Here is a 144,179-nt window from a genome sequence, read left to right on the forward strand (position 1 = left end):
TCCTCTTTTCCTTGATGAATCTGGCTAATAGTTTATCAATTTTTTTTATGTTTTCAAAGAACCAGCTTTTAGTTTTTTTGATCTTTGCTATTGTTTTCTTTGTTTCTATTTCATTTATTTCTGTTCTGATTTTATGATTTCTTTCCTCCTGCTAACTTTGGGTTTTGTTTGTTCTTCCTTCTCTACTTCCTTTAAGTGTAAGGTTAGATTGTTTATTTCTGATATTTCTTGTTTCTTGAGGTAGGCTTGTATAGCTAAAAACTTCTCTCTTAGAACTGCTTTTGCTGCATCCCATAGGTTTTGGATTGTTGTGTTTTCATTGTCTTTTGTCTCTAGGTATTTTTTGATTTCCTTTTGATTTCTTCAGTGCTCTCTTGGTTATTTACTAACGTACTGTTTAGCTTCCATGTGTTTGTGATTTTTTACATTTTTTTACGTGCAATTTATTTCTAATCTCATAGCGTTGTGGTTAGAAAAGATGCTTGATATGATTTCAATTTTCTTAAATTTACTGAGGCTTGATTTGTGACCCAAGATGTGATCTATCCTGGAGAATGTTCTGTGCATACTTGAGAAGAAAGTGTAATCTGCTGTTTTTGGATGGAATATCCTATAAATATCAATTAAATCTATCTGGTCTATTGTGTCATTTAAAGCTTCTCTTTACTTATTTATTTTCATTTTGGATGATCTGTCCATTGGTGTAAGTGAGGTGTTAAAGTCCCCCCACTATTGCTGTGTTGCTGTCGATTTCCTTTTTTAGAGCTGTTAGCAGTTGCCTTATGTATTGAGGTACTCCTATGTTGGGTGCATATATATTTATAATTGTTATATCTTCTTCTTGGATTGATCCCTTGATCATTATGTAGTGTCCTTCCTTGTCTCTTGTAACATTCTTTATTTTAAAGTCTATTTTATCTGCTATGAGTATTGCTACTCCAGCTTTCTTTTGATTTCCATTTGCATGGAATATCTTTTTCCATCCCCTCACTTTCAGTCTGTATGTGTCCCTAGGTCTGAAGTGGGTCGCTTGTTGACAGCATATATATTGTTCTTGTTTTTGTATCCATTCAGCCCGTCTGTGTCTTTTGGTTGGAGCATTTAACCCATTCACCTTTAAAGTAATTATTAATATGTATGTTTCTATGACCATTTTCTTAATTATTTTGGGTTTGTTTTTGTAGGTCTTTTTCTTCTGTTGTGTTTCCCACTTAGAGAAGTTCCTTTGGCATTTGTTGTAGAGCTGGTTTGGTGGTGCTGAATTCTCTTAGCTTTTGCTTTACTGTAAAGCTTTTGACTTCTCCTTCCAATCTGAATGAGATCCTTGCTGGGTAGAGTAATATTGGCTGCAGGTTCTTCCTTTTCATCACTTTAAGTATAACATGCCACTCCCTTCTGGCTTATAGAGTTTCTGCTGAGAAATCAGCTGTTAACCTTATGGGAGTTCCCTTGTATATTATTTGCCATTTTTCCCTTGCTGCTTTCAATAATTTTTCTTTGTCTTTAATTTTTGCCAATTTGATTACTATGTGTCTCAGAGTGTTTGTCCTTGGGTTTATTCTGTATGGGACTTGATGCGCTTCCTGGACTTGAGTGGCTATTTCCTTTCCCATGTTAGGGAATTTTTTGACTATAATTTCTTCAAATATTTTCTCAGGTCCTTTCTCTCTCTCTTCTCCTTCTGGGACCCCTATAATACAAATGTTGTTGCATTTAATGTTGTCCCAGAGGTCTTTTAGGCTGTCTTCATTTCTTTTCACTGCTTTTTCTATATTCTGTCCACAGCAGTGAATTCCACCATTTTTTTTTCCAGGTCACTTATCCGTTCTTCTGCATCAGTTATTCTGCTATCGATTCCTTGTAGTGTATTTTTCATTTCAGTTATTGTATTTTTCATCTCTGTTTGTTTGTTCTTTAATTTTTCTAGATCTTTGTTAAACATTTCTTGCATCTTCTCAATCTTTGCTTCCATTCTTTTTCCAGGGTCCGGTATCATCTTCACTATCATTATTCTGAATTCTTTTTCTGGTAAGTTGCCTGTCTCCACTTCATTTAGTTGTTTCTCTGGGGTTTTATCTTGTTCCTTCATCTGGTACATAGCCCTCTGCCTTTTCATCTTGTCTATCTTTCTGTAAATATGGTTTTTGTTCCACAGGCTGCAGAATTGTTTTTCTTCTTGCTTCTGCTGTCTGCCCTCTAGGTCTTATTATTATTATTTTTTAATGCTTCAGCCACTCTCTTTTAGTTGGAGAATATACTTCAGTTACATATAAAGTAATTATTAATACTTACCTGGTTGACAACACTTTGTATCTATAGTCATTTTGCATTATTGTTTGGAAAATTACACATGTGACTCCATTGGGAGAGGACACTTGGAAATTTATGCTTAGTTCCTTCTGGCTTTTGCCCTATGCACCTTTTCTCTTTGTTGATTTTAATCTGTGTCCTTTTACTCTAATAAACCATAACAATGACTGTAATAGCTAAAAATAAATTAAATAATAAAGTAACTATTGATAGGTATAGACTTATATTACCCTAAAATTTTTTTCCTGTTGTTTTTTAATTCCCTTGTTGTTTCTTTTTCTCCTTCCCTTTTTCTTTGAGATTTGAGGATTTCCTGTAGTAGTATGCTTTATCCCTTTCGCCTTTTCTTTTGTGTATGTAGGCTTTTGCTTTGTGTAATCATGAGTAATATAAGCATAATTTTAAGCTGATAATAACTTAACTTTGAATGCATACAAAAGTTCTACATTTTTAAACATCCCTTCCCATATTTTATGTTTTTGATGTCACCATTTACATCTCTTTACATTGAGTATCCAGTATTGTAGTTATTGTTATTTTTAATACTTTTGTCATTTAACCTTTATATTAGCGTTATAAGTGATTTACCCAACACCATAACAACATTAGAGTATTTTGAATTTAACTATATGTTTATCTTTACCAGTGAGTTGTATACTATCATATTTTCCTGTTACTAATTAGAATCCTTTGTTTCATATGAACTCCCTTTAACCTTTCTTGTAGGTTCAGTCTAGTGGTAAGGATCTCCTTAACTTTTGTTTTTCTGAGAAACTTTATTTCCCCTTCAGATCAGAAGAGTAACTTGATTGTCATTATTCTTTGTTGGTAGTCTTTTTCTTTCATCACCTTGAATATATTATGCCACTTCCTTCTGGCCTGCAGAGTTTCTGTGAAAAATCTGTTGATGGTCAATGAGGATTCCCTTGAATATAATGAGTTGTTTTCCCTTGCTGCTTTTTTTTTTTTTTTTTTTTTTTTTTTTTTGCGATACGCGGGCCTCTCACCATTGTGGACTCTCCCGCTGTGGAGCAGAGGCTGTGGACGTACAGGCTCAGTGGCCATGGCTCACAGGCCCAGCCACTCTGTGGCATGTGGGATCCTCCTGGACCAGGGCACAAACCTGTTTCCCCTGCATCGGCAAGCGGACTCAACCACTGTGCCACCAGGGAAGCCATTTCTTGCTGCTTTTAAGATTCTCTCCTTGCCTTTATCTTTTGACCAATTTAATTATAATATTCCTTTAACTTTTGATAATTTAATTATAATGTTTCTGTTTGGCTTCCTCTTATTTGGGGCATTTTGAGTTTCCTGGATATGGTTGTCTGTTTTGTTGCTCAGGTTAGGGAAGTTTTCAGTCATTATTCCTCTGAATAAGCTTTCTGCCCCTTTCTCTCTCTCTCTGTTCTGCTTTGGAGTCTTTTATAATGTGGATATAGACCCATTTGATGTTGTCCCATTAGTCCCTTAGCTATCTTCATTCTTTCTTATTCTTTTATCTTTTTGCTCCTGTGACTGGATGGATTCCATTGCTCTGTATTTGACTTCTCTGATTCTTTATTTCACTTTATCTAGTCTGTTGTTGAAACCTCTATTGAATTTTTTGGTTCAGTTATTGTATTTTTAAGCTCTATGATTTCCATATCATACATTTTATATTTTCTCATTGTTGAAATTTTCACTTTGTTCATGCATTGCTCTCCTAACACAGTGAGTATCTTTATGACCATTATTTTGAATTCTCTATCAGGTAAAACACTTATCTCTGTTTCATTAAGATCTGTTTCTGGAGATTAATCTTGTTCTTTTGTTTGGAATATATTTCTCTGTTTCTTCATTTTCCTTGGCTCTCTGTGTTGGTTTCTGTGCATTAGATAAAATAGCCACCACTTCTAGTCTTGACAGAGTACTGTAGTCTGATGTAAGATATGAACCTCATCAATCACCCTGTGCTTTTTTTGTTGTCTCTCCAAACTTTGTGATCGTCCAAGCTGTCTCCTTTTATTTTAGTTACTCCCTGTAGCTGAGGATATAGGAAAACCCATCATTTTCCCAAAGGGGAGGATCACAGTCAACACCTTGATGAAGGCTGATTAGAAGCTTGGCCCTCAGGCAGCAGCTTTTAAAGTATACAGATAAACCTCTTTCAGGGAAAAACTGGGGGATGGGTATCTTTGCTTTCGCTGTGTTGAGCCCTGGTGGGATAGCCAGTTAATAACTGCTGCTGCTTCTTTTTCTTTTCTTTTCTTTTTTGCTACATTCCTGTAGTACCCAAGAATGGAAGCCCTGTTGGCTATCAGTCATGCAATCTGGGACCCATATCTCAGGCTGTAGCCATAAAAACTAGGACACAGACTTATATACAAGTTCCTCCAGGATGATACTGGTGACTTGGAACAGGCTGGAAGGAGGATGCTCAGTAAAGAATCTTGGCCAGCCTCTTGTTACATGCTAAAGCAGAAACCTGGCCCTCAAGCATCAGCTTTTAAAGTATTCAGATAAACCTCTGACAACAAAAGATGTACCTCACCTCCTGATCCTATAGGAATTAAGTCACTGCAGTTACCATTAACACATCCTAAAAGGAATTCAGGGTGGAGATCAGGCACAAGGCACTTTGTGCTCTGGGAAAACTTGCAGAACAGGCCTTCAGATACACATTTTCATGAGAAAATTGTATGAACCCAATTTCTTGTATTGTCTCATATGTAGAAAAACACTAAAATAATTAATGCAGACATCTCCTTATAACTAGCAGCAATCTTCTACCGAGATGTGTGCTTGATTGCATATACCCCCTTCACCAAAATCATATATCGACTGACCTACTCTTCTATTTTTTCAGAACAGTTCCTCAGAGTTATCTGAGAGGCTCTCTCTTGGGCTATAATCCTCAGTAAACCACCAAATAAAACTGAACTCACATTTCTCACACTGTGCATTCTTTTTCAGGCAACACCTCTTTCAGTGGAAGATTGGGAGGTGGGTGCTTCTGCCTGCCCCCTCTATGCTAGGCACTGGCGCACAGCTGTGGTGAGTCTCACATGCCCACCAGAAACTACTTCTTTGCTATAGTCTTGTGAGTCTCATGGACACAAGCCCTATTGGTTTTCAGAGGTAGGTGTTTTGGGGTCTTGCCCCTTAGGTGGGAGTCTTAAAAGTTGGGATGATAGATGTGGGATCCAAAACCTTTTCTCTCCAAGGCGAAGCTGGGAGTTGGGGATTTCCTCCTGTGGAGGTGTGCTGGGGTGGAGTTTATGGCAAGGATGTGTTTCTTACTCATTTCGATGTGGTCATTTTCCTTATTGCCTGATGTGTAGGAGTTGATCAGCTAGCTTCTGGATCTCTTTCAGAGGGAATTGCTCATGTGTATTTGTACATTCGGTGCATCCAATTGGGGAAGGGAGCTGAGAAGCCTCCTATGTCATCATCTTGCTTGACCTTCTGATTCTGGTTGCCTTTTAAAGAATGGTAATAGCTTATTTTAACAGACAAAAATATTCTGTAATTATATTCATGAGACGGAATATACATAGATACTTGACAACTATAAGGTGGAATGTAGTTTGCAAATGTTGGTTCTGTAGCCTCAGCATTTCTATCTCCTCTCTTTGATATCTGATAACTCCTTTCCATAAGTGTAACAGGATTGCCAATTAAGGTAGTATGTGCTTCCTCTTCACCAGTCATGGATCTTAGGATTGGACAATCATAATATCCTGTGACTTTGGCAGTAATGAATAGTCCAATATGTGGCACAGACCTAAGCTGACTAATCAGAGACTTTCCTTGGTATTGACATTGATATATAGTTGTTGGACCAATAATAATTACAACAACAAAAATACCCTCTTTTGTATATTTTTTGTTGAAGTTGGGAGCTGAATAATTATGAGAATTTGCCAGTGACCACCCTCATTAGCTTCATAAATGAAGTCTGTCTGTAGTAAGAGCAAATAAATCCAACATACAGAGGGAAATAGAGGGGAAAAAGAGAGAGAGATGTCTTCCGACATCCTTTAATCTCTAGCTCCAAACTTGCCTGAGGCTAGTTCTACCCTTGGATGTCTCTAAATACTAAAGTACATTTCTTATTAAGATAATTTGAGTTGAGCATTCTTCACTTGCCAGTGAATGACTTTTGATTACTACAGAAGGTTATAAATGATAAACCCAAAATGCTGAGGGTGTAGGAATTGTCAGAGCCATTTTACTGTTGTTATTATTTGTTGTTTATAATAACTTGTTTGTGGGAAGATTTGTAGTGATAAGAAAAAAAATTCACCTGAAAGTGGTTAAGAAGACTCATAGACAACTGGAAAAATGATATAGAAAAAATTATTTGATACCTGATATAAATGATAGTGGAATTGAACCAGATTGCCAAGAAAAAATGGCACTGAGAAAATCTATGGATGAAACAGGGAGTAAAGAGACATAGGAATGCTAAAGTTGTAGATGAATAGTTCTAAAAGGAATAATCTTATTTGAGAGAAACACCAGGAAGAGCACGTGAGGGCTACTAGAAGATATGTTGATTTGAATGCAAATGAGGAAAGACTGGCATGGAAGTTCAAGTAACAGTTATACCAATGGTAACAAGAGATTGGCTAATAAAGATTAAAGAAAAAGGCAAATGGTCAACAACGGAATTATCAAAATATTTTATTCCTGAAATCTTTTTATAACTTTTGAAAAAATTTTTTAATATGTGCACTTATTTTGACTTTTAATCTACTCATTCCATTTTTGGAGTAAATATGTTAAGTACTTGCTGTTATAGTAAAATTATTAATGTTATACTACTGAAAGCAGCTCTTTCTTATATTGGGCATGAATTACTGAATTTATATACTTACAGGATGTGAAGACATGTAGATTTTTTTCATTTCCTTTATTTTTGAGGATCAAAGATCATCTTCTGAAAACATTTTTCTTTATTGCTTTACTATTCAGATATTCAGAAAACAAAATCCTGCCTTGTAGAATCCCTATTACATATTACTAGGGCATAATTTCTCAATATTCTTTGTATTATATTAAAGTTTTGTTCCCTTTCAATTTATTCCAGCATCTCTTACCAATGAATGGGCTGATAAATTCATATTATTGAGCCAGCCATTAGGGTGATACCTATCACTAAAATGATACCTGTGTAAATCATCACAACAAATAATTTGATAAATGTAAGACAACTGTCATTCCATGAGCTTCATTTTCCATTTAACAGTCTGAAAAATCTCTGTAGTATCAGGTGTTAAATTAAGAAGGTACATTAACTCTCACCTCCTCTCACTGAAGTGTGGCACAGATTTAGTCAAAGCTTGATTTGATTAATTGCTCATGGTATATCCTGGTTATAACTCAAATCCAAGCAGAGCTTGTATCATATATGTCTGCAAAATGTGTAATAAGTCATTTTAATGCTGATGCTTTGACATCAGACTATGCCTGAGATTAAAGTTTGACTTTCTCATTTACTCACTGTATGATCTTAGACAAGTTATTTTGAGACACAGCTCCTTCATAAAAGGAAATAAATAATACATATTTCATATGGTTATTTTGGAGTTTAATTAGTTAATACATGTCAGTCACTTAATACAGTATCTGGTATACTGAAAAATGTCAGTTGTAATGATGATGATGAAGATGACAATGACAAAGCTATTATTACATAGGATCCAGGAAAATAGCCCTTTGAAAGCTATGTCCAGGAAAATAGCTTAATGTTAATGTTTCCCCTTGTCCATTTATCTATGGATAAAACAAAATTATACTCTTCTAGGTTTATCCTAAAAAAGCTGCCCTGAAATCTGCCCCAGCATTTTCCCTTAAAGTCAGTGAGTTGAAATAATATATTTTCTAGATATAAATTAAAATAAACATAGGTATTTTCATTGTTTTCAAGCTGGAATTGAAATACGGTCTCATACAGCAACAGTGTCCTGGAACTTCAGCCTTCTCAAAGACCTCTGTGTGGGAATTCTTTGTGGTAACAAATGCCATCTTCCATGTCCCTCCACAGACTCACACCTATCATATTGCAAAGGCATGCATCCTTGACTACTGATTTTGCCATGAGAACCGTTGTAGGATGGATGTTGATGTTTCAACTTGCTCTCATCCATATTTTACCACATGTTTATTTGACATTTCAGGCCCAAATCAGAGGTCACAATTCACTGCTCCCTTGTACTCTCAACTTCACAGAGAAGCTCCTGTGCTTTTCAACTTTCTTTCCTCAAGTGTTTTGTGAAGTGCTTGACACAAGCTAGGCTGCTCATTACATATGTATTGTATTAATGAAACTTTAATTTACTGTTTACTATAACCTTTACTCTAAATACCCTTGGACTTTTCTAGAGATAGATATGCCTATTTTGAGGAAAATTGCTCTTTAACATTTTCAAAGGTTCTCCTTTACTTGCAGTTTCTACTGTCCTCAGTTATTGAGATTGCAACATAGATATTTCCACTGGTGAATTCTTTCCTCACTGTGGCATTAAATTAAATTATTAAATTAAATTAAATTAAATTATTGATCAAGAAATATTCACTTCTTGAAATTTTCATTGGGCTTGGTCATGTGACTTGCTTTGGTTAAAGTATGTTAAAGATGCAACTCGCATGGAGGCTTGAAAGGATTTGTGTGGTTGGGCTTGCCGTCTTGAGCTCCCGAACTTCACCTCGAAAATATGGCTCAGGTAACCACTGGTCAAAAGAAAATACCAGACATATGAAACAGACCTGTATCCAACCCACAGCCTGGAGCCAAGCCTTCTAAGACCAGTTTCGAATAGCCAAACTTCAGCTGACCTGCAGACTCATGAGTGAAAAATAAATACTCAGTTGTTTCATGTCATTATGTTTTAAGATAATTCATTATGCAGCATTATTGTCACAATAATTGACTGTTCTATCCAACCTATAGAGTTGGGAGAGATATTTGGAGTTATGGACTAATCTGGGGAATGGTTGAGAGAATAAAAAGTTTTAATAATTTGTTTCTTCTTATCAAACTTCTTAGATTCATATGCAAAAATAAATACATGGACCTACTATATCACCCCTTGACATATGATGTAACAGTGTCTGAATTTTCATGGAACTTATTTTAAATTCATGCTCTGGAATTTCTGTTATAATAATGAACTACATTTGCCACATTAGCTCTAAAGTTTCAACCTTTAAGAGTAGAGTTATATGTGTTATTTAATAGCTACATGAACTTACTATGAGCCATTCTTTATATACAATTGCTTATTTTCTTGTGTTTATTCTAGACTACCTTAAATTACATGTTAACATGAGTTTGTTATTACTGTTATAATTGCATATATAATCTTCCATTTTGCTAACATTCAGGATGGACACTCAGCTACAAATGAATTCTCCTTGTTCATCTGCCTTCAGCCTTAGAATTTTCTTTTTATCATGTGGTCTACACAGTGTTACCATTTTCATAGGTCTAGGAACACAACACTTTTTTTTTTTTTTTTTTTTTTGCGGTATGTGGGCCTCTCACTGTTGTGGCCTCTCCCGTTGTGGAGCACAGGCTCCTGATGCGCAGGCTCAGCGGCCATGGCTCACAGGCCCAGCCACTCTGCGGCATGTGGGATCTTCCCGGACCAGGGCATGAACCTGTGTCCCTTGCATCGGCAGGCAGACTCTCAACTACTGCGCCACCATGGAAGTCCCGGAACACAACACTTTTAAAAAGGGATAACTAGTACTTTCTGCCATATTAGTTCTTTTGAGTTGTACACACTAGAGATATTCTTCCAGTTATATTGAGAACTACCATTTCCAGTGCACTAGTTAACACTTGTTTCTTAGACCAACTTTGAGAATAGTGTTTTCTCTCCACTGGGGTCATACGAAGATGGGGGAGGGAAAATTTTCCCTTTCCTATTTACTGTCCTCCCTCTTCAAGCATACTGGGACTATTGTAATAGGCTGTTTAAAAACATTTGAAATTCTTTACTGAAGATTTGTGATAATTTCAAAAGGGAATTACAACATGAAATCAAAACAGTTAAAGATATAGAAAACATGATTTAAGGAGTTAGTATCTTTTCCTGAGTGGTCCCAACAATTCCTTCTTTCTCTTCCCTCTTTTTAGGTTTTAATGTGACTTCAAATCTCCATCCACTTCCTAAAGAAACAGTACTCTTACCCACAGGGAGGGGTTTAGTGTCTCCAAATACCTACACTTTTCCTACACTTTTCTTTTAAAAATTAAATCATTCAATTTACAATGGCGATTTTGGATTTCCACTCAATGTCAGTGATGCCTAGTAATCCAAGACCTGAGAAATTCCAAAGTGCGAAATCATCAAATAGAGATTAAAAAAGGTGGTTGGGAGAGAATCTGCTATTCTTCAGCTCTGCAAGATAGAGAAGGGGAAGTTGGAGAAGATGGAAATTGGACTGGAGTGGGGAGGAGTGATTTGGAATGTAAAATGTAGAAATGAAGTGGGAAGAATGTTCAGACACCAAACTTTTCAACAAAGTGAGAGAAACTCTAGCTACTCAAAGTCAGTAGGGTTGATCACACTTTGTTTTATTTGTCCCAATATTTATTCAACAAATATTTGTGGAAAACTAGCCATAGTTAGGCACTGTGTTACATAGTTAGATCATAGAAATCAGCATCACAGACATAGTCCTGGAGTTTACAGCTCATAGTTCCTGAAGCACACCTTTAATAGAAGGTTATCATTTTGTACCAGGAGGACCAGCTTGAAGCCAAAATATAAACTTTCTCCTATTTTTGCTTCTGTCTTTTAGAGGCCAGACATTATTAACTCCACACATTTGGAAATTTTAAAACATTCTCTCTATTATAATAAAAGAGCATCATTTCCAAATGATGGTGGTGGCATGAAGTAGTCTAAGATAAGGGATAGAAGGTTGCATCTCAGATTACTAATTTGGCTCTATTTTGCCTTGAAATCTTGGTAAGTCTTTTTCTGGATCTATTTTCTCATCTCTAAAATACTAAAAGTAATGTTGAGCTGCATTGCATTGGAAGTGGGAGGAAAGATTCCTAAATGATTATAAAGTATTTTGCAGGTACAGAATTATGTGTGTACCAGAGGTGATAATATTGAGTGATAGAGAAAATGTTGCTACTTAGGGAGTTGATGTATAAGGGAAAAAAAGAGAAGGGAATAATAGAATAGAAACAAGAGAACAGAACAGGCTTAGAAAAGTGAATTAACCTCTTTATCTGAAGGAAGACTGAATTTCCAAAGGCCAACTGGGTTGACTTTATGTCAGTTTAAATAAACTGTGAAGGAAAATGCCTTAAGTGGACACATTTATGTCAACTTTACCTGTGTTTTTCAGTATGCATACTTATGTTTTATTAAAGCAATATTTAAACATTTAACCAAAAAATAGCCCTTCCATGTTAATTCATGTGAATTCATATAAGAATTTTTTAGGTAAGCACTGTTCTCTTATATTTCATTATTTGGAAAGGAAACTTCTGTCTAATGCCTCATTGAAGATTCAGTGGAATTGTTCTTGCTTCAGTAATTTTCCTATTAAATTACAACTATTAGTGCTAGTTCCTCACACTAAAGGAAACCAATAAAACCACCCAAACTAATGAAGTTGCTTCCAACAGCAAGCTCCTCATTATGGGGGTACTTCTAATTACTGTTAAAATGAACTGTAACAGAATGTCTCCAGAATGTAATGTCCCAGAACTATAAACCAAAACTGTAAACAGATGTGCAACTCCTAATCTTTTCATTTCACCTTTGCAGTCACAGCACATCAACTAATTTAAAAATATTGGTAGACAAGAAAAATAATGGATTTGAATGTAAAACAGGAAAAATTTACAAGAATTTTCTTATGTTATTATAATAAGAGCATATTGGTTATATTTTGTTTTGCAAGTAGGATTTATTTTCTCTCCTGGATATGAACTTTTTTGCTCACACATTTATGTCTCTCTGCACTAACTGCCATGTTTAGGTAGTACTTAAGACTACATTGAATAAGGATGGTGATGCAGCTTATAGAGCAGAAAACACTGTCAGTGCTGAAATAACTTGTACAGGGGAATGGCTTTAGATCAGTTTTAATTAAGGTGTGCTTCCCTTTCCAATGTAATTTTATGCCTAAAGCAATACAAAACAGAACTTCTATTCAAATAAGGTAGGTACTCTATAAACAAGAAAGCATGCTGCTTTTGTTGACACTAATTCAACCTTAACATGGATTTCAAAACAGAAACAGGTGTCAATTTAATTGATAAATTCAAATGCTGCAGGAGTTAAACACACATAAGACAAAAAGTTATGAAACCTGAGGAATAAATTATTATAGAGGAAGTTAAAAAAACATTTTAGATTTGGAAAGACTGTGTAGAGGCAATCTTAAAATTTAACTCTGCTTTTCCCCAAGCAAGGGGAAAAGAAAACTGGCAGTGTGAATAATAATAATAATAAAATAGTAAGTTTGTTTTTATATATATGACTTATAAATTACAAAAAAATATATGAAATACACTTGAAAACACTGGACTATTAGAAAGGAGATATGGTTTCTAATTCTGACTCTTGACTGAGAAAAGCTGTGCGTCTGTATTCAACTCATCTAACCTCATTGGGTCTGTTTCCTTAACTATAAAACAGAGATAGTAAAATTGAACATGTGATCCACATGGCTTCCTCCATGTCTACCACTCCCTCTTGCTGTTCTATGACATGAGGGTACTCATACTTCACACAGGGACTATTTTTGGAATATATATAGCATTCAAGATCCATGAAATAATTTTTATTTCTTTTGTGAAATATTGGCAAGGATATATATTTTTTATAAGGACTATATATTTTTATTTAATAATACATATGAATAAATAGTACAGTAGATTTGTATTTTATAACCCTAACTCAGCTGGAACTTTATTTCCTATAACTCCCACCTCTGTACAGTTGCCAACTAGCATGGGCCACTAGAGACATTTTGAGAGAAGTTTGACAGGTAGAAGGGAATCACCATCTGTAAGCCACATTGGTGTTTATCTGATGGCTTATTTTGTTGGCATGGGCAGAAGCTGGACCACAGCTCCTCTGACTCCTAGGCCAGATGTATGGTTAGCAACATGAAGCAGAGTGCCATCTTCTCCTGAAGATCAACTCAACTTCCATATTGGAGCTTTCAAGCTATGGTCATTCCAGTTCACCTTTATGGATTTTAGGATATCCCCACAGGTTAAGTTTGCTCTTGCTTCCCTTACCTCACATCTTTTCTTTTCTACTACATTTTCTGTGAACCTCAGGCTTCACAACTAGACACAATCGCAATAGCATTGATAGTGACCCAGCTTTTTGGATTCTTTAATCAATAGAAAAGAGGCCAGATGAGAAATTCAGGCAAGGCTTTACTGGGACTTGTGCTGCAGCCAGGGGGAGCGAAAACAAGTAACAAGTTCCATTGTTTGCTCCCTTAGGGGGGATGAGCTGGTCTCTTTAAGGAGGTGAGGGTAGGGGCAGATCCATGGGAGGGCCTACACTCTGGTGGTGCTGTGTGCACGAATCATGTGCAGTACACTGCTTTTTCTCCCCACACCTCAGAAGTGGCACCTGGGTTTTTGGTCTTTTTGTACCACGTTGTTCATAATTTGCACGGAGTTTTTTTGTCCCTTATAGTTTCTTTGTATCTGTTGCTGGAGGAGATGTTTGACCAGGTGCAAGTACTGCATTAAAGCATCCTAGGTCCCAGGTCCCAGCCTGTCACAGAAACACAGAGAATGATTACATAATTGTATAAAGTCAAATCCTGCTAATAAATATGTGTGTGTATGTGTATGTGTGCATGTACGTGTACGTGCGTGTGTTTTTCTGCTGCTTCTTTGACTAAACTCTGAAATATAAGATCCCCAGATTTATTATCTATACTTCTTTGAGAAATAATTTGATCTCCTCTTTTAAAAAGAAATTATTGGAGTATAGTTGATTTACAATGTTGTGTTAGTTTCAGGTTTACAGCAAAGTGAATCAGTTATACATATACATATATCCATTATTTTTCAGATTCTTTTCCCATATCGGTTATTACAGAATATTGAGTAGATTTCCCTGTGCTATAGAGTAGGTCCTTATTATCTATTTAAAAAATTTTTTATTTTATATTGGAGCATAGTTGATTAACAATGTTGTGTTGGTTTCAGGTGTACAGCAAAATGATTCAGTAATACATAAACATGTATCAATTCTTTTCTAAATTATTTTCCTATTTAGGTTATTACACAATATTGAGCAGCATTCCAAGTACTATACAGTAGGTCCTTGTTGGTTATCTGTTTTATTTTATTTTTTAACATCTTTATTGGAGTATAATTGCTTCACAATGGTGTGTTAGTTTCTGCCATATAACAAAGTGAATCAGCTATGCATATACATGTATCATCATATGGCCTCCATCTTGAGTCTCCCTCCCACCCTCCCTATCCCACCCCTCTAGGTGGACACAAAACACTGAGCTGATCTCCCTGTGCTATGCAGCTGCTTCCCACTAGCTATCTATTTTACATTTGGTAGTGTATATATGTCAATGCCACTCTCTCACTTCGTCCCAGCTTCCTCTTCCCCTTTTCCATGTCTCAAGTCCATAGCTCACGTCTGTGTCTTTATTCCTGTGCTGCCCCTAGGTTCTTCAGAACGTTTTTTTATTTTAGATTCCATATATATGTGTTAGCATACGGTATTTGCTTTTCTCTTTCTGACTAACTTCACTCTGTATGACAGACACTAGGTCCATCTACCTCACTACAAATAACTCAATTTTGTTTCCTTTTATGGCTGAGTAATATTCCATTGTATATATGTGCCACAACTTCTTTACCCATTCATCTGCCGATGGACATTTAGGGTACTTCCATGTCCTGGCTATTGTAAATAGAGTTGTAATGAATATTGTGGTACATGACTCTTATTGAATTATGGTTTTCTCAGGGTATATGCCCAGTAGTGGGATTGCTGGGTCATATGGTAGTTCTATCTTTAGTTTTTTAAGGAACATCCATACTGTTCTCCATAGTGGCTGTATCAATTTACATTCCCACCAACATTGCAAAAGGGTACCTATTTCTCCACACCCTCTCCAGCATTTATTATTTGTAGATTTTTTGATGGTGGCCATTCTGACTGGAGTGAGGTGATACCTCATTGTAGTTTTGACTTCAATTTCTCTAATGATTAGTGATGTTGAACATCCTTTCACGTTGGCAATCTGTATATCTTCTTTGGAGAAATCTCTATTTAAGTCTTCTGCCCATTTTTGGATTGGGTTGTTTGTTTTCTTGATATAGAGCTGCATGAGCTACTTGTACATTTTGGAGATTAATCCTTTGTCAGTTGCATCATTTGCATATTTTCTCCCATTCTGAGGGTTGTCTTTTCATCTTGCTTATGGTTACTTTGCTGTGCAATAGCTTTTAAGTTTTGTTATGTCCCAGTAATTTATTTTTGTTTTTATTTCCATTCTTCTAGGAGGTGGGTCAAAAGCATCTTGTTGTGATTTATGTCATAGAGTGTTCTGCCTATGTTTTCCTCTAAGAGTTTTATAGTGTCTGGCCTTACAATTGGGTCTTTAATCCATTTTGAGTTTATTCTTGTGTATGGTGTTAGAGAGTGTTCTAATTTCATTCTTTTACATGTAGGTATCCAGTTTTCCCAGCACCACTTATTGAAAAGGTGTCTTTTCTCACTGTATATTCTGCCTCCATTATCAAAGATAAGGTTACCATAGGTGCGTGGGTTTATCTCTCGGCTTTCTATCCTGTTCAATTGATCTTTCTGTTTTTGTGCCAGTACCATACTCTCTTGATTACTGTAGCTTCGTAGTATAGTCTGAAGTCAGGGAACCTGATTCCTCCAGCTCTGTTTATTTTTATCTCAAGATTACTTTAGCTAATCAGGGTCTTTTGTATTTCCATACAAATTGTGAAATTTTTGTTCTACTTCTATGAAAAATGTCATTAGTAGTTTGACAGGGATTGCATTGAATCTGTAGATTGCTTTGGGTAGTATAGTCATTTTCAGAATGTTGATTCTTCCAATCCAAGAACATTATCTATCTCTCTATCTGTTTGTATCATCTTTAATTTCTTTCTTCATTGTCTTATGGTTTTCTGTATATAGGTCTTTTGTCTCCTTAGGTAGGTTTATACCTAGGTATTTTGCTCTTTTTGTTGCAATAGTAAATGGGAGTGTTTCCTTAAATTCTCTTTCAGATTTTTAATCATTAGTATATAGGAATGCAAGAGATTTCTGTGCATTACTTTTGTATCCTGCTACTTTACCAAATTCACTGATTAGCTCTAGAAGTTTTCTGGTAACATCTTTAGGATTCTCTATGTGTAATATCATGTCATCTGCAAACAGTGACAATTTTACCTCTTCTTTTCTGATTTGGATTCCTTTTATTTCTTATTCTTCTTTGATAGCTGTGGGTAAAACTTCCACAACTATGTTGAATAAGAGTGGTGAGAGTGGGCAACCTTGTCTTGTTCCTGATCTTAGTGGAAATGCTTTCAGTTTTTCACCATTGAGAACAATGTTGACTGGGTTTGTCATTAGGGCCTTTATTATATTGAAGTAAGTTCCCTCAGTGCCTACTCTCAGGAGGGTTGTTTTAAAATCATAAATCAGTGTTGAATTTTGTCAAAAGCTTTTTCTGCATCTAATGAGATGATCATAAAATTTTTCTCCTTCAATTTGATAATATGGTGTATCACATTGATTGATTTGCATATATTGAAGAATCCTTGCATTGCTGGGTTAAACCCCACTTGTTCATGGTGTATGATCCTTTTAATGTGCCATTGGATTCTCTCTACTAGTATTTTGGTGAGGATTTTTGCATCTATGTTCATCAGTGGTATTGGCCTGTAGTTTTCTTTTTTGGTGACATCTTTTTCTGGTTTTGATATCAGGGTGTTGGTAACCTCATAGAATGAGTTTGGGGGTGTTCCTCCCTCTGCTATATTTTGGCAGAGTTTGAGAAAGATAGCTGTTAGCTCTTCTCTAAATGTTTGATAGAATTTGCCTGTGAAGCCATCTGGTCCTGGGCGTTTTTTTTTTGGAATATATATATATATATATATATATATATATATATATATATATATTTGTGGTATGGGGGCGTCTCACTGTTGGTGACCTCTCCCATTGCGGAGCACAGGCTCCGGAATCACAGGCTCAGCAGCCATCCCTCATGGTCCCAGCGGCTCTGTGGCATGTGGGATCTTCCTGGACTGAGGCACGAACCCATGTCCCCTGCATTGGCAGACGGACTATCAACCACTATGCCACCACGGAAGCCCTGTTGGAAGATTTTTAATCAGAGTTTCAATATCAGTGCTTGTGATTGGTCTGGTTATATTTTCTATTTCTTCCTGATTCAGTCTCGGAAGGTTGTGCTTTTCTAAGAATTTGTCCATTTCTTCCATGTTGTCCATTTTACTGGCATATAGTTGCTTGTAGTAATCTCTCATGATTCTTTGTATTTCTGCAGTGTCAGTTGTTACTTCTCCTTTTTCATTTCTAGTTTTCTTAATTTGAGTCTTCTCTCTTTTTTTCTTGATGAGTCTCGCTAATGGTTTATCAATTTTGTTTATCTTCTTAGAGAACCAGCTGCTAGTTTTATTGATCTTTGCTGTCATTTCCTTCATGTCTTTTTCATTTATTTCTTATCTGATCTTTCCTTCTGCTAACTTTGGGGTTTTTTTGTTCCTCTTTCTTTAATTGTTTAGGTGTTAGTTTAGGTTGTTTATTTGAGATGTTTCTTGTTTGTTGAGGTAGGATTGTATTGCTATAAAGTTCCCTCTTAGAACTGCTTTTGCTGCATCCCATAGGTTTTGGGTCATCATGTTTTCACTGTCATTTGTTTATAGGTATTTTTTATTTCCTCTTTGATTTCTTCAGTGATTCATGGTTATTTAGTAGTGTATCTATTAGCCTCCATGTGTTTGTATTTTTTGCATATTATTTTCCTATAATTGGTATCTAACCTTATAGCAGTGTGGTTGGAAAAGATACTTGATATAATTTCAATTTTCATAAATTTACCTAGGTTTAATTTGTGACCCAAGATATGATCTATTCTGGAGAATGTTCCATGAGTACTTGAGAAGAAATTGTATGTATTCTTTTGTTTTTGGATGGAATGCCTGATAATATCTATTAAGCCTGTCTTGTTTAATGTGTCATTTAAAGCTAGTGTTTCCTTATTTATTTATTTATTATTATTATTTTTTTGTGGTATGCAGGCCTCTCACTGTTGTGGCCTCTCCCATTGTGGAGCACAGGCTCTGGACGCACAGGCTCAGCAACCATGGCTATCGGGCCTACCGCCCTGTGGCATGTGGGATCTTCCCGGACTGGAATACAAACCCGTGTCCCCTGCATCGGCAGGCAGACTCTCAACCACTGCGCCACCAGGGAAGCCCTCCTTATTTATTTTTATATGGATGGTCTATCTGTTGGTGAGAGTGGGTGTGAAAATCCCCTACTACTATTGTTTTACTGTTGATTTTCCTTTTTATGGCTGTTAGCATTTTCCTTATGTATTGAGGTGCTCCTATGTTGGGTTCATTAATATTTACAATTATTGTATCTTTTTCTTGCATTGATCCCTTGACCATTATGTAATGTTCCTCTTTATCTCTTATAATAGTCTTTATTTTAAAGTCTACTTTGTCTGATATGAGAATTGTTACTCCAGCTTTCTTTTGATTTCCATTTGCATGGAATATCTTTTCAAATCTCCTCACTTTCAGTCTGTATGTGTCCTTAGGTCTGAAGTGGGTACTTTGTAGACAGCATATATATGGGTCTTGTTTTTGTATCCATTCAGCCAGTCTATGTCTTTTGGTGGGAACATTTAATTCATTTACATTCAAGGTAATTGTCGATATATATGTTCCTATTACCATTTTCATAATTGTTTTGGGTTTGTTATTGTAGGTCTTCTCCTTTTCTTGTGTTTCCTGCCTAGAGAAGTTCCTTTAGCATTTGTTGTAAAGCTGGTTTGGTGGTGCTGAATTCTGTTAGCAGTTGCTTGTCTGTTTTAATTTCTCCATCAATTCTGAAAGACAACCTTGTTGGTTACAGTAATCTGTGTAGGTTTCTCTCTTTCACTACTTTAAATATGTCCTGCCACTCCATTCTGGTGTGCAGAGTTTCTGCTGAAATATCAGCTTTTTACCTTATGGGGATTCCCTTGTGTGTTATTTGTTGCTTTTCCCTCGCTGCTTTTAATATTTTTTCTTTGTACTTATATTTTGTTAGTTAGATTAATATGTGTCTTGATGTGTTTCTCCTTGGATTTATCCTGTATGGGACTCTCTGTGCTTCCTGGACTTGATTGAATATTTTCTTTCCCAGATTTGGGAAGTTTTCAACTATAATCTCTTCAAATATTTTCTCAGTCACTTTTTCTTTTTTTTTCTCTTCTTCTTCTGGGACCCCTATAATTCAAATGTTGGTGTGTTTAATGTCCCAGAGGTGTCTGAGACTGTCCTCATTTCTTTTCATTCTTTTCTCTTTATTCTTCCCTGTGGTAGTTATTTCCACTATTTTACCTACCAGGTCACTTATCCATTCTTCTGCCTCAGTTATTCTGCTATTGATTCCTTCTAGAGAATTTTTAATTTCATTTATTTTGTTGTTCCTCATTGTTTGTTTCCTCTTTAGTTCTTCTAGGTCCTTTTTAAATGTTTCTTGTATTTTCTCCATTCTATTTCCAAGATTTTGGATCATCTCTACCATCATTACTCTGAATTTTTTTTTAGGTAGCCTGACTCTTTCCTCTTTATTTGTTTGGTCCAGTGGGTTTTTACCTTGTGCCTTCATCTGCTGTGTATTTCTCTGTCTTCTCATTTTGCTTAACTTACTGTTTATGGGTTCTCCTTTTTGCAGGCTGCAGGTTCATAGTTCCCATTGTTTTTAGTGTTGGCCCCCAGTGGGTATGGTTGGTTCAGTGGGTTGTGTAGGCTTCCTGGTGGTGGGGAACTGGTGCCTGTCTTCTGGTGGATGAGGCTGGATCTTGTGTGGGCAGGACCACATCCGGTGGTGTGTTTTGGGGTGTCTGTGAACTTATGATTTTAGGCAGATTCTCTGCTAATGGGTGGGGTTGTGTTCCTGTCTTGCTAGTTGTTTGTCATAGGGTGTCCAGTACTGTAGCTTGCTGATTGTTGAGTGGAGCTGGGTCTTAGCATTGAGATCAATATCTTTGGGAGAGATTTGTCATTTGATATTATGTGTTGCAGGGAGGTCTCAGGTTGGCCAGTGAGTGGATCAGCTCTTGCACATCAGAGGCTCAGGCCTGATACCAGGCTGGAGCACCAAGACCCTGTCAGTCACACGTCTCAGAAGGAAAGGGAGAAAAAAATCAAGCAATAGATAAAATAATTAAAATAAAAAATGAAAAAATATTATAAATAAAAAAGTAATAAAAAAGAAAGAACAAAGGCAGAGAACAATGAAACCAAAAAACAAATCTGCCACTGATAACCAGTGCTATAAACTATACTAAAAAAACCAAAAACAAAATGGACAGACAGAACCCTAGGACAAATGGTAAAAGCAAAGATTTTGGGAAGTCTGAGTTCCCAAAACTCAGTGTTCAGTAGGTATTTTGTAGGTGTTGTTCCACATTTAGATGTATTTTTGATGTATTTGTGGGGAGGAAAGTGATCTCCACGTGTTACTCCTCTGTTACCTTGAAGGTCCCCTTTCAATATTGTTTAATGTGTTTTATTTTATTTATTTCTTTAATTGAAGAACCACTGGTTTACAATGTTGCATTAGTTTCTGGTGTATAGCAAAATGATGCCGTTATACATACATAAATATTCTTTTTACAACTTTGATGTATTTTAAAAACAATTTTGATAGGTTTATTTAGTTTCTGAAGCCTAATTTCTAGTGAGTTCATGTGGAAGAAAGAATGATCTTATTCCAAGGAGACTCATAGTATAGAAATAGTACATTTGTGACCACTTTGAAAAGCTTAATGTATATATAAATACTTTAGTAACTCTTAGGGCTTTTTTAAAAGAAAGATTTACCTGAAGACATAGTGAGTTCCTTGCCCTGTAGGTGTTCAGTCAACAGCCTGTCAGAAACTTGAAAGGACTATTAATGAGGGGATGTTGCCAAATCTAATATATGTGAGTGTGTGTATGTGTGTGTTCACTCACACACACGTGTGTGTTTGGGTCTGTGTATGCTCATTCACATGTGGTTTGGAAAAGCTTCTTTGTTGAAGAATGTTACTCCTCTGTCTCACCTGTTCCATCAGTTAGAATCATTGCTCTACTATGGATTATGAAGTCCTGTATGTAATCCGTATAGTGTATTAAGACCCAATCTATAGTTTTGTCGAGCATATTTTGGCATATGTGCATATTTATTTTATACTCAATTTATTTGATACTCAGTGAAACAACCTCTGTTTTACAACAACTATGCTCTCTGGAAAGACAAAACACTTTCAAAAAGTTTAGGAGAGTTTCTCATAGAATCTTGAAATATGTATTAGTGGGGTAAATAATACATAACAGAGGGTAATACTGGTTACTAAAAATTCATGTATATTGATTGACTTTTGTACTTAGAATTTTCAGAGACCACATTGTAAAGATATGACTCAGGCAAATCTTAGAAATTTCTTTTTGTCTTCAGATCCACAATTTCCTGTCATTATTTTTAACAGCCCAAACACTTCTGTTTCTAAAAACTAAACTGTAAAAATTTCCCCTCTCTATATATTTCTTGTGATAGAGCCATGTTCATCCTCTTCTTCTCTCTTCCATATATTACCCCATCACTTGTGTATCATCTATGATGATTTTCCAATTGATCTTTTTGGTTGCCCTTCAGTATCAATAATATTGATAACGCTTCTTTGTGATTTGGACACATACTAACTTTTTGTCTTTCTTGTTAATAAAAGTTTATATGTAATTTAATAGTCCCAAGAAAAGACAACTGAATATCAATTTTTTATTTTTCAGTGGAGGACAGGTATTGCTAGGTCAAAAAAAATTTCCAGTTAACCACAATTAGAAAAAAACAGAGAAAGCTAAAGTGGACAACATGAAACTTATTGTCTAGAAATTGATTCAAAAGGTCAATATTATATAAACTGTTCTAAATTTATCTCTGTACTTTGGGCACATAATAATCTCCTAGATCATGCTGATTTTATTCATTGCTAGGATGAATTTTATGGCACAGGTTGTCTTTATTTATTTATTTTTTTACATATTTATTGGAGTATAATTACTTTACAAGGGTGTGTTAGTTTCTGCTTTATAACAAAGTGAATCAGTTATACATATACATATGTTCCCATATCGCTTCCCTCTTGCTTCTCCCTCCCTCCCACCCTCCTTATCCCACCCCTCCAGGTGGTCACAAAGTACCGAGCTGATCTACCTGTGCTATGCAGCTGCTTCCCACTAGCTATCTACCTTACGTTTGGTAGTGTGTATATGTCCATGCCTCTTTCTTGCTTTGTCACAGCTTACTCTTCCCCCTCCCCATATCTTCAAGTCCATTCTCTAGTAGGTCTGTGTCTTCCTGTCTTCTTACCCCTAGGTTCTTCATGACATTTTATTTTTCTTAAATTCCATATATATGTGTTAGCATACGGTATTTGTCTTTCCCTTTCTGACTTACTTCACTCTGTATGACAGACTCTAGGTCTATTCACCTTATTACAAATAGGTCAATTTCATTTCTTCTTATGGCTGAGTAATATTCCATTGTATATATGTGCCACATCTTCTTTATCCATTCATCCAATGATGGACACTTAGGTTGTTTCCATCTCCTGGATATAGTAAATAGAACTGCAATGAACATTTTGGTACATGACTCTTTTTGAATTATGGTTTTCTCAGGGTATATGCCCAGTAGTGGGATTACTGGGTCATATAGTGGTTCTATTTGTAGTTTTTTAAGGAACCTCCATACTGTTCTCCATAGTGGCTGTACCAATTCACATTCCCACAAGCAGTGCAAGAGTGTTCCCTTTTCTCCACACCCCCTCCAGCATTTATTGTTCCTAGATTTATTGATGATGGCCATTCTGACTGTTGTGAGATGATATCTCATTGTAGTTTTGATTTGCATTTCTCTAATGATTAGTGATGTTGAGCATTCTTTCATGTGTTTGTTGGCAGTCTGTATATCTTCTTTGGAGAAATGTCTATTTAGATCTTCTGCCCATTTTTAGAATGGGTTGTTTGTTTTTTTTCAAATTGAGCTGCATGAGCTGCTTATAAATTTTGGAGATAAATCCTTTGTCAGTTGCTTCATTTGCAAATATTTTCACCCATTCTGAGGGTTGTCTTTTGGTCTTGTTTATGGTTTCCTTTGCTGTGCAAAAATTTGAAGTTTCATTAGGTCCCATTTGTTTATTTTTGTTTTTATTTCCATTTCTCTAGGAGGTGGGTCGAAAAGGATCTTGCTGTGATTTATGTCATAGAGTGTTCTGCCTATGTTTTCCTCCAAGAGGAGGAAAGTTTCTGATAGTTTGATAGTTGATAGTTTCTGGCCTTACATTTAGGTCTTTAATCCATTTTGAGCTTATTTTTGTGTATGGTGTTAGAGAATGATCTAATCTCATACTTTTACATGTGCCTGTCCTGTTTTCTCAGCACCACATATTGAAGAGGCTGTCTTTTCTCCACTGTACATTTCTGCCTCCTTTGTCAAAGATAAGGTGACCATTGTGTGTGGGTTTACCTCTGGGCTTTCTATCCTGTTCCATTGATCTATCTTTCTGTTTTGTGCCAGTACCATACTGTCCTGATTACTGTAGCTTTGTAGTATAGTCTGAAGTCAGGGAGCCTGATTCCTCCAGCTCCATTTTTCATTTCCAAGATTGCTTTAGCTATTCGGGATCTTTTGTGTTTCCATACAAATTGTGAAATTTTTTGTTCTAGTTCTGTGAAAAATGCCAGTGGCAGTTTGATAGGGATTGCATTGAATCTGTAGATTGCTTTGGGTAGTACAGTCATTTTCACAATGTTGATTCTTCCAATCCAAGAACATGGTATATCTCTCCATCTGTTTGTAGCATCTTTAATTTCATTCATCAGTGTCTTATAATTTTCTGCATACAGGTCTTTTTTCTCCTTAGGTCAGTTTATTCCTAGATATTTTATTCTTTTTGTTGCAATGATAAATGAGAGTGTTTTCTTGATTTCACTTTCAGATTTTTCATCCTTAGTGTATAGGAATGCCAGAGATTTCTGTGCATTAATTTTGTATCCTGCTACTTTATCAAATTCATTGATTAACTCTAGCAGTTTTCTGGTAGCATCTTCAGGATACTCTATGTATAGTATCATGTCATCTGCAAACAGTGACAGCTTTACTTCTTATTTTCCACTTTGGATTCCTTTTATTTCCTTTTCCTCACTGATTGCTGTGGCTAAGCTTCCAAAACTATGTTGAATAAGAGTGGTGAGAGTGGGCAACCCTTTCTTGTTCCTGATCTTAGTGGAAATGCTTTCAGTTTTTCACCATTGAGGACGATCTTGGCTGTGGGTTTGTCATATATGGCCTTTATTATAGTGAGGAAAGTTCCCTCTATGCCTACTTTCTGCAGGGTTTTTATCATAAATGGGTGTTGAAAGGTTTCTCTGCATTGAGATGATCATATGGTTTTTCTCCTTCAATTTGTTAATATGGTATATCATGTTGATTGATTTACGTATATTGAAGAATCCTTGCATTCCTGGATTGGATTCTGTTTGCTAGTATTTTGTTGAGGATTTTTGCATCTATGTTCATCAGTGATATTGACCTGTAGTTTTCTTTCTTTGTGACATCATTGTCTGGTTTTGGTATCAAGGTGATGGTGGCCTCGTAGAATGAGTATGGAAGTGTTCCTCCGTCTGTGATATTTTAGAAGAGTTTGAGAAGGGTACGTGTTAGCTCTTCTCTAAATGTTTGATAGAGTTCTCCTGTGGAGCCATCTGGTGCTGGCTTCTGTTTGTTGGAAGATTTTTAATCACAGTTTCAATTTCAGTGCTAGTGATTGGTCTGTTCATATTTTCTATTTCTTCCTGATTCAGTCTTGGCAGATTGTGCATTTCTAAGAATTTGTCCATTTCTTCCAGGTTGTCCATTTTATTGTCATAGAGTTGCTTGTAGTAATCTTTCATGATCTTTTGTATTTCTGCATTGTCAGTTTTTACTTCTCCTTTTTCATTTCTAATTCTATTGATTTGAGTCTTCTCACTTTTTTCCTTGATGAGTCTGGCTAATGGTTTATCAATTTTGTTTATCTTCTCAAAGAACCAGCTTTTAGTTTTATTGATCTTTGCTATCATTTCTTTTATTTATTTTACATCTATTTCTGATCTAATTTTTATGACTTCTTTCCTTCTGCTAACTTTGTTTTTGTTGTTGTTGTTCTTCTTCTTCTTTCTCTAATTTCTTTAGGTGCAAGGTTAGGTTGTTTATTCGAGTTGTTTCCTGTTTCTTAAGGGAGGATTGTATTGCAATAAACTTCCCTTTTATAACTGCTTTTGCTGCAACCCATAGGTTTTGAGTCATCGTGTCTCCATTGTCATTTGTTGTAGGTATTTTTTGATTTCCTCTTTGATTTTTTTCAGTGATCACGTCATTATTAAGTATTGTATTGCTTAGCCTCCATGTGTTTGTATTTTTTACAGATCTTTTCCTGTAATTGATATCTACTCTCATAGCATTGTGGTCGGAAAAGATACTTGATACAATTTCAATTTTCTTAAATTTACCAAGGCTTGATTTGTGACCCAAGATATGATCTATCCTGGAGAATGTTCCATGAGCACTTGAGAAAAATGTGTATTCTGTTGTTTTTGGATGGAATGTCCTATAAATATCAATTAAGTCCATCTTGTTTAATGTATCTTTTAAAGCTTGTGTTTCCTTATTTATTTTCATTTTGGATGATCTGTCCATTGGTGAAAGTGGGGTGTAAAGTCCCCTACTATGAATGTGTTACTGTTGATTTCCCCTTTTATGGCTGTTAATATTTTCCTTATGTATTAAGGTGCTCCTATGTTGGGTACATAAATACTTACAATGTTATAACTTCTTCTTGGATCAATCCCTTGATCATTATATACTGTCCTTTTTTGTGTCTTGTAATAGTCTATATTTTAAACTCTATTTTGTCTGATATGAGAATTGCTACTCCAGCTTTCTTTTGGTTTACATTTGCATGGAATATATTTTTCCATCCCCTACTTTCAGTCTGTATGTGTCTCTAGGTCTGAATTGGGTTTCTTGTAGACAGCATATATATGGTCTTGTTTTTGTATCCATTCAGCCAATCTGTGTTTTTTGGTGGGAGCATTTAGTCCATTTACATTTAAGGTAATTATCAATATGTATGTTCCTATCCCCATTTTCTTAATTGTTTTGGGTTTGTTACTGTAGGTCTTTTCCTTCTCTTGTGTTTCTTGCCTAGAGAAGTTCCTTTAGCATTTGTTGTAAAGCTGGTTTGGTGGTGCTGAACTCTCTCAGCACTGCTTGTTTGTAAATGTTTTAATTTCTCCATCAAATCTGAATGAGATCCTTGCTGGTTAGAGTAATCTTGGTTGCAGGTTTTTCTCCTTCATCACTTTAAATATATCCTGCCAGTCCCTTCTGTCTTACAGATTTTCTGCTGAAAGCTCTGCTGTTAACCTTACAGGGGTTCCTTTGTCTCTTATTTGTTGTTTTTCCCTTGCTGCTTTTATTTATTTATTTATTTATTTGCAGTACGCGGGCCTCTCACTGTTGTGGCCTCTCCCGTTGCGGAGCACAGGCTCTGGACGCGCAGGCCCAGCGGCCATGACCCACGGGGCCCAGCCGCTCCGAGGTATGTGGGATCTTCCCGGACCGGGGCACGAACCCGTGTCCCCTGCATCGGCAGGCGGACTCTCAACCACTGCGCCACCAGGGAAGCCCTCCCTTGCTGCTTTTAATATGTTTTCTTTGTATTTAATTTTTGACAGTTTTATTAATATGTGTCTTGGCATATTTCTCTTTGGATTTATCCTGTATGGGACTCTCTGTGCTTCCTGGACTTGATTAACTATTTCCTTTCCCATATTAGGGAAGTTTTCAACTATAATCTCTTCAAATATTTTCTCAGTCCCTTTCTTTTTATCTTCTTCTTCTGGAACCCCTGTAAGTTGAATGTTGTTGCGTTTAATGTTGTCTCAGAGGTCTCAGAGACTGTCCTCAGTTCTTTTGTGTTTATTCAGCTCTGCAGTAGTTATTTCCACTATTTTATCTTCCAGGTCACTTATCTGTTCTTCTGCCTCAGTTATTCTGCTATTGATCCCATCTAGAGTATTTTTAATTTCATTTATTGTGTTGTTCATCATTGCTTCTTTCATCTTTAGTTCTTCTATGTCCTTGTTAAATGTTTCTTGCATTTTCTCTATTCTGTTTCCAAGATTTTGCATCATTTTTACTACTATCATTATTCTGAATTCTTTTTCAGGTAGACTGCCTATTTCCTCTTCATTTGTTAGGTCTGGTGGGTTTTTATCTTGCTCCTTCATCTGCTGTGTGTTTTTCTGTCTTCTCATTTTGCTTATCTTACTGTGTTTGGGGTCTCCCTTTTGTGGGCTGCAGGTTCGTGGTACCTGTTGTTTTTGGTGTCTGTCCCCAGTGGCTAAGTTTGGCTCAGTAGGTTGTGTAGGTGTCCTGATGGAGGGGACTAGTGCCTTTGTTTTGGTGGATGAGGCTGGATCTTGTCTTTCTGGTGGGCAGGTCCACGTCTGGTGGTGTGTTTTGGGGTGTCTGTGGCCTTATTATGATTTTAGACAGCCTCTCTGCTAATGGGTGGGGTTGTGTTCCTGTCTTGCTAGTTGTTTGGCATAGGGTGTCCAGCACTGTAGCTTGCTGGTCGTTGAGTGAAGCTGGGTGCTGGTGTTGAGATGGAGATCTCTCGGAGATTTTTGCCATTTGATATTATGTGGAGCTGGGAACTCTCTTGTGGACCAGTGTCCTGAAGTTGGCTCTCTCACATCAGAGGCACAACACTGACTCCTGGCTCAGCACCAAGAGCTTTTCATCCACATGGCTCAGGTAAAAGGGAGAAAAAGTAGAAATAAAGAATTAGTAGAAGTAGAAAGAAAGAAAGAAAGAAAGAAAGAAAGAAAGAAAGAAAGAAAGAAAGAAAAAAGAAGTAAAGAAAGAAAGGAGGGTGGGAGGGAGGAAGGGAGGGAGGAAGGAAGGAAGGAGGGAAGGAAGGAAAGAAAGAAGATAAAGTAAAATAAAATAAAGTAAGATAAAATATAATAAAGTTATTAAAATAAAGAATAATTATTAAGAAATAAATTAAAACAAAACAACAACAACAAAAAACGGACAGATAGAATGTTAGGACAAATGATGGAAGCAAAGCTATACAGACAAAATCTCACACAGAAGCATACACATACACACTCACAAAAAGAGGAAAAGGGGAAAAAATCATAAATCTTGCTCTCAAAGTCCACCTCCTCAATTTGGGATGATTCGTTGTCTATTCATGTATTTCACAGATGCAGGTACATCAAGTAGATTGTGGAGCTTTAATCCGCTGCTTCTGGGAGAGATTTCCCTTTCTCTTCTTTGTTCTCACAGCTCCCAGGGGCTCAGCTTTAGATTTGGCCCCACCTCTGCGTGTAGGTTGCTGGAGGGCGTCTGTTCTTCGCTCAGACAAGACGGGGTTAAAGGAGCAGCTGTTTCCGGGCTCTGGCTCACCCAGGCCGGTGGCAGAGAGGGGCACGGAGTGAGGGGCGAGCCTGTGGCGGCAGAGGCCGGCGTGACATTGCACTAGCCTGAGGCTCGACATGCGTTCTCCCGGGGATATTGTCCCTGGATCCCGGTTCCCTGGCAGTGGCGGGCTGCACAGGCTCCCCGGAAGGGGGGTGTGGATAGTGACCTGTGCTCGCGCACAGGCTTCTTGGTGGTGGCAGCAGCAGCCTTAGCATCTCATGCCCGTCTCTGGGGTCTGCGATTTCAGCCGCAGCTCGCGTCCGTCTCTGGAGCTCCTTTAAGCAGTGCTCTTAATCCCTTCTCCTCGTGCACCAGGAAACAAAGAGGGAAGAAAATGTCTCTTGCCTGTTTGGCAGGTCCAGACTTTTCCCGGACTCCCTCCCGGCTAGCCTTGGTAAACTAACCCCCCTGCAGGCTGTGTTCACACCGCCATCCCCAGTCCTCTGTGCTCCCACCAAAGCCCAAGCCTCAGATCCCAGCCCCACCCACCCCGGCGGCTGAGCAGACAAGCCTCTTGGGCTGGTGAGTGCTGGTTGGCACCGATCCTCTGTGCGGGAATCTCTCCGCTTTGCCCTCCACACCCCTATTGCTGTGCTCTCCTCCATGGCTGTGAAGCTTTCCCCCTCCGCCACCTGCAGTCTTCGCCCTCGAAGAGGCTTCCTAGTGTGTGGCAACCTTTCCTCCTTCACAGCTCCCTCCCACTGGTGCAGGTCCCGTCCCTATCCTTTTGTCTCTGTTTGTTTGTTTTTTTTTATTTTCCCCTACCCAGGTATGTGGGGAGTTTCTTGCCTTTGGGGAGGTCTGAGGTCTTCTGCCAGCATTCAGTAGGTGTTCTGTAGGAGTTGTTCCACGTGTAGATGTATTTCTGGTGTGTCTGTGGGGAGGAAGGTGATCTCCATATCTTACTTTTCCGCCATCTTCCCCTCGTCTCCCAGGTTGTCCTTTAACTGCATGATTGAATCTTTTATTATTTTGAAAATAATTTACAAGTTTTTTGAGAAATTATGGCATGGTTAAAATTCTTTATCTATAACACAAGAGTCTGTAAGTTCAAAGTCATCTCTGTGTCTTTGATAGTTAGATGCTATGCTCTGAGGAAAAGCATGTGTAGCTGTGAGTATACTCTCTGGGGTACAAGTGCAGCAGCACAGAACATGTACGTTCAAACATTCTGGACCAAAACAATAATAGGATTCCTGATGAGATATTTTTTGTCAATATCTAGACATTGTGAGTAAAATCTATGCACAGCTACATACAAGGCATTGGTTCACACCTTTCATATTTTCCATGTCTCCTGAGTGTGAATCTTGCTGCCCAATTTGTGTGAATATTCATGAGCAAGTGGAACCAGTGAACTGCTAGGAATGTCACAGTTGCTTATTATAGCCTATTGGTTGAGATGGTAGTAGAGTGAATATGTGTGTGTGTGTGCACACATGCACGTGCAGGCATGTTTGTGTTGAACTGGGTCATGTTGGAAATATGTTGAAGATTTGAGAGGAACTGGGCTACTTAAGCAATTCTAAACGTTTACTTATTTAAGTAGAGAAATTTAGATTGTGATATCACTTTGCTCATTTTTTTGCGAAAAAACTGGGTATCACAAAATCAATAAAACCTTAAAACTTCCAAAGATTCTGTAATCCAGGTGGTCTTTATTTCATATTTTTTTATTATTATTGAACCATCATTATATTGAGTTTAATTTCCATTTGTAGAGACAACTAGAGCTGTACAATTTCTATCACTAAGTAACTTCATATTAAAGAGTTTGAGGAATTATTAGAGACATTTATATATATGTTTACATATATACTTTCCCCCGAGAAAGGGAATAATTATATAGTCATATCTACATTTATGTAGTTATGAACTATATGTGAGGGGTGCACACACATGCATACATGGTATATAATTATTCTGGTTAAAGTGAGAGACAGAGAGAGGGAAAGAGAGAGAGAAGAGAGAGTGAAGAGAATGAATTCCAATACATTAATAAATGAAGGAAAGATTTGATCTTATCGAGGGACTGTTCTATGCCAGCTGTAGGTCTGAAGAGTATCTACAAGATTTATTTTGAAAAAAGCCGCAGTCTATAATTTCAGGGTAAATGGCAGGTTTGAATATGTAGCTGAGGTAACTATACATTTATTTGATTTCCAAAGAATTCATTGTTACCTACAGTATTAAAGCATACAAAACAGAAACTGAGGTGAAACCTGTGACTTTCTTGTACAAGTTTGCATTGTGTATATTCATTTGTGTTTGAGCAAAAATCATGCCATGTTATTATGATCTTTGTGTTCTGCTGGAGTTTTGTTATTTGACACAAATAGGGATGGATTATTTTTGAATTATAGTTTGCTATTCTTTCTGTATAGCAGATTCACTGATGGTATAGAAAAAATGTAATGTATCAAAACAATATAATTTATCTCCCAGATCAGAATATGTTAAAATGATAAATCTACTAAGAAATGTAATAGGAATTATGTTTTTTTTAAAAAAAAGTTATTATTTTTTAATTGAAATAGAGTTAATTTACCATGTTATATATTAGTTTCAGGTGTGCAGCATAGTGATTCAATATTTTTATAGATTATACTCCATTTAAAGTTATTATAAAATATTGGTTGTATTACCTTGTGTTTTTCTCCTCCCCTCCTACCAGACTCTGTGTGGATCTTTCTCTACAGACTTAGTTGTGGAAGAGCTGTCCTGTTAGTCCCCAGGGTGACTTCAGCGAGAGTTGCTCCATGTATTGTTGAGGTTTTGATGTGTTCCTGAGGGGAGGTGAGCTCAGTGTCTGCCTACTCCACCACCTTGGCCTTTCTCCCAGGAATGAGAGCTTTTAATAGAAGTTTTGTATAGTAGCCAAGGTCATTCTACAATTTGTTCTTACTGTGATATGGAGAAGGAACAATTTAACTCAGTAATCACTGGGCACATGGTATTGTGGTAGGTACTGGGGACAAAGAGGAGATAAGATTATCTTGTCCTTTACTGAATTTCTAAATACTGGAATGTTCCAGTGCTCAATCCTGGGATCTTTCCTCTTGTCTTGGAAATTGTATCCATCTTATATGGATTTACATTTCTTTACATCTATTATTCCCATATTTTATCACCATCTAAATGTCTCCATAGAATCCCAAACCTGTGTATACAACTGCCTACTTGAAATATGTATTTGGTAATCTAATAGATACTTTACAATTAATATGTTTGAAACAAACTTATGGTTACCAAAGGGGAAAGGGGGGAGGGATAAATTAGGAATTTGGGATTAACGTATACATACTACTATATACAAAATAGCTAACCAACAAGGACCTACTGTATAGCACAGTGAACTATACTTAATATTTTATAATTACCTATAAGGGAAAATAATCTGAAAAAAAAATAGGTACCTATATATATATGTATAAAGGAAGCACTTTGCTGTACACCTGAAACTAACCCAACATTGTAAATCAAACTATGCTTCAAAAAAATTTTTGTTTCCCTACTTATCAAAAAACTTCTTTATCCTGAGTAAATGATGTCATAATTCGTCCATGAGATAAGCAAAAATCTCGATTTTGTTCTTCATCTTTTCCTTTTTCTCATGCTCCACTCCCATTCTCTCACTATTCCACTCCTATTCTCTCACTATTCCAACTGACTACCTCCAAAACATCCTACATCTGTATCTATATTTTTCATCTACACTTCACTGTGTCTATCTAAGCCACCATGATTCTTTGCTACTTAGTTACAATTCCTTTTTTTTGCTTTATACATCCCTTCCCCAATTAGTAGCCAGAGTAATTTCTAAAATATATAAGCCATATCATATTACTCCTCAACTTCACATTGTGTAGGAATAAAAGCCAAATTCCTTTCTCTGTTCCGAAAGATTTTACATGACATGGTGACTGCCTACTTCTCCCATCATGTTATAACCCTCTCCTCATTGCTTCTTGTGCTCCAGCCACATGGGCCCTCTCTCTTTTATTTAAGCATGCTAAGTCCATTACTGCCGTAGGAAATTTGAACTCACTGTTGTTTTCTCTGGAGTTACCATCTCTCACATTGTTCATGGCTGATTCCTTATTATCATTCAGACTTGACTTTAAATGTCACCACCTCAGGGAAGCAATCTTTTGTCACACAATCTAAAAGAACCACGTCAACTGCATCCTGTAATTCTCTTAAAATCACCCAGTTTTATTTTCACCTTAGTATTCATTGCCATGGATATTTTCTTATCTGTTTACTTGTTTTACTCTGTTTCCATCTATTAACGTATAAAATTCTTGAGAATGAGGATAAGTCAATTTCATTAAAGCCATCTCTTTCAGTCCTGTCTCATAATTTTATTCTTTAAGTGAACCAAAATTATTGAAAGGTTTTAAGCAAAGGAATGATATGCTATGATTTGTGTTTCAGAAGGATTATTTTTGTAGAAGTTATTTGAGGGAAGTAGGAATGAAGGGGGAAATAAATAGTTGGGAGGCTTTTGCATTTTTTCATTGGAAAAGGATCTGAAACAGACCAGAGGCAATGGGATAAACATAAGAGAAAAATTTGAGGCATACATATTTAGCAATAAAATCAGCAGAACTTAATAACACATTATATGTGAGAAAAAGCTCAAGATAACTGCTAAGTGTACTGTCTTTTATTTTATTTTTTTATTATTACTTTTTAAATTTTATTTTATTTATTTATTTATTTTAGGCTGCTTTGGCTCTTTGTTGCTGCTCATGGGCTCTCTTTAGTTGCAGCAAGCAGGGGCTACTCTTTGTTGCTGTGTGCAGGCTTCTCATTGCAGAGGCTTCTCTTGTCACAAGCTCTAGGCACACGGGCTTCAGTAGTCGTGGCATACGGGCTCAGTAGTTGTGGCTCATGGGTTCTAGAGCTCAGGCTCAGTAGTTGCAGCACATGGGCTTATTTGCTCCATGGCATGTGGGATCTACCCAGACCAGGACTCGAACCCGTGTTCCCTGCATTGGCAGGCGGGTTCTTAACCACTGCGCCACCAGGGAAGCCCCTGTACTGTCTTTTATAACTTGTTGTTGGTGCCAGGGAAAAAAGAAGAAAACATTTGCACAGGAGTATGTTAAGATTCATCTTGATCGTGTTGATTTAGGTTGCTGTTATAATATTTGGAGCAAATGAAGATACCTGGCAAATTATACAAAACAGGAAAACAGAATTCCTTATGTTTTAGAAGACATAATATATTTTAATCATAGAATATTTATTTATGAGGATTTGGGTGGTGGGCTGTTTTATGCAGGACCAATGTGTTGATATTATAAATTATGACAATCAGTATCATGAATTGACTAGCTAGTTCAATTTTTGAAATAGTTAGAAAAGCATTACACAAAATTAAAAAGAGCAGCATTTTAAATTGTCCTGGTGAGGATTTAATGCTGCATTTTTGTTCCATGAAATAAAGTTCTAACTATTAGAGCAGCTATAATGAGGTCTTACTGGTATTTTTGTTCTATTTTATTATTGCCTTCAGGCAGGCTATGAGCTTTATGAATTTTTAGCTCACCAGAGCAGATGTTTAGGGAAGGAAGACTTTTTCTTTTCTTATGCGTATTCAGTGCATTTTCCATACTTTAAAATTGATTTAAACTAACAAAACTACATAAACTCCTTAGCATGGTCTAAAAAATTACTCTATACTCAAGTTCAATATTTTCTTTCATATCTCACTCTTTTATAGCCCTTTCTCTTGCAGGGCTATTTGAAAATTCCCCCATACAGCATATTTTTATAACTCTACATATTTGCTTAGGCTGTTTCCTCTAATTGTAAGATCAAATACTATGTCTGCTGTGAGATCTTCCCTAATCCCAACTACTCCCTTTATCCCTAAAGGGTTATGTCCTGTGTGGTTTGTAACAAGAAACATGGCCCTAGTTTCAAGATCAGCAGTATCATGGGTAATTTGCAAACAAAACCAAACAAACAAGAATCTCTCATTAAATTCTCTAATATCCTAAGAGACTTTATCTTCTTTCTAAATGTGAAGCATCTTCACTGGAACAAAACAACATAGAATATGGACTGTTTAAAGTTAATACATCACTAGGTCTTATCTGTTTTGTCTGAAATACATCTAACTTTCATTTTCTTGTTGCCATCATTACACCAAAACATTCGTTCAAGTTACCATCATCTAGTGCATAGATTTCTGTAATAGTCTTTTAGATGAATTCCCTGATTTATCACTTGCTACCTTCAATCTGTTCTCTGGAACAGGGCTTGGCAAACTGAAGCCTAGTGACCAATGCCAGCATGTTACCTGTTTTTTATGTTCTGAGAGTAAGATTAACTCCTGCATTTTTTATGGTTGGAGAAAAATTTCAAAGAAAAAATAATACTTTGTGACCCATGAAAATTGTATGAAAATTAAATATTGGTGTCCACATTTAAATCTGCCTATTGTTTGCATCCTACATCTTACCTTTAGCCAATAGGAATAACATTATTATCATAACAAGTATTCTTTTGGTGAAATTAAAAAAAACAAACAAACTCTTGTTTAGGTGATGATGGACAGGTGGTTGAGATCATACAGTTTGCTTTCTGTGAATTTTTAAGGGAAGCCACAGAGCAGGTGGTGGGGCTGAAGATGAATCTGGCCTCTGTACCCTGACACTGAATTAATTCTCTGAGACAGAGTTTTGGGTGAAGTAGAAAAGAATGGCCTCATTGCTTTGCGAGGCAAAGGGGGCCTCAATGGGCTACTGCCCTCAAAACTGTGTGTCCCAACCTGGAGGGGGTAGTTGAGGAGTTTTATAGTTTATATGGTTCAAAGAGCATGTGATTAGCTTGTGGACATTCTTCTGATTGGTTGGTGGTGAGGTAAGTGGGGTCAACATCATCAGTCTTCTGGTTCCAACAGGTCTGGGGTCCATGTGCTTGTGGGCAGCATACCGATAACTTTTCCCGCCTGGTGGGGGTTTCAGTGTCTGCTAAACAGCTCAAAGACATTGCTATGTGTATCCCTTGAGGGGGAACCAGGACCCTGCCCCAAGTCTACACTATTGTTTCTTTTGACTGTTCCTGCCTTGTCTCCACATCCTGTCCTTTCCTTAATTTGCAACTGTTTGAACCTGCACCTTGGAACCCAGGGGAGGTCATGGAGGCCGAATGAAGCCTATTTCCTGTAATTAAGAAATAGGGGACACAGAAAGGCTTTTGTGCCCAGGAGCCCCACAGGGTCCTGATCAGTATCAGGGCTAGGTGTGGAGGTAAAGGTGGTGGCATTGTCAGATATCAAGTAAACTAGGACGCAACCCCTTGGTAGTGGAGCAAGAGTTAAGAGAATATGACAGCTGACATTGTCCCTGTCAGCAGCAATGTATTAGTTATTCTGCTCTAGGCTTTAATGTGAGATAAAGTGCAAGGAACATAGTAGGCAGTCACAAGTAGTGTCTTCTTTTGTTATGACTGTAAATATAAAAGTACCTGAAACTGGCATTGACTTTTTCCCCCTGAAATTGGGAGTGGACTGGGAGAGATGGATTCAACTATAAACAAATAAAAATTGTTTCTTTCTTCATTTAAGTAAACTGATTTCATTCTCTTTCCAAGAAGTCAGGCTTTTTGGAAAGGCTGTATGATTTAATGCATTTGATTTTGAACTAAGTTTCAAAAAAATTAATTTTTATTTCCAACTCCACCTCTCATCAGCTGCTTTGGCCCCTGCTGGCAAGCATTTGTTAAATAAGCCATTTTTCTTCAGAAAATAAACATGACTTGGTTTCAACCTATTAGTGAAAAATGTTTGTTTCCATTGCAATCTTGGGGAGTTTTATCTGAAATTGCATTCTTACTACAAATATGTTCAATCATGCTAGCTTATTTTGATAGAGACTTTTTCAAAGGAACTGTGTTTAGGAATAACTCAAATAAACATTTTCTCTTAGACAAGATCTCACCTGGCTATTTTGACCATACATCTGAAAAATATTCTTGCACAAGTCACACACACACACACACAATCAACCAAACACACATTTATGTGTGTATCTTTAATTCAATGCCTTTTCTCTGACATGTAGCATCATCATCATAATTAGTCAGCATTTATTGATTACCTGTGCTTCTCAGGGCATGAATTTGAAATATGGAGAATAAGTGCATAGTTTCAGAAAATGACTTTTTCCCCATAGTACCACCTAGGTTGTTTTGAGTAAGATATTGCTCTTACTTTTTCTCCCTTAAAAATTGCAATAAGGGGCTTCCCTGGTGGCGCAGTGGTTGGGAGTCCACCTGCCGATGCAGGGGACGCGGGTTCATGCCCCGGTCCAGGAGGATCCCGCGTGCCGTGGAGTGGCTGGGCCCGTGAGCCATGGCCGCTGGGCCTGCACGTCCGGAGCCTGTGCTCCGCAGCGGGAGAGGCCGCGGCGGTGAGAGGCCCGCGTATCGCAAAAAAAAAAAAAAAAAAAAAATTGCAATAAAATGTTAGTTTCTTCATGCTTATGTGAAATTATAATGAACATTAATAAAAATCTATATTAAATGGGAAATAGACAAAGAGTCCTAGAAAGAGTAGTTATTTTTTTCATGGACTATTATAGGCCTAATTTCCATGATATAGCTTTAAATAAAATTTGTAAAAAAAAGAACATATTAAGACATTATTATTGTCATTTAGGGCCACTATGAATTACTCTGGTGACTGAAATGCACAAAGGCACATTGATCACCTTGTTCCTTCCATTTACATATGATAATGAGAAAGATAAAATCTGATAGAACATTATATGTGGTAGGGCATAAAGGTTGGAGAAATGATCCTATTGTTATACCATTTTCTGAGGAGGATATAGCTGTAAGAGGGCATATTACATATTAGTCATATTATTTTCTTAATGAAGTATGGAATATTTCACATATAGATGATTTTATTGTCAGTATATGATATTTAGCTGTTTTACAAATGTTATTAGGCTTACTTAGTGATATACACCTTTATAGAAAATCTGTCACATTTTAACAGAAAAAAAGTGATTATCTACAAAAAAATAGACTTACAAATCAAGGCAATGAGATATCATCTCATACCTGTCAGAACGGCTATCATCAAAAAGTCTATAAATAACAAATATTGGCAAGGATGTGGAGAAAGGAGGTCCCTTGTACACTGTTGGTGTGAATGTAAATTGGTACAGCCAATATAGAAAACAAAATGGAGGTTCCTCAAAAAACTGAAAAGAGAACTACCATACGATCCAGCAGTTCCACTCATGTGTATATATCTGGAAAAAACAAAAACACTAAATCAAAAAGACACATGCACCCCAGTGTATATACAGTGCTATTTACAATAGCCAAGGTATGGAAGCAACACAAGTGCTCATCAACAGATGAATGGATAAAGAACATGTGAGATATATATATATATATATATACACACACACACACACACACACACACATATATATACACATACATACACACACAACTGAATACTACTCAGTCATAAAAAAAGAACAAATTGCCATTTGCAGCAATGTGGATGTACCTAGAGGGTATTATACTCTGTGAAGTAAGTCAGACAGAGAAAGATAAATACTGTGTGATACCACATTTCTGTTGACTCTAAAATTAAAAAAAAAAAAAATATATATATATAGCAAAACAGAAACAGACTCACAGATATAGAGAACAAACTAGTGGTTACCAGTGGGGAGGGTGCCAGGTGCTGTGACATGGACTAAGCTGAGGCCTGAGCATGTGCTGGAATAAGACTGGGATGCATGCTGAAGTGGTCTGTGGGAAATCAGTCAACCAGTGGAGCAGACCTCTCTCCACACTGCCTGCAGCCAAGCCCTTGTGTGGAAAGGCTTCCCACTGCCCTCCTGGTAGTCCCAGTGGTCCTCCAACCAGCCAATGGGGCAAGGATGTGAAGCAGCTGAAACTCACATTCTTGAATGAGAGTGTAAATTGCTACCATCACTTTGGAAAATTGTTTAGCATTATCTACCAAAATTAAACAAGTGCATATCCTGTGACCATATAATTTAACAACTGAGTTAAAATGGATACAGACCAGAAGGCAGACAGCAGAAGCAAGAAGAATTACAATCCTGCAGCCTGTGGAATGAAAACCACATTCACAGAAAGATAGACAAGATGAAAAGGCAGAGGGCTATGTACCAGATGAAGGAACAAAATAAAACCCAAGAAAAATAACTAAATGAAATGGAGATAGGCAACCTTCCAGAAAAAGAATTCAGAATAATGATAGTGAAGATGATACAGGACCTCAGAAAAAGAATGGAGGCAAAGATCGAGAAGATGCAAGAAATGTTTAACAAAGATCTAGAAGAATTAAAGAACAAACAAACAGAGATGAACAATACAATAACTGAAATGAAAAATACACTACAAGGAATCAATAGAAGAGTAACTGAGGCAGAAGAACGGATAAGTCACCTGGAAGACAGAATGGTGGAATTCACTGCTGTGGAACAGAATAAAGAAAAAAGAATGAAAAGAAATGAACAGCCTAAGAGCCCTCTGGGACAACTTTAAACGCAACAACACTCACATTATAGGGGTCCCAGAAGGAGAAGAGAGAGAGAAAGGCCCCGAGAAAATATTTGAAGAGAGTATAGTCATAAACTTTGCTATCATGGGAAAGGAAATAGCCACCCAAGTACAGGAAGTGCAGGGAGTCCCATACAGGATAAACCCAAGGAGAAACACTCCGAGACACATAGTAATCAAATTGGCAAAAATTAAAGACAAATAATTTTTGAAAGCAGCAAGGGAAAAATGACAAATAACATACAAGGGAACTCCCATAAGGTCAACAGCTGATTTCTAAGCCGAAACTCTATAAACCAGAAGGGAGTGACATGATATACTTAAAGTGATGAAAGGGAAGAAACTACAACCAAAATTACTCTACCCGGCACAGATCTCATTCAGATTCAATGGAGAAATGAAAAGCTTTAGAGACAAGCAAAAGCAAAGAGAATTCAGCACCACCAAAACAGCTCTACAACAAATGCTAAAGGAACTTCTCGAAGTGGCAAACACAAGAGAAGAAAAGGACCTACAAAAACAAACCCAAAACGATTAAGAAAATAGTAATAGGACATACATATCGATAATTACCTTAAACGTAATGGATTAAATGCTCCAACCAAAAGACACAGGCTTGCCAAATGGATACAAAAACAAGACCCATATATATGCTATATACAAGAGACCCATTTCAGACATAAGGACACATACAGACTAAAGGGAGGGGATGGAAGAAGATATTCCAGGCAAATGGAAGTCTAAAGAAAGTGGGAGTAGCAATACTCATAGCAGATAAAATAGACGTTAAAATAAAGAATGTTACAAAAGACAAGGAAGGACACTACATAATGATCAAGGGATCAATCCAAGAAGAAGATATAACAATTATAAATATATATGCACCCAACATAGGAGCACCTCAATAGATAAGGCAACTGCTAACAGCTCTAAAAGAGGAAATTGATGGCAACAGAGTAATAGTGGGGGACTTTAACACCTCACTTACACAAATGGACAGATCACCCAAAATGAAAATAAATAAGTAAAGTGAAGCTTTAAATGACATAATAGACCACATAGATTTAATTGATATTTATAGGACATTCCATCCAAAAACAGCAGATTACACTTTCTTCTCAAGTGTGCACGGAAGATTCTCCAGGATAGATCACATCTTGGGTCACAAATCAAGCCTCAGTAAATTTAAGAAAATTGAAATCATATCAAGTATATTTTCTGACCACAACGCTATGAGATTAGAAATGAATTACATGTAAAAAAACGTAAAAAACACAAACACATCATGGCTAAACAATACGTTACTAAATAACCAAAAGAACACTGAATAAATCAAAGAGGAAATCAAAAAATACCTAGAGACAAAAGACAATGAAAACATGATGATCCAAAACCTTTGGGATGCAGCAAAAACAGTTCTAAGAGGGAAGTTTATAGCTATAGAAGCCTAACTCAAGAAACGAGAAAAATCTGAAATAAACAATCTAACCTTACACCTAAATGAAGTAGAGAAGGAAGAACAAACAAAACCCAAAGTTAGCAGAAGGAAAGAAATCATAAAAATCAGAGCAGAAATAAATGAAATAGAAACAAAGAAAACAATAGCAAAGATCAATAAAACTAAAAGCTGGTTCTTTGAGAAGATAAACAAAATTGATAAACCATTAGCCAGACTCATCAAGAAAGAGAGGGAGAGGATTCAAATCAATAAAATCAGAAATGAAAAAGGAGAAGTTACCATAGACACAGCAGTAATACAAAGCATCCTAAGAGACTACTACAAGCAACTCTATGCCAATAAAATGGACAAACTAGAAGAAATGGACAAATTCTTAGAAAGGTATAACCTTCCAAGACTGAAGCAGGAATAAATAGAAAATATGAACACACCAATCACAAGTAATGAAATTGAAACTGTGATTAAAAATCTTCCAACAAACAAAAGTCCAGGACCAGATGGCTTCACAGGTGAATTCTATCAAACATTTAGGGAAGAGCTAACACCCATCCTTCTCAAACTCTTCCAAAAATTTGCAGAGGAAGGAACACTCCCAGACTCTTTCCATGAGGGCACCATCACCCTGATACAAAAACCAGACAAAGATACTACAAAAAAAGAAAATTACAGACCAATATCACTGATGAATGTAGATGCAAAAATCCTCAAAAAAATACTAGCAAACAGAATGCAACAACACATTAAAAGGATCATACCCCATGATCAAGTGGGGTTTATCCCAGGGATGCCAGGGTTGTTCAATATATGGAAATCAATCAATGTGATACACCATATTAACAAAATGAACAAGAAAAAACATATGATCATCTCAATAGATGCAGAAAAAGATTTTGACAAATTTCAACATCTATTTATGATAAAAAATCTCCAGAAAGTGGGCATAGAGGGAACCTACCTCAACAAAATAAAGGCCATATATGACAAACCCACAGCAAACATCATTTTCAATGGAGAAAAATTGAAAGCATTTCCTCTAACATCAGGGACAAGACAAGGATGTCCACTCTCACCACTATTATTCAAAATAGTTTTGGAAATCCTAGCCACGAAAATAGAGAAGAAAAATAAATAAGAGTAATACAAATTGGAAAAGAAGAAGTAAAACTGTCACTGTTTGCAGATGACATGATACTATATATAGAGAATCCTAAAGATGCCACCAGAAAACTACTAGGGCAAATCAACGAATTTCATAAAGTTGCAGGATACAGAATTAATGCACAGAAATCTCTTGTATTCCTATACACTAATGATGAAAAATCTGAAAGAGAAATTAAGGAGACACACCCATTTACCACTGCAACAAAAAGAATAAATTACCTAGGAATAAACCTACATAGGGAGACAAAAGACCTGTATGCAAAAAACTGTAAGACACTGATGAAAGAAATTAAAGATGATACCAACAGATGGCGAGATATACCATGTTCTTGGATTGGAAAAATCAATATTGTGAAAATGTCTATACTACCCAAAGGAACCTACAGATTCAATGCAATACCTATCAAATTACCAATGGCATTTTTTACAGAACTAGAACCAAAAGTCTTAAAATTTGTATGGAGACACAAGAGACCCCGAAGAGCCAAAGCAGTCTTGATGGAATCAAATGGGACAGGAGGAATCAGATTCCCTGACTTCAGACTATACTATAAAGCTACAGTAATGAAGACAATATGGTACTGGCACAAAAACAGAAATATAGATCAATGGAACAAGATATAAAGCCCAGAGATAAACCCACGTACCTATGTCAAATAATCTATGACAAAGGAGGCAAGAATATACAATGGAGAAAAGACAGTCTCTTCAATAAGTGGTTCTGGGAAAACTGGATAGATACATGTAAAAGAATGAATTTAGAACACTCCTTAACACCATGCACAAAAATAAACTCCAAATGGATTAGAGACCTAAATGCAAGACAGGGCACTATTAAACTCTTAGTGGAAAACATAGGAAGAATACTCTTTGACATAATTCACAGCAAGATATTTTTTGATCCACCTCCTAGAGTAATGGAAATAAACAAATGGAACCTAATGAAACTTCAAAGCTTTTGAACAGCAAAGGAAACCATAAACAAAATGAAAAGACAACCCTCAGGATGGGAGAAAATATTTGCAAATGAAGCAACTGACAAAGGATTACTCTCCAAAATTTACAAGCAGCTCATGCAGCTCAATAACAGAAAAAACAAACAACCCAATCCAAAAATGGGCAGAAAACCTAAATAGACATTTCTCCAAAGTAGACATACAGATGGTCAAGAAGCACATGAAAAGCTGCTCAATATCACTTATTATTAGAGAAATGCAATTAAAAGTACAATGAGGTATCACCTCACACCAGTTAGAATGGACATCATCAGAAAATCTACAAAACACAAATGCTGCAGAGAGTGTAGAGTAAAGGGAACCCTCTTGCACTTTTGGTGGTAATGTAAATCCATACAGCCAGTATGGAGAACAGTATGGAAGTTCTTTAAAAAACTAAAAATAGAATTACCATATGACCCAGCAATCCCACTACTGAGCATATACCCAGAGAAAACCATAATTCAAAAAGACACATGCACTCCAATGTTCATTGCAGCACTATTTACAATAGCCAGGTCATGGAAGCAACCTAAATGTCCATGGAAAGATGAATGGATAAAGAAGATGTGGCATATATATATATATATATATATATATATATATATATATATATATATACACAATGGAATATTACTCAGGCATAAAAAGGAATGAAATTGGGTCATTTGTTGAGATGTTGATGGATCTAGAGACTGTCATACAGAGTGAAGTAAGTCAGAAAGAGAAGAATAAATATCGTATATTAATGCATGTATGTGGAACCTAGAAAAGTGGTACAGATGAACCAGATTGCATGGCAGAAGTTGAGACACAGATGTAGGGAACAAACCTATGGACACCAAGGGGGGAAAGTGGTGGTGGGTGGTGGTGGTGGTGTGATGAATTGGTGACTGGGATTGACATGTATACACTGATGTGTATAAAATTGATGACTAATAAGAACCTGCTGTATAAAAAAATAAAATAAAATTCAAATTAAAAAAAAATATTTCCTCTAAGCACTTTCCTAGGTATATGTTAGGAATTATGATATGTGCATATTCCTGATCTACAGATATATATTTCCAATTTTCTTTATTTGTTCTGCAACCAGTTAAATATTTAGTATTGTGCTTTTTAATATCTAAATATTTGAAGTTTTCTGGATATCTTTGTTTTAAAATAAACTTATTTATTTATTTATTTTTGTCTGTGTTGGGTCTTCATTGCTGCATGTGGCCTTTTGATAGTTGCGGCAGGCTGGGGCTACCCTTCGTTGCAGTGTGCAGGCTTCTCATTGTGGTGCCTTCTGTTGTTGTGGAGCATGGGCTCTAGGCATGCATACTTCAGTAGGTGCAGCACGCGCGTTCAGTAGTTGTCGCTTGTGGGCTCTAGAGCCCAGGCTCAGTAGTTGTGGTGCATGGGCTTAGTTGCTCCACGGCATGTGGGATCTTCCTGGACCAGGGCTCAAACCCATTTTCCCTGCATTAGCAGGTGGATTCTTAACCACTGCACCACCAGGGAAGCCCATGGATATCTTATTATTATTTCTAATTGAATTCTTTAAGGTCAGAACATAATTTCTATATATTTTTAATACTTTAAAATTTATTGGTACTTGTTTTATGAGTCAGAATATAGTCTTAGGGAATGTGCCATGTTTGCTCAAGAAAAATGCATATTCTGGAGTTGTTTTAGTGTTCTATAAATGCCAATTGCATCAGTTTGGTTGGTAATGTATGAATCTTCTACATAATCTTGATTGTTCTTTCTACTTGCTATGAATTACTGATCAAGAAGAGCTACAATCAGAAACCCTGTGGGTCTGGAAATTTATCTCATTAACTCATATTTGTTTCATGTATTTTGAAGCTGTTTTTTTTGTAGATGGAGTTAAGATTATGTTTTCATGATGAATTGACTCTTTTATCATTGTGTGTTCCCTTTATGTTTTAATCACTGAAAATCTCCTTGCCTGAAGTTTATCTTTTTTTGATGTTAATATATGCTCATGAGCTTTTTAAAGGTGGTGTAGCATATCAGTTTTTCTTCATTTTACTTTCTACATCTCTATATTTAAAGTTCAGTATTTTAGATAGCACATACTTTGGTCTTTTTCTGTAATTTTTATTGGAGTAGAGTTGATTTAAAATGTTGTATTAGTTTCTGCCATATGGCAAAGTGAATTAGTTATACATATACATATATGAAATCTTTTTTAGCTTCTTTTACCATATAGGTCATTACAGAGTATTGAGTAGAGATACTTTTGCTATACAGTAGGTCCTTATTGGTTACCTGTTTTATCTATAGTAGTGTGTATATGTCAATTGCAATCTCCCAATTTAACCCTTCTCCCCCCAACCCCCACAGTACCCATAAGTTTGTTTTTTACATCTGTGACTCTACTTCTGTTTTGTAAATAGGTTCATATGTACCATTTTTTAGATTCCACATATAAGTGATATCATATGATATTTGTCTTTCTCTGTCTGACTTACTTCACTCAGTATGACAACTTCTAGGTGCATCCATGTTGCTGCAAATGGCATTATTTCGTTCTTTTTTATTGCTAAGTAATATTCCATTGTACACATGTAACACATCTTCTTTATCCATTCCTCTGCCAATAGACATTTAGGTTGCTTACATGTCCTGGCTATTGTAAATAGTGCTGCAACTAATATTGGGCTGCAAGTATCTTTATGAATTATGGTTTACTCTGGATATATGCCCAGGAGTGGGGTTGCTGGATTATATGGTAGCTCTATTTTTAGTTTTTAAAGGAACCTCCATACTGCTGTTCTCCATAGTGGCTGTACCAATTTACATCTCCACCAACGGTGTAGGAGGGTTCCCTTTTCTCCACACCCTCTCCAGCATTTATTGTTTGTAGATTTTTTGATGATGGCCATTGTGACTGGTGTGAGGTGATAATTTGTTGTAGTTTTTTTTTTTTTAAACCACATCCTTTGGCCACAAGATTTTTTTTTTTTTTACCATCTTTATTGGAGTATAATTGCTCTACAATGGTGTTTTAGTTTATGTTTTAAAACAAAGTGAATAAGCCATACATATACATAACCCCATATCTTCTCCCTCTTGCCTCTCCCTCCCACCCTCCCTATCCCACCCCTCTAGGTAGACACAAAGCACCGAGCTGATCTCCCTGTGCTATGTGGTTACTTCCCACTAGCTATCTATTTCACATTTGGTAGTATATATAAATCCATGCCACTTTCTCACTTCGTCTCAGCTTACCCTTCCCCCTCCCCATGTCCTCAAGTACATTTTCTACATCTGTGTCTTTATTCCTGTCCTCCCCTAAGCTCTTCATAACCATTTTTTTTAGATTCCATATATATGTGTTAGCATACGGTATTTGTTTTTCTCTTTATGACTTACTTCACTCTGTATGACAGACTCTATTTCCATCCACCTCACTACAGATAACTCAGTTTCATTCCTTTTTTATGGCAGAGCAATATTCCATTGTATATATGTGCCACATCTTTATCTATTCATCTGTCTATGGACATTTCAGTTGCTTCCATGTCCTGGTTATTGTAAATAGAGCTGCAATGGTTGCTGGTTTTGATATCATATTTGTGTATAGATGGTTTCCTGATTTTACTGTATGTTTGCCTTTACCAGTGAGCTTTCCTATTTGTGATTTTCTTATTTTTAGTTTGACCTCTTTGTTTTACCCTGGCTAGAGGAGTTCCATTAGCATCTGTGGTAAAGCTCATCTAGTGGTGCTGAATTCTCTTAGCTTTTGCTTGTCTGTTAAGCTTTAGATTTCTCCATTGAATCTGAATGACAGCCTTGCTGGGTGGAATATTCTTGGTTGTACATTTTCCCCTTTCATCACTTTAAATATATCATGCCACTCCCTTGTGGCCTGCAGAGTTTCTGCTGCAAAATCAGCTGATAATCTTATAATCTTGTATGTTATTGGTTGCTTTTCCCTTGTTGCTTTTATTATTTTCTTTTTATTTAATTTTCATCAATTTGCTTAATATGTGTCTTGGTTTGTTTCTCCTTGGGTTTATCTTGTATGGGGCTCTCTGTGCTTCCTGGACTTGTTTGACTGTTTCTTTCCCCATGTTAGGGAAGTTTTCTGCTATAATCTCTTCCAATATTTTCTCAGACCCTTTCTCTTTTTCTATTTCTTCTTAGACCCTTATAATGTGAATGTTGGTGTGTTTAATGTTGTCCCAGAGGTCTCTGAGACTGTCCTCACTTCTTTTCATTCTTTTTTCTTTATTCTGTTCTATGGCAGTGATTTCTACCACTCTGTCTTCCAGCTCACTTATTTGTTCTTCTACTTCAGTTATTCTGCTCTTGATTCCTTCTAGTGTATTTTTCATTTCAGTTATTGTTTTGTTCATCTATGTTTGCTAAATCTTCTAGCTCCTTGTTAATCATTTCTTGTATCTTCTTGATCTGTGCCTCCATTCTATTTCTGAGATTTTGGACCATCTTTACTATCATTACTGTGAATTTTTTTACAGGTAGATTGCCTACCTCCTTGTCATTTAGCTGTTCCCATAGGTTTTTATCTTGTTCTTAGTCAGCAACATATTTCTCTGTTGTCTCATTTTGTCTAACTTTCTGTGTTTGTTGTCTCCTTTCTGCAGGCTGCAGGATTATAGTTGCTCTTACTTCTGGTGTCTGCTCCCTGGTAGGTGAGGTTGGTTCTGGGCCTTGTATAAGTTTCCTATTGGGAGGGACTAGTGCCTGCCCTCTGGTGGACAGGGCTGTGTCAGAGGATGTGTTTTGAGGTGGCTGTGAGCTCAGTACAACTTTAGGCAGCCTGTCTTCTGATGGGTGGAGTTGTGTTTCTGTCCTGTTTGTTGTTTGGGCAGAGTATTTCCAGCACTGAAGCCTGCAAGTTGTTGGGTGGTGCTGTGTCTTAGTGCCGAAATGGGGACCTCTGGGAGAGCTCATTTTAATCAATATTCCATGGGGCCTCTGCTATCAGTGTCCTTGCCCTGACAGTGAGCTACAGTTGACCTTCGCCTACCCAGGAGACCTTCCAAGACCCCTAGGTAGGTGTACCCAGGTTTCTATGCAGGTACTGCTTTGTGCTGGGCCCCAGTGAACATGAGACCTTGTGTGCACCCTCCAAGCATGGAGTCTGTTTCCCCCAGCCCTGTGGAGCTCCTGCACTCAAGTCCCACTGGTCTTCAAGGCTAAATGCTCTGGGGGATTCTTCCTTCTGATGCCAGACCCTCAGACTGTCTCAGAGGGCTATTTTTACATGGGAACATCCTGTGTAGCCTGCGTGGGGTTAACATTTTTCGTTGCAAGGGCAGTTTTTAGTGTAAATGTCTGCCACCTCTTTCCTCAGGGTATGCTGGCCATTATCTCCTTGATAGGGAGTGTGACTGGTGTTGTGGTGACAAGAGCCTGCACTATATATTGAGCAGGGCCTCCCCTTTGCTCTATGGGTGTCACTGCTCTGTCAGGGGTGGGATCTGCTCTCTATCTATCAGAGTAGAGACCCCCAGATCTGTTTCTTAGCTATGTTTCTGATCTGCAGTGCAAGGTAGGTGGGATTGGAGCACTCCCACTGGGAGGGAAAGCACTGAGTATTCCTCCTCTGCAGCTGTTGACCCGTGGATGTGCTCTGTTGTGTCACCTTTCACCTATTGTGTGAGTTCTCTGATTACACTGTTGTTGCCACTGCTCTTGGCCCCAACTTAGCCATGGGTATGCCAGCAATTGGCCCTGCTGTCTCTCAGGCATTATTTTCACCTGGCCACCAGCATAGATCCACTGAAGTCAGGTCCTGGGATTGTAGTAATAATGGATCTGGACCCACTGTTATGAGGGCAGCTTGGACTCTGGCCTACCCCTGCATGTAGGTGCCTACAGAGTCTATAGCTGTTAAAGCTACACCCGTCTTGGCTGCAGGAGCAGTCATTGTCCTTTCAGATGTTCAGCAGGCACTGAGTTTACAAAGCCAGTCATGGGTGTGTCAGTCGCAGTTTGCACAGCTGCAAGGAGAGATTTCAGCTTTTCTTCCTTCGTTGCATGGCCCCTGGGGCTCAGCTGTGGTTTCAGCCCCACCTCTGGTCATGGGTCACCCACAGGGCTCTGCTCCTGAGGCTGCCCTGGAGCACACATGTCTGCCCCTGCGAGGAGGGGGCATGGAGGAGGCTGTGCTAGGGGCATGAGAGAGCTAGCCCCAGTGGGGACAGAGCACAGAGAAAGAGGCAGCTGCCACCAGGGTTATGAGAGCCTTTGCCATGGCGGGGATGGATCATGGAGGAAGTGACAGCAACTGCTGGGGTCATGAGAGCCTCCAATGAGGGGGGATGGGTTGCAGAATAAGAGGTGGCTGCTGCTAGTGTCACAAGAGTGTCCACCTCAGCTGTGATGGGATGTAGAGGACAAAGCAGCAGTGCCAGTGTTGCAAGAGCGTCTACCCCAATGGGAACACTTCCTAGTGCCCTGGGAGGCAGCAGCTAGTATGTGGGGAAAGATGCAATGATGGCCCTGCCCTTTGTGCATCACTCAGCAATGGTGCTTCACTTCTGTGGTGGTCCGGGTTTCCTCCGCAAGCATTCCCAGTTGTGGGTTTTCTCACTCCCATCCCTTCAGGCTATCTCTTCACAGCTGGCAGCAGTACTCCTTCCTGGTCTGCTCTCCAAACCCCACATTCCAGCACTCAGCCCCTGTCTGCATTAGCAGACACACCTCTCAGGATCAGGTAAGCAGGGCTGTGGTAAGGACCATCTGTGTAGGTCTCACTCTGTTCTGCCTGTCCCAGACCAGTTGCTGTGCTCTCTTCTGATAGCCCCTGAAGCTCCCCTTCTGTCCTAACTGATCTCCCCACCAGTGAGGGGGCTTCCCTGGATGTGGGAACCTCCCCTCTTCTTCAGTTCCCCTCCAGGGTCACAGGTCCTGTCCCGCTTCCTTTCTTCCTTTTTCCTCTTCTTTCTCTCATTCTACCTGGTTATGTGGGGATCTTTCTTTTCTTTTTATGTGTCCAAGGACCTCTGCTAGTGTTCAGCAGGTGCTCTGTGGGAATTGTTCCATTTGTAGATGTATTCTTTTTTAATTAATTAATTAATTAATTTTTGACTACATTGGTGTCTTCATTGTTGTGCGTGGGCTTTCTCTAGTCGTGGTGAGCAGGAGCTACTCTTCCTTGTGGTGTGTGGGCTTCTCATTGTGGTGGCTTCTCTTTTTGCGGAGCACGGGCTCTAGGTGTGAGGGCTTCAGTAGTTGTGGTATGTGAGCTCTAGAGTGCAGACTCAGTAGTTCTGGTGCACAGGCTTAGTTGCTCCACAGCATGTGGGATCTTCCAGGACAAGGGATTGAATCCATGTCCCCTGCATTGGCAGGCAGATTCTTAACCACTGCACCACCAGGGAAGTCCCTGTAGATGCATTCTTGATGCATTTTTGGGTAGAGATGAACTCCACATCTTCCTACTCCTCCACCATCTTGATTCCTCTTTTTGGTCTTGATTATTTTATTCAGTTTTAGAAACTAGAACTGAGAAATTTTGCAGTACTTATTTACAGATCTATTAAACATATGGTAATAAATGGATTAAATTTTAACATAAAGAATATATTTTTATGAAAATAACTATTTGTTTATTGAAAATGTCAGTGAGAAGAATGGTATTTCTCGAAACTTCTTTAATATATGGCTTAGTAGAAACAACTGGATTTTCATGTCTCTTTTTGCATTCAATTTGTTGTTTTGCTTATAGTGTGTAAAGAAAATCTAGCCTCACACAGATATGTAGTTTGAAAAGTGATGAGAATTCTAACAGCATTTTCAGATAATTGTGGATATTTCTCTTTGACAAATGTTTGCTTCTTAGAAGTTAGTTGTAATGTGGAATCTGAAAACATATCCATGACCTTTTGTGGTTTTTGGTACATTAAAATCCACTGATGTGTCTTGCAGTATGAATGACTATTTTCTCCATTGTAATATCATGCATTGATAATTGGGAAAATATTGGTTCATGAGTTATGAAGATCTTCTAAATGTTGATACATTTTATTATAAAATATCAAAAGCTCACTGTCACCAATATTATTAGAAAAGTCATTAAGTCATTACATATTTGGAAATTGTCATGGTCATGAAGGCAGACACAAGTTTTCCAAAATTATAATTTTTACTTGAAAGCTGAAATTTTCTTATTAGCCATCTACATTTTTTGTTGTTTTCTTGAAGAGACAGGCTAATCTTAGTAAGTTTTGAGAAAATGTCTGCAAAGTATCCAAATCTAAATGACCATGTTTTTGGTTAATTATTCTTTCAAGTAAAACTGGTGTTCCATGAAAAAAAATTAGGTCAATTTGCAATGCAAACTATTTGGATGAATGCTTTTTCCTAGAACAACTCTTGTTTTTCTGGTATGCAACAAAAGCACTTTATGTACATACAAAGACTATTAATAAAATGCAGCATCAAAATTTAACAAAATTTATAATGCTTCATCAATGACATACTTACATAGAACTAAAAAATACATATAAAATAATAGCAGTAATAATAATAGTAATAATAATAATAATAATTTTATACTATGACTGTGTGGCAGTGAAGAATAAAATGAATGCTATTAGTAGACTTTGGTGTTGTGGTTGATGTTAAGTTGTGAGAAGTTTTACCCATCTTTTATTCTCCCCCATCAGTGCAAATGTCAACACAGAGAAAAAGGCAATAATGTCTTAGTATTTTCATGAAAATAATTTTGACTTTGCAGACTCCCTGTGAGAGTCTTGTGATCCATAATAGTCTGTGAACCACACTTTGAAAACAATGATCTTTAGTCCTAAGGTAAGGCCTTTCTCCAGGCAACTCAATGCCTGGGGTACTCAGAGAGCTCTTTTCACTTTGGTTAGAATTCTAACACATCCACATGCTGTGGGGCTTCTGGAATTTCTATTCAGCTGCCACTTTTACAGTAGTCTCTCTCTACTAGGCCTTACAGAGTCTTGTTACATTTATGTACAGTTCAGTTTTGCTCTGGATCAAGTGGTGAAGCCTTACACGAAATTCTGCCACTCCTCCAAGCTCGGTCCTCTTTAGAGCCCTGTGACACAAATTACAATAATTTCAACAGTCAAACACTTATCTTGCTTGGCCTCTTCATCTTAGTGAAGCTGCAGTGTTTTGCAGAGCAGTCCAAGTGGCAACAAGCAAAAGGATCCCAGTGATGGTGTTCATGGCTGTGGCAGGGACACACACGTACATTTTCCTTCTTTCAAATATCAGTCTTGAGCTGCCTACTGTCCAATGTCTGAAAACTGTTGCCTTATATATTTTGTCCTGTTTTAGAGCTGTTTGGAGCATGAGGTAAGTGCAGTACCCATTACTCTCTTATGGTGGAATTGGAAGTTTAGAAGATAGTTTTGAACAACTCATTAACGTGTTAAGGAAATTATGTAACATATTTGCTGAACATATGTACAGGAAAAAACACACAAAGAAAAGTGTGAAGGAAATTGCAGATATGTTTGCTGAACAGACACATTTCAAAGGTGTGTTTCCCACCTCAATTTCCACTCTTTGGCAACATATATCATAATAATTGGTACTAATGCAAGAACAATAAAAAACATAATTTTCTTTGAATCTTGGTGTATTAATCCAGTAAGAGAAAGTACATCTACCTTGCTAATATATAAAAGAGCAAAGCCAAAGATAAATTCCATGCATTTTGAAAGGTAAGTAGTTAACAGTAGATTCTATTATTACATCTAGTATTAGACAATAGACTGGTAATAAAAATACTAAATCTAAGTGTAAGATTATATGTATGCAGGATATGAGTAAGGAATATTTTAATGGTGTTTAGGGTATTGTTCTATCAGGCTTCAAGTGTTGAGCTGAAGACTACTTAATGTACATATAAAAACCTAATATACCCTTTAGATAACCACAAATCTGGAGAATAAATATAATAAGGATATTGTCTTTTGGAATTGAAGATTCAGGGCAAGTTTAAAAAGAAGAGAGAAAGATTGTACATGGGGAGTTTATTCATTAACAAAATTAACTGAGTATCCACCGTGTTCTTAGGGGCTGTGGAGGCAGAGACACTTCAGAGAGGATTGTATTCCTTCTCCAGGAGTCTGCTAAATAAGGTGCATAAGCAAATGGATAATCACAAGAGAGAATTAGATATGCTTTTTCAGAGGTTTGTATAAGGTATTTTGAGAGAAGAGAAAAGATTATATCTTTCTCTAGGGAATTTAGAAAAACCTCCAGAGAAGCAATGACAGTGGAAGGGCACATTGAAAACGGAGTAGATCTAGAAAGTTAGAGGGTAAAAAAAGATATCTCAGTACTAAGGATGACAGGAGAAAACGTATAAAACCAAGAGGAAATATTGTTCAGAGAACTGTAAACAGAGCACTGTGGTTACAAAACTGGAGCAAATGACAGGAGATGATACTGAAAAGTTTGAATCAAATTGAAAGGGTTTTGCAGGTCATGCTGCTACCAAACTTGGGTCTGCTTGCCCATACACAATAAAGCCAATCTACTGACACCAGATTGTGGTGAAGGAAAGTGCAGCATTTATTGCAGGGCACCAAGCAAGGAGTCCAGGCAGCTAGTGCTCAAAAGGCCCAAACTTCCTGAAGGCTCTCAGGGAAGGGTTTTTAAAGACAGAGTAAGTGAAGAGGGTTGTGGGGGTGTGTGATCAGCTCATGGGCATTCTTCTGATTCATTGGTGGTGAGCTAATTGGGAGTCAACATCATCAACTTTCTGGTTCTAACCACTCTAGGGTCTACATGCTTGTGGGCAGCATACAGTTAACTTCTTCCACCTGGTGGGGGTTTTAGTATCTGGAAAACAGCTCAAAGGATATGGTTCAGAATATTATCTATAGCCGCTGAGGAGGAACTAAATTTCCTTGATTTTGTTTAATGGCTAGACCATTATTATTTTGTCTTGTGTGACTGTTTTCCTTTCTTTCTGCATTTTCTCACTTCTCTGATTTAATGTACTCTTTGGACCTTGGGGAAGGCCTAGGAGGCTAAAGTTTTTCTACACATCTGAAGGCAGATGGAGAATATAAGGGGGAGTCAGTTCTGGGAAGACTCCAGAGGGTCCTGCTTGGTTACAATGCTAAGGAGTTTAAACTTAGAGGGGGAGCCAAAAAGGGTCTGATGTGAACAGATTCCTTTAGGCCTTGCTTTGCAAGTAATACCTATTTATTGAATTATTCAGCAAATATTAGACATTAATTGAGTGCTAGATACTATGTTAGAAACAGGACATTGAACAGTGATTAATCCAGTCATTGTCCTTCCCCTTCTGGAGTTTATTATCTGTGGAAGAGACAGACAATCAAAGAATCATAATATGTTATTGGATAATTGCTAAGATAAAGGAAGGGCTAGCTGCTTTTTTAGGGATATGTAAGAAAATCTGATGATGGTGAGAAGAGTATGTAGGTTAGGGAAAGTGATATGTAGGTTGAGACAGAAAGGGGCAGTTAGCCTAGAAATTTGTGGGATGGGGTTATTAAGCAAAACGGCCAAATAGGTGACAGCCTAAGAGCCAGAAAGAGCTTGGGTCAAGTAACTGAAAAGTGCTCCAAAGCCTGGAATATCTGTGAGCTATTTGTGAAGGAATGAGGTATAATATTCAAAGATATTTTATGTTAACAATATCAGAAAGCTATAGGAGGTTAAGCATGAGAAGAATCTAATTATATTAACATTTAAAAAGGTCACTTGGGGCTTCCCTGGTGGCACAGTGGTTGAGAGCCCACCTGCCGATGCAGGGGACACGGGTTCGTGTCCCAGTCCGAGAATATCCCACATGCTGCAGAGCGGGCCCGTGAGCCATGGCTGCTGAGCCTGCACGTCCGGAGTCTGTGCTCCACAGTGGGAGAGGCCACAGCAGTGAGAGGCCCGCGTACCACAAAAAAAAAAGAAAGTCACTTAAGTGGGAAGAACTGTTAGGAAGTTGTTCAAAAGTCCACCAAAAGATGGTGATGTCCAAGCTGGGGCAGTAATGGAGGCAGAGAGAAATAGATAGACTGAAGAGATATTTTTGTGTTAGAATAAAGCACTGTCATAAATTGAATGGGGTTTAGGGTTGCAGAGTTTAGAGAGAGGGAGAGGTGTAGTCAAAGATGAATTTTACACTTGTACCCTTCCTTGTGTCAGTCGCTAAGTGGGTAGAGGGTTTGAGTGGCATAGGATAGGAAAAATGGGGAAAAATTATTTCAGTTTTTAGCACGTGAAGATTGTCCTTCTTAGAGAATATTAGACAGAAATTGATAGTTTAGCTATATTAGGTAGAGATTGATATAGATTAGATAAATAGAGATAACACTCAGTAAGCCGTTGTCTAAACTACTGGTGATAATTTGGACTGGATACACACATACATATACTTATCTTTACCACACAGTATAACATATCCTGGTCCATGTTGATATTATTTGCTCCTCTCTAGCTTTCAGTCTGCTCTAGATCCTCTCTTTTTAGTGGCTCAATTTAACTATTTTCCCTAAGTTTCCATCAATTGAGTGATAGTATGGAAATAGTATAGACAGATTACAGTTTGGGCAAGACATTTAACTCAGTTTTCTTATCTGTAAAATAGCGTGAATCCTTTTAGAGCATTTGTTGTGAATTAAAATAAGGTGCGTGTAAAGTGCTATGTGTAAAACGTGTGTTGTATTTTGTAGGCACTTGGCAAATATTTAAGTGCATTTGCTACAACTACCCCCCTTAAAACTCTTTTTCTTGGAATTCCGTCCTATTCCTATAAGTTGCTTCTATGAGAAACACTGATAAAAGTGTGTATAGATATTCTGGGCTATCTTCCCTCCCTCCTCAGGGAATAGCCAGGCGTCAAGAAAAAACATGCTGTTACAGGTTTAGAGTGATCATCAAACCTAATGTCTTTACAAAATCATCCACTAACATTTTTATATTATTAACTCACTTTCCATTAATGCAGAAAGACCTGAATAGAATAAATAGACAATATGCATGTACAATCACTGTGTTTTTCCACATTGAGTATAATGTGTTCCAGTGTCAATAGTAATCAGACTTCTCAGCTGAAAAGTGGAAAATCTATTAGAGTGACCTCATAACTCAGATTTGGTGGCATTTACTATCTTTGACATGAAGAGATTAATAGAGAACTTATTCTATTTCATCAATGTAGATGCTTATCTGAAAAACCATCCTGTTTTATAATTTTGTGTCAATTGATACTAAATAAGATCTATATCCCCCTTGTGAATTAAAATTACTATCTTTTGTCCCATCTAATTTAAATTTTTATTTTTTTGCATGAATTCTATTTTTGTAGGATTCTGAAATGCACTCCTTAAAAGGACATTTTTCAAAGAGTCAAAATGGTACCAATAATTATTTATCATCTTTAGCTTTAACCATTATCTGTCATCCAATCTGTGATGTTATAAATCTTTTTCAGTGCACAGAGTTGTTACAGTTATTCAATGAAAAAATGCTTGTGTAGTAAGAAGTCCAGAGGAATCCAGAACATTATAGAGGTAGAACTACTTTCCAAGCTTTAATTAAAAGTCTGATGACTGTTCTGACTTCATATTAGAGTTTTATGAGTAGATGCATAAGATTCTAATCTTTTTTGTTCATCTCTAATTCACTGAATAATGTCCAATTATATTTCCATAGAACTTGTCATAGCATGAATTGAAGTTTTCCTTTTCACCACTGTGAAACTGGGAGAAGTCATCAACAGAGGTGCTTTTGCCAAGTTAAAACTGACTAAGATCCTTCAGCAAATTTTCACTTGGAGGAAATTAGGGAGTTCTTTCAGCTGGTGAGGGGTGTCTCACTAGAATGTGATCATCAAAGCCAAGAAATTCCTGTTTTATTATTTTTTACTCCAGCACCAAACACATAGTAAATAATACATACAAAGTTATTTCTAGTCCCTGCAATCCTCTTTAAACTCTTGTGTGCCTGTTAAAATCTACTTACTCACCAAGCTTTTCCTTTCAAACAGAATTAATCATTCTGTTGGAGTGTTCCCTTACCACTTTGTGCTTATCTGTGATATAATACTTATTGCATTGTCTTATGATTTGTTTTCATTTATTTCTATTTTTAGTGATAACTGAGGACAAAGCCATATGTTTTCCCACGTATCTTTGTCTTCAGTGTCTAACAGAGTAGATCACATATATTATGTACTCAAAAATATCTTTTGAATTAATTAATAATTAATATTTATAAGTGCAGTTGTGTGTATATACGTTTGTGTACACCAGCCATAAGTGTGCCTTATTGTTAACACATAATATTTCAGTGGTCAACTAAAACTGTGAGTTTTCTTCCTTCTTTTTCTCTCTTCTTCCTTTTCTATTATAGATTGCTATTAAATTTCTTCCCCTAATATACAAAAGGCAATTAAATTTTAAAAGACAGAAACAGTACTGTACATTGGGTCTTGTTACTCAGTGTTTCAGCCCATCAAAATATTAAAAAAAACAAAATACCTCATCTAAAATTACTTCTGAAAATTTGATTTAAAAATCTTCTGTATATTTATCCAAACTGTTCAGAAGTTTCTGAATGATATAAAACAAAAATCTGAGCCACTGGGGAACTCTTTCCAGTCTTAAGCCAATTTATTGATCAACTCATTGGTAATATAGTTGCCTAACTGTGAATCTGCTTAATTATACTATTATCCAGCTCATATTTCTGTATACTCTCCAGAAGGATTTGATGAAAAGTTTTTCTAAAAGTTTCTTAAGATTAGAATGTTATGCTACAGAGTCCCATCATCTAGTATCTCTATAGAAAACAAGTGACATCAATGGGAATGATGGTGTAAAAACTTGAAAATTCTCTTTTTCATAAAAGCAATGAGAACCCTGGAAAAATGGACAAAATCAACATTTCTAGAACTCTGTGAATTAACCAAAGGCTTTCAACCTTCTTGTGAACATTTGTTCAAGAAAAGTTGTTCAATCTTGTTAAGAGCAATGAGCTTTGTGTGTTTTAACTTACCATATCCCCATCCTTTTTGTCTCTGTGGTAGCCTTGAAAACAAAGAGCCATAGAGGCTCATGGAAAACCAGCAGTCTAGCAGCCACTGGAGAGTGTGTATGGGGTTGGAGCTTCTTCAAACCCCTATTCTCAGCTGTTGTTATTTGACCTGTATGGCAGTTCCCTAGAAAATACCACTTACAAGATTTGTCGTTATTTGATCTGACTCAGAGCTCATCCAGTGTAAACAGCATTTTCTCCAGGGGAGCATTTGTTGAAAGCAATCAGAGGCAATTGCCTGAAATAGTGATAACAGTTGGGACAAATGACAGGCTGATCAAAAACTTAAAAGGAAAAGCTTCTGGAAATATCCAGAGGAGCTTTGAAAATTTCTGACATATTCGTGCGAATCCAGAAGTTCCCTCATATGCATAGATCTGTGTTCATAGATAAGGCTATGTGCATGCTTGGCAAAGACCTGAGATGGCCCTACACTCTTACCTCTAGCTGACCTTGAGGTCTGCACAAGAAGGAAGTGAAGGCTAAGGCAGAGTTTTAAACTGCCAAGCTGAGTGTTAAAGGTATGCCCCAACAGACACAGAGTCCTTTGGGAAAAGCTTAAAACTTAGTGGTTACAGGTACTTAAAGAAATCTATGTCCAATTATTAGTTGACTACTAAACTAACTGAGCTGAGGCTTTAGTGGCTCCACTCTACAAAGAACACAGACTTTACAAACTTAGTCCAAGAAAGTCACTAAACAAACAACAAGCAGAAGCAAAAACAGTATAAACAAACAACACCAACAAAACACTGGTGCTTTTTGCAAACTGATTTTCAAAGTGACCACATTATATTACTTACAATGCCCATTTTAACAAAAAGTTAAGTAAAAAAATCAAGAAAGTATGTTCCCAAGAGGGCAAAAAAGAAGTCAGTTTTCATGTAATCCTTGTGGAAATATCACCAAGGAAGACCAAATGTGAATTTAATAGACAAAAATTTAATTTAGCTGTTTAAATATGTTCAAAGAACTAAAGAAAATATATCAAAAGAAAAAATGTATGAGTGATTTCTCACCAAATAGAAAAGATCAATGAAGAGATAGAAATTATATTTTTAAAAGACTAAATAGAAATTCTGAAATTGAAAAGTACAATATTTGAAATTAAAAACTTACTAGAAAGGGGCTTCCCTGGAGGCGCAGTGGTTGAGAGTCCACCTGCCGATGCGGGGGACACACGTTCGTGCCCTGGTCCAGGAAGATCCCACATGCCACGGAGCGGCTGGGCCCGTGAACCATGGCCGCTGAGCCTGCGCATCCGGAGCCTGTGCTCCGCAACAGGAGAGGCCGCAGCAGTGAGAGGCCCACGTACCTCAAAAAAAAAAAATTACTAGAAGGGTTCAACTGTGGATTTGAGCTGGTAAACAGCATATTTGACTTGAATATAGGTCAATTGAGGCTTTCTAGTTGGAGAAACAGAGGGACAAACATGAAAGGAAATGAACAGATCTCCAGAGACCAGTAGGGTATCATCAAGAGTACCAACATATGCATAATGGTAGTCCCAAAGTAGTGGAGAGGGAGAAAGGAGAAGAAAGAGCATTTGAAGTAATAATATCAATCTTCCAAAATTTGATGAAAAAGGAATTCAGAGATCCACACCTAGATATATCTTAATAAACTTTCAAAGGCAAAAGCAAAGAAAGGGTTTTGGAAATAACAAGAGACAAATGATTGGAGATTCTCAATAAGATAACAGCTACTTTCTCATCATAAACAATGGAGGACACAGAAATAAACCCATGCATTTAAGCTCAATTAATCTATGACAAAGGAGGCAAGAGTATGCAATGGAGAAAAGAAAGTCCCTTCAACAAATGTTGCTGGGAAAACTGGACCACTACATGTAAAATAATAAAGTTAGAACGTTCTCTAACACCATATACAAAAATATACACAAAAAGGATTGAAGACCTAAGTGTAAGACCAGATACTATAAATCTCCTAGAGGAAAACATAGGCAGAATACTCTTTGACATAAATTGCAGCAATATTTTTTTAGATCTGAAGTATCCTAAAGTAAAGAAAACAAAAGCAAAAATAAACAAATGGGACCTAATTAAACTTAAAAGCTTTTGCACAGCAAAGGACTCCATCAACAAAATGAAAAGACAACCTATTGATGGAAGAAAATATTTGCAAATGATGTAACCTGTAAGAGGTTAATATCCAACAAATACAAACAGCTTGTACAACCCAACATCATAAAAACAAACAAACCAATTAAAAAATAGGAAGAACTGAATAGACATTTTTCCAAAGAAGAAATGCAGATGGCCAACAGGCACATGAAAAGATGCTCAACATCACTAAACATCAGGGAAAGGCAAATCAAAATCACAATGTGATATCATCTCACAAGTATGTTGGCTAACATCAAAAACCACAAATAACAAATGTTGGTGAGGATGTGGAGAAAAGGGAACCCTTGTACACCATTGGTGGGTATGCAAATTGGTGCAGCCACTGTGAAAAATAGTATGAATGTTTCTTAAAAAACTAAAAGTAGACATACCATATGATGCAACAATTCTACTCCTGGGTATATGTCTGAAGAAAACAAAAACACTAATTGGAAAAGATACGTGCACCCCAAAGTTCATAGCAGCATTATTTGCAATTTCCAAGATATGGAAGCAACCTAAGTGTCCATCAACATACGAATGGATGAGGATGTGGTATATATATACAATGGAATACTACTTAGCCATAAAAAAGAACGAAATTTTGCCATTTGCAGCAACATGGATGGACTTGGAGGGCATTATGCTAAGTGAAATAAGTCAGACAGTGGAAGACAAATACTGTATGATATCACTAACATGTGGAATCTAAAAAATACAAAAAACTAGTGAATATAAAAAGGAAGAAACAGACTCACAGACGTAGAGAACCAACTAGTGGTTACCAGTGGGATAGTGGGAGGGAAGGGCAATATATGGATGGGGGAGTGGGAGACACAAACTAGTGGATGTAAAATAGGCTCAAGAATGCATTGTACGACATGAGGAATATAGCCAATATTTTGTAATAACTGTAAATGGAAAGTAACATTTAAAAATTGTATAAAAATTTTTTTGCTTTGTGATCCAATCTGGAAATCTGTCTTTTCATATGTAATTTTACCCAATTCCTAGGCAGTCATTACTAATAGATTCAATCTTCTTATTTAATACTTTCTATTTTTTAGCTTTATTTTTTTGTTTCCAATTATTGTTATATGGAATATATTCTCTTTGAAGGAATAAATACATATTTTTTTTCTGATTTCCAGTAAAAAGAAACAAACAAAAAACCAAACAAACATTGGAGGCCAGAAGTTAGAAAAGCTGCATATTCTAAGTGCTGGGGAAAAAACCTGTCAAGAAATAATTCAATATTTAGCAAAACTATCCTTCAAAAATGCAAAAGAAATTAAGACATTCCTTCATAAACTAAATCTAGCTATAAACTAAATTTATCACTAGCAAACCTGTCATTAAATAGATACTAAAGATAATCCCTTAGGATGAAATGAAAGGACAGCACACCATAACTTGAATCCACATAAAGAAATAAAGGGCACCAGTAAAGGTAACTACATAGGTAAATACAAAGGGAGTATTAATGTAATTTCTTATTTGTACTCTTATTTATATAATATGATTTAAGAGACAATTTTATAAAGCAGTAATTATAAATCAGTGTTGATGGACTTACACTGTATAAAGATGTAATTTGTGCAGCAACAAAATGGAGAAGAGAAACAACATTTTTATATAGGAATAAAGTTTTGTAAACTATTGAAGTTAAGTTGGTATTAAACTGCACTGGATTGTTATAAATTAAGGGTTAATTTTCAACCCCAGGGCAACCAATAAGAAAGTAACTTTAAAAATAGAGTAAAAGAATAAACAAGGAAATTAGAATAATACAGAAGAAAATACCAATTTAACATAAAAGATGGTAGTAATGGAGGAATAGGGTAAGAGAAAGGCATGAGATAAATAGAAAACAAGCAGCAAAATGGGAGATGAATTTGACATTATCAGTAATTACATCAAATATATTAAATTGCATTAAATATAAGTGGATCCAGTCAAAAGGGAAAGATTGGAGAATAAATCAACCACCATTCTCCAACTATACACTGTCTACAGAGACACCTTTTATTTTTTTGGTTTTGCTTTATGAAATGTTAATTTATCATGCCTTTCAAAATTTGTATTTCTCTTTACATTTTGTAGTAAGTAGGAAATAAAAATAAATGAATGAATGTTTTATTATTTCATTCATTAATTACTCTAGGTTTGAATAAATATTTATGCACCAAAATTGTTATAATTGGAGGATATAGGAATAAATGTCCAGGTAAAAAATGTAATCACAAGGGTCCAAAAAAGTAGGAGAAAGAGGCTGAGGAGTCAGAGAAAGAGATGTGATGACAAAAGCACAGTCAAGAATGACATTATACAAGAAAGATTCAACCCACTGTTGCAGGCTTATAGATAAAGGAAGCATGCCATGAGCCAAAAAATATTGGCAGCCACTATAAGATGGAAAATTCAAGTAAACAAATTCTCCTCTAGAGCCTCCAAAAAGAAAGAAATGCAGTCCTACTGATACATTGATTTCAGCCCAGTGAGACTCATGTTGAACTTCTAACCTACAGAATTATAAGATAATATACTTGTGATGTTTTAAGCCAGTAAATGTGTGGTAATTTGTTCCAGCACTCAAAGTAAATGTGACCAATTAGGATTTATCCTGGGATGCAAAGTTTGTGCAATATACAAAAATCAATTAATGCAATACAACATATTAATAAAGGATGAAAACCACATAATTATTGCAGTAGATACGGAAAAATCATTTGACAAAAGCCAACACCATTTTATGATTAAGAAACTCAACAAATGAAGAATAGAATTCCCTCAGTGTTAGAAAGGACATCTACAACAAAACATAGCAAATATTATATTGAATGGTAAAAGACTGAAAACTTTTCCCTAGGATTAGGAACAAGACAAGAATGTCCACTCTCAGGAATTTTATTCAACACTGTAGTGAAAGGTTTAGCCAGGGGAATTAGGCAAGAAAATGAAGTAAAAGGCACTCTGAATGGAAATGAAGAAGTAAAGTAATTTCTATTTGCAAATTATGTGATTGTGTATACTGAAAATCCTAAGGAATCCACAAAGAAAACATAGAGCTAATAAATGAATTCAGCAAGATTTCAAGATACAAGATCAGTATTCAAGAATCAATTTAATTTCTATATGCTAGTAATAAATAATCCAAAAATGAATTTAAGGAGACAATTCCATTTACAACTGCATCAAAGTGAGTAATATACCTAGGAATAAGGTTAATAAAAAAGTACAAGCCTGTACACTGAAAACTACAAAGCATCATTGCAAGAAATTAAATAAAGTCTAAATAAATGGAAAGACATCTTGAATTCATGAATTGGAAGATTTAATGCTGTTAAGATGATAGAACTCCCTAAATTGATCTAACCAGAATTGATCAAAATTCCAACTGCCATTTTTTGCAGAAATAGATAAGCTTATTCTAATAGTCACACAAAAATGCAAGGGACCTCAAATAGTCAAAATAATGTTGAAAAAGAAGATCAAAGTTGGAGGACTCATATCTGTAGCTTTTAAAACCCACTACAAATCTACAGTAATCAAGACAATGTGGTACTGGCATAAGGATACACATACAGGTCAATGGAATAGAATTGAGGGTCTATGGATATCTACATGAAAGAGAATCAAGTCAGATTCCTAACTCACACCATGTACAAAAATTAAAGTATATTGAAGATCTAAATGTAACAGCTAAAACTATAAGATTTAAGAGAAAACCTATGCATAGGTTTTCATGACCTTAGATTAAGCAATAGTCTTTTAGATATGACACCATAAGCACAGGCTACAAAAGAAAAAATAAACTGGACTTCATCAAAACTAATAATCTTTATGTTTCAATAGACACTATCCAGAAGTGAAGACAATTCACTGAATGTGAGAAAATATTTGCAAGTCATGTTTCTGATAACAGACTAATTATCTAGGGTATCTAGATAATTAGTCTGTTAGCAGAAATGGAAAGCCCCTACATTAAAACAGTGAAAATGCATATAACTCAATTGAAAAATTGAAAAAGATTTGAATAGATATTTCTCCAAAGAAAATATACAGACATAAGACACGTAAAAATGTTCAATATCAGTAGTCAATAGGGAAATGCAAATAAAAACCACAGTGATACCACTTCACACCCACTGGGATGACTAATATTAAAAGATGGACAGTTACAAGTGCTAGAGAGGATATAGACAAGTAGGAATTGTATATAATTGTACATCTGCTTTTGAAAGCAATCTGGTAGTTACTATATGACCAAGCAATTCTACACCTAGATATATATCCAAGAAAAATGAAAACATATGTTTACACAAAAACTTGTACACAAATGTTCAAGACAGCATTATTTATAATAACTGAGAAATGGAAACAAGTTGTACCTATTACCAGATATATGCTAGAAAAATTGTGGTCTGACTTTACACATCATTCTTATACAGACTCTTATCTCTAATTCAGTCAAAATGAGCAGAGCCAAGAAGACCTGAAATCACAAAACATTCACCAAATATTGAGTAAAATAGAAACTGGAGTGAGAAATCTGAAGGAGGATGTAGCTGGAGATACGTTTGTAGTCAAGACTGTGAGGAAACTGAATACAGGGTAGGTTTAATATTGATGAACTCTTTTAGTTTTTGCTCGTCTGAGAAGTTCTTTATCTCTCCTATTCTAAATGATAACTTTGTTGGGTAGAGTATCCTAGGATGTAGGCTTTTCCTTTTCAGCACTTTGAATATTTAATGACACTTCTTTCTGGCTTGTAAATTTTCTGAAGAGAAATCAGCTTATAGCTTGATGGGGATTCCCTTGTATATGACTCTTTGTTTTTCTCTTGCTGACTTTAGAATACTCTCTAATTTTTCCATATTGACTATGATATGTATTGACTATGATATGTCTTTATGTGGGTCTGTTTGGGTTCATCTTGTTTGTGACATTCTGTGCTTCCTGTACCTGGATATCAGTTTCTTTCATCAGATTTGGGAAGTTTTCAGCCATAATTTCCTCAAATACAGTTTCAATGCCCCCTTTTCTCCTCCTTCTGGGACATCTACATTGCAAATATTGGTATGATTAATTATATCCCAGAGATCTCTTAAACAGTTTTCATTAAAAAAATTTTTTTTTTCTTTTTGCAGTTCTGATTGGGTGATTTCCATCAATCTATCTTCCAGATCACTTATGCATTCTTCTGTGTTACTTAGTCTGCTACTCGTTCCTTCTAGTGTGTTTTATATTTCAGCTACTGAATTCTTCATTTCTGATTGGGTCTTTTTTATGTTTTCTAGTTCCTTGTTAAAATTATCACTGTGCACATCTATCCTTTCTCATAATTCAGTTACTATTTTTATCACCAATGGTTTCAATTCTTTATCTGGTAAATTGTTTATTTCTGTTTCACTAATTTTTCAGTGGTTTTCTTTTGCTCTTTCACTTGAGAGTAGTTTCTCTGCCTTTTCGTTTTGCTTAACTTTCTCTGCCTCTATGAATTTAGGTGAAACGGCTACCTATGGTGATCTTGAAGGTATGTTCTTATGTGGGAGTGTTCCTTTACAGACCGTATATGACTAATTCCTTTGGTTGGGGATCTGGATTTGACGTGGATGAAAGTCATGTCTTGCCTCAGCATCTGCTGGCAGCTATCACCTTGGTAGGGGGTGGGGCTGGAGATGGAGTAGTTAGAGCTGGAACTGGGTGTTAGTTGAGACTTCCGCCCTGCTCAGCGATTATCACCACCCTCTCAGGGGCAGGGTCTGATACTAAGTTGCTGGAGCAGAATCCCTGAGGGTCAGGCCCAAGTTGGCTCTGCTCCTTTTAAGTGTGTTTTCCCTTCTCCCTTCATCAGGACACTTGCCCCAGATTGAAGGAGAGCTGAAGCAAGTGGTACCTGTGTGGGCTCAGTTCCTTTTGGCTACAGACAGAAGTCTAAGCTGTCTCAGATGTGCTGCCTGTGCAGGTGCCCACATTTGTTTCCCTTGCTCTGCTCACATGCAGCCTTGGGTGCAAGTACCCTTTGTCCCTCATAGTCCATCACTGCCTTCAGCCTTTGCTGCCCATCTTTTTTTTTTTTTTAATAAATTTATTTATTTATTAATTTTGGTCTCATTGGGTCTTCGCTGCTGCGTGTGGCCTTTCTCTAGTTGCAGCGAGCGGGGGTTACTCTTCGTTGCAGTGCATGGGCTTCTCATTGCAGTGTCTTTTCTTGTTGCGGGGCATGGGCTCTAGGTGCACAGGCTTCAGTAGTTGTGGCATGTGGGCTCAGTAGTTGTGGCATGTGGGCTCTAGAGCACAGGCTCAGTAGTTGTGGTGCACGTGCTTAGTTGCTCCACAGCATGTGGAATCTTCCCGGACCAGGGATTGAACCCGTGTCCCCTGCATTGGCAGGCAGATTCTTAACCACTGCCACCAGGGAAGTCCTGCTGCCCCCATCTTGTGGAGCTGCACTGCAGGTAGGCAGAGCCCTCCTGGACTCTAGGCATGTATGTAGTGGAGTGGCCACTGTCAGAGATCTGGCTGCTTCTGATGTGCTATTTGAGTAAATGCCAACAATGGCAGCCACAGCCCCACCCATTACTGGGTTGCCTCTGTGTCCCACAGCCAAGTTTTCTCTCCAGTCCAGTGCTACGATGTGTCATGGAGTGAGTGGGGCTGGAGTGTTTGCTTGGGAAACCTGGCAGCCATTAATGCAGACCTCTTTTCACCTGCCCCAGGGCTTCAAGCACACGAGAGCTCCTCAGGAGCTGAGTTCAGGCTTCCCATAGCCCTCCTGTTAGTCCTAGGGATCCCTAGGACTGGAACGCCCAGTCTGTGGTTCAGCCCACTCAATCCCCAAGACAGGTGTCCACCCATGCAATCTCCTTTTTCCTCTGAGTCCCCTCCCAGGGGCACAGATCCAAACCCAATCATTTTTCTTCCCTCCCTACTGGATTATGTGTGTATCTTTTCTTACAACACTCCTGTTGGTTGTACAGGAGTCCTTCTCCCAGTTTCCAGTTAATTTTCAGTAAGAATTGTTCCACATATAGATGTATTTATTATGTGTTCATTGGAGGGAGGTAAGCTCCACTTCCTCTTCTCCACCATCTTGATGGATCTCTTATAAACTCTTATATTAATCAGAGTCTAGCCAGGAAAACAGAAACAACTCTGAGTACCTTTTAACTGGGTACATGAAGGTACAACCAAGACAGAAGATGTGTCACCGCATACAGTCTTCAGTCAGAACTTGATTACTGAGGCTGGGAAGTCCCTTGATCTGTTATCCACAATCTGGAGGTTCAGGAAATTTGATGCTGTAGTTCCAAGTCCAAATCCAAGGCCTGAGTACCAGGAAAACCAATGGTGTTAATCCCAATCTGAGTCCGAAGGCCCAAGAATCGGGGGTGGATAGTGTTAAAGTCTCAGTCCAAGATGGAATGTCTGAGAACCAGGACTCTGATTCAGGGATGGATGTCCCAGTCAAGCAAGAGAGCAAATTCTCATTATTCTACTTCATATATTTAATTTTATTTTATTTTCTGACTTAGCCTTCTGTGATCAGATCACTTAATCTCTGCAACATGGAAATCTGTGTCACAGCATAATTGATTAATTTCAGTATTCTTTCAATTGTATTTAAATACATGTAATATAAGTATACACACATGTATATATGTATATTTCATTTTATAATTGATGTTAAGTTTTAATTACTTTACAATTTTGCATCAAGTTGAAAAAATGTGATCACCTCAAAAATAACTTTGATTTGAAAAGTTTAAGTGAAATCTTTGAGGCACATAAAGTTATGTGATTAAGATATATATGTATGTATTCAGTCATCTCAATGATCATTTTGATTCATGATGTAGAAAATTTTTTCTAAATTAAAATTTGTATGTATATCATAGAGTTAAGACTAATTATGGCATATTCATATATAAAAATGTGAAGTTAAGTGATTCTGTTACTGACATTTCACATACTCTCAGACAGAAAAATATAAATTCCTTCTGCTTTTAGGTTTTACTTTTTATGCCAAATATATGCCCTGGTCTAGTGGCATAAAAAGCTCTTCAACTGAAACCAAAATGCAGTAAAACATAATACAATTCTTATACAGATATATATATATATATATATATATATATACATATATTTGTTTTGTTTTGTTTTTAGTAAGACTCCAATTTGTACTCATTCAAGTAACAAAATATTACAAATCTGAAAATACCAAATATTGATGAGGATGCCAATGCAAGGACTTTCTTATCCACTACTAACAGATATATACATTGATGCAACTATTTTGAATAGCAATTTGACATTACCTCCTAAAGTTAACCATTCACAAACCTATGACACAAGAAATCCTCTCAGTAATTTATCCAAAAGTAGATCATTAGAGTATAAGAATTCTGTACAAGAATTTTCAAGGCAGCACTGTCTGCATTAACAAAACCTTTAAACAATCCAGGTATCCATTAATAGAATAATTCATAAGTAAATTCTATTATATCATACAATAGAATATTATGGAGCAGTCAAAAAAGAATAAACAAAAGTGGATCAATCATAGCAATATATTGACTGAAATGAGTCTTCAAAAGTCATATAAATCATGATAGATTTTACACACACACACATACTTTAGGAAGACTTATGGTTGTTAATATATAGAAGTTAAAGCAAGAAAAACAGGTGTTGAACACAGTACACATATGTACTTTTTTGAAGTATATATTATGATTCAGTACACTTTGTATAAAGAGAATGTTGAATATAGATTTGAATAATGAAGGTTATTTTGGGTGCACAGGAGCAGGGGCATGCATTTGTGGTGAAGACCATATATTTGAATGTTAGTCATTGATAGGGTTTGAGCTTTTGTCTTGGGTGATGAGTTAGAGCCATCAGGAGAGCCCTTCCTCTACCTATTCATCTATTCTGATTCCACTCATGCCTTCAAGACAGTTTTAAATTAACATTTTCACCCATCACTCCTGTTTCCATCAACCTGTTCTGATTTCTTCTTTTCTCTCTGCCTGTAGGAAAATGTGTAATTCTGTACAGATTAGTTTAATTCAACAAAACTTCATTTTCCATGTAGTAGTGTGGTGGTTTGGAGATGGATTGAAGCCTGACTGTACCCATTCTAGCTGAGGGATCTTGGGCAAGCTACTTGATCACTCTCTAGCTCTGTTCCATTATCTATAAATGAGATGATAATAATTGTTCTTATTTCTTAAGGTTGTTCTGAGGACTACATATTTTACTATACAAAGTGCTTAAGGGAAGGCCACTGTGTTTGGCACTCAGGATTTACAGTAAGCAATTCCAGGAGCACCAGTGTAAGTGGTGTTCTTAGAATTGTTCAGTATACTGCCTGAACAACCATAAATCGTTACCCTACTTGGAACACTACCTGGAACATAAAATTAACTAAGTATCTAAAAGTATTAGCTAAGGTTGTGATACATTGTTTCATAGTGATAAAAAAATCTATATCATTAGATTATTTGTTGATTTCTCACTTCACCTCCTTTCCTTCATCATCTCCTGGAGAACTTTCTTGCTCCAGCTCTCCACTTACATTTAGTTGTTAACCACTGTCAGCCAGCTCACTGTTCTTTACTCTGTGTAGTTTCCCTAGGAAACTACAAATTACTAAAACTAACAGAAGAAAATGGAGAAAAATTAAAAAGATAAATATCCAGGTAAGACAGTAAGAAAATTATCTAAAAAAGCCTCCCTTAGAAAAGGAACCCCTCTTGCACTGTTGGTGGGAATGTAAATTGATACAGACACTATGGAGAACAGTATGGAGGTTCCTTAGAAAACTAAAAATAGAACTACCATATGACCCAGCAATCACACTATTGGGCATAGGCCCTGAGAAGCCATAATTCAAAAAGAATCATGTACCACAATGTTCATTTCAACAGTATTTACAATAGCCAGGACATGGAAGCAACCTGTGCCCATCGACAGATGAATGGGTAAAGAAGATGTGGCACATATATGCAATGGAATATTACTCAGCCATAAAAAGAAATGAAATTGAGTTATTTATAGTGAGGTGGATGGACCTAGAGACTGTCATACAGAGTGAAGTAAGTCAGAAAGAGAAAAACAAATACTGTATATGCTAACACATATATATGGAATCTAAAAGAAAAAAAAAAGGTTCTGATGAACCTAGGGGCAGTACAGCAATAAAGACACAGACATAGAGAATGGACTTGAAGACACGGGGAGGGGCAAGGGTAAGCTGGGATGAAGTGAGAGAGTATTATTGACATATATATACAACCGAATGTACAATAGATAGCTAGTGGGAAGAAGCTGCATAGCACAGGGAGATCAGCTGTGTGTTTTGTGACCACCTAGAGGGGTGGGATAAGGAGGGTGGGAGGGAGATCACAGAGGGAAAAGATATGGGGATATATGTATACATATAACTGATTCACTTTGTTATACAGCAGAAACTAACACAACCTTGTAAAGCAATAATACTCCAATAAAGAGGTTAAAAAAAAAAATCAAGAAGGATGGAAACTCAAAAAAAAAAAGAGCCTCGCTTCTCTATCAAAATGGCAGGCAAAAGCGTTGTCTGTCCTGAATTCTTGTTTTTGACATCAACACAATTAATTCTCTTCTAAACACCATAGAATAGTATTTTAAAAATTCAACAAATACAGCACATAATAAATTGCATGTGTAAATATTTATACAGAAAACTCAAAATATTGCTAATTGAAACCTGTAGCTTATTTAAAAACACCAAAGTCAATACGAAGTCTGTTTTAGCTATAGAGGATGATTCATTTAAAGCTATCTATGAATGCAATGACCATATTAACTAACTAATCAAAAGATTCTTTTTGAATCATGGAAAAATATTTGGTAAAATATAATATCTCAACAAAAGAAGAAATCTTATTAGACCAAGAATAAATACATAATTCTATGATGTTTCAAAATACGTTTATATCTCAAATTAAATGTCAGTATTGCACTTTAAGATTGAAATCAGAGCATTCCCTTTAGGTTCAAAGAGGAGCAATGACTGATAATTAACATCACTGCTTTGTTTTGAAAGTATTAGATAGTTCTATTAGGCAGTAAAAAATTACAAAATATAATCATAACATCTGTTTTCATCATTAAACTATATTCCTCTTAAGAGCAAGAAACTATGTCAGATTGGTCACTATATCCCCACTTCCTACTAAGCTTATCACATAGAAGGAGATTGTGTTTCGTTTTATTTCTAAAATTATTTTTAAGTAAACTACTGCTTGCTTTCAAATTTACCAGACATTTTAAAGTTTCTAATTTCTTAATTATCATAGTCAATAAAAGCTAAAAATAATCGTCTTACCCATATTTAGGGGAAGAAATTGTTCTTCCCTTTACCTACCATGTCTTTCCCATTTTCCTTCATACTTCTTAGAAGAGAGATTATTAGACATTATTCATTATTAAAATGATTATTTTTTACCACAAGAACCTTATATTTCAAAATTTTTTCTCAGGATGTTATCTTTTTTTTTTTTTTAATCACATTTTTTTTAGTACCTTAATTGACATGCTTAATTGTTTTCAATGCTCTATATTATTATTTTAAAAATTTTGACTTTCCTTTTCCTGAGTTCTTAATTTTGATTTCTATTTCAATTGGCTAGAATATGTCTATTTTTAAATATATCTATGTATATATTATAGATATATTTATACATAGATAGATATATTTACTATATATAGTAAATATATATTTAAATAAATAGTAAATAGATATATCTACTATATATAATATATAGTAATATATCTATTTATCTTATTAGATAAATTTTCTAATAGATATATGTGATTATTTCAGAGCCTTGAATATTCACGAATGCCTCATTTTCCCACCCAAATAACAACTTCATAGGTAAAATTTTGTGTCAAACTATATTTTATTAAAACTTGCAATTCTCTCTTCTTTGTACATGTTGTATTATTCATGAGAAATATGCAGCTTTTTTTATAGCTAAATTGTTTTTACTACTCCACTATCTTTGTAGTTCTAAACCTTATTGAGAAAAATCAAATAAATAAGAGAGATATATAATTTTCATGGATTAGAAGACCTGAAGTGATATCAGTTTTCTCTGGAATTATCTCATTGATCAAATATCTAGTACTAATTTTTAGTGGAACATGATGGAAGTATTCTAATAAGAATTCTACCTATCTCTCTATCTCTCTATCAACTATCTATCTAACATCTATCTATCTATCTATAGGTATCATATATCTAATAGATATAGATATCAGATATATCCAAGATGCCACTTGAAAAAGAAAACAAGGTAGGGAGCTCATTCTAATAGATATTGTCTTGATAAGAGGCTACAAAATGTATGACAGTATGGTATGCTCAGGATAAGAGGAAAGAAAGAACAATAGAACAGAAAAGAGATACTCAGAATTAGACTCATTCCATATGGTCACCAGATTTATGGTAAATGTTGGAATACAGAGCAATATGAAAGAAACTATCTTTTCAATAAAAGTACTGGGATAATGGATATACACCTGGAAGAAAATGAAACTCCATTCCCATCTCCCACTGTATACAAAAATCAATTTCAATTATTAAAGGCAAAACAACAAAGATTTTAGAAGATGAATGAAGAATAACTCATGACATTACAGTAGGAAAACTTTTCTTAAACAGGACACATTATGCATTACTATAACAGAAGAAGACTGATGAATTAGAAGATTGATAAATTTGACTACAGGAAAATTGAGAACTTGTTTATCAAATGTAATCATTGAGTGAAAATGGAAACCATGTAGTGGGAGAAAATGTTTGCAACATATGTAACTACCAAAGGATGCTTATCCAGAATTCCTACAAATCAACGAGAAGAAAACTGATAAATCAGTAGAGAAAATGTATTAAAAAATGAACACCCATTTCACAAACAGCCTATCCAAGAAGCCAAATGAAACTGTATTCAATCATAGAAATTATTAGGGAAACGTAAATTAAAATTACAATATCATACCAGTGCGCACCTGTCAGAATGGCTAAAATGAAGAAGACTGAGAATAATAAATGTTGGAAACGATGTGGACTGATAGTAATTTTCATATACAGTGTTGATGTTATTGTCAATAGGACAACCACTTTGGAAAATAGTTTGATATTATCTGTTAAAATTGGATATAAACATATCTGTAACCCAGCAATTCCACTTCCAGATATAAAATCAACAGAAATAAATGATCATATGCATTAAAAATATGCACTAGAATAGATGAATTATTCATAACAACCCAAGTTGGAAACTGCATATGTTCTTGCACAGTAGAATTATTAAATGAACTGTGGTATTTTCATACAGTGAAATGCTATACAGAAATGAAAGTAATACACTATAGATGCTCACAGCAATGTGGATGAGTCCTACAGACATAGTTATTTTAGAAGATTTCAATAAAATGACAGGCATACTACATACTGTAAAAATACTAATTCATAACATTAGAGACACATACCTAGCTGATGTAACTATAAAAAAAAGGAAGGAGTTGATCAACGTAAATTCAAGATAGTAATTATTTTTTGAGAAGAGTGAGACTTTTGTTAATGGGGAGAGGCCTGCTTAAGGCTTTGGTGATGCTGTTGATGCTCTAAATTTCTTGACCTGGTTGGTGGCTTCATGTTTATAATTATGATAATTTATTAATGTGAACATTTATATTAGCCCCTGTGCCTAGAAGAGTGTCTGAAAGCCAAAGTTTCTATTAAATTTGTATGAAGAGTAAAGACAAAACTGAAGGATGCTGTGAACAGTCTTGAAACACATATTTCTCCCTATTCTGTATTCCTGTGATGGAAGTCCTTGGGTGGAAATCACTTTGTGGTATATTGTTTTCCTAATTAATCTTACTACAATGAAGGATATACATTCAACTCTTTTTAAAAAACATTTTATTGGAGTATAGTTGATTTAAAATGTTGTGTTAGTTTCAGGTGTACAACAAAGTGAATCATATATATATATGTGTGTGTATATATATATCTATATATATATACACACACACACACACATATATATATTTATCTCTGTTCTTTTTCAGATTCTTTTCCCATATAGGTTATTTCAGAATACTGGGTAGAGTTCCCTGTGCTCTACAGTAGGTCCTTATTAGTGATCTATTTTATATATAGTAGTGTGCATATGTTAATCCCAATCTCTTAATTTATTATTTCCCCCCAGGTTTCCCCTTCGGGAATCATAAATTTGATTTTGAGATCTGTGAGTCTGTTTTCTAAATAAGTTCATTTGTATTATTTTTATATTCAACTCTTGTCTTCTTCAAAATCTATTTCCTTACTTCTTCCAGGAAATACAGGCATCCTTTATTTAAAATAATGTGTCTTTACCATCTAGTTTCTTGGGGACTCTGTTTCAGAGGACTCATTGCACATCCCTACTTGACCAGGATAACTGCAAATAGAACATAATGGTAACTTTATAACATTTGACCAGATTGGTCAAATCCTCTATACCAGCCTTTGGCCTGGAGTTACCGAGTTTTCCCTCTTGGTTGTTGGCTTTGGCTTTCTGGAATGCCCACAGACTGCAATTTTATATTTTATGAGTTATTCCCATTGTGTTAATTAGATGATCTCATTATTTAGTAATTTTAGCTTCAACTTACACAGGGGTAAATCCTTCTCTGTTACATTTCTATGATTTTGTGTAAGTCATAGTAGAATGACTAAATCGGGTCTAAGACTTGTTGGTTTCTCTTTGAAAAAGTATTAAAGATCTTTAATTATACACTAAAACTTTTTGGAAGTAGGGAAGATGAATAGGAAGGCATTGTTAACCTCTATATAAGGGATATTGTTTTTGTTTTATTTTGTGTGTGTGCATGTTTTACAAGGGGAGATTCAACCATATTTACCTGCATTATTGGTGAATGTCTTGTGATGCCTGTCCAGTGGGCATCCTGCCAAGACTGGATACTAAATAGAAGAGTGAATTGTCCCACCTGTAGGTGATCCCCCTTTTAGTATGGACTCACTTTATTTAAACTGTCTTTTAATCAGCTCCTGTTTGGCACAGATGGTAGGAAAGCACTTTACAGAATTTTAGGTCAAGCTCTAGGTCTGTTGTGATTTGCAAGGTATTTGGTCTTGAGAAGAGTATTTCCCAGGATGTCTGGGGAGAAAATGTTTTTCTGCTGAGCAGAGAATCACAGGCCATTAAGAGGGCACCGGAGGCCCCAGGCAGAGGTGAAAAAATCAACATGTTCTTGTGGTAGAATGACTTTTCCATCAGATTTCTGATTACCAGGAGCCAGCTGGGATGATTTTTTTAAACATAGAATTTGCAGCTACAAAACAGGGTTGATTTCTGCCTTCTACACTTCCTGACCGTGTGGTTTAAGATAATATTTCTCAATCTTGTTTTTCATTAATGCCCCACTAAGAAGCCTTTTTTGACACTTTTTCCTAATTGTTCCTTTATGAGATTTTAATAATACTAGAAATACTGTATATCCATTTATATACTATATGTATATCTGTGCTTCATACTTATAAAAGGTAAGCAGAAGTCTTACTCTTTATTCAATACAGGGTTAAGAATGACTAAATAATACTTTTAAGTTAAAAGAAAATTAAAAAACTGAAAAGCTATAAACATTTAATTTAACCTTTTAATTCTATTTGTTGAGTAACTTAATGTAATTTATTTACTTATATAAATTATATCAAATTATATATGTAAACTAGCCATTTATATAAATATATAATATCAGTAGTAGCAGTGTAATCAAATTTTGGAAAAATCATACAAAACAGTTACTTTTCCAGCAAAAGTAATACAATAAAACAATTTCTTAGAAGTATTTTAGTACTTTTAACTTTGCTTGATATGAGAAAATACTTTTTAACTAGCTGTTAGATACTTATGCAAATATTGTCAACATTTTTCTTTTCAGTACTGGAAAAATAATTTTAGGTTGAATATATTTTTAAAAATTAAAAAAAATACTAAAATATGTACTATTATTTACTTAATTTTCAAAGCCCAAGTCACACACAAAAGCACTGAGAATCGAATAACATCCAAAAGGCTGGCGACGGCAGCCAACAGACATGCACAGACACTCATGATATGGCTTTAAGATTGAGCAAAATCAACGTAGAGAAAGCCCTTCAATCACAGTCATCTACTCATCATAATTTTATAGCTATGTGTCATATATATTTTGTGCATGTCTCATGAACTCACAATGTCTTACAAGGGGGGATTCAACTGTGTTTACATGCATGATTGGTGGATCCAAGGTCTCTGAGAGCCTTGGATTTTTAATTAAAAATATAGGGATGTTATCAAACTCAGGTTTAAATGGTGGAAGCACTAATACAGCGCTTTGTTATGTACTTTACTATTGTTCAAACAGCATTTTTTGAGTGTTAACTATGTGACAGACACGATGATAGGTACTACGGATACATAGTTGAATAACACACTAATGACATGTTGTTCCTACTCCTCAAAAGTTTACAATATAAATAGATTGATAAATATGTAGGCAGATGGCTTTAATACAGTATGGCAAGTGCAGTTGTAGTAGTGGGCAAAGAGGAGGAATCTTATCTTAGATTTTCTTGTGGGTCAAGGAAACATGAAGATGGCAGATCATTTTCATCTTAAATGTGAATAGAAAATGAATTTGGTAGAAGACTCCTGGTGTATGAAGGCACAAGGTGAACAATCTGGTGAGGGAAACAACATGTGCAATGACAATGTGAAACAATATAATTATGTGTCATTTGTAGAAGGAAAAGCAATTCTAAAGGTCTAAGAGGTAGGCTTAAAGGGACAGTGTGCTGGGAGATGAGCTTGGGCTATCGGTGGAAGACAAGTCACAGCAATCTTTGTGATATTACATAGCTTGGCTTTTATTCTGTCCCTCAGTGCTTCTTAATCTTTCTCACCAAAGTACACCTAACAACAGAGAACTGCTATAATAATACTGCACTGATACTTTATCACTTAGCTTAAAATTTCATGTAAATTTTAGATTCTACTCCATTATATGTCTACTTAGTAATATAGTAATAATTTGAAAATTACTTGCTAAATTGCTTCCAAAAATATTTGAGTAAAATTGATGGTCTAGAAATATGTGCCATGTTTTTATGCTTTGAGTTTCTCTTGGTACATCTCTATATGTGTGATAATAGGCATGCCTGAGTTTGAGGAGTAAAATCTTAGGTATGATGAAAATTTAAGGATCGTAGAAAGGTAGTAACATGTCATATTTCTTCTTTAAATAGAATATTCAGGTAGCAGAGAGGAGGATGAAGTTGAAGGAGATAAGAGTGGAAATAAGAAAAAAAAAAAAAAAGAGTGGAAATAAGTAGGGGGCTGCTGCAATAGTTCCAGTTTCCTACAGAAACTGGGAGATAGGCCCTGTCTTCCTTGATGATTACATTTCAAAAGGATGGCTCCTAAGTCCTTTAGAAGCTCATTCCTGGGTTGCAAAACTAGCAAGGAGTTTTTTAAAAGATTTATATGTCAAAGGGACAGGAAAAGGATTTACACTTATAAATTTTCTAATGTAAATGCTTCAAAAAATCTGAAGTTGGAGTGGGGGTGTCTATAGTCAGGAAAAAGCCTGTCTAAAGTTTATTTAAGATGAAGGAAACATTTAGGACATCTTGGTCTGTGCTAGACTACATTTTAAAGCTGGTCACCATCAACTTGTATGTAGAATAATAAAAGAAAGAGAAAGAGAGAAGAAAAGAAGTCAACATATAAATAAACACATGTGCATAACAAGCAAAGAGGAAATACCAGTAATTCCATGGACACGGGCCCCTGTATGCACTTTCTTTGCTTTGAAAGATTTACTTGATTAGAAGCAATGCTATTTGAAATATTATCACAGTGGATAATCAGGATCAACATTTTGCAAAATAGCAAAGTAGATAGGTCTGTGAATGGTGGTGCTGGCAAGAGCATATGCGCAGGGAAGGTTAATCCATATCCAGAATATATGTGTCTATTTCATTGAAGATGAATCTCTGACTCCTCATAATGGAAAAGGTTCAACATAATCAACTGCCACCAACTGGCTGGCTGATTCTCCTCTACACTGGAAAGGGGTTTCGGGGGGATCTCTTCCGTTGGCAGGTTAGTCACTCAGCAGTAATAGCTTCTAGGTCAGATGTGGTAACAGAAAGTCCAAGTTTTGAACCCAAGCATTGTCTCTATCCCTGCCACCAAGGGCACTTTGTACATGGGCTCATTTACCTTGTAATGACGTGTCTATGGATAAGGACTGACTGATGTGCATAATTTTGTCCACTGGACTATTGACAGCCTCCTTTAGTGAACATTCACATGGTACAAAAATATTTCACAGTGTTTGCCCATTCTGAGAGGCTCATCCACATGAGTCTTTCCAGACTTTTTTGGATACTTATCTTTCAACCCTGTTCCTTCCGAGTCTATGATCATCCAATCAAACCATCAGCAGTTGCCTATGGGTCAGCCATCTTTCAGTCCAAAGTGGAAAACTAAATACACCATTTGAACTTTTACCCATGGGGAATACTTTCCTTTACTGCTGTCATTCACTGTCACACTATCTATTGCTGCATCCATCCACTTTATTTCTTCCTGTTTGTGGAACTCCATATGAGGCTGTAGGTGTGTATTGAAGGAGAGGAAGAAACACAGCATGAGTAATTGTTAAATGAGGGTGAGCTACTTGCTCATACATCTTGTATCTTCCATACCTGTGTGAACCCAGATTCTTTTATACTTTTTTTCCTTTGATTACAGATTATGTCAAACATACCCAAACTCATGGTTTGGTCTATCAGTTTCCAGTTTATGATAGGAAGCTCAGATTGCATGGCCAAATTATGTTAAATGGATAGGCTTTCAATCTCTATATAGCATTCTCATTTGCCAAAGACACTTAATGTCATTAGGTCTACACTCAAAAGACCCTAGTGGAAAATCAGTTTTCACTGCAGTCTGGACTTGCCTTCTTTTTCTCAAACCCAGCAAACTTACCAGAGACTTGGTAGGTGGTCAGAGTAGCACATTCAAATGTGGAATATGTTGCCTCACAAATCCAAAGACTTACCGTGTGTTGTACCTATTTTTGCATGGTAGGTTGTGAGAGATGCAGTAACTCATTTTTCAAACTCAAGAGGATATCATCACACACTCCAGACAATTTTACCCCCAGAATTTTCACTGAGTTTATAGGTCCGTGAATTTTCATGAGATTTATTCCTTATTCTCTGAATTGCCTGTCTTACTAAGACATCTAAAGTACTTGCTACTTACTGTTTATCAGATCCAGTCATCATAGTGAACCAATGTGATATTTTGCAGAATATTGCGATGTCCAACATCTCATGAACTATGTTGTGACAGAGAGCAGGACAGTTGTATTGTAAGATATTATGGAAAAACCTGGGCGAACTTTCTGGCCAACCCAGTATTAGCCCTGAGGAAAGATTGTAAAGGTGTAATTTTGGTAAAATAAAACTACTTTTGTTTGCTCTCATATGTTGTTGCAGGAAAACACATTAGCCTGGTCAGTAGCTGCATACTAGGTGCCAGGGGCCATATCAGTTTGCTCAAGTAAAGATATTACACCTGGGAAAACAGCTGCAATTAAATTCACTATCTGATCAACTTTGTGAGAATCCAGTCATCCTTCAGTATCCGTCCAACTTCTTAACCAGCTAACTGTATTATTTAAGTGAGCATGGGATAAGTATTACTACCCTTGCATCTTAACAAGTTTTCAGTGTTGGCAGTAATCTTTGAAATTCTCCCAGGAATGTAATATTGCTTGTATAAATATTCCAGGGGCGTTCAGTTGGGCCTTTCTATTATGGACATTACCCCATGGCCCAAAGGGTCAGTTTAGGTATTCTGCTAATTTCCAATTAGTCTATTTTAATTATTCAATGACTGTAAGAACAAACAAACAAACAAACACATGATGAATCTGTGGATTTGCTGGGTTCACTATCATTCAAATTTGGGATAAGACTCCATTCATCACCTTACCATTATTCACCCTAACTTTGATTTGTGGGTTACGATAGCATTTTGAGTCCCTAGGAATTAATGACAATTCACCATGCCTGGTAATCCCCAGAAAGTTTACCCTTTTCCTTGTGCACTATCATTCTAGTTATTGGCTGTAGTTCCCTTTGGGAAAGGCTTGAAGAAATAATTATGGAATATACCAATGGCATTGCTGCAGTGTTCTTCTACAAGGAGACCCAAATTCCTCTTCAATTAAAAGATTCTGTGTTGCATGGTTTCCAATAAATACAGATGTAAATTTGTGTATATTATATAGTATGTAATTTCCTAGCTCTGTACATTAATAATGTCTGAGAGCAGTGACATCCCACTAGCAGTGAGCACATCTATCATCCAGATCTTAGTTTTGAAATACTATTCTCCACTAAAAGAAACCAGAGCTTTTTGAAGAAATGGCTGATTCTAAGGTTAGGGTAGGGAAAGTAGAAGATGAGTCTAGAACACCTTGTGCTACCAAAAAGTAAGGAGGTGCTCAAAGAATGCTGGAAATATGTCAAAAGGGTATAGGAACCAGTTAGAATGGGTTCCCACTGGCCAAATCTGGAAAAAATAGAGCATCAAAGTAAATGATAATAGTAACAGATTATAGCAATTGAATAAAATAAGAACCATAAATCCACACACAGTTATAACATTTTAAATGGATAACTAAATGGGGAGAAGGAAGGCTTTTCCTTGTGGTAGAAAGGCAACTACTAAATGTAAAAAGGGCCATGGTATTAGAAATTCACCATTTGGCAACCACGGAAGTAATAATTAATTGAGGCAAGAAACAGCAAGAGATGTTACAACTAGTGGGTGAAGGTGGAGTCACGAATGGGACTTTACACAGTATCAAAGTACCTCTCACAAAACATGTGTTAAATATAAAGTGGGGGAAAATATCACTTTAAGTGGAGAAATCTACAGACACCATTTAACCAAGCAATCAAAGTTAAAATCACCAGTAAGGGGACAAATAGACACCATGCACATACCACTCAATAGGTTTCCATGAAAAAGACACAGCATTTATGATATACTCACTGAAGATACATAACCTGGGTCTAATGGAGAGGGAACAATGGACAAACAACAAACTGAGGAACATTCTACAAAATAACTACAAAACACACTTCAAAATTTTTAAAGTCATGACAATCAAAGACAAAGGAGCTGTTACAGATTGAAAGATCCTAGAGGAACATGACAGCCAAGTGCCAAGTGTAATCCTGTATTGGACCCAGTGCTATGATGGATGTTTCTGGAACATTGCCAAAACTTGAGTGGGGTCTCAGGGAGAAAGATATACAGGAGTTCTTTGTACCGTTTTCACACATTTCTGTAAGCATGAAACAAATTTTAAATAAATTTTTAAAATAAAGAATAAGAGATTCTGTGTCTTTGAAAGGCTTTAACTAAAAGGTTATAATTTCGCATTGCGATGACTCAAGTTAGGTTTTGGCTATCAGACCCAGAGTTATTTCTGTTATATGGTTCAAACAGTATCCTGGTAGGCCACCCATCTGTTTTATTACTAGGAACACTGTGATCAATTAGTCACTGTCAGAGATCCTTAAAAGCCAAAATATGTTTTTCAAAAAGTATTGTAACACTTTATTTATAATGACTTTTACAGCACTATACATTCATTTCCCGCTATTGAGTTTTTTGCTATTTTGTCATACATTGTACATCTAAACTCTACAAATCCCATATTACATTGTTATTTTGTATTTTATTTTATTCTCTAAGTATTTGGCTAGTTTAAAAAAAAACATTATATTAAAATTTTTTTAATTTATTGAAATGTTTACTGTTCCCAGAACTCTGCATCACTTCAAGTAGATCCAAATTTTCACTTGTCAATCATTTTATTTAAAATTTAAAGACTTCCTTAAAATTTTAAGGACTTCCTTAAAATCTGATCCAGTATCAGATTTTCGTTGGTGAGCTCTGATGACTAAAAATTCTCTCAGTTTTGTTTTTCTAAAAGTGCTCTTATTATACCTTTATTTATTTTATTGAAAAATATTATTATTATACCTTTATTTTTATTTAATAGTTGATGTACAATATTATATGTTACAGATGTACAATATAGTGATTCACAATTTTTAAAGGTTATACTCCATTTATAGTTATTATAAAATAATGGCTATATTCCCTAAGTTGTATAATATATCCTTGTAGTTTACTTTATACACAATAGTTTGTACCTCTTAATCCCCTAAAATGTTTTGATTACTGGGATATCCCTGCTGCCTTTTGTGGCAAACATGTTCATCTTGTCTTTGGCAGTTAAGTGCTACCACTTGGTCCCTGCCATTCTAGGAATCCCATCATCTTTATTGAAATCAGGGGCCCATCTCAATTGTTGCATCTCGGTTGTCGTTTCTGGCTAACCAAGGAGAAGAAGCAGAGATTTTCAAGGATGAGGGTGTGAATCTTTAGTGTATTTGATCATGCAGAATGAAGGGAGTATCCTCTGGTTTTCTTGGTCAGTGACTGTGTGGATCACACATTAATCCACTCCAACATGCCTATCTCCTTAAGCTTTGAATTCCCTCCTGCTCATCCTTCAAGGGAAGCCCTAACATTTCCTTCTCATTGTACATAGCCATTAAATCGTGGTTTCAGTCAATCAATCAAGTAAGATATCAGAAACACTTCTAGGTACATGAAACCAATTCATTAAATTCTGATTATCTAGTAAGTGTACTCATATAAATGCATTTTACTTGACCTGTTATTATATTCCACCTTCCCACATATATTCTCCAGGATTCACAGTCTTGCAGTTCTTTGGAGTATAATCTATTTCATCTGGGTCTCACCATGTAACTGATACCTAGAGTATACGCTTACAAGTTATCTGTCCCAGAGTTTTGAAGCAAAAGAAGAGTAGTCTCCTCAGACAGAAGAGTGGAAGCTACTGGTAAGGGAGGTTCAACATGTCTCAGAGATTCAAGTTGCTCAGTTTCATCTGAGTCCAACCAGACGTCCTCATTTAAAGTTTTAGGGGCTATTGTTTTCTGATCAATATCCTGATGTTCACATTAGAGAACTCAAGTGGTATAGAAGTAGCAAATGAAAAAAACAGCTACTTCCTCTAGGGTTTAGGCACAGCAAACAAGGAAAGACTAAGAATTGATCAGATTTCTTTTACCACAAGACTGAAATTCAAACCTTTTTGGAGGGGGTGGCTGGAATAGGAAAATGCAGTCTGCTAGTAACAAAGAAATGTTTGTAATGCAGTGTGTAAGAGTGGTCCTCCACATGACTGGAAATACTCACCAGAGGTTGCTAGTTGGACTGGTACATAAGAATAGCCAGGTGGGTGGTTAGAAAAACTTGCTGGAGAGTGCAGGCCATAGCTCTGTGAGGATCATGAGGGTGAGTGCTACTGGGGCTACCTACACACCTGGGCCCTCCCACATACCAATCTGCTGGCAACAAAACAAAGCCTGCACACTAGAATATGGAAAGGATAGCCCTTCCTTCTACTGTGGCTTTGCAGGGTCCCTCCATTACCCTCTATTAACAAAGCCTAACAATAAGCTGGCTGGCAGAGGTTTCAGAGTCCAGATCCAGTATCATAAAGCAAGGAAAAGAAGGGTGGATCTGGAGCTGAGATGAGTAAATTGGAACTAGTATAGATAAGAAGACAAGTACAGTTTTGGACATTGGGATTGTTGACTGAAAAAAATGCATAACCTAAAAATTTTAAATTATGTCTTATTCATAGGCCTTACTGAGAACTATAGCCTGGGATGGCAGCCTCTCACATAGCTCTGAGGGACTGTTCCAAAGACGTAAAGGAGGAGCCAGGATGTATAGGAGTTTCTGCTGAAAAAAAACCATGTAGTTGAACATCAAAAGATTATAGCTGATCACAATATACATCTCAAGTTAATGATTTTAGGGCTTTTTTATGTATGGGAAGATGCCAGAGTCTGGGCTTTATGAAATCATTCCTTTGATATACATTTTAACTTTCTAGGATCTTGTTTTTCTCCATCTTATATTCCCTTCAGGGTGCACCATCAGGTGGCTGCAGTAACTGATGGCTTTATGGCTGCCACATATTTTGTTTACTGAAATGGCAGGTTTACAGACATTCTTTGTCCATAGGATTGAGGTGCCTATAACACATTAATGTAAATAACTAGCAAATCTTTAGATGTGATGTTCCAAAAAGATTTCAGGGGTTAAATGTAGTCAGAGTTGTTATCCACATATGAGTGTTTGAAATCTCTAAGAAGAACATGCAGAGCGATGGCTAGTGGGCTAAAACAAGAGCCAGAGGAAATGTTATTATTTAAGGGTTGGTGAAGGAGGAGGAGAAGCCTACAAAATAACTCTGGAAGTCCGAGTAGGACACTCAAGGGTGATAGATTTCTTGGAAGCCTAAAGAATAGAGTTTCAGGGCTTCCCTGGTGGCTCAGTGGTTGAGAGTCCGCCTGCCGGTGCAGGGGACACGGGTTCGTGCCCCGGTCCAGGAGGATCCCACATGCCGTGGAGCGGCTGGGCCCGTGAGCCATGGCCGCTGGACCTGTGCGTCCGGAGCCTGTGCTCCGTGGCGGGAGAGGCCGCGACGGTGAGAGGCCCGCGTACTGCAAAAAAAAAAAAAAAAAAAAGGAATAGAGTTTCAATAAGGAGAGAGAGATCACCAGTGTCAAATCTAGCAGAAGGTCCTAGCAAGAAAAGACATGAGTAAAGGCATTATATATTCCTGATTTAAAGCAGTCTGGAATAAAATGAATCTAAGTTTTTTATTTGGAGAGATATATGATTATTTTGAGAAGTTTAGTTTAAAAGGACAGACAAGAAGCAGAGCTGCAGGTGTGATGCAGGTGGCAGCTGAATGATCGAATGAAATATCTAACTTTGCAAGGAAAAACCTGAACATTTTTAGCCTGCAGATGTCCTTTGCTTGGCTCACATTATGTTCTTTTTTAAAAAGGTGACCTTGGGCTTCCCTGGTGGCTCAGTGGTTGAGAGTCCGCCTGCTGATGCAGGGGACACGGGTTCGTGCTCCGGTCCCGGAAGATCCCACATGCCGCGGAGCGGCTGGGCCCGTGAGCCATGGCCGCTGAGCCCGCGCATCCAGAGCCTGTGCTCCGCAACGGGAGAGGCCACAACAGTGAGAGGCCCGCGTATCGCAAAAAAAAGAAAAAAAATGTGACCTTGACAGTCTTGGTGGAGGGCATGAATTATCTTTTATTTTATTATCCTTTATCCATCTTGAAACATTTATTTATGCTAACTGCCTTATTCCTGCAGACATTTTAGAATACTGACATTTGCAATGCATGTTTCTTGAATTGAATGAATGGACAAAAAGAGATTGTTAGTAACTGTTCCAGAAAAGCAATTTATAGCATTATAAATATAATGAACATTGGGATTCAAAAAGAACTTTGAAATAGTTGATCTCCATGCCTTTATTTTCCTTTCTACTGGGAACATTTTTTTTAATTGAAGTGTATTTGGTTTACAATATTGTATTCCATGCCTTCATTTACTGTTTGTGTCCTAAGACAATTGTTGTCCTAAGATCAGCAAAGGTAAACGACTTTCTCAATATCACACAGCCAATAAATGGCAGATTGTGGTTAAAACTGAGGCTCTTATCCACTCCACTCTTAAGAACATCACCATCGTCTACATGGCACGTTCATTCCCATCCTGTCACTCTCCTCAGTATTTAGTTTCAAAAAAAATGTGGACCAAAGAGAAGGCTTATAAAAGTCTCTTTAGGAATTGGCCAGAATGTGATTTAATTGTTTTTCTTTTCAACCAGGAGATTTTTCCTATGTATTATTAAACAAGTTAAAACTCTGATTTGCAACTTGCTAGCCCTGGTTTTTAAAGTCAATAATATCACTTATTTTCACCATACCTTAGAGAATCTCTTGGTGTATGTCTTCTTTCAGCAATACTGAAATGGCTGAAAGAAGTCATTACTGGAAACTATGTAGTCAGTAGAAACACCATTCTTTAGTCTGAGAAATTGCTCCTTGTCTCTCACTAACAGAGATGAGGTGAGAATGAAGGAAGTAATGTTGATAAATTGCTTTGAGATTCTTAGATGTCAGTGGAAACCAAATATCAGAAATCTCAGTTTTCCTCTTCCTTCTCCAAGGAGTGTATTTTTCTCAGTGTTGCATACATAGAAAACCAAGGAATATCAAACTACAGAAAAGGGAGGGAAACACTCAAACTACTTTTGTAAAAATTTTCATGGAGACAGGAAGGAAATGAAAAACCTGCTACCAATTGTTGAACAAATGGTCTTTCTGACAAGGCTCGCTGAGATCTAGCTTGCCCCTTTACCTACCTTGTTTTTCATATGGACTGAAGAGACAGTCGAACTCAGTAGTTAAGAAGAGACTTCTAGAGAAAGATATGGGTGTGATACCAGGAGCTGCTTCTTGCTGTCGGTGAAAACTTGAGCAAGTGATAATCTCTTTGACACTTGGTTTCCATCATTATCAAATAGAAATAAAATGATTCTAATTTATTAGAATAAAAATAATAAAAGAAATTGTAACAAATCAATGAAAAATGCACAGTAAGTGCTTAGCAAAGTGCTTCACAAGCATTTAAAAAAGGTTATTGTTTATTACTATTATTACTATGGGTAATAATAATACTAGTAATAATGAAAATAATCATACAGTCCTTATGTCACTATTTGGTATAAACCCTTCCAGTCACTTTGCTCATGCCAGAAAGTTAAGGTTCAATAGTATGGATTCAGGGTCATGAAATTTGTTACTTCCAGATTATAACACACACAGACACAAACACACATTATACTACATCTAGATTGGCTTGCTCATCCTTCCCAAACATGTCAAGTCATTTTGTACCTCTCTGGTAGATGTTTGCACTCTTTTCTCCACTTATCAAGAAAACCTTTACCTCTATTGCTATTTTAATAAAATCCTACTTGCATCAAAACAACTATTATAGAAAGCATTTCTAATCTCCAAAATAGCAGTTTTCTCATTCATTCTTGTGTGGCCCACTGTTAAGAAGATTTTCTTCTGTATTAAATTGTAAGCCTTTAAGATTATGGACTATTCTCTCTTTATCTGTACACACACAAGCATTGGGCTAGTACTTTGCAAATACTATTAAAGATGCCATACAGTCTGTGAAAAGAATTAAGTTCCATTTCACTCCAGATGAAGAGGGCAGTCCATCTCTGCCTCACAGGCTATTGATTGCCCCTTTTATTACGTTTTCTTGCTTGGCTAGTTGCTTCCCCTACCTGGTTGTAGATTGGCAGTGGATGTGGTATTCTGTAACATATGACTGTGCTCTGAGGATTAGGAACGTTGGAAGTAGACCGCATGAGGAGAGAAGGAGAGAGGCAGTGTGATGGGAAAGCATCCCAAGTTTGCAGAGCGGACTGCATGGTTTAACTCTGACATTTATTAGCCATGTGACCTTGTATGTGTTCCTCAGCTTTCCAAGCCTTTGTTTCTTCACCTGAAAAAAAGAGAATAGTTATTTTTACCTCATAGAATTCAATAAAGGACCAAATGAGATAAAATGTGAAGCAACGTGTGCAGATCTTGGCACTCAACACATTGTACTTAGTGCAAGTTACTTTTTTTCCTCTTTTTCTCCTGAGAGGTGTCCAAATATAATTTATCACCAAAAGAATAGGTTTTTGTCCATCTTATAGATAAGATATTCAAAGCATGTAGAGTTTTTATGAATATAGGTCACTTGATAATTGAAAATGAGCAAATGAACAGATGATAAACTAGAATTGATAGTGAACATAGTGTTTATAAGGCATAAAAAGTCATAGAACAAGTGCTCGTTAATCTCTTAACAATGTCCATCACAGAATCAGAGGTGAGTGAGATTAAATTGTCAACCTTATGATATGGTTTTTTTACCTTCTAAGTTCTTGGTTTCCAAGTGACATAAAATCAATTGAAGCCTGACAGCTGTTTGGTAAGCCATGTAAAAATGAATTCAGTGAGTCAGCTGAGCTCCTAATGGCTAATGTCTTCAAAGTAGCAGATATGTCTGATAGGTCTAATTTGTCATCAGTTATTGCTGGCTATTCTAGCAATTTGGCTGGAAAAAAAAAAAAAGGATGGGTTATGAGTCCTGTTACTGAGTTTTTCTTCTCTCAACAAAAATATCAAAGCACTGAATTATAAACAGCATTAAATATTAATAAGTTACATATTTATATTACAAACAAGCATAAGAGTATACCCTGATCCTTCTTGTTCTATATTTTCTGTTATTATACATTAGGAAGCTTTAATACAATTCTGTTGTATCTCTTCCCAGAAACATACCTTCTCAATTTTTACAGTCTTCTTTTTGAGTCCTGCTGCTGATCAAATCATAGATGGACAATTTCTCTTCCTTTCTAATTCATCCTAATTAAAGCAACAATTATTATTTCCCTAAATTACTTTAATCAGATTGCTCCCTACACAAGAAACCATTGTGGCTCTTAATTAGCACTTGAATCAAACTCTTCAGCATCTGTCCCAAGGCCTTCAAGCCCTGTTGCTTATTTTACTGGTTTTAATCTATGGTACACATATTAAGATAGAATAAGCCTCCCTCTTTTCATTTAAGCTCACCTAGTCACTTCTGTCTCTGAGCTTTCAGGCTTCTTTTTCTTCTGGTTAAAAACATGCTCTTCTTACATTGTAGTAAGTTTGTCCACAACTAACTTCAGATTTTTTTCTTTAAATTCACCATCTTATTCATCTCCTCTGATTAACTCTCCTAGATTCTGGCAAATCCCTCCACTTTAGCATGTATTTAGTTTGGGTGATAAGAATTCTACAGGGTACTCAATAAACTTTAGCTATAATATAGATATATAATAAAACATAAATATATAAATTAATTATATAAATCATATAAATATATAAATATAACATTAAATTACATACATTATGTAATAATAAATAATATAAATTATATATAATAATATATTAAGCACAATATATATTTATTTAACTATATAAATATATTTATGTAAACATAATAAAAATATGTTTATTCCAGGCTCTCTTTAACCACTTTAGACATATGTCAAAAAAATGAACACAACCCTATAAAGAAGGTACTTTTCTTATAGTCATTTTACTAATAAGGAAAATGAGGCACAGAGAGGTAAAATACCGTGCACAAAGTAATTGGCTGGTAGGCGTTGGGAGTGGATTCTTTTGTACTCTTCATCACCAAACGCTAAGACAGCTGCATTAGCTTACATTCACCAGTGAGTCTTCTCTGTTGGAGGTTTTCTGTCTTAGTTACATTTTCTCATTAAACTCCTATATTTTATTGGCAGAACCGAGAGGTCAGAAACTCCACAGATGAGTCACATATCTAGAAATATGCTGTCCATAGAATAGAATCTCAAAACATATTGCTGCCCACTAGCTAATATTTCAGGAACGTTTATTTTTCTTGTGAAATTTTGGACTAAGGTTTTAATTTCTCATGTGGTTTTCACTCAAATTTAAGGAAGTGAAAAAGTTGGACCTCTACAAAATTTTGAAGATGATGTTTTCTTCATGTACTAAACACTACATGTTGGACATTGGGCTAACACTGGGAACAAGCAGGGAAAAAAATCACCTCTGGGCTTCCCTGGTGTCGCAGTGGTTGAGAGTCTGCCTGCCGATGCAAGAGACACGGGTTCGTGCCCTGGTCTGGGAAGATCCCACATGCTGTGGAGTGGCTGGGCCCGTGAGCCATGGCCGCTAAGCCTGCACGTCTGGAGCCTGTGCTCTGCAGCGAGAGAGGCCACAACAGTGAGAGGCCTGTGTACTACAAAAAAAAAAAAAAAAAAAAAAAAAAAATCACCTCTATTTGATGGAAACAGCTATCCCGTTGGAGGAGATGAATACTAAAACAAAAATAGGCAAAATTAATTTTATTGTAATTAAATTATATGAAAATATAGTTAATTATAATTTTAATTGCAATTTTATTATAGTTTTCACAAGTTCTCTGAACTAGACATACAGGGAATTATAGGATTGCATAACTTTTTTTTTAACATCTTTATTGGAGTATAATTGCTTTACAACGGTGTGTTAGTTTCTGCTTTATAACAAAGTGAATCAGTTATACATATACATATATCCCCATATCTCTTCCCTTTTGCATCTCCCTCCCTCCCACCCTCCCTATCTCATCCCTCTAGGTGATCACAAAGCACCAAGCTGATCTTCCTGTGCTATGCAGCTTCTTCCCACTAGCTATCTATTTTACGTTTGGTAGTGTATATATGTCCATGCCACTCTCTCACTTTGTCACAGCTTACCCTTCCCCCTCCCCGTGTCCTCAAGTCCATTCTCTAGTAGGTCTGCATCTTTATTCCCATCGTGCCCCTAGGTTCTTCATGACCATTTTTTTTTTTTTTTTAGATTCCATATATATGTGTTAGCATACGGTATTTGTTTTTCTCTTTCTGACTTACTTCACTCTGTATGACAGACTCTAGGTCCATCCACCTCACTGTAAATAACTTTTAGGGAATCAGAAAAGGGTTCCTTGAGAAGGCAACATTTACGGCTTAGAGGATCATTGGAAGTTGGTGAGTAAAAGGGATGGGTATGGAGGAGCATTCTCAACAAAAGAACAGCATATGGACAGGTCCTGAATGGATTAGGAGTTGGAAACTTTGAGGAGCTAAAAAGAAAGCCAGAATGGCTGGACCACAGTGACTAACAGAATGATAGAGCGGGATGAGGCTGGAGAAGTAGGACATGGGCCGAAAACACAGGACTTTGTGCATTGTAGTGTTACCTGTGTTTAGCACCATAAAATCCTTTTTCTGCCTCCTTGTCTCTCCTCCTAAGAGAGCTCCCTTAGCCCTCAATGTTTCTATGGGCTCTATCTCTTTCCCCTCTCAACACCAGCTCTTGTGAAATGATGAACTTTTCAGTACTGATTGCGGAGTCTTAAAGTATAATATTGCTCATGGACTTTGGTATTATAATAGGAAGCAGAGCCTATGTTTTTTTCCAGCCAAACAAATAAAGATATACTCACTGTCTTTTACTCATTGACCATTTAGATATGTGAGCAGAAGAGCAGCTATTTTGGAAGTGGTAATACTGACATCATGCCAGTAGGCCACCTACCTGCTAGTCTAGACTTGGTAATTATATGAAGAAAAAAGTTCTTTCTCCTTATTCTTTGTACTTTGGGCATGTCATCTTTGTCTTTTAGGCACATTGTCTATGTTTCCTGTCCTTGTGAGGGTGAAGGGAGTGGGGATGAGAAGGATGTGGGTCATGGCATGTAAAGAAGACAGTTGAAGCATTCTATATGGTGTGTGTGTGTGTGTGTGTGTGTGTGTGTGTGTGTGTGTGTGCGCATGTGTGTTAATAGGAAAGGCAATTCCAATCCAATAAATTTGGTATATAATTCTTTAATCAGGTGGCTGGCCACTCTAGCCCATAAGTAAATCAACATTTTTTTAAATAATCCTGAATTTTCTACATGTTTTTCACTTAAAGGAAGAACGCACATTATGAAGGTCTTTCTTCACATATCATGAATCATGTGGTACTTGAACCTGCCACTTAGAGCTTTGATTAATAGTATGCTTAATTGCTTTCCTTTTCCTTCTCACAGCTGGCAGATGGAGTGCTATGGATGTGACTGAACCACAGGGATGGTATTTGTGTTGCAAACAAATGGTGTTACAGTCTGTGGATTTCTCCTCTTTGATCCAAATACCCTAAAGACAAAGCAGAATTCTTGAAAATTTATCTGTGTTTCCACTTTGGTCTCTGCTGCCTTCTTAATTTTTGGAGGAGTGCTTTGGGATTTGGGCCCATTTCAATGTGAACTTGAGGATTGTAGCTTGTTTCTGTTCAATTCTCAAGATGAGTGCCTCAGAAAGTAGAAGCCTTGAGAGTGATAATCAGGATATGTATTGTTTGCCTTGAGAAGAGCATACATTGGCATTCCTGTTCTTCATGCTCTTTGCTCTTGCACGGAATGCGTAGCTACACAATCAGAATAAATATGTGTCATTCATTCACCGGATTAAAAAATATCCATTTGGATGTTTTGCAGCTCCCAAACAATTTTATTTTTCACTTTTGCTAGTGTTTCCCTTCAACTTGGGATACAAGGTCTATTCAGTTCCGTGGCCTCTGGGATTGGAGCCCTTGGGAGAAGGAATCTCTCTTATGAGGTATACAGTATGAGGGACAGGCAGGTTCAGTGTTATCAGAGGTGGAGCCATCCTCTTCACGGGTAACACCTGCTGAGGGAATGATGTTTTGAGGGAGATTTTAGTTGCACAAGTCCTATTACCTGAATTGAAATGTAGCAGATGGGTAGAGAATAAACAAATAAGAATTAACTTTCAAGGATGGAGTTTGCTGAGCAAAGGTTTTTACATGGGGATAAGTAATGTTCAATAGCATCAGGAAAATAGAAAAATATTAAAATAATACATTTTGGATTTTGAGGTTAAGTCAGGGTATTTTATCATTTTAAGATTTAAATCATTTAGTAAAATATTGATTTGATAATGCACTATGTTGTGTGCTGTAAACATTAACTGCACAAATAGCCAGCTTCTTGAACCTGCTTCATTCCCCTGTTCCCTCCCTCATTCCCACCTTCCTTCCCTCCTCCCTCGTTCCCTCCCTTCCTTTCCTGCTTCCTTCCTATCCTTTCTGGTTTTGTTTTTTTACCAAAGTTACACACACATAGTCTTTAAGGCATTGACTAATCTTCAATCTCTTAGCTCTCACCACTGCCTATAACCCTTACCCCTCACGACAGCAAGAACACTTTCTTTTGACTATGTTTTGGCTTTTTCATTTACTTAAGCTATTTAGGGCTATTTTTATATCCCTAGGTAACTTGCTTTATTGACATCTTTATTTTTCAATTAGATTATTTTTTATTCTCCACTATAGAAGAAGAGGAAATAGTCTTTTCCTTTTTTCACCCTCGTTTGACAGCCCCTGTTACACACAAAACATTCCTTTCCATTCCCATTGTCCCAGTGTTGTTATACGGCAGTTTTAGTCAGATCAATTCTATGTGTATAGTATTTGACTATGTAAGCACTAGTCACAGCTGAGCCATGATGCTTCTTTGGATTATGTTCTCTGTCCTGCCCATCTTTTTTCCCCCTTATAATTGTATAGTTGTCTCATTTTCATATAAAATAATTTCTATTTACTTATCATTAATTGTATCCCAAATCCTCAGTCAATTGTCTAAATCTCAATATATTTAGATGATTTAAAAGTTTATAGTTTCAAATTTTTGAAGATACTTTTGTGATCTTTTAATCTTCTGGTTGCCCTGATACTGGGGACATGGTAGTTCTTGTGAGAACTCCTTTACCAGCATTGCAGGGCCTCTTTTTACCTGTATTCTGATAAAACCCCTATCTCTTGCATTCCATGTCTTCCTTCTAACTTTTTCACTTTGTTTGTGCACAACCTCTAGTAGCTGTGAAGAAAGGGAGTGATGGGATTTAAAATTTTCAAGATCTGGCCTATTTGAAATATTTTTATTCTATTCTCACATTAAGTATATAAAATCCACTGTTAGACATAATTTTCCTTTTGTCTTTTGTAGGCTTCACTGTCTTTACTTTCCATAAATATTATGTTTGGATATTCTGATCCTAGGTGTAGAAGTGAGGATAATGATATTAGTAGCAGATTCACATAAGATTGTTGTGAGGATTTAATAAATTACTCTGAGTCAAGCACTTAGAAGAGCACCTGGCATATATTAAGCTTTTAATAAGCCTTAGCTTTTTACATTCACTTAGGCAAAATTCTTTTGAATAGTGTGTTTGGGTGAATTTCTCCTCTTCCATTTCTCCATTCTCTCTGCCTGTAACTATATTATTCCTGAGCAGGACCTCTAAATTTCTTATCTTTTCTCTTCCATTTTTTTTTTTTTTTGCCTTTGTCTTTTGTTCAACTTTCTAGGAAATTTCCTTACCTCTGTCTTCTCTTTTCTTCATTTTTAATGCCATATCTTAATTTCCAACACTTTTTTTTTTGTTGTGTGTTTTATAGAATCTTGTTCTTGGTTCATAGATGCCATATCTTAAATTTCTGAAGATATTAATTGTGATTTAACTCTTAATGCTTTGTTTCCTGTGAACAGTCTACTTTTCTTCTAAATTTAAACTTATCTTTGTTTGGTTTGGATTCTTTAAGTTAGAGACTTTTCCCAGGTACTCAGTCATGCTTAATTGTCTGCTTTATTAGAGACCTCTGTTGTCTAACCATTGGATACAAATCTGTTTTTATTGAAGTATAGTTGATTTACAATATTGTGTTAGTTTCATGTATACAGCAAAGTGATTCAGTTTTTTATATATATATATTTCAGATTATTTTTCATTATAGGCTATTACAAGATATTGAATATACAGGAACTATATTCCTGTTTCAACAAGGACAATTCAATAAGGATGGTAAATCCTTGTTGCTTATCTGTTTTATGTATAGTAGTTTGTATCTGTTAATCACATGCTCCTAATTTATTCCTTCCCTCCCTCCCTCCCTTTCCCCTTTGGTTACCATAAGTTTGTTTTCTATGTTTGTGAGTCTGTTTCTGTTTTGTAAATAAGTTCACTTGTATCATTTTTTTTATTACATTCCACATATAAGTGATATCATACAATATTTGTCTTTCTCTGTCTGACTGACTTCACTTAGTATGATAATCTCTAGGTCCATCCATGTTGCTGCAAATGGCATTATTTCATTCTTCTTTATGGCTGAGTAATATTCCATTGTATATGTGTTCCACACCTTCTTTATCCATTCACTTGTCGATGGACATTTAGGTAGCTTCCATGTCTTGGCTATTGTAAATAGTGCTGCTATGAACATTGGGGTGTAGGTATCTTTTCAAATTGGAGTTTTTGTCTTTTTTTGGATATATGGCCAGGAGGGGAATTGCTGACTTCTTTTAGACTTCTTTTAGATCCTTAAAAATTCTATGCTTGTTTTGCCCTAAGAATATTTGTCTTTTTGCTAGAATGATCTTCTTCTGGGTTTTCACAGAACTTTCTCCTTTTTACATTCGACCTTGGCTAATTACAATGTCTTCAGAAAAGCCTCCTCTGGTGTTGCAAGTAAAGTAACAACCCACTGATTCTCTATCATATCCACTGATTTTAATTCTGTATAAAGCAAAGATCACTGTTTTCTGTTTTTTATGTTTACACTATTTATTCCTACATGTACTGTATTTCTGTTTATTTTTTAATCTCCAATCAATTAGTTTAAAGTTCATGAATGTAAGGACCTGGTGTACAACTATATTCCTACTAGCACTCAGTGGTCACTCAGTAAATATTTATTAAATACAAAAAAATATATGTAATATAAAATTGCTTATTGAAGGCCCTGGATATAGAGTTATGAGTAGAAAGCCATTACTTTCCCCCAGTACTCACTCTGCAAATGTATTCCATGAACTTCTTTCCCCCTGTGGATTAAATGTCCACCAGGTCCAATAGCTTTTCCGTTTGCTTTCACAAACGAAAAACCTCAGCTAATTTTATATTAAAACTCTAGACCCTCACCTAATGAAAAACTCTCCTGCCCTAGTGGGCTTGATTCCTTCCTGGGTCCTATGGTAGGAAACGGCCAGGAAGGAAAGCCCAGGGGACAGCCTACAATTTTCCCACATTACTCTTTCCTCTTCAGTGCTCACTCACTAAGAGTTTTTTGTCTCCTTTGAGAGAAAACTGGCTGCATAGCATATCATTTATACTGGGACTCTCTTATGAGGAAAAGGGCATTGTTAGGAATTACTCCTGCACAGCAAGCATCAAGTGGGACTGCCCCTGGCACACTAGGACAGGGTACATGGTTTTCTTATTCTAGGCCCAGGAATAGTGATGGCGGGGAGAGATAAAGGGCAGAAAAAATTTCAGTTGGTGGGTGCAATTGTAACTTGGCACCCAAGCTTTCAGCATGGTAGATGCACACTTGCTGGGTTTTTCTTGCATGGAGCACCTTTGAGGACTTTTCAGAGCAGCACTGCCCCCGCCTCCCCTATACCTAGACCCAGAAACCTCTCTTTCTGAGGTTTCTGGCACAGGTGTTACCACCTCTGGCTGTTAGCCATGGCCTCTGACTCAGAATCTGCATTCTCAGCCTCATCCTCTGCCTCCTTCTGCTGAGCTCACTTCAGAGCAGGTGTAGAGCTCTCTTGGGTACGTGTACTTTTCAAGATGAATTAGTGTCACCTCCTCTCTGGGGGATCCATGTTGGGTACCTTAGTCTCTGCCATTAGTTAATGGACACTTTGTTCTTCAGTGGCCCCCTCTCCCTTTTCTGTCAACTCTAGATCACTTGTCTTCTGTAGCCATAAGTCAGGTACAACTGGTGTAAAAAGGGATAGCCCCATACCCCCAGGGATGTGTCAAGCTCCCTAAATATTTTTCTGAAGGCCCGCTTACAAGGTTTGGTATAGATGATCCTCCCTCTTCCTCCCACGACTCTCCGCAAACTCTAAAAAATCCTTCCGACCATTGACTTTAACTTCCTGAAGTTTCCTTTCTCCTCCCTTATGGAGCCTGGGGGTTGGCAATGGGCTATTAATACTGGCAGCACCAGTTCTACAAATAATCTCTACAAAGGCCTAATACTTTCATACCTAGAATATGGAGTTCTGAGCACATATGGTAGAGTTCTTAGCCTTTAAATCTCAGTTCAAACTCCAAGACAGTAAGAAAACGTCACATGTAATACCCTGTTACACTAATTTTAATCAAAGACTGTTTATGTGCTGAAAACAACATTGGGCATTTTGCATGTTATTTCTGCTTTAATCCTCATGATAATTCCAATGAAGTAGTAGCCATCTCCATTCTACAGATGAGGAAACTGAGGCCAAGAAATGCTAAATAATGAAAAACAGACAAATCACAGTCACACAGATGATGAAAAGTGGAGCCTGGATTTGAATCCAGGAAGACTGCTTTAGACACTATAGGCTTGATCACAATACCATGCTGCAAGTGAGGGGTAGGTGAAGTAGGCATGAAGTTGTCTGCCTCCTTCACTCCTTGTCTCGTCTCAATCTTACCCTAAGTGGTTTATAGCATAAGGAGACAGCAAAGGAATTTTATGAAAGCTGATTAATAATAGCAAGAGAAAGTTCTGTTTGCCATGTAAGTAATCCACTTTAAGGTGTGTGAGGATCCAGGCTAAACTGGGTTCTCCCAGGTGAAGTATAGGGGACAACTGCAAGATGCAGCTGGTACCATGCAGGAAACAGAGAGAGAAAAGGGAGGTGACCTGAGGGGGAGAGTAGAGAAATGTTTTCATCTTTCTCTCAACTTCAGGTTTTTCTGCTTAGCTCCAAGGAGGGTAGGATTCTTTCTGATGATGGAATGAAGTTTTCCAAATACTCAGGAGCAAAATGGCAGTTTACATATAGTATAGAGGAGAGGGAGCCAGAGTATTTATCAGTAAGAATATAAATAGAACAGAGGTGAAGAGCAACTCAGGTCCCATTGATTTTGGCTGCCTTTCTAATAATTATCATGACTATTTCATGAATAAAAGTATTTTGTTCTTGCTTCTCCAGCAGTTTAAAATATTTTCAATTTTATTCCTTTATTATTCCATTAACACGTTGCTAAATCATTGTATTTGTAATCTTCTCCATCTTAGAAACCTCCAGTTCAAACTAGTTTGGCTAAAAAAGATTTGGAAATTAAACTTGATATTTTACTGGGGAAGGTAATGGAGTGTAAGACACAATATTTTCCAGCAGGAGAAACATTCTCATGATTGTCTAGTAACCATGAAAACTATTATGTTTGTTTTAATATTGACATTATCCATCATCTATACAACTATCAGTTCAGTTAAGATAGTTAACTTATTTAATGGTATCCCATAACCTTAGCTCCCTTACCCCCACCTTCCTCTACTAATATATAGACATTACACAAATAGATGGACAGTTTTTTACAGGGGGGAGAAATGCATGTAATATATCTAAGGGCAGCACCAGATTAAAATTTAAGTAGTCTCACATTATAGAATGCATTTAGACTCATGAATCCAATGCCTGAATTTATTGCTTCCAATAGGTCAATTACCAACAATTACCTTTTTTTTTTTTAATAAAAATGATTTTGTTACACTTATATAAATTGGCCACACAAAGCTGCTTAGTCAAAAGGTAGGCATTATTGTTGCTGTCTGGAAATGGAGTTTGATTGAGAGCTACTGTGATACTTAATTCCCAGCAATATGCATTGGACATAAATTAATATGTTATATTAAAACCCATTTTCTCAACTGAAAACCCAGTTTCTCAACTGCAAGTTGAGAAACTAGAAACATATTAGGTGATGTTTATCTTTGGGTCTGTGGTCCGTGCTCTGCTCCAAGGAACACATGATCATATTACTTGGCCTCTCACAGCTAGAGCAGGTGTTTGCTCTTCTGCAATGGCTGGGCATCTACCATGACCTCTGTCACTGCTTTCCTGATGACATTTTTCTCCTCTGCTTGATGAAACCAATTATCTTTTTTTCCCCAAGAGTGTGTCAATTATGTCACAGTCAATGTTGCAGCCAAAGGGACATCAGTCTTGCTTTCTGTTAAATTCACTCTGAAGTCTTGCATTTTATTCTAAGGCCTTTCTCTTTTCTCTCTGCCTTTTGAAAATGTTCTTCCTGTACTGTAATTGTATTTTGTTGTCTCTTTTGATATGAAAGTGTCTGCACTTGACATCCTTGTCAGAGTGTTTTTCTTTATGTCTAGTACTTTATTGTGTATGTCACTGTCGTTGTACAATTGCATCACAATATTTGTCACATTCTCAATTTTGATGTTCAGTATTTGTCTATTACTGCCACAGATACAAGATAACTTTTTATCAAATACTTTTAGAGCCTTCAGACGGTCTCAAAGAGTAGTGAAGAAGTTATTCCTTTTATTCCTGAAATGTTCTGCAGACAATTCTAACAAACAGAGGAAGAGCTTTCTCAAACCCACAGAGTTCCCCAATTATTTATTAAAGCTGCCAATTTCATTGCATCCTTTTCATCAATTCTTATTTTCATGTCATGCTAAATAGATAGTTGAATAATTTTTTCATATTCTTGTTTGAATTTGGTGGCTCTCTTGAAATGGAAGTTTGAGCTTTATACTGTGAGCACTACCTGTAGCAGAATTCTAATTTGTAGGGGAGAAAATATGCCTCTTGGAGTTAATATGATTGTAAAAGTATGTGTAAGATGCTATAAACATTAATTATATTTGGAGGAAAAGGAAAATTAAAAAGTTTCTTCTTATTCTACAGGGTTATCTAAGTAAACTCTTAAGGAATAAGAGAATAATCTGCTCCTAAGAGCTAGAAGTGATTTCGATAATACAGCTATGAGTTATGTTACTGTTTTTACAGAATATAAAATGAGCAACGGCTCAGTGTTAATGACTTTTGTTTTTCCCAAAATGACTCAACATCCTTTGGTTTTGAAGGCCATAATTCTTCTTGAGACCTCTAAGATTTCTTTTACCCTTTAGTCCTTCTAAAATTGTCAGAAACTCAAATTGGAACTCCTTCCCTTTTTGCAACAAGGACTTATCCAAATTTAATTTCTAATGCCCTCTCCCTCTTGATCTTCCTTTTATTTCAACCACTTATTTCTTCAGAAGACAGACTAGAATTTTAAACTTTTGTTAACATTGAAAGAGCCCTGATAATTTTAATTTCCAATCACTTGGTTAACAGGGAAAAACAGTGAAAGCTTGGGTTAGGGACATGGTGAAGGTGTCAGAGGTTGTATCGTTTGAATCCAGCTTTCCCAAATTCATTTCAGTGCATGAAATCTTTCTCTATCCCAGGCTATGGCTCTTTTCATGCAGTTACTTAGGAATAAAAAGTAAATACAAAAGCAAAATATCACTGAGAGTTCTTCTCAGTGAAGGAAAACTCATTGGTGTTGGTCATCAATCCCAGTACTACAGTTCAATTTCATCCTCTATATGTATATGCCCATCTGTGCTCATGTTAGCACAAGATGTTTCTCTCTTGTCTTTAGGAAGAAATCTTCAATTATGAGTAAAGGGACAGAATGGCTTTCCTTGCTATTTTAGCTTGTTAAAGTAATTGCTTAGTGTTTCTTATACTAATTAATTATCTCCCTGTTTATTTTGTGCAATTATTTGCTTTTACTTAATGGGTAGATAATGAATTCCTGTTGGCAGAAGGGGATAAAAGCAGAAATTAGAAGAGATCTAAAACCTTGACTCAGGATTTGGAACATGAATGGGAAAGTTCAAAGGCATCATTAGGATTCCATGTATTGGCATGAACTAGCATTGCCTTTGGTCACTTTTTGAGCATCAGTTCTGCTTGCTGAATTACTGAATTATGGTTCCTCAGTGTTTGAACTTGCAATGAACTGCTTGCTCTAATAGGCTTCATCTTCATTATAAGTTGAGATAATAAATAAGTGTAAACATGTAATTAGAAGCTAGAGCCCTTAAAGATTGATTTATTAGAAGACAAATTTGGGGTAACAAATATAAGGCTATTAAGATGTTGACCGAAGATTAAGACAGTCACTATCAGAATTTTATATACAAGTGTTACAGTCACTCTTTAATGAAACAGTATATTTAAATAAGCAAATTACTGCCTGCATTTCTCCTTGACATTTCATTAACTCATGAATTACATATTCAGTCTGGCCATCATGATATAAAAGTTTGGTTGCTAAATAGCAGATTAAAAAATTGATGGTGAATATTTCAAAGATTTCAGTCTCTCAGCAGTTCTTATATCGATCCCAGCAGTCTATTTCACAATGTGTCAGCAGACAAATGCATTTTAGGTAAACTTGATATATTCAATAGGATACCATTTTTTAACAAGATTTATAACAATCAGTTGACATGTTCTATGATCTACTTTCTGATCGGCCAAATTGATTCTGTCAAAATCAAAGGAAATTGCCCTTAACATTTCTATTTGTGTTGTTTGCAGCTTGTTATTCAGTTATTTACTAGAATATGATACACATATATATTTTGAAATACCCATAAGATTTAAACACTTTTTGAAGTTTTAAAGTTTTAGAAAATGAAATTATTTGGATTTAGTTGGGAACTTGTCATATGTTATCTCAGTTGGAATAAATTTTCGGCTGTGAATATGATATCAGAGCAAGATGGGATGAAAGTGTTAGTGATGTTTACAACTTCTAGGCATGAACATTTTTCCTGTTCTAATTAGCTTGAATGCCATTATGAGACATATTAATGAATTTTATAAGGAATTTAAGCAATTTTTTAAAAGATGTGAAAGAGTCAGAAAAAATCTGCAATTTTTTCATTTTCTGACTCTGAAAGAGTCAGAAAAAATCTGCAATTAAATCATTGTTTTGCTACATTCGTTATTTAATTTTTAAGAAGTAACTTGCTGTATACTTACCTTTTATTGCCTATTATTATATGGGGTAATAATATGACTTTTGATGCTGCTGTGCGGATTGAATGTAAAGAAAGAGGGAAAAGTATCTAGCTCATTCTTGCTTGGCATTTAATGCAGTGTCTCGAGGATGTGTTAGGCACTTAGTACATATGATCTTTAATCTTCCCACAATAACAAATAGATAATATTTATTGAGAACTTACTAAATGCCTCCCACAGTTGTAAATGTTTTTATATGTAATAACACATTTAATTTTTTACCATAAGTCTATAAGCGACTGTTGAATTAATTATATTTTACAGGCAATGGAACTTAAATAACATATCCAAGGTCAACATATTTTTATTTGACTTTATTGTGCCATTCCTTATATGATGCATCATTATTTTATGTTAAAACTACAAGAAAAAAAACACTGGAGGTAAATTATGACTTATGCCATCTACTTTGAAGAAACCAATTTCAGAGATGTCAGAATGTGAAAAAATGTGCATTCTTTAATTGATGAAACAATATGACATCTAGAAAGTGGGAAAACCAGGACTTACCATCCAGGCAGTCTTTTCCCAAAGCTTTCCTGCTTATTCCTGTCACTATTCTTTCCCTACACAGAGTAAAGTTTCAACATAAAATTTTACTGATGAATACAATGGGCAAGGCCAACAATATGCAAATCACTACACTTTTTGGACAGATCTCACCTAGCTATTTAGGAGATAAAGGAGGTGAAAGAGTGGGGGTAATGTGGAATTATTTGAAAATATTTCTAACTCTCTTCTTGACAAACGTCACTGGGTGTTTACTGAACAAAGACACACCTGGTATGTATGCAATAAATAATTTGTAGAGGAAATGATCAGCTAATTGTGACAAGTGAAATGAACATAAAATGTTTATGAATCCTCTTTCCCTGTCACAGTTATTTTTTTTAATTTATTTTTTTTGCAGTATGCGGGTCTCTCACTGCTGTGGCCTCTCCCGTTGCAGAGCACAGGCTCCGGACGCGCAGGCTCAGCGGCCATGGCTCACGGGCCCAGCCGCTCCGCGGCATGTGGGATCTTCCCGGACCGGGGCACGAACCCTTGTCCCCTGCATCGGCAGGAGGACCCTCAACCACTGCGCCACCAGGGAAGCCCCACTGTTATGTTTTATTTTATAACATCAACATGTAAAAGGAAAGATAAAAACAACTCTCCTTATTCGATGTCCCAAAACAAAACAAAACTTGTGAATGCCTTTTTCTGAATCAAAGTTAGCATTCTAGTGTAGAAGGGTATTTCTACAGCATAATGTTGTTTATACTTATATATTCTATACTTTATATTGTCATTAGCGACAATTCTCTTGAAACTTAAAACAGACAAGAATTTCTCGTTCATCAATTTCTGGAAGAGTATTTAAGAAAATGAGTATAGGAAGTGCCTCTGAACAGGGAACGGGGTGGCTGGAAGACAAGGAAAGGGGCATATTTTGCTGTATACCATCTCGAACAATGAAAGAAAATGGTTGTTGTGTCATGAGCCTTCATTAACAATAAAAAGTAAACAATATAAAGTAAAAAAAAAAATTACAAACTCAAAATATTAGTACGCAATTTTACACCTTTCTGCATTTTCCAAAATTATATAATGAACATGAATATTAGTTAAATAGCTTAGCTTATGTTTATACGATGGGGCTGAATTCACAATGCCTGCTTCACCACTTAGTTATGAGACGTTGTGTTGCTTACCTAAGTCCCAATTAGAGCTCTTTGTAATATATTTCAGTAGCATAATTTAATTACACTCATCACACTTTTAGGTTATTAGTCTTATTTGTATTATCTATCAGACTATAAGATTTAAGAAGGCAGGAATTGTGTCTGTCTTATTTATTGCTGAATCCCTAAAGCCTAATATAGAGTTGGAGATGAACTTGGCAGTCAATATACATTTATTTAATACAGCAGGATAAAAATAACTAAGACAATTGAAAATGTTTATACTTTTTAAATCTTAGAAAAATAATTTACACTTGATATAAACAATAGATTTATAAAAACAAATTAAAAATATTAGAAAGCATTATGCAATCTTAGAGAAATACAGTTATTACTCATAGTGTAAACTCAGATTTGGGGTTCTGAATAAAGGGATTCATAGAAGCTGCTTATCTTTCACTAATACAGCAGACTGGTTATGTAAATGTTTTGGGAATTTTTAAAAATTTAGGTATGGTTGATTTACAATTTTATATTAGTTTCAGGTGTACAGCAGAGTGATTCATTATTTTTATAGATTATGCTCCATTTAAAGTTATTACAAAATAATGGCTATATTTCCCTGTGCTGTACAATATATCCTTGTAATTTACTTATTTTATACATAGTATTTTGTACCTTTTAATCGCCTGCCCCTGCCTTACATCTTGCTCTTCCCCTCTCCCCACTGGTAACCACTAGTTAGCTCTGAGTCTGTTCTATTTTGTTATGTTTATTTGTTTGTTTTATTTTTTAGATTCTAAATAGTATCCAGTATTTGTCTTTCTCTTATTTTACTGAGAATAATAACTTTTTGGTCTAGTCATGTTGTTGCAATGGCAGTTTCATTCTTTTATGGCTGAGTAATATTCATATACATAATCACATGTTTATACATTCTTCTGTTAATGTAGGGTTCCCCAACCCCCGGTCGGGAGACCGGGCCTGTTAGGAACCAGGCCACACAACAGGAGGTAAGCGGCGGGCAAGCAAGTGAAACTTCATCTACCGCTCCCCATCGCTCACATTACCACCTGAACCATCGCTCGCATTACCGCCTGAACTATCCCCCTGCCCCCTCCCCTCCAACCCCCATCCGTGGAAAAACTGTCTTCCACGAAACCGGTCCCTGGTGCCAAAAACGTTTGGGACCGCTGTGTTAATGGACACTTAAGTTTCTTCCATATCTTAGCTATTGTAAATAATGCTATGAACATTGGGGTGCATATATCTTTTAGAATTACTGTTTTTATTTTCTTTGGATATATACCCAGGAGTGTAATTGCTGGATCATATGGTAGTTTTATTTTTATTTTTTTGAGGAACCTGCATACTGTTTTCCACAGTGGGTGCACCAATTTACATTCCCACCACCAGTGTACAAGGGTTCCCTTTACTCCACATCCTGGCCAACATTTGTTATTTGTAGACTTTTTGATGATAGCCATTCTGACATGCGTGAAGTGATATCTCATTGTGGTTTTGATTGGCATTTCTCTAATTATTAGCAATGTTGAGCATCTTTTCATGTGGCTGTTGGCCATCTGTATATCTTCTTTGGAAAAATGTTGAAGAGAGGCTTAACCCCAAAAAAACCTTCCAGTCAGTGACTACTGATAATAGGAGCATGTATTTCTTTGCCATGGAATAGGACATTTCCCCCCTTATTCTGTCATCTTAATTTCTTTTTTTTTTTTTTTTTAAGGTTCAATCAAATTAACAAAATTTAATTCACACACTAGATTCCTATTGTTCAGTAAGGAGCATGGTTACAAACAGTCCAAATCCATTCTGGATTATAGGTAAACAAGAGCTACTTTAAAATACTCTGTCTTTTCATTCAAAAATAAAGGATGTTTTTATTCACATCTTCTGTTACACATCTGAATTAGTGTTTGTAGTTTTCTTCATAATGGTCTAATTTTGTTTGTGGTGTTTGACATCTTTTTCATCATGGTTTCTCTTTGTTTTTATATAAGGAAGACATTGATTTTTGCATACAGATGTTGTGGCCAGTCACTTTTGTGGATATCTCATATGGGTTCTAATTATTTTAATATAGTCTCTTGGGATTTTTATATAACAAGTCATATTATGTGCCAAAAATAATAAATTTGACTAATTTCTAATGCTACGTCATTTCCCCTTGCCCCATGTTTTTTTTTTTTTCTTTTTTTAACATCTTTATTGGGGTATAATTGCTTTACAATGGTGTGTTAGTTTCTGCTTTATAACAAAGTGAATCAGTCATACATAAACATATGTTTCCATATGTCTTCCCTCTTGCGTCTCCCTCCCCCCCACCCTCCCTATCCCACCCCTCCAGGCTGTCACAAAACACCGAGCCAATATCCCTGTGCCATGCGGCTGCTCCCCACTAGCTATCTACCTTACTACGTTTGTTAGTGTGTATATGTCCATGACTCTCTCTCGCCCTGTCACAACTCACCCTTCCCCCTCCCCATAACCTCAAGTCCGTTCTCTAGGAGGTCTGCATCTTTATTCCTGCCTTACCCCTAGGTTCTTCATGACATTTTTTTTCTTAAATTCCATATATATGTGTTAGCATACGGTATTTGTCTTTTTCTTTCTGACTTACTTCACTCTGTATGACAGACTCTAGGTCTATCCACCTCATTACAAATAGCTCAATATCGTTTCTTTTTATGGCTGAGTAATATTCCATTGTATATATGTGCCACATCTTCTTTATCCATTCTTCTGATGATGGGCACTTAGGTTGTTTCCATCTCCGGGCTATTGTAAATAGAGCTGCAATGAACATTTTGGTACATGACTCGTTTTGAATTTTGGTTTTCTCAGGGTATATGTCCAGTAGTGGGATTGCTGGGTCATATGGTGGTTCTATTTGTAGTTTCTTAAGGAACCTCCATACTGTTCTCCATAGTGGCTGAACCAATTCACATTCCCACCAGCAGTGCAAGAGTGTTCCCTTTTCTCCACACCCTCTCCAACATTTATTGTTTCTAGATTTTTTGATCATGGCCATTCTGACTGGTGTGAGATGATATCTCATTGTAGTTTTGATTTGCATTTCTCTAATGATTAATGATGTTGAACATTCTTTCATGTGTTTGTTGGCAGTCTGTATATCTTCTTTGGAGAAATGTCTATTTAGGTCTTCTGCCCATTTTTGGATTGGGTTGTTTGTTTTTTTGTTATTGAGCTGCATGAGCTGCTTATAAATTTTGGAGATTAATCCTTTGTCGGTTGCTTCATTTGCAAATATTTTCTCCCATTCTGAGGGTTGTCTTTTGGTCTTATGTTTTCCTTTGCTGTGCAAAAGCTTTGAAGTTTCATTAGGTCCCATTTGTTTATTTTTGTTTTTATTTCCATTACTCTAGGAGGTGGGTCAGAAAGGATCTTGCTGTGATTTATGTCATAGAGTGTTCTGCCTATGTTTTCCTCTAAGAGTTTGATAGTTTCTGGCCTTACATTTAGGTCTTTAATCCATTTTGAGCTTATTTTTGTGTATGGTGTTAGGGAGTGATCTAATCTCATACTTTTATATGTAGCTGTCCAGTTTTCCCAGCACCACTTATTGAAGAGGCTGTCCTTTCTCCACTGTACATTCCTGTCACCTTTATCAAAGATAAGGTGTCCATATGTGCGTGGGTTTATCTCTGGGCTTTCTATCCTGTTCCATTGATCTATCTTTCTGTTTTTGTGCCAGTACCATACTGTCTTGATAACTGTAGCTTTGTAGTATAGTCTGAAGTCAGGGAGCCTGATTCCTCCCGTTCCTTTTTTCGTTCTCAGGATTGCTTTGGCTAATCGGGGTCTTTTGTGTTTCCATACAAATTGCAAAATTTTTTGTTCTAGTTCTGTGAAAAATGCCAGTGGTAGTTTGATAGGGATTGCATTGAATCTATAGATTGCTTTGGGTAGTAGAGTCATTTTCACAATGTTGATTCTTCCAATCCAAGAACATGGTATATCTCTCCATCTATTTGTATCATCTTTAATTTCTTTCATCAGTGTCTTATAATTTTCTGCATACAGGTCTTTTGTCTCCTTAGGTAGGTTTATTCCTAGATATTTTATTCTTTTTGTTGCAATGATAAATGGGAGTGTTTTCTTGATTTCACTTTCAGATTTTTCATCATTAGTATATAGGAATGCCAGAGATTTCTGTGCATTAATTTTGTATCCTGCTACTTTACCAAATTCATTGATTAGCTCTAGTAGTTTTCTGGTAGCATCTTTATGATTCTCTATGTATAGGATCATGTCATCTGCAAACAGTGACAGTTTTACTTCTTCTTTTCCGATTTGGATTCCTTTTATTTCTTTTTCTTCTCTGATTGCTGTGGCTAAAACTTCCAAAACTATGTTGAATAAGAGTGGTGAGAGTGGGCAACCTTGTCTTGTTCCTGATCTTAGTGGAAATGCTTTCAATTTTTCACCATCGAGGATGATGTTTGCTGTGGGCTTGTCATATATGGCCTTTATTATGTTGAGGAAAGTTCCCTCTATGCCTACTTTCTGCAGGGTTTTTATCATAAATGGGTGTTGAATTTTGTCAAAAGCTTTCTCTGCATCTATTGAGATGATCATATGGTTTTTCTCCTTCAATTTGTTAATATGGTTTATCACATTGATAGATTTGCGTATATTGAAGAATCCTTGCATTCCTGGAATAAACCCCACTTGATCATGGTGTATGATCCTTTTAATGTGCTGTTGGATTCTGTTTGCTAGTATTTTGTTGAGGATTTTTGCATCCATGTTCATCAGTGATATTGGCCTGTAGTTTTCTTTCTTTGTGACATCCTTGTCTGGTTTTGGTATCAAGGTGATGGTGGCCTCGTAGAAGGAATTTGGGAGTGTTCCTCCCTCTGTTATATTTTGGAAGAGTTTGAGAAGGATAAGTGTTAGCTCTTCTCTAAATGTTTGATAGAATTCGCCTGTGAAGCCATCTGGTCCTGGGCTTTTCTTTGTTGGAAGATTTTTAATCACAGTTTCAATTTCAGTGCTTGTGATTGGTCTGTTCATATTTTCTATTTCTTCCTGATTCAGTCTTGGCAGGTTGTGCATTTCTAAGAATTTGTCCATTTCTTCCAGATTGTCCGTTTTATTGCTTATAGTAATCTCTCATGATCTTTTTTATTTCTGCAGTGTCAGTTGTTACCTCTCCTTTTTCATTTCTAATTCTATTGATTTGAGTCTTCTCCCTTTTTTTCTTGATGAGTCTGACTAATGGTTTATCTATTTTGTTTATCTTCTCAAAGAACCAGCTTTTAGTTTTATTGATCTTTGCTATTGTTTCCTTCATTTCTTTTTCATTTATTTCTGATCTAATTTTTATGATTTCTTTCCTTCTGCTAGTTTTGGAGTTTTTTTGTTCTTCTTTCTCTAATTGCTTGAGGTGCAAGGTTAGGTTGTTTATTTGAGATGTTTCCTGCTTCTTAAGGTGGGCTTGTATTGCTATGAAATTCCCCCTTAGAACTGCTTTTGCTGCATCTCACAGGTTTTGGGTCGTTGTGTCTCCATTGTCATTTGTTTCTAGGTATTTTTTGATTTCCTCTTTGATTTCTTCAGTGATCACTTCATTATTAAGTAGTGTATTGTTTAGCCTCCATGTGTTTGTATTTTTTACAGATGTTTTCCTGTAATTGATATCTAGTCTCATGGGGTTGTGGTCAGAAAAGATACTTGATACAATTTCAATTTTCTTAAATTTACCAAGGCTTGATTTGTTACCCAAGATATGATCTATCCTGGTGAATGTTCCATGAGCACTTGAGAAAAATGTGTATTCTGTTGTTTTTGGATGGAGTGTCCTATAAATATCAATTAAGTCCATCTTGTTTAATGTATCATTTAAAGCTTGTGTTTCCTTATTTATTTTCATTTTGGATGATCTGTCCATGGGTGAAAGTGGGGTGTTTAAGTCCCCTACTATGAATGTGTTACTGTCGATTTCCCCTTTTATGGCTGTTAGTATTTGTCTTATGTATTGAGGTGCTCCTATGTTGGGTACATAAATATTTACAATTGTTATATCTTCTTCTTGGATCGATCCCTTGATCATTATGTAGTGTCCTTCTTTGTCTCTTGTAATAGTCTTTATTAAAGTCTATTTTCTCTGATATGAGAATTGCTACTCCAGCTTTCTTTTGGTTTCCATTTGCATGGAATATCTTTTTCTATCCCCTTACTTTCAGTCTGTATGTGTCTCTAGGTCTGAAGTGGGTCTCTTGTAGACAGCATATATAAAGGTCTTGTTTTTGTATCCATTCAGCTAATCTGTGTCTTTTGGTGGGAGCATTTAGTCCATTTACATTTAAGGTAATTATTGATATGTATGTTCCTATTCCTATTTTCTAAATTGTTTTGGGTTCGTTATTATAGGTCTTTTCCTTCTCTTGTGTTTCTCACCTAGAGAAGATCCTTTAGCATTTGTTGTAAAGCTAGTTTGGTGGTGCTGAACTCTCTCAGCTTTTGCTTGTCTGTAAAAGTTTTAATTTCTCCATCAAATCTGAATGAGATCCTTGCTGGATCTCATTGGGTAGAGAAGTCTTGGTTGCAGGTTTTTCTCCTTCATCACTTTCAGTATGTCCTGCCACTCCCTTCTGGCTTGTAGGGTTTCTGCTGAGAGATCAGCTGTTAACCTTATGGGGATTCCCTTATGTGTTATTTGTTGTTTTTCCCTTGCTGCTTTTAATATGCTTTCTTTGTATTTAATTTTTGACAGTTTGATTAATATGTGTCTTGGCATATTTCTCCTTGTATTTATCCTGTATGGGACTCTCTGTGCTTCCTGGACTTGATTAACTATTTCCTTTCCCATATTAGGGAAGTTTTCAACTATAATCTCTTCAAATATTTTCTCAGTCCCTTTCTTTTTCTCTTCTTCTTCTGGAACCCCTATAATTCGAATGTTGTTGCATTTAATGTTGTCCCAGAGGTCTCTGAGACTGTCCTCAGTTCTTTTCATTCTTTTTTCTTTATTCTGCTCTGCAGTAGTTATTTCCACTATTTTATCTTCCAGGTCACTTATCCGTTCTTCTGCCTCAGTTATTCTGCTATTGATCCCATCTAGAGTACTTTTAATTTCATTTATTGTGTTGTTCATCGTTGCTTGTTTCATCTTTATTTCTTCTAGGTCCTTGTTAACTGTTTCTTGCATTTTGTCCATTCTATTTCCAAGATTTTGGATCATCCTTACTATCATTATTCTGAATTCTTTTTCAGGTAGACTACCTATTTCCTCTTCATTTGTTAGGTCTGGTGCATTTTTATCTTGCTCCTTTATGTGCTGTGTGTTTTTCTGTCTTCTCATTTTGCTTATCTTACTGTGTTTGGGGTCTCCTTTTTGCAGACTGCAGGTTCGTAGTTCCCGCTGTTTTTGATGTCTGTCTCCAGTGGCTAAGGTTGGTTCAGTGGGTTGTGTAGGCTTCCTGGTGGAGGGGACTAGTGCCTGTGTTGTGGTGGATGAGGCTGGATATTGTCTCTCTAGTGGGCAGGTTCACGTCTGGTGGTGTGTTTTGGGGTGTCTGTGGTCTTATTATGATTTTTGGCAGGCTCTCTGCTAATGGGTGGGGTTGTGTTCCTGTTTTGCTAGTTGTTTGGCATAGGTTGTCCAGCACTGTGGCTTGCTGGTCATTGAGTGAAGCTGGGTGCTGGTGTTAAGATGGAGGTCTCTGGGAGATTTTCGCCGTTTGATATTATGTGGAGCTGGGAGGTCTCTTGTTGACCAGTGTCCTGAAGTTGGCTCTCCTACCTCAGAGGCAGAGCCCTGACTCCTGGCTGGAGCACCAAGAGCCTTTCATCCACACGGCTCAGAATAAAAGGGAGAAAAAGTAGAGGGAATTAGTAGAAGTGTGAGGAAAGAAAGAAGGAAAGGAGGGAAGGAAGGAAGGAAGGAAGAAAGAAAGAAAGAAGCAAAGAAGGAAAGAAGGCAAGAAGGAAAGAAAGGAGGGAGGGAGGAAGGAAGGAAGGAGGGAAGGAAGGAAAAAAGACAGAAAGAAAGAAGATACAGTAAAAATAAAATGAAGTATAATAAAGTTATTGAATTAAAAAATTCTTATTTAGAAAAAAAAAGGGACGGATAAAACTTTAGGACAAATGTTGGAAGCAAAGCTATACAGACAAAATCTTACACAGAAGCATACACATACGCCCTCACTAAAAGAGGTAAAGGGGGAAAAATCATAAATCTTGCTGTCAGAGACCACCTCCTCAATTTGGGATGATTCGTTGTCTAAAGGAGGGAAGGAAGGAAGGAAAGAAAGAAAGAAAGAACGAAGGTAAAGTATAATAACGTTATTAAAATTAAAATTGATTATTAAGAAAAAAATTTTAAAAAAAGATCATGGATGGATAGAACCCTAGGACAAATGGTGGAAGCAAGACTATACAGAAAAGATCTCACACAGAAGCATACACATACACATTCACACAAAGAGGAAAAGGGAAAAAAATCCTAGATCTTGCTCCTAAAGTCCACTTCCTTAATTTGGGATGATTGGTTGTCTATTCAGGTATTCCACAGATGCAGGGTATATCAAGTTGATTGTGGAGCTTTAATCCGCTGCTTCTGAGGCTGCTGGGGGAGATTTCCCTTTCTCTTCTTTGTTCTCACAGCTCACAGGGGCTCAGCTTTGGATGTGGCCCCGCCTCTGCGTGTAGGTTGCTGGAGGGCGTCTGTTTTTTGCTCAGACAGGACGGGGTTAAAGGAGCCGCTGATTCGGGGGCTCTCGCGCACTCAGGCCGGCGGGGAGGGAAGGGCACGGAGTGCAGGGCAGGCCTGCGGTGGCAAAGTCCGGCGTGACTTTGCACCAGCCTGAGGCCCGCCGTGCGTTCTCCCGGGGAAGTTGTCCCTGGATCCCGGGAACCTGGCAGTGGCGGGCTGCACAGGCTCCGTGGAAGAGGGGTGGGGAGAGTGACCTGTGCTCGCACACAGGCCCCTTGGTGGCGGCAGCAGCAGCCTTAGCATCTCCCGCCCTTCTCTGGGGTCCGCGCTTTTAGCCGCGGCTCGCGCCCATCTCTGGGGTTCGCGCTTTTAGCCGCGGCTCGCGCCCGTCTCTGGAGTTCCTTTAAGCAGCGTTCTTAAACCCCTCTCCTCACGCACCAGGAAACAAAGAGGGAAGAAAAAGTCTCTTGCCTCTTCGGCAGGTGCAGACTTTTCCCCGGACTCCCTCCCGGCTAGCCGTGGTGCACTAACCCCTTCAGGCTATGTTCAAGCCGCCAACCCCAGTCCTCTCCCTGCGCTCCATCCGAAACCGAAACCCGAGCCTCAGAGCCTCAGCTCGCAGCCCCGCCCGCCCCGGCGGGTGAGCAGACAAGCCTCTCGGGCTGGTGAGTGCCGGTCCGCACCGATCCTCTGTGCGGGAATCTCCCCGCTTTGCCCTCCGCACCCGTTGCTGTGCACCCCTCCGCGGCTTCGAAGCTCCCCCCTCCGCCTCCCGCAGTCTCCGCCTGCGAAGGGGCTTCCTAGTGTGTGGAAACTTTTCCTCCTTCACAGCTCCCTCCCACTGGTGCAGGTGCCGTCCCTATTCTTTTGTCTCTGTTTTTTCTTTTTCTTTTTTTTTTTTTTTTTCTTTTGCCCTACCCAGGTACGTGGGGAGTTTCTTGCCTTTTGGGAGGTCTGAGGTCTTCTGCCAGCCTTCAGTAGGTGTTCTGTAGGAGTTGTTCCATGTGTAGATGTATTTCTGGTGTATCTGTGGGGAGGAAGGTGATCTCCGCGTCTTACTCTTCCGCCATCTTCAAGGTCCCCCCCATCTTAATTTCTTAATAATTATAAACTTAGGAGTAGATCCAGGACTATACTTAAAAGCTGGGGTCTGTGTTGCTTGCCTCCCATGTTGGTTTATTCCAGGTGTGGAGTTTGTGATTAAATAGATCCCCTGGACCCTGTGATGACCACAGAGATTTCCTTCATTAAAAATGAGATTGAAGTCTGTGTCTTCAAGTATAAGCAGACCAATCACAAGCACTGAAATTAAAACTGTGATTAAAAATCTTCCAAAAAACAGAAGCACAGGACCAGATGGCTTCATAGGCAAATTCTATCAAACATTTAGAGAAGAAATAAAACCTATCCTTCTCAAATTCTTCTAAAATATAATAGACAGAAGGGCACTCCCAAACTCATTCTACGAGGCCACCATCACCCTAACACCAAAACCAGACAAAGATGTCACAAAGAAAGAAAACTACAGGCCAATATCACTGATGAACATAGATGCAAAAATCCTCAACAAAATACTAGCACACAGAATCCAACAGTACATTAAAAGGATCATACACCATGATCAAGTGAGATTTATCCCAGGGATGCAAGGATTCTTCAGTATATGCAAATTAATCAATGTGATACACCATATTAACAAACCGAAGGAGAAAAACCATATGATCATCTCAATAGATGCAGAAAAAGCTTTTGTCAAAATTCAACACCCATTTATGATAAAAACCCTCCAGAAAGCAGGTATAGAGGCAACTTACCTCAACATAATAAAGGCCATATATGACAAACCCACAGCCAACATCTCTCTCAATGGTGAAATACTGAAACCATTTCCTCTTAGATCAGGAACAAGACAAGTTTGTCCACTCCCACCACTATTATTCAACATAGTTTTGGAAGCTTTAGCCACAGCAATCAGAGACGAAAAAGAAATAAAAGGAATCCAAATCAGAAGAGAAGTAAAGCTGTCACTGTTTGCAGATGGCATGATACTATACATAGAGAATCCCAAAGATGCTACCAGAAAACTACTAGAGCTAATCAATGAATTTGGTAAAGTAGCAGGATACAAAATTAATGAACAGAAATCTCTTGCATTCTTATACACTAATGATGAATATTCTGAAAGAGAAATTAAGGAAACACTCCCATTTACCATTGCAACAAAAAGAATAAAATACCTAGGAATAAACCTACCTAAGGAGACAAAAGACCTGTATGCAGAAAACTATAAGACACTAATGAAAGAAATTAAAGATGATACAAATAGTTGGAGAGATATACCATGTTCTTGGATTAGAAGAATCAACACTGTGAAAATGACTCTACTATCCAAAGCAATCTACAGATTCAATGCAATCCCTATCAAACTACCAATGGCACTTTTCCCAGAACTAGAACAAAAATTTTCACAATTTGTATGGAAACACAAAAGACCCTGAACAGCCAAAGCAATCTTGAGATAGAAAAACAGAGCTGGAGGAATCAGGCTCCTGACCTCAGACTATACTACAAAGCTGCAGTAATCAAGACAATATCGTACTGGCACAAAAACAGAAATACAGATCAATGAAACTGGATAGAAAGCCCAGAGATAAACCCACACACATGTGGTCACCTTATTTTTGATAAAGGAGGCAAGAATATACAATGGAGAAAAGACAGCCTCTTCAATAAGTGGTGCTGGGAAAACTGGACAGCTACATATAAAAGAATGATATTAGAACACTTCCTAACACCATACACAAAAATAAACTCAAAACAGATTAAAGACCTAAAGGTAAGGCCAGACACTATAAGACTCTTAGAGGAAAATATAGGCAGAATACTCTGTGACATAAATCACAGCAAGATCCTTTTAGACCCACCTCCTGGAGAAATGGAAATAAAAACAAAAATAAACAAATGAGACCTAATGAAACTTCACAGCCTTTGCACAGCAAAGGAAAATGTAAACAAGATGAAAAGACAACCCTCAGAATGGGAGAAAATATATGCAAATAAAGCAACTGACAAAAGATTAATCTCCAAAATTTACAAGAAGATCATGCAGCTCAATATCAAAAAAAAAAAAACAAAAAACAACCCAATCCAAAAATGGGCAGAAGACCTAAATAGACATTTCTCCAAAGAAGATATACAGATGGCCAACAAACACATGAAAGAATGCTCAACATCATTAATCATTAGAGAAATACAAATCAAAACTACAATGAGGTTTCACCTCACTCCAGTCAGAATGACCATCATCAAAAAATCTACAAACAATAAATGCTGGAGAGGGTGTGGAGAAAAGGGAAACCTCTTGCACTGTTGGTGGGAATGTAAATTGATACAGCCACTATGGAGAGCAGTACAGAGGTTCCTTAAAAAACTAAAAATAGAACTACCATATGACCCAGCAATCCCACTACTGGGCATATACCCTGAGAAAACCATAATTCCAAAAGAGTCATGTACCACAATGTTTATTGCAGCTCTATTTACAGTAGCAGGACATGGAAGCAACATAAGTGTCCATTGACAGCTGAATGGATAAAGAAGATGTGGCACATATATACAATGGAATATTACTCAGCTATAAAAAGAAACAAAATTGATTTGTAATGAGGTGGATAGATGTAGAGTCTGTCATACAGAGTGAAGTAAGTCAGAAAGAGAAAAAATAATTCCCGTAAGCTAACACATATATATGGAATCTGAAAAAAAAAAATGGTTCTGAAGAACCAAGGGGCAAGACAGGAATAAAGATGCAGATGTAGAGAATGGACTTGAGGACACAGGGAGTGGGAAGGGTAAGCTGGGGCAAAGAGAGTGGCATGGACATATATACACTACCAAATGTAAAATAAATAGCTAGTGGGAAGCAGCTGCATAGCACAGGGAGATCAGCTCGGTGCTTTGTGACCACCTAGAGGGGTGGGATAGGGAGGATGGGAGGGAGATGCAAGAGGTAAGAAATATGGGGATATATGTATATGTATAGATGATTCACTTTGTTATAAAGCAGAAGCTAACACACCTTTGTAAAGAAATTATACTGTAATAAAGATGTTAAAAAAAACCCAATTCTCTAAACACATCCACGCAGAGGAATAGTATTCAGTCATAAAAAGGAATGAAGTGCTGACACCCACTACAACAATGATGAAATGTGAAAACATGATGCTAAGTGAAAGGAGACAGACACAGAGGCCACATGTGTTATATTGTTCAATTTAAATGAAATATCCAGAATAGGCAAATCTACAGAGACAGAAGGTAGATTAGTGGGTGCCCGGGGATGGGGGTGGGGAACAGAGGGGATGGGAGTGGCTGCCAGTAAGTACAGGGCTTCCTTTTGGCGTGATGAAAGTGCTCTGGAATTAGATAGTGCATGGTTGCCCAACCTTGGGAATACACTAAACACCACTGAACTGTGCACATAAAAGTGGTGAATTATATGTCCATAAAAATAGTACATTAAAAAAAAATAAAGTCTGTGTCTTCATAGCTGTGAGTACCACTACACCCTTAGAAAAACATTCCTTGGTATTTTCTTTCCCTGTTCCAAATGATATGCTTATTATTTGTTTAAGGCTTCTGTTTTGGTTCCCAGTCCTTAGTTTTGATCCATTGTATTTTTTAATATTCCAGTCCCTAACTGACTAGTCCTACACTGTATACCACCAATGGAGGTCCTGGCCCCTGCCTAAGCTCTGTTTATGAATCTCTCTAAAGTTGAGTCTCATCTTGTGCCTCTGGAACATTGCACTGGACCCTACTGGGTTTGGACATACATCCCTCCTTTATTCTATGGCACCATGATTGAATGTTTATTCAGTTGTAACTTGGATCCATCCAGTAACAGGAAGCTCATTATTTCATAAAGTAGATCACTCCAACATTAACTATTTGTTTCTCCTCCTGTTTGAAAATTCTGCCTTGGGAATCAGATTCTGGTTCCTTGTTCTACTCCTTAGGATCACATGAAAATTGTCATTTATTCCCAAACTTGGGGAGATTTAGAATGAATAAGCTCAGTCCCTCAACTCTGTCTCAAATGTCCTGGTCTGTAGAGACAATGGTCATCAGCATTTGTCCATGTTCCACCTTCTCAAAATTCTTAAAATGTGGATGTTTGAACTTATGCCAAATGATTCATTATTTAATAGGAATATCTAACATTTATTGCATGCCTAGAGTGTATGAAACATTATTCTAAGAGCTCTACATCTATTAACTCATTACTAAAATTCCCTACAATTTTTTTTTTTTTTTTTTTTTTTTTTTGCAGTACGCGGGCCTCTCACTGTTGTGGTCTCTCCTGTTGTGGAGCACAGGCTCCGGACGCTCAGGCTCAGCGGCCATGGCTCACGGGCCTAGCCGCTCCGCGGCATGTGGGATCTTCCCGGACCGGGGCACGAACTCGTGTCCCCTGCATCGGCAGGTGGACTCTCAACCACTGCGCCACCAAGGAAGCCCTAAAATTCCCTACATTACTTAACAGACAAAATGAGAAGTAGAGAGGTTATGTAGCTTCTTCGAAGACACATAATCAGTGGTAGAGCTGCACATCTTTAAATTATAGACATTTTCCATTTCTACCAGTAATATACAATGTCAAGTTCCCATATCTCATGTGGACTATTAGAATAGCGTCCTAACTTCTTCCCTCATTTCCATTTTGTCTTCCATGCACCTTATTTAAAACACTATTATAAAATATACATACAAAGAATCTATCTCCTAGATATAGAATTAATGAAAACCATAAAATAAACCTCATTACACCATAGAACATTTTCAGGATCTTTGAAGACCTTGGTGCATTCCACCCAGTATCTTCTCCATTCTCACACATCAGAAGTAACGAGTGTTCTCAAATTTGTTAATCATCCCTTTGCCTTTTTAAAAATAGTTTTACCACACATGTAAGATCTTTAAATAGTGTCTTTTAAGTTTTATCTGCTATCATTCTTTTACAAACGGAGTTCTACTTTTTAATTTTTTGTGACTTGTTCCCTTACTCAGCAATATTTACTTGAATTTTTCAGTGATAGCTGGATACAGTGATAGCTGTATCTGTAGTTCTTCATTTCTAATGATGAATAATGTTCCAAATATGTCTACAACTTTTAAAATATTACAATATTTAAAATCCCTTATTTTGTTTTTGACTTTATTTTCTTTTTGTTTTTTTCTATTTTAAAACAATTATGGCATGGACCTTCCCTTTTATGTCTCTAGGTAAGCATGTACATGTGTCATCCCAGAGTTACCACATTATAATTAATCAAAGAAAATAAGTATGACAATAGCAAGGGATCAATTAAATATTGTTGTATAATGAAACAGCTTAAAGTGTTAGCAAATTAATGCTGGTCTTGTGAGATTGGCTTAGCTGTTCTGCTTATCTGGCCCAAGCTAAGCTGATCACTCCTGGGTTTGTCATCCATTAGCCATCAGTCTGTGAGTAGGCTGGGACTGGATAGACCAGGATGGCGGCATTGGGGAAAATTCAGCTCTGCTCTGCATCATCTCACATCCTGAGCAAGCTCGCTTGGGCTCATTCTCATACTCATTCTCATGCAGTGTCAAGGTACCTAAAAGACAAAGCAGAAACATGCACAGCCTCTCAGAAAAGGCACACCATCCCCTCTGCCACATTTCTTTGGCTAAAATAAATCTCAAGTCCAGCCAGGATTCAAGGAATAGAGACATAGACTCTTGATAAGTTGTGCTGTGACGTCACATTACAAAAACCAAGAGTACAGGGAGCAGGGTTGAATTGCACCATGTTTGTAATCAGTATACTACACTGACTCAGAGGATGAATTGTAGTGGGAGCTCTCCTACTCTGCTGGCAAAAATGTAATTGATACAGTCACTCTGGCAATCAATTTTGCATTACATAGTAAACTCCAAGATTCTGTTCTGTTGCTCTATGTCACAAGTTTTTCAGGGGCAGGTCATCTAGGAAGGACAGCAGGCAAGCCTATGATTGTCCTGGTGTACCTGTGCCTGGGTAGGTACATTACATGCCTAATTCTGGGGTGCAGTGTTAGGAAGTCTTCTGTTCCCATGTATCGGAGAGATCAGGAATAGGGCTGACATTTTGACCTCTATCTGCCTCACTCCTTATCTATTTCTCTACTATTTCAGAACAAGGGCTGGGAAAAGCATTATTATGAATTGGGCTCCCTCAGATCACAGCAACACATTGCCTAATATCTGTCTTCATGTCTGAAAAATAAACCTCTTTTCCCCTGCAATATAAGTGATCATGTTGGTGTGATTCAGTACAGTATTTCTAGCACTCAGAACAGTGTCAAGGTACTCCATAAGTGATTACTGGACTGACTCAGTGAATGAATGAATAAAAGAACTTTTTCCTCTTGAAAGAACTAAGAGAACAAAGTGAAGCACAGTCTTGTTCTTTAGGTTGCTGAGATATTTTTGGCTCTGACCTGTTTTATTTTTACAACGCACTATAGTCAGCACCTTTGGCTCGTGTTCACATGGTGTATGTGATCCTTCACATTATGACGCTGAATAATCACTACCCACTGGTAGGTATCACTTCTTTCCAGGTTGTCCTGTGATGGTGACCTCTATAAAGACAAAGGCAGCACAATGAATTAGCAATCCTGCCTACTTAGCATCTCAGCAATGGACAGTTGGTTTCAGGTTTTTGGCACCCCCAGCATTTTTCGTGGGATCTACTGAGAGCAAACACGTTAACAAGGGCATTTATAAAACCACCCTTTGCAGAAGACGATAAGAGAAAAAACTAGGTTTCATTTCTCTTAGAGGGGAGAAATCTATGCCAAGCAGCTTTCTCCAGAGGGTGTTGCTGATTTATGGAACTCTAGAGAATTATGTATTTTTAAGCTTGCTATTTTAGAAAATTTCATATTTATACTAAAATAGAGACAATAGTATAATAAACTTTATTACCACCATCATGCTGAAACAAAATACAAGAGGACTATAATCTGGATAATAGGACACAGAAAATCAAAAGGCTGAAGGTATAAGTTCTTATATTGTTCCATCTTTCTTAGAATGTGATGGTTACAGAGTAATAAGAGCTCTGAAGTCAGAGTCAAAGTTTAAACAATAACTCTGTAGGACTGTGTTATTGTTTATTATCATTTCACCTATAAGGAAACAGAGGCAAGGAGAGACAGAGTAATTGACACAAGATCACAGAAGTGGTAAGCAGTAGAGCGAGGTTCCACGGGTCTCTCTCAGTCCTGAGGTCACAATTTTACCACCATCCCACTCAGTCTTACTGCTCTCCTCAGCACACCTGCATCCATGCCATTGATTCTTACTTGGATCTCTGGATGCCCTCTTTCATGGTGAACAGAGTCTATGAAATCGATAAATTCTCTTTCCTTTTTTTCTTGTTATTTCTCCAGTGAAGCTCACTTGTCCCATGCCTTCTGGAACCCATACTGATCTTTGCTTTATGTCTACTTCTGGGCCATTGTTGTGCTGTACTGCTTAAATAGTATCTTTTGGAATATGATTCCTCTGCCTAGGACATCTATTTTTTTTTGGGGGGGGGTCATCTCTTGCCTCTTCCGTCTTCCCCTTTTCTCAGTATCTTGCTTATCCTTCCCCTGACATTAGCCTTTAGCATTTGTGTTGATAACCCTTATACACCTGTAGTCTCACAATTATACAAATTTCCTGATGGTGATGATGTTCTCCACTACTTCACATTTGGCAAATCATTATCATTGCAGAGAGGGTGAAACAAAGCTTAGTGATAAAGAATATCAACCTTGAAACTAGATAAACCTAAATTAGAAAACGTGGCTTACTAGCTACATGGCTTTGGGAAACCCGTCCTCTGTAAACCTTATTTATCATGTGTAAGATTTACTTAGAGTATCTTTATATACAGTTGTTGCTAAAACTAAGCGAGAAATTATCTGCTAAAAGTATAGCATAAAGCTTGGCATGTTGTGTAAATCCTTAGTAAATGTTGGCACTAACAATGTGTGTATACATATTCTTCTTTCCTTAGAATTACTCAACCTTTAAGGTCTATTTTCATTCTTTTTATAACCATTTCTATGTCTCTCACTTCTCCACTTACTATAAATAAAAAAGCTGTATTCTACATTCACAGCACATTTTTGGTTATTGTTTCAATTTGTTAATCCTTCTAAATTCAATGGCCTGTTTCTTCACCATAAGCCATTTTCATAAATTGCTTGCTAACAAGTACCATTGAATCCTTTGTACTCTTCCAAATGTAGAAATTCCTCAAAAACTACTTTCTTTGAGCCTGTATTTTCAGCTTACATATCTTTGGAAAAGTCATATTTTTTCTTAATGAATCTCTACATATTCATGTTATTTAACTTCATCTGGTCCATTTATGTTCAGAAATGTTTTATTTATTTAATTGACTCCAAATAAATTGAATCTGATATAATTTCTTAAAATTTTCTTTTTTTCTCAGAGCAGCAACATTGCTTTAGTGAGACTGTCAAGACTTTTGGATGAAAATATCATTTACCTCTTTGTGGGTCTTATTCAGAAACACATTGCTCCTATTCTAAGTTTTACCTGATTGCTAAGATATTAAGTGTGACCCTCCCAGACTCTGTGGGGTCATTTTTCCTATTAGACATTTCTGAAAACAGAGAAAACAATTGCAACTACTGTTCTAAACAACTGCACATTTCTTATTTTAGACTGAAATTGCACACAATACAGCAGGAATATCAGTGTGTCCATATTGTTAGAATACTAGCTTCTGGTAATCTTGGGTCTTGTCAAGGATAGCTGTTCTTTATAGTGGTTGTTGCACAGTTATCTATGGTTCTTTATCTGGTGGTGTCTTTTACTTCCAGTAGACAGCAAGGGAATTGATAATTCCTTCCCCTCTCCTTCTCTTTCGCTCTTTAACTAACATTTATTATACCACTACTACTGTAGTCCCTATTATATTGTGTTGGCCACTGCAGGATATAAATATCCAATCTCTAATTTCAAATGTCTTATAACTGATATATGCCATTCTGATTTTTCAATATAAGCCATTCTTATGTTTCCTCCCTGTATTTAATGATTCTCTCTACTCAGTATCCACCCTGTCTCATCCTTCTCTTCAGCAAGGGAAAGTCTAAGCTAGATCTGTAAGCCACATTGTCTGGCTTACTCATTTCACAATTCACAACCAAGTAGCATTTCTCTCCTATTGGAATTTACAAGTTAGACTTTCTGTAACTTCAGAGTTGGGGATCAACTTAATTTCTAAAGTTTAAGAATGAAGTAGTAAAGAAAGAGTTCAGCAACATGATTCAGATGTCATGTCTAAGCATTATTTTTTCATCTTTAAATTTTGTGAAAACTTAAATTGAAGGAAGAGAGAAGGGACCTTGATTGGTCTCAGGAGGTACACAAATCAGAGAATGAGATGGTCTTACAAAGTCACCTCCGGGAAAGCCCAGCCTATAGAGGATGATGATCTTTATTTATGGAATCAGTGAGCTGCTTGTAAAAGACTGGCTGGGAAAAATATGCTTTTTTAGAGAAAATGCTGTCTTCGTCTTTGACTAGAAAGGAAGCAGCTTTAGTTTACCCTCATTTTGCCCTGGGAGTGCCACATCTGCAGCTGAGACTTTCCTGAGTCTCAGATGAAAGAATAGGCAGATGGAAGTTCTAACCTTTATAAAGGGTATATCACATAAAAACTGTTGGGAATTTAATCAATTAAAAGATAACGCCATTTATTCAGTGGTCTTTTTCCCTGAACAGGATGATCTTTTGCCTGCAGGCATGCAATGGCTACTTTACTGTTTCTTAGGTTATTTTTAGGTCAAATCTAAAAACAGATAGAAAAGTCATTGACCAAAATGTCAGTGGACACTACTTTCAATTAGTACTGACACATAAGTGAGTTTTCAGGAAGAAAAAAAGCCCCCTTACAAGATGGTTTTATTTTAAAGTCTGAATATACATTCTTAGCAATTTTGGTTGGCAACAAATTTCTCTCCAATGAAACTGCATGTTTTGCAAAGTCTTTACCTTCTTGATACTTTAAAGCTTAGAGATTATGTTTAATCAAAAAAAATTCATTTACCTATGTATGAAGTGTTATTGAAAAGAAAATCTTAATAAAAACTAACAGTATAAAATTTACAGTGTTTTTCTATTTCTCAGAAACACATTAGGCGGAGTAAACTCATCCACTTCAAGTGTTTTAAGTGGGTATTTTGAATTCTCAGTCTCAGAAGGACTTAAATGATTAATAACTGACAGGATGTTGGCATATCTGTAAATATCTAAATAATGGAAAGGGTAATGGGGATGAAAACAGATAGAAGGAATAAATGGCATATCCAGAGACTATCTGGATCTGGAAGTACTCTTGAGAGAGAGTTTGATCTGTTACAGGTGAAGACACCATATTGTAAACAACACTGGAGAGATGTCACCTACCACTCTACATCTAGTACCAAGCACAGTGCCTGGCACAAATGGTCATGAAATAAATCTTTGTTGAATGGATAAATGAGTGAGTGACCTGGAGTGGAGTCATTTTACTTGGATTTGATGAAATTCTCTTGTCTCCAGAATAAGCATAAGACTGCCAGGGATAACAGCTCCACTCAGGATATCACGGTGTTGAAGGAACAGCTCTGGATAGTTCATCCCTGAGGATTCAAATCTCAAATGCCTATTTCTCTATGTATTTTTCCTGTCACTTACTAAAATTATTTTTAATCCATAGATTGAGAAGTCTAAAATTTTTTCGAAAGCCTTTCCTGAAATCTAATCTATAACAAATTTCTGTTGGTTCTACCTCTGAACTATATCTTAAATATGTTTCTTCTTCACCATTCCCCTTCCTGGTGTATATCATGTGATTGATAAATGCTTTTTGAATCAAGGAGTAAATGGATTAGACAACAGAGTGATCTTATTCCAGGTATTCACTCTGAAAGTCTTGAAGAAGAGAGTTAACTGTGCACAAATACACTTTCCTACTTTACAGGGTTTTTCTTTGTGTACTTAAAATCAGGATGGAATAAGATATTTTCTCAGCTGTTATTTTTATTTCTGTCCTCTACAGCTCCCATAGTGCCTGTTTGGTATCCCTATTTGTACGTCTCATTGTGACTGCAAACACAACACTTTTAAAGCAAGTTTATAATCCCCTCACCCTAAATCTCTCTCCCTTCAGACTTGCCTTTTAGTTAATAATGTCATCATTTTTCAGACCGTACACTCCCACAGCTGGGAGCCAAGTTTAACCACTGTTTCTAGCAAAATCAATGGCCACATCCTTTAACATATTTCTCACATCTATCCCTTCCTTTCTATTCTGACTGCTGGTACCCACGTTTAGGTACATATATTTCAAGGCTGGACAATTAAAAGAGATCCATAATTGAACTCTGTCTCCCAACGTTGCACAAGTTCACCCAGGCTGTAGCTATGGGACACCTTCAGTAACTCCAAATCCTTTGGTATTTATATGTCTTTGGCATTTGAGATTATCTAAAATCTGATTTAGCAACTTTCTCTCTGTGTCTCCAATTGTTGCCCCAAAGAAACTTTTTGCTTCATTCAGACCTGACCATGAACACTTTGATATCAGACCCAGGACCCACCCTCTTTCAAGAATAATACTCCCTCATACTGCCACCCAATTAAATAGCTCAGTTTGACTATGTGCCGCTGCATTATGGAAAATGAATGTAAATAACTGTGAGTGCAGCCACAATTTATTATAACACAATATGAGCAAGAAACAAATAACAAGGGAAACGACTAATACTTGAATAATACATATACAAAGAACAAAGAACATGATAATTGGCTCTGAGCCAGGGGGGTGGGGAAGATTATAAAAATCTTTTATAACTTTCCTAATTGCGCCCAAACTGAAAACTAAGAGTTTATGGCTAAAAAAAGGGAGCATAATTCAGCAATTCTCTCTTTTGTGGATAATGGACTGGGGAGGGAGTAAAACTCTGCACATATCAGCTTTTTGGTGTGTGATAAACGATATTATAAATGTATTTACTAAATTGAAACCTATTTCTGATATTTATAATGGAAAAAATCTCTTATTCATCTTTTATTTACAAAGAAAATTCAGCAAAACTTTTTAAAGACATCTTTCAGAAAGATTTGAGTATTTATCTTCTGAATGTTCAAGAGTGAGTTATTTAGAATTCATCATAGTTCTTTCCTAACACAGGCAGAAGTACTTCAGGGAAACAATGGCTTTGGAGGAAAGTCTGATTTTGCCATGATTATGAATCAAAGTCACAAATGAAATGTATCTACATGGAGGATCACATTAAACTGGGAAATTACTATATTATGCACAGATCTAAATAAGTGCATTTTGACTATATTTTATTACTGTGCTTTTCAGTGAAAATACAGAAGATATCCCCACTGCTGATTCAATGATAATTTAAAATTCAATTATTTATGAAAAATAAAAATCTTGAGGTATATTTTACAAGTACTTCAACTGAAGTTAAATTAAAAAGCTAGACTAAATGGGGTTTATTTAATGGATGTTAAGATGGACTCAAACATTGTCACTAAAAGAAAAAGCGGGATAACTAAGTGATAAAAATATGCTAGGGTTTTACAAAATAAGAAAAAAATATTGTAATTATAGAAGTTTCACCACACAATGTATTTAAAATTAAACAATAGCAACAACTGAAAAAATAGAATATTTATCAACCACATAGGAATTTGACAAGTATATTTTGAGTTTTAAAATATGGATTTTAGTCTGACCTATTTAAAAGTTAATGTTCTGAGCTATAACATTTGATCAGGTAAAATGTAATCAATCAAGTGAAAAGGAGAATCAATAAAAGGTTAATTCAGTCCCCCCATTTTAGCACTTCTTTTTCTGGAATTAAATATATATAATGGAGATGTTTTTTATCATCTTCCAGTCAATAAACTATTTTCACTATATTTTAAGTGTAGGCTAAGTTATAGGGTGTTGGAACAGGGGCTTGAGGAATTTCCATATGCTAGACTAGGAGAACAACAACCTAGAAGATTTGCAATGTCCATTTGAGACAGATAAATGTTGAGGGCAAACTCATTGGCAGGTTTGGGGATGAAGTCCAGTCATACAGTGTGGTCTCTGGAAAGAGATGGCTACAGGTGATTGGTAGCCTTGACAGAGGATTGTTGGTAGGACCATCTAACAAGAGGGACAGCTGTCAAGGGGTGAGCATCACACTGAGGATCCTGAAAACAAGAAATATTCAAAGGTGGAATAAGACAGCATTCTGATCAACATCAAAAAATTTGACAGCAGAGATAACCCCATCTATTTCCTATGGTGTCCAACAGAACCATAGTACAAAGATCTCTAAACAGTTTTTGAATGTTACCTCTAACAGGAAAGACAGAAGTGGGTATCTACATTCCATATACATATATTTATGTATGTACTGTACATGATTTACAAGAATTTAATATCTAATGGCTTACTATACACTAAAGGGGTTCATAATTAACATAGAAAGAGTAAATCAACTTTTTAGATGGTCTTCTTGATTATTTGATTACTTTTGCAAACTTCTAGTCATATATGATGAAATCATCATTGTTTCTCCTTTGAAGTGTAGCTGATGAAGAGCTTATATTTGTCATTGCCATTTTCTTAGTTTTTTACAAGTCTTTATGAATATTATTTTTAATCTTTGGTTTACTTGTATGGGCTACTTTGAATTCATTTGTCCTTTTTGTGAGGGTTAGTTTACATTTCAATAAATATCTAAAAAGTTGCTCCATCTTTTTAGTCACCTGGGAGATAAAAATTAAAACCACAATGAAATACATTTATACAGTTTCCAACATGGCTGAAATTAAAAATACTGATAATACCAATTATTGACAAGAATATAGAGGTACTAGAACTCTCACTGCTGATGGTGAGTCAATTGCTTCAATTATTGGGTAATTTTTTTTTGCAATTTCTGCTGAACATATGCATAATAAATGACTCAGTATACCAATTGGACTCTTTAGACTTTATACTCAGTGGTAATCCATGCACATGTGTACCAAAAGACATGTGCAAAAATGCTCATAGAATTGTTATTAAAGCTGGGAACAATCCAATTTCTATCAACAGTAGACTGAACAAATGAATAGTGCTACATTTTACAAATTAATACTACTAAGCAATGAACTACCTAAAATGTGCATGAATCTCACAAATAGAGGCCTTAGCAAAGGAAGTCAGGTACTGAAAAAGTACATATATCTTATTCCATTAATAAACATTTCAAAAACCAGCAAACTAATATGTATGGTAATAAGTCAGGTTAGGTATTACCTTTTTGGAAAGGGTAGATAGTGATTAGGAGAGGTGAAGAGGAAGCTTTCTCTGGGACTACTAATGTTCTACTTCCCAATCAAAGTTTCCTTAGTAAAAATTCACAGAGCTGTACACTTATGACTTGTGTAAATTTCTATATTTTTAAAAACTTTTAAAATAAATGTATTAATTAAAGAAGTTGTTTTAAATCAGACAGATTGGTTTTATTTCTCTTTTGTCCATTCTGTCTCTCTGAAATTAAAAGAAGAAAATGGAAATTTTTACATAAACTGAAAGTGAACAATGTTCTGGTGACATGATTGTTAACACTTCAGACTTAAAACTGTCCTCTTTTTCCCTAAATTATCACTGCACGAAAAAAAAAATATCACTGCACGTTTGTGTGTGTGTGTGAAGTGATATCTTATATGTGGATCCAACAAAAGTGACACTGTCTAATATTAAATATTAGTTGTTTCAATTTTCTTATATTTTAAGATGAATAGAAATAAAATAGAAAGTCTAAAAATTGTATACCAGAATTCACTGCATCACCCACTGTGTCTCCCCACTTTGTAGATTACTACTATAATTCCCCCTTAAGAACATTTGAATGAAAGCCTCAAGCTTGTGGAGTTAGGCAGTGATTTCCAAAGAGTGTATAATTATAGAGGTTCAATGCAGAAGATTATTGGGTCCACCTTTGCTGAAGGGATTTGAACAGAGATAACAGATAAGGAAGCGGTTTGAGAGTACAGGGATGCATAAGCATAAATTCCAAAATTATCTTGTTAAATATCTTTTATATAGATTGGTCTTCATTGAAATGGAGGTTCCAGTACTAAAAATAGCACCTAAAGATATAAGAAACTGGTGTCACACCTGGAAACAAAATGGTAAACAATTTTTAGAACTGGGGAATAAGTTGTGACATTTAGTCACAAGAGCAAGGAGAAACAGAGATTAGAACTGAAATGCTGGCAGGACAGAACTAAAAATGCTGTTGACTTGAGTTTGAATAATCTAAGGAAATGAGGAAGAGTAAAGATGTTCTAGAACTTCTTATCTTAAACAGCTTTTTGTGCCCTCTACATCCTCCTATAGTTATTGCCCTATTTTTCCCCTTGTGCCCCAGCCAAACTTCCCTAGAGTTACTATAATTTTCTCTCATTAACTTTTGAAACCATTGCAATCTGATGGCTCCCACCACACTACTGAAATACTGTTTCATAAAGACCCTAACGAGCTCATCTCGCTCGAATAGCTGAGCACTGTTAATGTATTCGTCCATGCTTTCCCTGTTGAAATACTGTAAACATGCTTTTCCCCTGACTTTCATGATACCACACTCTTCTAGTTTCCCACCTATCTCTTTAACTGATCATTCCTAGACTCTGTTTCTTCTAATTTAACGTCAAATTCAGGACTTTCTCAGGGCTCAATCTTATTAACTACATTTACTTCCTTGGGAAATATCTTCTACATCTATGTTTGGAATGCCATCTATATGCTAAATGTGCATTTCCAGTTCAGACCCCTCTTTTGAATTGCATATCTATAAATGTCTCATAAGTAGCTCAAATTCAGTATATACAAAACAAAACATATTACTTCCCAAATTTTCTATACTTCCAATAAATGGTATCACTATTCTTCCAGGTGTGATATATATTTCCTACATACTAATTAAAAATTAAGCAATAGCAATTCCTAATCCCAAATAGTTCCCTGGATTTTCACCTCTCTCCATTCCTACAACCATTCCTCTAGACAAAGGTGTTACTTCTTCCTTTAACTCTTGCACTCTTCATGGTATTTTGGATTCTGATAACTGGTCTTTCCTTATAAATTTTGGAACCGCCATGGTCTCTTGCCTGTTTAAGAGAACAGGTAAAACTCACTTTCCCTAGCTGGACCTGGGAACCCTCAGCTCTGTCGGGGGAGGGTCTTGGTGAGGAGAGCAGTTTAGATTAGCTCTGAAGACTTTCCATTGTAACATCCTCTAAGGTCCTTTTCTGTGTTTGTGGTTTTGTACAGATTTGTTCTTGAGTGTTGGGTAGCAAGGACAAGGTAAGGGAAGTGTTCTTTTTTAAGAAACATTTTTTTAGTTGTCATTCTCCCTGTTTTGTGGAAGTTCTCATACTGAGAAATTTGTATATTTTACATTAAATCATTTCTTATTGAAAAAAAAAAAGAGAGAACAGGTAAATCTTTCTCCTAAAAGTAATTGTAAAATTCATATGGAATCACAAAGTGCCACCAATAGTCAAAATAATCATAAGAAAGAAAAACAAGCTAGAGCATCACACTTCCTGATTTCAAAATATATTTAAAGCTATAGTAATTAAAAGATCATGGCATGAAGACAGACATATAGACCAACAGAACAGAATAGAAACTCCAGAAAAATACTCACACATATATAGTCAACTGATTTTTGACAAGGGTGCCAAGAATACACAATAGGGGAATAATAGTCTCTTCAACAGATACTGTTGGGTAAACTGGATATCCACATGCAAAAGAATGAAATTGGACCCTTTTCTTACAGCATACACCAAAATCAACTCAAAAATGGATTAAAGACTAAAACTCTTAGAAGAAAACATAGGGAAAAGATTCATGACATTGGTCTTGTCAATGAGTTTTTGGCTATGACACTAAAAGCAGAGGCAACAAAAGCAAAAATAGACAAATGGGACTACATCAAACTAAAAATGATTTTGTACAGCAAAAGAAACAACAGAGTGAAATGACAGTCTACAAAATGGGAGGAAATATTTGCAAACTATATATTATAATGGGTTAATATCCAAAATATATAAGAAGCTCCTATAACTCAATAGAAAAGAAAATTTTGTAATTGAAAAATGGGAAAAAGGACTTATATAGATATTTATCCAAAGAAGACATACAAATGGCCAACAGGTATATGAAAAGATACTCAGCATGACTAATAATCAGGGAAATGCAAATCAATACCAAAATAAGATACTAGTTCACACCTGTTAAGATAGCCATCATTTTATAAAAGATAACAAGTATTGGTAAGGATGTGAAGAAATATGAACACTTGTAAACTATCAGTGGAAATGTAGAATGGTGAAGCTATTATGAAAAACTGTGTGGAGATTCCTCAAGCAGTTAAAAATAAAGCTACCATATGATCCAGGAATCCCACTCTGAGCATATATCCAAAAAAATTGAAATCAGGATTTCAAATAGATATTTATACTCCTATGTTTATTGCAGCATCATTCATAATAGCCAAGACAACCTAAATGTCTATCAACAGATGAATGGATAAAGAAAATATGGTCTATACATAGAATAGACTATTATTTATCCTTAAAAAAAGAAGGAAAACCTGCAATATTGTGGGATGCATGGATGCATGGATGCATCTTGAGGACATCATGCTAAGGGAAATAAGCAAATCACAAAAGGACAAATATTTTATGATTCCATTTATATGGTGTATCTAAAACAGTCAAACTTAGAGAAGCAGAAGGTAGAATGGTGGGTGCCAGGGGCTAGGGTGAGGGGGAGATAGGGAGTTGCTAATCAAAAGGTATAGTTTCAATTATGTAAGATGAATAAATTCTAGAGATCTGCTGGAGAACATGGTGTCTATAGTTAGCAATACTGTATGGCACACTTAGAAATTTGTTAAGGGTGGATCTCCTGTTAAATGTTCTTACTGTGATAAAAAAGAATTAGAATTTAGAATTAGCCTTATTTCTTACAACATTTGCTCTTGCTCACAGGGTTTCAGCCACACTAGCTTCTTTCTGCTTTTACCAAGCCCCTGCTAGCCCAGGTTCTTCAGAAAACTGTTCTGTCTCATTACTGTGAATCTGGTTTTCCTCACTTCCTGACCTCTCTCCCCCATCTTCCCTCACTCTTTTTCTCCCGGGTATTCCTAATTATTCTCCTAATGTCACTTCCTCATGGAAGCCTTCTCAGTTTGCTGCAGTATTTCCTCTCATTGCACATTGTATGTGTCCTTTGAATAACTCATCACAATTTTAGTTAAAAATTATTTATATTATTAATTGTTTAATGTCTATCTTCTCACTAAATTAAAAATTACTTGAAGGCAGTTCTGTGCCTGATTATTTATTATTACAGCATTTCTGGCAGGCCAGAGTCTGGCAGATATTGTTTGTTCAATGAATATTTGTTCAGTAAATGAATAAAAAATAGTCTGGAAGTGAGCCACCATTAGACTTTGCATTAGGTAACTTGTTCTAATCTGCACTCATCTACTGGCCAGCTGTTGTCCTTGAGCAAGTCACTTGAATGATTCAGGTTCTCATTTTTTCATCCCTTATTAAAAGAAGGGATTAATCTAAATCATTATTTATTTCTATAACTTTGAGTTCAATTTGTGTGTCTAGATAGTTAAGTGAATGTCTTTCACAAAAATTTTTACTACAGTTCATAATTAGTTTTTCTCTTAGAAAGTGATATTACTAAATTATAATAAAGAATTGATTATAGATTATCTTTCATTTGTTACATATGACTCTAGCTTAGACTGAATTGAATAGTTCATTTTTTAGTTTTGGCTACATTTAGAATATTTTGGGAAAATATTTAATGATGATTGGAACCTTATGGTTATCACTAAGGAATAGTGTACCTATGTCTTATTGTTGCAGTCAAATAAATGACATATTCTTTTAAAAACATGTTATTTTGCTTTTTACTTTGATGCCTTTAAATTCGTTTTCTTACTTATAATGTGGAAGTAATAAATAATTCTAATAAACCATTTGGTCCTAAAAAAGAAAATTCTCAAAAAAAAAAAAAAAAAAAACCTTAGAAATGATCAGGCCACAGTGTGAATAATGATTAAACCTCAAATTTAAATTACAATCCTTCCTGAATTGACTAGCCTCTGGTTTTTAATATCATTAGTAAAATGGTCTTCCTCTTACTGAATATTAGTCTCAGTTCTCTTTGCTGTTATTTTAGCAGAGAATTATTCTTTGCAGATTCTCATTCATCCAGGTCTGACCATAGCAGGCAAGAAGATTAGTGTCTCCTAGCAATTAAAGATCTGTGATACTGGTATTTGTTACTTTAATAACATTAGAAAGAACAGGCATGGGTTTAAATGAGAATTTTGCTAAAACAATAGAATCTTAAATGTGGTAAGCTATAATCAAAGGTAATAATAAAACCTTTATAAAAAGGGGAAAAAACATTAGAAACTTACTATCACAGGGATGATACATGAAGAATATTTAAAGTTGTTCAAAAAGTATTTGGATAAACTCATAGGTGAGAAGAGTGTCTTTCTGGAAAGACACAGGTCCTGGTACTTGTGGGTCCTTGGGAAAATCATTTGACCATTCTGAAGGGCTCAGATTTTTCATCTGTAAAACAAACAAACAAACAAAAAAAAAAACAGCATAATACTATGTGTTGTTTTTTTAATATGTTTGTTTTAAAGATAAAATCAAATAATGCTTGAGGAAGTGCTAGCATGGACTCTGACAAACCACACACATTCAACAGATATTTTAAAAATCTGAACTTATTTAACGTGGAAATCCAGGGGAATGGACTAGGGAAATGGTTGCAGAAATGGAGAGAGGTAAAACTTAGGAAACTATTTGGGAGTTAGAATAGATATTCCCTTCCAGAACTATTTGGGAGTTAGATATTATATAGGTTGGTACTTAATCAGGGGTGTATTGCAAAGGAGCATTCTGACCCTTGGGAATAATGTCAAGAAATTAAAAGGGCATTATGTCCCATGGATCCCTTTTTAGCCTCTGTCACAGAGAAATTCTTAGATAAGAAAGGTACAATTCAATGAACCTACTGTGCAGAATGACTTAAGCAAGTGGAAGTGGGACCATTGCCTCTTTAATATGATTCCCAAATTCCTTCCTGCAAGAGTCCAGGAAACATCTTTGACTTTACGAAATCTGGATTGTAGTTTTCCTGGTTTTCAAGATGAGTATTTGTGTCTTCTTCAAGTTTTATTTGCTTAATCCTGGGAAAGATTTATGACCTCATGATATTCTTCACATTTCTAGGTAGCATGAGGTTTTGCACACAGCAGGTGCTGGACTCTAGGTGACTTCATCACACGCCTCTCTGTGGTGCTGTGTATGTCCTAAGAGTCCAAGGGTGTATGTGAAGACCCAGCAAGCCATAGGAAACATGAAGAAGAAAAGCTCCAAATCCACGTGGAAGCAGAGTATGAAGCAATGTTATGGTGCCAAAAGCTGAGAACAGCAGGAGGAAGAAGTCTATCCTGGCAGGAGAAGCTCATCATTGCCTTGCAGGCAAGGAAACGAGGGTCCACATTATAAAACTCCCTGTGGCTAGCAGCAGCAGCCCTTGTTTCTGGAACAGACTGTGAAGGTGACTAGTGCTGAAGGAACTGCTATCTGGCTTGCTAGTGACACAATAGTCTCTCCATTTTCACCTCTAGGCATAGGAAACTGTATCTTTTAAAAGCTGAAGTAGAGAGAAACCAGGGGAGGCAGCTCTTGTTCTATCCCGGCATTGACATTCTCCACCTTCTCTCTCTATTTGGATATTTATATTTAATTCTGCAAACTGAAGCTCAAGTTCACTTCTTTTCCTCTCTTTGAAGGGGCAAAATTAGAAAAAAAAATAAACATAGACTGAGAAGAGTCTGTCTTTCATTTAATAACAACATTCAGTAATACTTTTTTTTTTTTAATTTGGGAGAATAAATCAGCTTCTTTAGTTTTTGCTCTTGACCCCTAACCTATAGTCACATAGCCAGCTTTGAATTCATAGGTGGTTCCTCCATATTGTTTGACGTGGCACCGAGAGGAAGGCCTGTAGCCTGTCAGTGCACTGCTGTGTGCACTGCAAATAGAACTGACCCGTTCCTCCTCATGAATGGTAATATGAATACCTTTGCTGACTGTATTATATATACAGTTCATAGAATGAACTGAGACATTCTCTATTAAATCTCTCTCTGAAACTAGTCTTCTGTTTTCCGATTTTTCCCTTAGAACATATATCTCCTTCTCATTGCCCCTATATCCCTCACTTGGTCTGTTTTTAATAATCTCCAAAACAGCATGCCTATATTCCATGTTTTCTTTTTGTAGCTATATTTTACCCTGTGGGAGTCCTCTCATTATTTGTTTTAAAGATTTCCATAAACTTATGTATCAAAGTATAACACACATGGAGAAAAATGCATAAATAATATGTGTACAACTCAATGAATTTTTATATATTCCATCATGTTTCTTTCTTACTCAGCTTACATTCCATGGCCATTGTTGCAATCATTCTTTTTCATCACATTCAACTAATTTTCCTCCTCTCAATTTATTGTATGCACTTGACAAAACTCCAACCCTATTTAAATCAAGCTCTCTGCCTACTCAGTTCCTCCTTGCAGTAAACCATGGTGACTGTCTTTCAACTCATGACAAGTTACTTTAAGTTGACCCTTAGTGCTGGATGGCAAAAATACTATATTTCTTAGTCATTCACTCTCCCACTTTTGGAAATCATCTTCATCTGCTCTTTCTTGAAATTTCCCACATCCTTCTCTCATCCTCATTCTCAGTTGATGCCTGTTCTTCCACTTGCTAAGAAAAGAGAATCCATAAGAATGTCATTTTTGCAAGTTTCTGCCACAATATTTTCCCACTTGGCAGTACTCTTGCAGATAGTTTGTACTCTCCCTTTCTCCCTGTTACTGTGGTGGGACTGCTCAAGCGCTTATCTAAATCCTCTACTTATCACTAGATCACATTATCTCTCACATACTCAAGAGAAAACAAACATGGTTACGGGGGGCAGGGCGGGAATGGGAAGGAGGGATAAACTGGGAGATTGGGATTAATATATACACACTACTACATATAAAATAGATAACTAATAAGGACCTACTGTATAGCACAGGCAACTCTACTCAGTACTCTCTAATGACCTATATGGGAAAAGAATCTAAAATAGAGTGGACATATGTATAACTGATTCACTTTGCTGTACAGCAGAAACTAACACAACATTGGAAATCACCTATACTCCAATAAAACTTAAAAAAGAAAAGAGAGAATCTCTATGTTAATTATCCCCTCTCAACACTGCAGTGTCAAACTTCCATTGATTTTGTCTTCCTCACAAGCATAAAAACAAGTCGCCATTTCTCCAACCTTAAAAATAAATATTTAAATGTATATATATATATATATATATATATATATATATATATTAAACCCACTTACCCCTCCAATCATTGCCTCATTTCTCAGCTCTTTTTTACAGAAAAACTCTTTGGAAGAGTAGTCTCTATCTGCTGTTTCCAACCCCTCTTATCCCAGTCAGGCTTTGATTTACACAATTTCTTGAACACTACTCTTTTCAAGGTCTCTAATGCCTTCTACAATGCTACATCCAATAGTCAATTCTAGGTTTCCATCCTTCTTTATCTATCATCAGCATTTGACAGAGGTATTATTCCTTCTACTATAAAACTTTGCCTTTACTCAACTTCCACTCTCCCCTGGTTTTCATTCTACCTCACTGACGACACCTCCTTGCATCTTCTGGACCAGTGGGTCAGCAAACATAACCTCTATAAAAGGTCACATGGTAAGTAAATTAGGATTTGTGAGCCAAGTGTGATCTATGCTGCATTTTCTACTTCTCCTCTTTTTTTAACCCTTATAATATGTAAAAAACATTCTTACCTTGTGGACTGTAAAAAAGTAAACTGCAGGCTAGATTTGGCCCTTTGGGCCAAATCTATAGTTTGCCAACCCCTGTTTAGACTTCTAAATTTCAAAGTGTCCCTGAGCTCAGTCCTTGGATCATTTCTGTAGTCTATATGCTAGAGTAGAGATCACTCATTCATTTGGGGATTCCATTCAATCATATGGCTTTAAGTACCATATATATGCTGATGTATGTAAATAGGCATGTATTTAGCTCAGACCTTGCTCCTGAATTCCAAAACCATATTTCTAACTACCTACTTGATATCTCTGTTTGGACATTCACACTTAATATGCCCCAAACTGAAAAATACTGATTTCTTCCCCAAAGTTGTCCTTGTATTCCCCATTTCAATAAATGCAGCTCTAGTTTCTCAGGATCAGAAGTTGCTGTTCTCATGGACTTTTTCTGTTGTTGTTGTATACCCCAAAGTTAATGCACCAGCAAACCCTGTGGGCATGTAGGAATATAGTTATTTATATCTATATCTATCTATATAGATACAACAATATCAAATCGGTCTTTTATTTTTATCCATATCACTATCGTGGTCTAAAACATCATTATCTCTTACTTGGCTTATTGCAATAATATCCTAAAATAGTGCTTCTCAAAGTATGAGCCATGAATGGCCTATTGCTCTACAAGGAGAAAAAAGAGCTTATGTCACTATATAAATGAACTGTATCACTATTCATACAATTTAGTTCAGCAAGCTTTTTTCCTTGGTAAGACTTTCTCAATACAGGAAGCAGTGTGTTTATTTATATTTGTCACAAACTTCTCATCTAGTTGTGAACTGACATTTTGAGTATCACAATCCTACAGGTCTTTCTGCTGATGGCTTTTTACATCTTATATTTTATTCTCATTACAGTAGTTTAAGTCATCATTTTAAAAACATAAGCTAGATCATATCAAAACCTCCCAATGGCTTTACATCTCACTTAAAGCCCAGTCCTTAAATAGCCTTCATTCCTTTATACATTGTCTTCCTTGTCACCTCTATGAATGTCTTTCTCTTTCTCCCTTGCTCACTCCATTACAGCCAAATGGGCAAAGTTCCTTCTCTAGGGCCTTTGCACTTGCTCTTCCCTGTGTCTTCTTCCAGATAGCTGTAGGGTTCACTTTCTCATGTTTGTCAGGTCCTTGCTCAGATGTCAGCAAAATATCAGCATATCCTTCTTGATTAGTTTATTTAATTTTTCCACTTTTATTTCTAGCACTCTATCCCCTTTTTCTGCTTCTTTTGTCTTTATTGCACTTATTGCCATAGGACACACTATATGTTTTGTTCATTTTCTAACTTCTATACTAGAACATAAATTTCATGAAGGCAGGGCATTAGTTTCTCTTATTTAATGATGCATTTCCAGTGTCTAGAACAGTGTCTGATACATAGTAGGTGCTAAAAAAGATCAATTGAGTCTACTAATAAACAGAATAAACAGGTTATATTGCAAACTTTTATTGTAACTTTTATCATAGTGTAATAATTACATATATATCATTTTTAGAGTATAAATTAGCAAAAGAAACATTTGTTTTTGCAGCAATAGTTCTTAGCACAGTGTCCGTAGGAGAAAATGCAGAAGGCACACAGGAAATTGATGTTAAATATAAGACCCTATAGCAGGGGTCCTCAACCCCCAGGCCATGGACAGGTACCAGTCCGTGGCCTGTTAGGAACTGGGCCACACAGTAGGTGAATGGAGGGCAAGTGAGCAAAGCTTGATCTGCCACTCCCCATCACTGGCATCACCACCTGAACCATCCCCAATGTCCCCACCCAGGTCCGTGGAAAAATTGTCTTCCATGAAACCAGTCCCTGGTGCCAAAAAGTTTGGGGACTGCTGCCCTATAGAACCTTTTGCCTGCAGTGTAAAGCCAGTACCACCAGATGGCGATGACACATATATAAATTACTGAGATGTACTCCATGGTATCTAAAAATGCGAAAGCCATCACAACTAACTGCTGAACAATCATTGACAGGAAGACACTGGAACTCACCAAAAAAGATACCCCACATCCAAAGACAAAGGAGAAGCCACAATGAGATGGTAGGAGGGTCACAATCACAATAAAATCAAATCCCATAACTGTTGGGTGGGTGACTCACAAACTGGAGAACACTTATACCACAGAAGTCCACCCACTGGAGTGAAGGTTCTGAGCCCCATGTCAGGCTTCCCAACCTGTGGTGCTAGTATTGGGAGGAGCAATTCCTAGAGAAACAGACTTTGAAGGCTATCGGGATTTGATTGCAAGGGCTTTGACAGGACTGGGGGAAACAGAGACTCCACTCTTGGAGGAGACACACAAAGTAGTGTGTGCATTGGGACACAGGGGAAGGAGCAGTGACCCTATAGGAGACTGAACCAGACCTACCTGCTAGTGTTGGAGGGTCTCCTGCAGAGGTGGGGTGTGGATCTGTCTCACCGTGAGGACAAGGAAACTGGCAGCAGAAGTTCTGGGAAGTATTCCTTGGTGTGAGCACTCCCAGAGTCCGCCATTAGTCCTACCCAAGAGCCTGGGTAGGCTCCAGTGTTGGGTCGCCTCAGGCCAAGAAACCAACAGGGAGGGAACCCAGCCCCACCCATTAGCAGACAAGCTGATTAAAGTTTTACTGAACTATGCCCACCAGAGCAACAGCCAGCTCTACCCACCACCAGACTCTACCATTAGGAAACTTGCATAAGCCTCTTAGATAGCCTCATCCACCAGAGGACAGACAGAAAAAGCTAGAAGAATTACAGTCCTGCAGCCTGTGGAACAAAAACCACATTAACAAAAAGATAGACAAGATGAAAAGGCACAGGGCTATATACCAGATGAAGGAACAAGTTAAAACCCCAGAAAAACAACTAAATGAAGTGGAGATAGGCAACCTTCCAGAAAAAGAATTCAGAATAATGATAGTGAAGATGATCCAGGACCTTGGAAAAAGAATGGAGGCAAAGATCGAGAAGATGCAAGAAAAGTTTAACAAAGACCTACAAGAATTAAAGAACAAACACCTAGAAGAATTAAGAACAAACAAACAGAGATGAACAATACAACAACTGAAATGAAAACTATACTAGAATGAAACAATAGCAGAATAACTGAAGCAGAAGAACAGGTAAATGACTGGAAGACAGAATGGTGGAATTCACTGCCATGGAAGAGAAAAAAGAAAAACAAATGAAAAGAAATGAAAACAGCCTAAGAGACCTCTGGGACATTAAAAGCAACAACATTCACATTATAGGGGTCCGAGAGAAAGGACCCGAGAAAATATTTGAAGTGATTATAGTAGAAAAATTCCCTAACATGGGAAAGGAAATAGCCACCCAAGTCCAGGAAATGCAGAGAGTCCCATACAGGATAAACCCAAGGAGAAACATGCTGAGACACATAGTAGTCAAATTGGCAAAAATTAAAGACAAAGATAAATTATTGAAAGTGGCATAGGAAACAGGACAAATAACATACAAGGGAACTCCCATAAGGTTAACAGCTGATTTCTCAGCAGAAACTCTACAAGCCAGAAGGGAGGGGCATGATATACATAAAGTGATGAAAGGGAAGAACCTACAACCAAGATTACTCTACCAAGGAGGATCTCATTCAGATTCCACGGAGAAAACAAAAGCTTTACAGAGAAGCAAAAGCTAAGAGAATTCAGCACCACCAAACCAGCTCTACAACGAATGATAAAGGAACTTCTCTAAGTGGCAAACACAAGAGAAGAAAAGGACCTACAAAAGCAAACAAAACAATTAAGAAAATCGTAATAGAAAGACACATATCGATAATTACCTTAAATGTGAATGGATTAAATGCTCCCACCAAAAGACACAGGCTTGCTGAATGTATACAAAAACAAGACCCATATATATGCTGTCTACAAGAGACCCACTTCAGACGTAGGGACACATACAGATGGAAAGTGAGGGGATGGAAAAAGATATTCCATGCAAATGGAAGTCAAAAGAAAGCTGGAGTATCAACACTCATATCAGGTAAAATAGACTTTAAAATAAAGAATGTTACAAGACACAAGGAAGAACACTACAAAATGATCTAGGGATCAATCCAAGAAGAAGATATAAAAATTATAAGTATATATGCACCCAACATAGTAGCACCTCAATACATAAGGCAACTGCTAAGAGCTATAAAAGAGGAAATCGACAGCAACACAATAATAGTGGGGGACGTTAACACCTTACACCAATGGACAGATCATCGAAACAGAAAATTAATAAGGAAACAAAAGCATTAAATGACACAATAGACCAGAGAGATTTAATTGATATTTATAGGACATTCCATCCAAAAACAGAAGATTACGCTTTCTTCTCAAGTGTGTATGGAACGTTCCCCAGGATAGATCACATTCTGGGTCACAAATCAAGCCTCAGTAAATTTAAGAAAATTAGAATCATATCAAGCATCTTTTCTGACCACAACACTATGAGATTAGAAATGAATTACAAGGGAAAAAAAAAAACACATGGAAGCTAAACACTACATTACTAAATAACCAAGAGATCACTGAAGAAATCAAAGAGGAAATAAAAAAATACCTAGAAACAAATGACAATGAAAACACGATGATTCAAAACCTATGGGATGCAGCAAAAGCAGTTCTAAGAAGGAAGTTTATAGGTATACAAGCCTACCTCAAGAAACAAGAAAAATCTCAAATAAACAATCCAGCCTTACACCTAAAGGAACTAGAGAAAGAAGAAAAAAAATACCCCAAAGTTAGCAGAAGGGAAGAAATCTAAAAGATCAAACAGAAATAAATGAAATAGAAACAAAGAAAACAATAGCAAACATCAATAAAACTAAAAACTGGTTCTTTGAGAAGATAAACAAGATTGATAAACCATTAGCCAGTCTCATCAAGAACAAAAGGGAGAAGGCTCATCAACCGAATTAGAAATGAAAAAGGGAAGGTAACAGCTGACACTGCAGATATACAAAGGATCACGAGAGATTATTACAAGCAACTATATGTAAATAAAATGGATAACCTGGAAGAAATGGACAAATTCTTAGAAAAGCACAACTTTCCAAGACTGGACCAGGAAGAAGTAGAAAGTCTGAACAGACCAATAACAAGTTATGAAATTGAAACAGTGATTAGAAATCTTCCAAAAAACAACAGTCTAAGACCAGATGGCTTCACAGGTGAATTCTATCAAACATTTAGAGAAGAGATAACACCCGTCCTTCTCAAACTCTTCCAAAAAACTGCAGAGGAAGGAACACTCCCAAACTCATTCTATGAGGCCACCATCATCCTGATACCAAAAGCAGACAAAATACTACAAAAAAAGAAAATTACAGACCAATATCACTGATGAATATAGATGCAAAAATCCTCAACAAAATACTAGCAAAAAGAATCCAACAACACATTAAAGGGATCATACACCATGATCAAGTGGGATTTATCCCAGTGATGCAAGCATTCTTCAATATATGCAAATCAATCAATATGATACACCATATTAACAAATTGAAGAAGAAAAACCATATGATCATCTCAATAGATGCAGAAAAAGCTTTTGACAAAATTCAACACCAATTTATGATAAAAACTCTCCAGAAAGTGGGCATAGAGGGAACCTACCTCAACATAATAAAGGCCATATACGAAAAACCCACAGCAAACATCATTCTCAATGGTGAAAAACTGAAAGCATTTCCTCTAACATCAGGAACAAGACAAGGATGTCCAGTCTCACCACTATTATTCAACATAATTTTGGAAGTCCTAGCCATGGCAATCAGAGAAGAAAAAGAAATAAAAGGAATACAAACTGGAAAAGAAGAAGTAAAACTGTCACTGTTTGAAGATGACATGATACCATACACAGAGAATCCTGAAGATGCCACCAGAAAACTACTAGGGTTGATCAATGAATTTGGTAAAGCTGCAGGATACAAAATTAATGCACAGAAATGTCTTGCATTCCTATATACTAATGATGAAAAATCTGAAAGAGAAATTAAGGAAACACTCCTATTTACCATTGCAACAAAAAAAATAAAATGCCTAGGAAAAAACCTACCTAAGGAGACCAAAGACCTGTATGCAGAAAACTTTAACACACTGATGAAAGAAATTAAAGATGATACCAACAGATGGAGAGATATACTATGTTCTTGGATTGGAAAAATCAATATTGTGAAAATGACTCTACTACCCAAAGCAATCTACAGATTCAATGCAATCCCTACCAAATTACCAATGGCATTTTGTACGGAACTAGAACAAAAAATCTTAAAATTTGTATGGAGACACAAAAGACCCCGAATTGAGAAAGCAGTCTTGAGGGAAACAATCGGAGCTGGAGGAATCAGACTTCCTGACTTCAGACTATACTACAAAGCTACAGTAATCAAGACAATATGGTACTGGCACAAAAACAGAAATATAGATCAATGGAACAAGATAGAAAGCCCAGAGATAAACCCATGCACTATGGTCAACTAATCTATGACAAAGGAGGCTAGCATATACAATGGAGAAAAGACAGTCTCTTCAATAAGTGGTGCTGGGAATACTGGACAGCTACATGTAAAAGAATGAAATTAGAATACTCCCTAACACCATACACAAAAATAAACTCAAAATGGATTAGAGACCCAAATGTAAGAACAGACACTATAAACTCTTAGAGGAAAACATAGGAAGAACACTCTTTGGCATAAATCACAGCAAGATCTTTTTGATCCACCTCCTAGAGAAATGGAAATGAAACCAAAAATAAACAAATGGGACCTAATGAAACTTAAAATCTTTTGCACAGCAAAGGAAACCATAAACAAGACCAAAAGACAACCCTCAGAATGGGAGAAAATATTTGCAAATGCAGCAATGGACAAAAGATTAATCTCCAAAATATATAAACAGCCCATGCAGCTCAATTTTAAAAAAAACAAACAATCCAATCCAAAAATGGGCAGAAGACCTAAACAGACATCTCTCCAAAGAAGACATACATATGGCCAAGAGGCACATGAAAAGCTGCTCAACATCACTAAACATTAGAGAAATGCAAATCAAATGTCCAATGAGGTATCACCTCACACCTGTTAGAATGGGCATCATCAGAAAATCTACAAACAACAAATGCTGGAGAGGGTGTGGAGAAATGGCAACCCGCTTGCACTGTTGGTGGTAATGTATATTGATATAGCCACTATGGAGAACATTATGGAGGTTCCTTAAAAAACTAAAAATAGAATTATCATATGATCGAGCAATCTCACTCCTGGGCATATACACACAGATAACCATAATTCAAAAAGACACGTGCACCCCAATGTTCATTGCAGCACTATTTACAATAACCAGGTCATGGAAGCCACCTAAATGCCCATGGACAGCTGAATGGATAAAGAAGATGTGGTACATATATACAATGGAATATTACTCAGCCATAAAAAGCAACAAAATTGGGTCATTTGTAGAGACGTGGATGTATTCTAGAAACTGTCATACAAAGTGAAGTAAGTCAGAAAGAGAAAAACAAATATCGTATATTAACACATATATGTGGAACCTAGAAAAATGGTACAGGTGAAC

Source organism: Orcinus orca, chromosome 8, assembly GCF_937001465.1.
Source record: "Orcinus orca chromosome 8, mOrcOrc1.1, whole genome shotgun sequence".
NCBI lineage: Eukaryota > Metazoa > Chordata > Mammalia > Artiodactyla > Delphinidae > Orcinus > Orcinus orca.